This window comes from Vipera berus (genome assembly GCF_964194415.1).
Source record: "Vipera berus genome assembly, chromosome: 6".
Classification (NCBI taxonomy): domain Eukaryota; kingdom Metazoa; phylum Chordata; class Lepidosauria; order Squamata; family Viperidae; genus Vipera; species Vipera berus.
In genome coordinates, this window is record NC_138208.1 from 90101449 (window position 1) to 90235645 (window position 134197).

Here is a 134197-nt window from a genome sequence, read left to right on the forward strand (position 1 = left end):
ATGTTTCTAATTTGCAAATCCCCAATGTATTTGGCACCCAAGAAGTGGATTGACTGAATAAAAACACAGCTGCCGGATTTATCAACCATAATATAGGTGGGATAAAAATCAAATTAAAAGGGAGAAAAGCCGCAAACCGTCTTACACAGCAGAGTTTACAATGCAAATCTTTAGATGCTCAGTGACAAGCTAAACAAGCAAGGATGGGAGCTGCAAAATCCTAAGAACAGGAGTTCAGATTCAGCTCAAAAGACCACAAAATGTAAAAAAAAAAAAATCTCCTCCGTTAAGAATAGCACATGGTTTCTGAGAACAGGATTTATTTATTTTTTAGCCTCGGCAACTTAAAAGAAGGGCGTGACTTCAACTTCCAAACTTCCCCAGGCAGCATCAAAATGTTTCGACTTGCCAAAATCGATCATTTAGCAGAAAAATTGCAAAAAAAAAAACAAAAACCACTTAGTCCTCACGACCACAACTGTTAAGTGAATTTTTGCCCCATTTTACGACCTTGACCCCGGGACAGTGCAACAGTCATGAATATGAGTCGGTTTGCCAAGCGTGGGAATTTTGAACACAGGAGGACAGGGACTGCACGCTGGTTGAGGAATTCTGGGAGTTGAAGTCCACCAGTCATCAAAGGGCCAAGTTTGAACACCCCTGGCTTATATGGTCCATGTTGGCTGAGGAATTCTGGGAGTTGAAGTCCACCAGTCATCAAAGGGCCAAGTTTGAAGACCCCTGGGATACTCTGCATTCAGCCACCGTCATAAAACTGAAGATAATGAAGAAAATCTTCAATATGGCCGCGTCCCCATTTTCAGCTTTCCACTTCTAAGAAACCTGGTTTAGCGTTACCCCTGCAACACTTCAGAGATTGCCTGAAAACTGCCAATTTCATTAAATCCAAAGACTTTATACGTCTCTCTCGGTTGCCACTTGCTTTTCTTTTCCAATTTCTTTTTCTTTCCTGCACCGGATTGTAACGGTACCCTTAGCAATAAGCAAAAAAAAAAAGCGTATTTTTTGACCCAGGAAAGCAGGATGTGATAGAGTAAAGCAAACACAAGCAGAAACAAACAGCATTTTTTCCCCCTCCTATTTGCTTTTGGGCAGGACTATATGGTTCACGTGGACTGCGTATGTGCAAAAATCTAACCTTACAAGAAGCTCGGCTTGTCCAGCAGTAGGAAAGATGCACGGAAAGAAAATCAATTTTAAGAGCCTTGGTGGAGCAGTGGGCTAATGCCTCCTTAAGTAACCCCAGCTGCCTGCAATTAGTGCAGGTTCGAGTCCCACCAGGCTCAAGGTTGACTCAGCCTTCCATCCTTCCCAGGTAGGTAAAATGAGGACCCAGATTGTTGGGGGCAATTAAGCTGACTTTGTAATAATGCCGCTTGGAGGGGGGAGGCGAAAGCCCTAATAAGCAGGCATATACATAGAATGAAGGCTATTGGTAAGCACATTGATTTGTGCTTCTTAGATTGTAAGCCGCCCTGAGTCTTCGGAGAAGGGCGGGATATAAATGGGATTAAAATAAATAAAATAAATAAATAAATTTGGTGCCGTTTAGAAACGGGGAGCCCATAATATTTTAGTGCTGCCGTTTTCAAAATTCCCAATAGCCAGAACTGACCAAGACTGCTGAAAAAGAACAGCATAACTTCCTACTACTTTCCTGTAGTTAGTAAATCCCTGAAGCTGCAAAAAAGCACAACCTTCCTCAAGTTGAGGTCAGCTCTCAATGACTGCCACAGAGTTTCCCATCCCCCTGCTTCCAGCTCTGCTTTCGATGTCTATCTCTATCTACACTGTACGACTTAGAAGGGTTAACGTGTGGAGTCCTTGGTTGGTTTGTGAGCTGGGCTGATTTCTTGCAGACGTTTTATGACCCGACTAGGTGACACGATCAGGGAATGGATGTTGTAGAGGAGAGGAGAAGGAGAAAGGGAAGAGAAAGGAGGAGAAGGAATGAAGGTGAAGGAGGAGGACGTTTCATGACCCAACTAGGTAACATCATCAGGACTAGAAAGGAGTGGAAAGGAGAAGGAAGGAAGGAAGGAAGGAAGGAAGGAAGGAAGGAAGGAAGGAAGGAAGGAAGGGACTGTGGGTTCCTTGGTGCTCTCTGAGCTTGGTTGTTTCCTTGCAGACATTTCACGACCCAGCTAGGTGACATTATCAGGGAGTCGACGTTGTAGAGAAGAGAAGGAGAAAGAGAAAGGGAAGAGAAAGGAGAAGGAATGAAGGCAAAGAAGGAGGAAAAAGAGAAAGATGGTGAGGTCCTTGGTGCTCTCTGAGCTGGGTGGTTTCCTTGCAGATGTTTCATGACCCAAGTAAGTAATATCACCAGTGTTAGAAGGGAGTGGGGGTTACTTTCTGTTTATGTACAAGGGGCTTGCCCTCTCAGTGTTGGTAGGAGTGGTCTTGGAGGTTTCTCAATTAGGAAGTTCCTTGATTGTTTGCTGTTATTCTGAGTTGGTAACGCCTTGGACTAGGGTAGAAACAGGGAGCCAACCCCACCCCCGCCTAGTACTGATGATGCTACCTAGTTGAGTCATGAAATGTCTGCAAGAAAGCTGCCAAGTTCAGACGGCATGAAAGACCCCAATGTCATCCTCTCTTCTTCGCAAAGCTAACTTCTTTCTAGCACTGATGATGTTACCAAGTTGGCTCATGAAACGTCTGCAAGGAAACCACCCAGCTCAGAGAGCACCAGCGACCCCACCATCCTTCCTTCCTTCCTTCCTTCCTTCCTTCCTTCCTTCCTTCCTTCCTCCTCCTCCTCTGCAAACCCCACTCCCTCCTAGCCCTGATGCTGTCCCCTAGTTGGGTCATGAAACATCTGCAAGGAAGCCACCCAGCTCAGAGAGCACCAAGGATCCCACAGTTCTTCTCCTCTCTCTTTCTCTCTCCCTCCCTTCCTTCCACTCCCACCTAGCCCTGATGCTGTTCCCTAGTTGGGTCACGAAACATCTACAAGGAAGCCACCCAGCTCAGAGAGGACCAGGGATCCCACAGTCATCCTCCTCCTCCTCCTCTCCGCAATTGTCCTCCCTTCTAACACTGATGATGTTCCCTAGTTTGGTCATGAAATGTCTGCAGGAAAACCACCCAGCTCCGAGAGCATCAAGGACCCCACAGTTCTTCTCCTTCTCTCCTTCCTTCCTTCCACAAATCCCCCCTCCCTTCTAGCACTGATGAATGTTCCCTAGCTGGGCCAGGAAACGTCTGCAAGGAAACCACCCGGCTCAGAGAGCACCAACGACCCCACTCTGGGATTTCCTGGTGGTCCCCTATCCAGGCACTAACCCTAACGAGGACTGACCATCTCTACCCCTCTTCTCCCCCCCCCTCGCCTTTCTCAGAGCAATCAGCCCAGCCAGGACCCGCAGTCCCAACTCTGCCCCGCAGCTTTAAAGCGGCTCACCCGCTCCCTCCTTCCCAGATAAAGTGCCCTGGAGCAAGGAAGCTCCACTCCCCGCCCACTTTTCCTCCTCCGGGGGGGGGGGGGCAGGAGCAGCCTTCCCGGGGCCCGCTGGAGGAGGGAGGGCCGGCTACTCAGCGAAGGGCCTTCCCCGGGAAGGGAGGCGGTCCTGGGCCGGGCCTACCTCGCAGGGGTGTCGTGGCGAGAGGCCTAGCAAGCCAAGAGGCAAAGGGAGCGAGGGTGAGGCCTCCCTCTCACTCACCGCCGCGTCCGGGGCCGGGTGGGAGGCGGACGAAGCGGTTGAGGAGCCCCCCGGGCGGGGCCTGGGTGGCCGGCCCGTCGCCGCTGCCCCCTCCGCGCTGCCCGTTGCCGTCCCAGGCCTCTCCGTCGGCCGCAGACATGCTCCTCGCCGGGCCGGGCCTGGCCCCGCGTCCCGCAACGGCCGACCGGCGGAGCCCACCTCAGCCGCCTCGAGGGAGCGCGACAAGGCGGCGGCGGGAGCCCGTAGAGCGGCGTTGCCCCCTCCGCGGGCCAATCAGCCTCGCCCTTGCTCCGCGTCAGCCAATAGGCGGCGCGCTTGTTGCGAGGCGAAAGGGGGAGGGCGGATTACCATAGAGAGCGGTCGCGTTGACCAGCCGGCGGCACCACGTGACCGGCAGGGAGACGCGGCCCGCCAATTCCCCCCCCCTTCGCTTCTCGCAGCCTGCGTCGTCACGCAGGGCAGGCAGAAGCAATCGAGGCCAGAAAGGCTTAGCTCTCGCTCTCTCTCTCTTGCGCGCGCGCGACGTATTCGCAAGGGCTGCTGGGGGTCGTAGTTCCGCGAGGCGACAGCCGCCAAGGGCAGTTTTCAATAGACTCGCGGTGGGGGTGGGGAAATCGGGCACAGGTCCTGAAGTGATGGGGGTCATGTGTTGCGTTTTCAGATTTTTGCAGCCTTGTCCTATCTTCTGGTCTCCAGCCGGTGGTTGGGGATGATGGGAATTGCAGTTACCAACCCTGGCAAAAAGCAACAGGTTGGGAAGGCGGACATGAAATAGATAAAAACAGAAAAATAAAGATTAAAAAAAAACCATCTCATAATAAATAGCCTCTCTAAGATCTCAATAAAAATTTGAGTCTCCCACCACCGGTTCTTCGTGCTGTACCGATAATCCTCGACTTACAACTATTCAATTACTGACCGTTCAAAGTGAACAACGGCACTGGAAAAAGGCCCAAGTTCCCCCAGCTTCCTGTTCTAATCCAGGGACCTTCCCTCCAGGTGTATTAAACAGAAACTTCGCATGGTGTAATACAGAGGTCTTCAAACTTGGCCCTTTTATGACTTGTGGACTTCCAACTCCCAGAATTCCTCAGCCAGGCATGCTGGCTGAGGAATTCTGGGAGTTGAAGTCCACAAGTCATAAAAGGGCCAAGTTTGAAGACCCCTGGTGTAATAAGATGGAGTGTTTGTTGTCACTGTGAGTTGGGGGGGGTGGGAGCACGAAGGGAGGTTCAGCTAATCTCAATGTGTACATGGTTGTACTTTGACAATAAAGGTTCATTCATTCATTACCTCAACCAAAATAGCCTGCATTGTCACTTGACTTCTTTTTGAATTCACTATTCTATTGTATAAAATTTGTTGTTGTTAGTTGCGAAGTCGTGTCCGACCCATCGCGACCCTATGGACAATGTTCCTCCAGGCCTTCCTGTCCTCTACCATCTTCTGGAGTCCATCTAAGCTCACGCCTACTGCTTCAGTGACTCCATCCAGCCACCTCCTTCTCTGTCGTCCCCTTCTTCTCTTGCCCTCCACCTTTCCCAGCATGAGGCTCTTCTCCAGTGAGTCCTTCCTTCTCATTAGGTGGCCAAAGGATTTGAGTTTTAGCTTCAGGATCTGGCCTTCTAAAGAGCAGTCAGGGTTGATCTCCTCTAGGACTGACCGGTTTGATCGCCTTGCAGTCCAAGGAACTCGCAGGAGTCTTCTCCAGCACCAGAGTTCAAAGGCTTCAATTCTTTGGCGCTCAGCCTTTCTTATGGTCCAGCTTTCACTGCCATGTATAAAATTAAGCCGGTAAATTAAACGGTCAGTCTCAGAAACTCCCCAGGTAAATTAAAACGTTCCATCCCAGAAATTCATTGGCAGGGCTGAAAAAAGTTGCCATGTACAATCCGGTGCATCGGCGGGATCAACTAAATTTGGGGAGGGGGCTTTTTCCCAGTCTATGGCCCCCCCGACCAACATTTCCAGCCCCATGCAGAGGGCCGGAGCAGGCAGTTGAGGCAGGCCGGAACGAACTTTCCCCGGAACTTCCGGTTCGGGTCTTTCGTTCAGGGAGGGAAGATTTTCACGGTCGGACCAAGATGGCGGCGGTCGCCGTTGCTCCGGAGAACGAGAGCGGCGCCCTGGCGACCAAGCCGAAGTCCCCGGCTATCACGCCGCAGAAGGTGCGGGAGCTGATCGACGAAGGGATCGCCCCGGAGGAGGCCGGGCCGGACAGGTGAGCGCGGAGGGACGGAGCCCGCCCGCCTCCAGCCGGCATCCCGGGCATTGCTCGTCCCCGGTGGGGGAGAGGGCGGCGGTTGGGTCCCGGGGGAGGCCGGCTCTGGCCCCGTTGTGTGAGGGGAAGGGGTTGTGGTTTATGGGGACGCCGTGGAGCATTGTTTTCATGGGTGGCGCTTTAACTGTTAGAGGGACGGTTTGGTCTAGTGGAGAAGGTGCTGGGCGAGAACCAGGAGACGGGGAGTTCTAGTCCCGCCTTAGGCACGGAAGCCGGCTGGGTGACTTTGGGCCAATCACCAGGAGACGGTGAGTTCTAGTCCCGCCTTAGGCATGAAAGCCAATTGGGTGACTTTGGACCAATCACCAGGAGACAGTGAGTTCTAGTTCCGCCTTAGGCATGAAAGCCGGCTGGGTGACTTTGGGCCCATCACCAGGAGACGGTGAGTTCTAGTCCCGCCTTAGGCACGAAAGCTGGCTGGGTGACTTCGGGCCAATCACCAGGAGACGGTGAGTTCTATTTCCGCCTTAGGCATGAAAGCCGGCTGGGTGACTTTCGGCCCATCACCAGGAGATGGTGAGTTCTAGTCCCGCCTTAGGCATGGAAGCCAATTGGGTGACTTTGGGCCAATCACCAGGAGACGGTGAGTTCTAGTCCCGCCTTAGGCATGGAAGCCAATTGGGTGACTTTGGGCCAATCACCAGGAGACGGTGAGTTCTAGTCCCACCTTAGGCACGAAAGCAGGCTGGGTGACTTTGGGCCAATCACCTGGAGACAGTGAGTTCTAGTCCAGCCTTAGGCACGAAAGCCGGCTGGGTGACTTTGGGCCAATCACCAGGAGACAGTGAGTTCTAGTCCAGCCTTAGGCATGGAAGCCAATTGGGTGACTTTGGACCAATCACCAGGACACAGTGAGTTCTAGTTCCGCCTTAGGCATGAAAGCCGGCTGGGTGACTTTGGGCCCATCACCAGGAGACGGTGAGTTCTAGTCCCGCCTTAGGCACGAAAGCCGGCTGGGTGACTTCGGGCCAATCACCAGGAGACGGTGAGTTCTATTTCCGCCTTAGGCATGAAAGCCGGCTGGGTGACTTTGGGCCCATCACCAGGAGACGGTAAGTTCTAGTCCTGCCTTAGGCATGGAAGCCAATTGGGTGACTTTGGGCCAATCACCAGGAGACGGTGAGTTCTAGTCCCGCCTTAGGCATGGAAGCCAATTGGGTGACTTTGGGCCAATCACCAGGAGACGGTGAGTTCTAGTCCCACCTTAGGCACGAAAGCAGGCTGGGTGACTTTGGGCCAATCACCAGGAGACGGTGAGTTCTAGTCCCGCCTTAGGCAAGGAAGCCAATTGGGTGACTTTGGGCCAATCACCAGGAGACGGTGAGTTCTAGTCCCACCTTAGCCACGAAAGCCGGCTGGGTGACTTTGGGCCAATCACCAGGAGACAGTGAGTTCTAGTCCAGCCTTAGGCATGGAAGCCAATTGGGTGACTTTGGACCAATCACCAGGAGACAGTGAGTTCTAGTTCCGCCTTAGGCATGAAAGCCGGCTGGGTGACTTTGGGCCCATCACCAGGAGACGGTGAGTTCTAGTCCCGCCTTAGGCACGAAAGCCGGCTGGGTGACTTCGGGCCAATCACCAGGAGACGGTGAGTTCTATTTCCGCCTTAGGCATGAAAGCTGGCTGGGTGACTTTGGGCCCATCACCAGGAGACGGTAAGTTCTAGTCCTGCCTTAGGCATGGAAGCCAATTGGGTGACTTTGGGCCAATCACCAGGAGACGGTGAGTTCTAGTCCCGCCTTAGGCATGGAAGCCAATTGGGTGACTTTGGGCCAATCACCAGGAGACGGTGAGTTCTAGTCCCACCTTAGGCACGAAAGCAGGCTGGGTGACTTTGGGCCAATCACCAGGAGACGGTGAGTTCTAGTCCCGCCTTAGGCAAGGAAGCCAATTGGGTGACTTTGGGCCAATCACCAGGAGACGGTGAGTTCTAGTCCCACCTTAGGCACGAAAGCCGGCTGGGTGACTTTGGGCCAATCACCAGGAGACGGTGAGTTCTAGTTCCGCCTTAGGCATGAAAGCCGGCTGGGTGACTTTGGGCCAATCACCAGGAGACGGTGAGTTCTAGTCCCGCCTTAGGCATGAAAGCCGGCTGGGTGACTTTCGGCCCATCACCAGGAGATGGTGAGTTCTAGTCCAGCCTTAGGCACGAAAGCCGGCTGGGTGACTTTGGGCCAATCACCAGGAGACAGTGAGTTCTAGTCCAGCCTTAGGCATGGAAGCCAATTGGGTGACTTTGGACCAATCACCAGGACACAGTGAGTTCTAGTTCCGCCTTAGGCATGAAAGCCGGCTGGGTGACTTTGGGCCCATCACCAGGAGACGGTGAGTTCTAGTCCCGCCTTAGGCACGAAAGCCGGCTGGGTGACTTCGGGCCAATCACCAGGAGACGGTGAGTTCTATTTCCGCCTTAGGCATGAAAGCCGGCTGGGTGACTTTGGGCCCATCACCAGGAGACGGTAAGTTCTAGTCCTGCCTTAGGCATGGAAGCCAATTGGGTGACTTTGGGCCAATCACCAGGAGACGGTGAGTTCTAGTCCCGCCTTAGGCATGGAAGCCAATTGGGTGACTTTGGGCCAATCACCAGGAGACGGTGAGTTCTAGTCCCACCTTAGGCACGAAAGCAGGCTGGGTGACTTTGGGCCAATCACCAGGAGACGGTGAGTTCTAGTCCCGCCTTAGGCAAGGAAGCCAATTGGGTGACTTTGGGCCAATCACCAGGAGACGGTGAGTTCTAGTCCCACCTTAGGCACGAAAGCCGGCTGGGTGACTTTGGGCCAATCACCAGGAGACGGTGAGTTCTAGTTCCGCCTTAGGCATGAAAGCCGGCTGGGTGACTTTGGGCCAATCACCAGGAGACGGTGAGTTCCAGTCCCTCCTTAAGCAAGAAAGCTGGCTGGGTAACTGTGAATTCTAGTCCTCCTTCAGGCATGAAAGCCTAAGAATGAGGACTGAGCAGCCTTTCATTTGGGAAGTTTCCATTCAGATTGTGCCCTGAGCAGGGGGTCAGACTGAATGGCCTCAAAGGTCCAAGCCAATTCAAAAATTCTGTCGCTGTATTTCTCTACTGCATATTAGTTTTATACACTTTTATGCGGGGGGGGGGGGCTCAAAAAAAACTTGAATGAATCTTTATTGTCAAAGTACAACTATGTATACATTGAGATTAGCTGAGCCTCCCTTTGTGCTCTCTCCCCCCAACACACAGTGACAACAAGCCCTCCATCTTACTACACCATGTGAACCAACTACACCACACACCGGCCTCCCAAGTGAATTCTGCATAAAGTTCACACAAGTTATTTCTCGTTCAAAAGCCTAACAGCCCACGGATAAAAGGCGTTTTTTCAGCCTGTTGGTGCGGCTGGCTATACTCCTGTATCTCCTGCCCGATGGTAGGAGAGTAAAGAGATACCGTCCAGGGTGTGAGTCATCCCTGAGAATCTTCCTCACTCTTCCAAGGCAGCGAGCCCTGGCGAGGTCATCCAGGGGTGTCAGGGAACAGCTCTGTTGTGAATTTAAATCTTTGAAGCCTCTCGCTTGCATTTCAGAAGGGATCCTTCTGTCCTCGGTGAAGTGGCCAATGGCTCTCCCCAGACCAATGAGCTGCATTTTGAAGCCACTAGTAAAGACGCTTTCTTCAGCAGAGTGGAAACATTCACCATATCCTTTGAGTCTCGGTTCTAAGGCTTAATCTTGCGTCGGAGTGCCTTGAGGAAGCAAAATATGTAGGTAGTCCTCGACTTAGGGCCTCAACTGAGCGACAAATTTCTGTTGCGACAAATTTCTGTTGCAAAGTGAGACAGTTAAAGACCTTTCTGGCCACAGCTGTTAAATGAACACTGCAGTTGTTAAGATGGTCACACGGTCGTTAAGTGAATCTGGCTTCCCCCATTGACTTTGCTTATCAGAAGGTTGCAAAAGGAGATCACGTGACCCCGGGACGCTGCAACCGTCATAATTACGAGTCAGTTGCCAAGTGTCTGAATTTTGATCACGTGGCCCTGGGGATGCTGCAACGGTCGTAAGTATAAAAAACGTTCATCGGTCACTTTTTGTCAGCGCCGGTGTAACTTCGGCCACTAAATAGATTGTTCTAAGTCGAGGACCACCTGTATTTAAAGTGGGAGGTGTCTCAACAGGTGAAGCCTACAATTATTCCCCTCTTGGCTAAGAGCTGTCCAGATATTGAGAGCTTCCGTCGCTAGCAGTGAGAATTGGATGAAATTTCATGCTAGCTTAATGTCTGTGGAGATTCTCCATCATCCAGATCATGGTTGTCAACTGGGCTTCTTTTTGTTTCCTTTGAAGATGTTTCGCTTCTCATCCAAGAAGCTTCTCCAGCTCTGGATGGTGGGGAAATGGAAGGATTTATACGCTTGCTCCTGGGGAGGAAAGCCATGGCAAATCTAGACAGCACACTAAAAAGCAGAGACGTCACCCTGCCAACAAAAGTGCGTATAGTCAAGGCTATGGTCTTCCCAGTTGCAATGTATGGCAGTGAAAGCTGGACCATAAGAAAGGCTGAGCGCCAAAGAATTGAGGCCTTTGAACTCTGGTGCTGGAGAAGACTCCTGCGAGTCCCTTGGACTGCAAGGCGATCAAACCGGTCAGTCCTAGAGAAGATCAACCCTGACTGCTCTTTAGAAGGCCAGATCCTGAAGCGGAAACTCAAATCCTTTGGCCACCTAATGAGAAGGAAGGACTCACTGGAGAAGAGCCTCATGCTGGGAAAGATCGAGGGCAATAGAAGAAGGGGACGACAGAGAAGGAGGTGGCTGGATGGAGTCACTGAAGCGGTAGGCGTGAGCTTAAATGGACTCCAGAAGATGGTAGAGGACAGGAAGGCCTGGAGGAACGTGGTCCATAGGGTCGCGATGGGTCGGACACGACTTTGCAGCTAACAACAACAACAACAACATACTCCTTGCAGACAGCTGGTCATTTGCCTTCTTTTAGAGTGGTTGTTGAGGCCACTTGGAAGTTTATCTATGTCCTCAGGGTCACCTGAGTGGTGCAAATGGGCATGGAGCCTTCTTGGAACTGCGGAAAGGGCTGTGACACCCATTTGCACCACTCAGGTGACCCTGAGGACACAGACAAACCTCCAAGTGGCCCCAATGATTCTAAAATCATTGTCTGCAAGGAATATATATATATATTCCCCACCATCCAGTCAGAGCTGAAGGAAGCTTCCGGGATGAGAAGCGAAACATCTTCAAAGAAACAAAATCAAAAACTCCAATTGCTTCCTGAAAAAGCACCTTTCATTCATTGCTAGCCCAGGGGTAGGCAACCTCGGCTCTTTTAGGCCTCGTGGACTTCAACTCCCAGAATTCCTGAGCCAGCCAAGCTGGCTCAGGAATTCTGGGAGTTGAAGTCCACGAGGCCTAAAAGAGCCGAGGTTGCCAGACTTTCTTACATCCCCTCAAAATCTTGAGTCGCTTTCCTTAACACGAGCACTCCCTCAAATGGGCAGGCAAGCCCCATGAGCTGTCCCCGCTGATCTGTGCCAAGTACGGATGGACCAACGTGGAGTACGATATGCTGCAGTGCTCCAGCTGCCAAGCTTACCTCTGTGCCAGTCTGCATCTGTCTTCCGACTTCAGCAAGTGTAAGGTCCTTTGGGGGGATTCGGTCTCTTTTCACATCTGGAAGTTCAAATGGAAAGAGGATTTATTGGTTGGTTGGTTGGTTGGTTGGTTAGAAAGCTGGTTGGGCTGCTGGTGAAGGTGCTGGCGTAGAAACCAGGAGACGGTGAGTTCTGGTCCTGCCTTGGGCATGAAAGCCGGCTGGGTGACTTTGGGCCCATCACCAGGAGACGGTGAGTTTCACCTGAAGGCAGGACCAGAAGCAACGGATGGAAACTAACCAAAGAGAGAAGCAACCTAGAACTAAGGAGGAATTTTCTGACAGAACAATTAACCAGTAGAACAACCTGCCTCCAGAAGCGGTGAATGCTCCAACACTGGAAGTTTTTAAGAAGGGACTGGACAGCCATTTGTCCGAAATGGTATAGGGTTTCCTGCTTAAGCAAGGGGTTGGACTAGAAGACCTCCAAGTTCCCATTCTATTCTACTCCCATTCCATATATTCTATTCTATTCTATTCTATTCTATTCTATTCTATTCTATTCTATTCTATTCTATTCTATTCTATTCTATTCTATTCTATTCTATTCTATTCTATTCTATTCTATTCTATTCTATTATTTCATTCCACTCCATATTTTCTATTCTATTCTATTCTATTCTATTCTATTCTATTCTATTCTATTCTATTCTATTCTATTCTATTCCATGTATTCTATTCTATTCTATTCTATTCTATTCTATTCTATTCTATTCTATTCCATATATTCTATTCTATTCTATTCTATTCTATTCTATTCTATTCTATTCTATTCTATTCTATTCTATTCTATTCTATTCTATTCCATATATTCTATTCTATTCTATTCTATTCTATTCTATTCTATTCTATTCTATTCTATTCTATTCTATTCTATTCTATTCTATTCTATTCTATTCTATTATAATAATAATTTGGAAGGGACCTTGGAGGTCATCTAGTCCAACCCCCTGCTCAGGCAGGAAACCCTAGACCATTTCAGACCAATGGCTGTCCAGTCTCTTCTTAAAAACTTCCAGTGTTGGAGCATTCACCACTTCTGGAGGCAGGTTGTTCCACTGGTTAATTGTTCTGACTGTCAGGAAGTTTCTCCTTAGTTCTCTAGGTTGCTCCTCTCCTTGACTAGTTTCCATCCGTTGCTTCTTGTCCTGCCTTCAGATGCTTTGGAGAATAGCTTGACTGCCTCTTCTTTGGGGCAGCCCCTGAGATACTGGAAGACTGCTTTCATGTCCCCCCTCACCCTTCTCTTCATTAAACTATTCTATTCTATTCCATATTTTCTTTTCTATTCTATTCCACTCCACTCTATTTCTATTTCTATTCTGTATTTTATTATTCTATTTTATTCTGTATTCTATTCTATTCTATTCCCATTCCATTAATTCTATTCCATTCCATTCTCGGAGGCTGGTTGCTTTCTTGCAGACATTTCATGTTGTAGGCAACAACATCAGTGAGAGAGCAATCCCACCCCCACCCCTCCATTCTCGCACCGACGATGTTACCTACTTGGGTCATGGAACGTCTCCGAGAAAACCACCACGTTCAGAGCATTACGGACCTTACAACCCTCCTCCTCCTTCCCACTCCTTCTAGCACTGATGAGGTTACCTAGTTTGGTAATGAAACGCCTCCAAGAAAACCACAAACTCAAGAGCGTTAAGGACCCTACAGCCGTCGTCGTCGTCCTCCTCCCCCTCCTTCTTCTCCTTCTCTTCCTCCTCCTCCTCTCCTGACCATCTCAAAGAGGACCCCACAATCCAAGCCTGAGTTAGAAATATTTGCTCTTTTAATTCCCCTCCCAGGCGATCTTGTGGCCTGGCGAGGGGAGAACTTTAATAAAAGTGTCCTGCCTTGTGCTGATCAGAGGGTGGTGGCGGTGGCGGTGGTGGTTGGTGGTTGGTGGCCTGCTGTTCAACAGGCCTGTTTGCTTCCTAGACAAGGAGAGGTGTCTGGAGCTGCAGAAGTCTTTGGTGGGAGCTCACGAAAAGTTCTGCTTTTGGCCCGACAGCCCTTGCCCAGGTAAGGAAGGAGAAAGGAACAGCTCACAGCTGGACACGTGGGTCTTCCAGATGTGGAGGCTGGCCGATCCTCCCACCCCCGGGGGGGGCGGGAGAGGCTTAAAAGACAGCCTGATGAAATTTTAGCTCTACGCGACCGTCCACGACCCCACGACGATTCGTACCAATGTAACACGGTGGCCAGAAAACTGGTTAAAACTGGGGCGAAAACTGACTTTAACGAATTTCTCCCTTCAATTGTGGGCTCCTTGGCGGTCGTAAGTTGAGGACTCGCCTGCAGACTGCTTCTCTTTTTTTGGGGGGGGCGGGACTAGATCGTTTTTTGGTGCTGCTGGTGAAGGAGCCCCGGGCTCTTTTTGACGACTTCCTGGAACGCTTCCAGAATCTGTGTCTGCTGCAACTTCAGCTGCCTTCCCTGAAGCTGGAAAGTCTCAAAAACGTGGTAAGCCCTCGGTCACCCTGCCAAGGAGGGGTGAGGGGAAGGGGGTCTCCAGCCTCCCACTCAAGGCCTGTCCCATTTGGGGACAATAAACTGGCCACAGCCTCCGGAGAGAGCGTACGGGTGGCCCTCGGCTTGCTTAGTGACCGTTCAAAGTCCCGACAGCTCTCCAGGTTCCGAGAGTCCCTGTCCCTTCCTCCCCTGCGGAGTCACGTGGCCGTACTTTGGGTACTTGGGAACCGGGCCGAAGGAAACCTCCTGGAGGAATCCAGAATGTTCTGTCCGTTTTTGGATCATGGTGATCTGATGTTCCAAGGAGGTAAAACGTACGAAGAACGGCTGCAGGACTTGAGTTTGGCTAGTCTAAAGAAAAGAAGGCCTAGGGGGGGGACATGATAGCAGTCTTCCAGTATTTGAGGGGCTGCTACAAAAAAAAGGGGGTCACGTTATTCAGCAAAGCACCAGAGGGAAGGACGAGAAACAGTGGTTGGAAACTGATCAAGGAGAGAAGCAACCTGGAATTAAGGAGAAACTTCCTGACAATTGACCAGTGGAACAGCTTGCCACCAGAAATCCTGGGCGTTCCATCACTGGAGATTTTTAAGAAGATATAATTTACTTGGACTTCAGTAAGGCATTTGATAAAGTAGATCACAACCTACTACTTGATAAGATAGAAAAATGTGGGTTAGATAGCATCACCACCAGATGGATTCGTAGCTGGCTGACAGGCCGTACTCAGCGTGTGGTCCTCAATGGAACCGCATCTACATGGAAGGAAGTGTGTAGTGGGGTGCCCCAGGGCTCTGTTCTGGGCCAAGTGCTCTTCAATATCTTCATTAATGATTTGGATGAGGGGATAGATGGGGAACTCATCAAATTTGCAGACGACACCAAGCTGGCAGGAATAGCCAATACTCCAGAAGATAGGCTTAAAATACAGGAGGATCTGGACAGACTCGAACACTGGGCACTATCTAACAAAATGAAATTCAATGGTGAAAAAAGTAAGGTTCTACATTTAGGCAGGAAAAATCAAATGCACAGGTATAGTATAGGGGGTACCTTGCTCGATAGTAGTAACTGTGAGAGGGATCTCGGAGTCCTAGTGGACAATCACTTCAATATGAGCCAGGCGTGTGCTGCAGCTGCCAAAAAAGCCAACACAGTGCTAGGCTGCATTAACAGAGGGATAGGATCGAGATCACGTGAAGTACTAATACCACTTTACCATGCCTTGGTAAGGCCACACCTGGAATATTCGCATCCAGTTTTGGTCACCACGATGTAAAAAAGATGTCGAGACTCTAGAAAGAGTACAGAGAAGAGCAGCAAAGATGATTGGGGGACTGGAGGCTAAAACATATAAGGAACAGTGGCTGGAATTGGGTATGTCTAGTTTAGTGAAAAGAAAGACGAGGGGTGACTGGACAGCGGTGTTCCAGTATCTCAGGGGCTGCCCCAAAGAAGAGGGAGTCAAGCTATTCTCCAAAGCGCCTGAAGGCAGGAGAAGAAGCAACGGATGGAAACTCACCAAGGAGAGAAGCAACCTAGAACTAAGGAGAAATTTCCTGACGGTTAGAACAATTAACCAGTGGAACAACCTGCCTCCAGAAGCAGTGAATGCTCCAACACTGGAAGTTTTCAAGAAGAGAATGGACAGCCATTTGCCTGAAATGGTATAGGGTTTCTTGCCTGAGCAGGGGGTTGGACTAGATGACCTCCAAGGTCCCTTCCAACTACTACTACTACTACTACTACTACTACTACTACTACTTATTATTATTATTATTATTATTATTATTATTATTATTATTATTATTATTATTATTTCTATTCTATTCTTCTATATTCTATTCCATTCCATTCTATTTCTTAAATTTAAATAGCTGCCTATCATATAACCAGGTTTGTAACTGAAGCATCAAAAACCGATCAAAGAAAACCATTCATAAACTCATTAAAAGTACAAGAACTACTAGAGCAAGAATCACAGGTCAGCGTTGCACCCCGCAATCATACGACTGATGAACAGGATGAGACAGTTGGAAAAGGTCCCTGCAGGTCTCCTCGTCCAATTTGCCACTCAGAATGTCCTAAAACCCTCCTTGGAACATCGGATCCGCACGATCAAAAAAGACCCAGAGAACATTCTGGATTTCTCCAGAACGTTTCATTCCCGGAACGGCAGGTTTATTAGCAATTCCCTCGGCTCACTTTCAGGGGTCCCAAGTGGGAAGGCCTGGCGGGGGGGGGGGGGAGAAACCCAGGAAAAATTGGGGGGGGGGAAATGAGTGTTTTTTTCCTGTTTTTTCTTTGCTTTTTCTAAACAGCTTGGGGGGGGGGAAATGGGGGGAAACCCGTTCTTTCCCCCCCCCCCAATTTTTCGGGTTTGCTTCCAAGCCTTCCCATCTCCAGACTCCAAAAGTGCTGGAAATTGTGTTCTTCTCTCGCAAAGGAATCGCCGTTTCTTGAGGGGAGGGGGCTGTCGAGTCGTTGACTGTCGCGCGCTTGCTTCCCAGGCCTTGACGGAGGAGAAGATTAGCTTTCTCTTGCAATTGATCGAGGAGGAGCAGAAGGAGGAAGAGGAGGAGGAGGAGAAGTGCAAAAGCGAAGGCGAGAAGGCGCCGGCCAAGGGGCCTTCGGACCTCCTTCACGTCCACATCACGGCTTGCATCCTGGCCCTTTGCGGCTGGACCAGCAGGTAAGCGGAAAAACGGAATCAGGAAAGGTCCGATTTTAATTTAATTTAATTTAATTTAATTTAATTTAATTTAATTTAATAATATTTCTATACCGCCCTTCTCCCTGAGGACTCAGGGCGGTTCACAGGGCAAAAGTAAAATACAAAATACAAACATTAAAAAGAGATTAAATGATTGCCCAAGTTAAAACAATTAATATACAATTATAAAACCCCAAAGATCAAATTAAGAATACAAAAAATAAAAAACCCCACCAATCCCCATCAGGCTAGGCTGAACCCCCCCCCCCCAAAAAAAAAACCCAAAACAAAAACCGCCCACATATTGACAACATTCGCTTTACGACCTCCGTCTTCGCTTAATGGCACCACAAGGAAGCTTGTTAAAATCGGGTGCCGTCGCGTGACTCACAACGCAAGCGACAACTCTCTTAATTCCAGGCTCGGTCGTGGTGCAAATCAAGGGCGGCCTGTACTTAGATTTTAGATTTTTTTAGATTTTATTAGATTTGTATACCGCCCTTTCCCGAAGGACTCAGGGCGGTTTACAGGGCATTTTTAAAATCACAACAATACAAAATACAAAGTTAAAAGACAAAGAAAAGATTAAATTATCCCTGAAAATAAAACCCCAGTTAAAATTCTCAGCCTGGGTCAGAGAGCTCAAAGAGCCAAGTCTTCAGGTCTCGGCGGAATGAACGCAGGTCAGGGGCAGTCCTGACTTGGGAAAAGGCCTCTCTGTGAACGCAGCGCAGGTAGTCCTCGACTTGAAAAAGTTCATTTAGTCACCGAAGTCACAACACCACTGAGAAATGTGACTTGCGACGGTTTTTCACCCTGACAAACCTCAAAAATACACTTTTCCCAAAAGGTTCCCATAATTTTGGCTTGATTACAGGCAGTCGCTAAATAATAATAATAATAATAATAATTAATAATAATAATAATAATAATAATAATAATAATAATTAATAATAATAATAATAATAATAATAATAATAATAATAATAATAATAATAATAATAATAATAATAATAAAGAGTCGGAAGGGACCTTGGAGGTCATCTAGTCCAACCCCCTGCTCAGGCAGGAAACCCTATACAATTTCAAACAATAGAATAGAATGGAATGGAATGGAATGGAATGGAATAGAATATATGGAATAGGAATACAATAGAATAGAATAGAATAGAATAGAATAGAATAGAATAGAATAGAATAGAATAGAATAGAATAGAATAGAATAGAATAGAATAGAAAATATGGAATAGAATAGAATAGAATAGAATAGAATAGAATAGAATAGAATAGAATAGAATAGAATAGAATAGAAAATATGGAATGGATTATGGAATAGAATAGAATAGAATAGAATAGAATAGAATAGAATAGAATAGAATAGAATATACCTTGGAGGTCATCTAGTCCAACCCCCTGGTCAGGCAGGAAACCCTACACCATTTCGGACAAATGGCTGTCCAGTCTCTTCTTAAAAACTTCCAGGGTTGGAGCATTCACCGCTTCTGGAGGCAGGTTGTTCCACTGGTTAAGTCCTTGACTTATAACTGTTCGTTTAGTGACCGAAGTTACGATGTCGGTGAAAAAAGCAACATGACTGTTTTTTTTTCACATTTATGACGATTGCGGCATCCCCCGCGGTCACGTGATCAAAATTCAGACACCGGACAACTGGTTCATATTTACGACGGTCGCAGCATCCCGGGGGGGGGAGTGACGTGATTCCCCCCCTTGGTGGCCTTCTGACAAGCAGAGTCCATGGGGGAAGCCAGATTCACTCAACGGCCGTGTTAATCACTTCACAACTGCAGCGATCCACTTAACAGCCAGAATAAAGAGAGGTCGCAAATTGAGCCAAGCAAATCTTTCACTTTGTGACCGAAAATCCGGGCTCAGCGGCGGCCCTAACTGTACTTGAACCCGCCTCCAGCTGGGAAGAGAAGATTCACTTTTTAACAGCGGTGATGCCAACTTGACAGCCGCAGTGACTCGCTTAACAGCCGTGGCCAGAGAGGCCGTGAAACGGGGCGAAACCCGCTTAGCAGCTGTCTTGCTTGGTAACGGAGAAATGTGGGGCTCCGCTGGGATTGTAAGTGGTGGGGGGGAACCACCCGTCCGTAACATTTAAATTCTGCTTTAACGTGAAGCAAATTTGCTTCAGTCTTGATTTACTCTTTTTTTGGGGGGGTTGTCTTTCTTCCTAGCCCCCCATCTGGATCCGTCCATCTGCCCTTGATCAGCTGTTGCCGCTGCTTAAGAAGAGTGGGGCTGTGGGGCTTTCAGCAGATGGAGACCCCCGAGTCCGAGGTGGGGAGCCCGCCCACCGTTGCCCCCGCTGCTGAGAAGGTCCCCCTGGGACCCACCTCCCCACGCCGGATGATCACCCGGAGCCAGGACAGCACCGTCCCGCCGGGCTCGGAGCAGGTACGCGGGGGGAAAGGGTCCCGGGCGCAAGGACTAGCCTGCCAGTCTTGACCGCCATTGTCTGAAGGGGGGGGGGTCTTCTGTGCGATACAACCCTGTCTCGAGGCCAAAAGGAGCCGGGGTGGCGCAGTGGCTAGAAGGCAGCACTGCAGGCCGCTTCGGCTGACTGCCCTCTGCCAGCAGTTTGCCAGTTCGATCCCGACCGGTTGACTCAGCCTTTCGTCCTTCCCAGGTCAGTAAAATGAGGAACTGGATTGCTGGGGAGGGGAATTATGCTGACTGTGCAAACCGCTTAGAGGGGGCTGTAAAGCACTGTGAAGAGGGATATTTCCTTCCTTCCCTCCCTCCTTCCTTCTCTCCCTCCCTCCCTCCTTTCCTTCCCTCCTTCCTTCCTTCCCTCCCTCCCTTTTCCTTCCTTCCTTCCCTCCCTCCTTCCTTCCTTCCTTCCTTCCTTCCTTCCTTCCTTCCCTCCCTCCTTCCTTCCTTCCTTCCCTCCCTCCCTCCTTCCTTCCCTCCCTCCTTCCTTCCCTCCCTCCTTCCTTCCTTCCCTCCCTCCCTCCCTTTTCCTTCTTTCCTTCCATCCCTCGCTCCCTTTTCCTTTCCTCCCTCCTTCCTTCCATCTCTTTTCCTTCCTTCCTTCCTTCCTTCCTTCCTTCCTTCCTTCCTTCTCTCCCTCCCTCCCTCCTTTCCTTCCTTCCCTCCTTCCTTCCCTCCCTCCCTTTTCCTTCTTTCCTTCCTCCCTCCCTCTCTCCTTCCTTCCTTCCTTCCCTCCCTCCCTTTTCCTTCCTTCCTTCCTTCCCTCCCTCCCTTTTCCTTCTTTCCTTCCTCCCTCCCTCCCTCCCTCCCTTTTCCTTTCCTCCCTCCTTCCTTCCATCCCTTTTCCTTCCTTCCTTCCTTCCTTCCTTCCTTCCTTCCCTCCTTCCTTCCCTCTCTCCCTCCCTCCCTCCCTCCCTTTTCCTTCCCTCCCTCCTTTTTCCTTCCTTCCTTCCTTCCTTCCTTCCCTCCCTCCCTTTTCTTTCCTTCCTTCCTTCCTTCTCTTTCTCCCTCCCTTCCTTCCCACTTACCAATAGCCCTTAGACTTATATACCGCTTCACAATGCTTGACAGCCCTTACAGAGTCAGCCTATTTGCCCCCAACCATTTGGGTCCTCACTTTAGTGACCTCAGAAGGACGGAAGGCTGAATCAACCTTGAGCCGGTCAGGATCAAACAGCCAAATTGCTTCTGGGGTTTGTTCTCCAGGTAGTCCTCGACTTACGACCACAGTTCGGCCCAACATTTCTGTCGCTGAGCGAGACAGTTATAAGAGTTTTGCCCCCATTTTCTGACCTGCCTTGCCACGGATGCTAAGCGAATCACTGTAGTTGTTAAGTTAGTCACACGATTGTGAAGTGCAGCCGGCTTCCCCGGTTGACTTTGCTTACCGGAAGGTCACAAAAAGGGGATCATGGGATCCCAGAACGCTGCGACCGTCATGAATGTGAACCCGTTGCCGTGTGTCCGAATGTCAATCACGTGAGCATGGGGACGCCGTAACGGTCATAAGTGTGAAAAAACGGTCCTAAGTCTTCTTTTTTTAGCGCCGTTGTAACGTTGAACAGTCACTAAATGAAGCGTTGTAAGTCGAGGACTATCAGTGCTTCCCGACTCAAGGATCTGGCGATCTCCACTAACTTCTCCCCCCTGTGGTCTCTTTTCTTCTTTTTCCTGCAAGCACGAGAAGACTCCCTTCCCGGTCGTCAGCCGCACGCGGTGCGGGGACAGCGGCAGCGAGCGCCCCGAGGCCGAAGCAGCCAGCCCCACCACTCGGAGCCGGCCCGTGACCCGCAGCATGGGGCACGGGGAAGTCTGCGGCCTGGGCGCCGAAGTGCCCTCCAGCCCTCACCGCAGAGCCAAGCGCCCACGCCTGTACTCCTCCAGCAGTTCGGTGAGTGCCTCGTCGTTCCATTTATTCGCTTGTTAACTTTTATGAACAACGCAAGGGGGCAAAGCCGTCTAGTCCTCTTTCTTCTGCCTCCTCTCCTCCCCACAACAACAACCCTGTGAGGTGGGCTGGGCTGAGAGAGAGAGGGGGACTGGTGCAAATTCACTCAGCTGGCTTTCGTGGCTAAGGCAGGACTAGAACTCACCACCTCCCGGTGATTGGCCCAAGTTCACTCAGCTGGCTTTCGTGGCTAAGGCGGGACTAGAACTCACCACCTCCCGGTGATTGGCCCAAGTTCACTCAGCTGGCTTTCGTGGCTAAGGTGGGACTAGAACTCACCACCTCCCGGTGATTGGCCCAAGTTCACTCAGCTGGCTTTCGTGGCTAAGGCGGGACTAGAACTCACCACCTCCCGGTGATTGGCCCAAGTTCACGCAGCTGGCTTTCGTGGCTAAGGCGGGACTAGAACTCACCACCTCCCGGTGATTGGCCCAAGTTCACGCAGCTGGCTTTCGTGGCTAAGGCGGGACTAGAACTCACCACCTCCCGGTGATTGGCCCAAGTTCACGCAGCTGGCTTTCGTGGCTAAGGCGGGACTAGAACTCACTGTCTCCTGCTGATTGGCCCACCGTCACTCAAGCAGCGTTCAATGCCTGAGGCCGGCCTAGAATTGCTATGAGGATCCATTGTAAGTCACTTTTCTCAGTAAGTCACTAAGAGAATGCTTGTAAGTTGAGGACCAACTGTACAAAAGCCGCTAATAAAGACTGGAATCGAAATCTCAGCTCTGGCAAAGAAGAAGGAAGAAACTCAAGATAAGCTCACCTTGATTCTCTTTGGTATAAGATGGAGGCAAAAAGGTCCTTTTAAGATCTGTTTCCTGACCTACCTCGAAGGGATAATGATCTAATACAGGAACCTCCAAACTTGGCCACTTCAAGGCTCCTGGACTTCAACTCCCAGAATTGCCAGCATGGGGCAATTATAACTTTGGACGTTCACAAAACCGAAGTCAAGGATTACTTGTAGTTAAGAAGGGCTACAAAAAATAATCGCAAAAAAACCTTCCCATCGAAACAGGGACTACTAGATTCCTGACGGACTCGGTCACAAGGGTGACCAAGGTGAGCCAGTAGGCCGATTCAGCCCAAAAGAGGGATACTATTTCCGGGATTATCAAGAAGGAACGTAAAGCACAAGAGATCCACGGGATCCAGTTTCGCTTGGCCGGGTCCCACTTGGCGTTCCATGTCCTTCGTCGAAAGAGGATGTCAACAAAGCAGGGGGCACCTTCAGGGAAGATCCACCAAGATGGTTCCAAGCTGTGTCAAGCAAGGTTAAAGCAGAACCTTAAGTCTGCAGAAGAGAAGGTGGACGAGACGCATGATGGAGGTCTTCATTGGCAATCAAGGTGGAGAGAGCTCACCCAAATGGATCCCAACTGGTCAGTAGCCCAGCCAGCCTGTTCTCCTCAGATGCCTCCAGAAGGTCTTGGACTTCAGCCCCCAGAATTCTCAGCCAGTTAGAAGTTGAAGTCCCAATACAATGAAGAACGGATGTGAATTTGAGGAAGGCTACCTTCTCGTTCATCTCTTGTTCCATTTTTCTTCACTACATCTTAGATCAAAAGCTTGGTCAGGTCCCTCCAAGAACTAGTGGTCCATGCTAAAAAACCATTTCTGCTGCCTTGATGGAATAGACCAAGGGTAGGACGCGGTGGCTTGGTGGGTTAGGACGCTGAGCTTGTCGATCACAAGGTCGGCAGTTTGGCGGGTCGAATCCCGAGTGCCGTGTAACAGAGTGAGCGCCTGTTACTCGTCCCAGCTTCTGCCAACCTAGCAGTTCGAAAGCACGTAAAAATGCAAGTAGAAAAATAGGGACCGCTCCGGTGGGAAAGTAACAGCGTTCCGTGCGCCTTTGGCGTCTAGTCGTGCCGGCCACATGACCACAGAGACGTCCTCGGACAAGCGCTGGCTCTTCGGCTTTGAAACGGAGATGAGCACCGGCCCCTAGAGTTGGAAACGACTAGCACGCATGTGCGGGGGAACCTTTACCTTTTAGGCAACCTTGGCTCTTTTATGACTCGTGGACTTCAATTCCAGCTGGCTCAGGAATTCTGGGAGTTGAAGTCCACGAGTCATAAAAGAGCCAAGGTTGCCTACCCCTGGAATAGACCAAGGGTAGGCAACCTTGGCTCTTTTATGACTCGTGGACTTCAACTCCCAGAATTCCTAAGGCAGCATGGCTCAGCATGGAAACCTCTCCCTTTCCCCTCAGCCTGGTTGGCTCAGGAAGTCTGGGAGTTGAAGCCCATGAGTCATAAAAGAGCCGAGGTTCCCCACCCCTGGATTAGAGCTTCCCAAATATAAGACGAATATCTGAGCCTGCTTAGCTTAGGTCAGGCGTCTCCAAGCTTGGCAAATTTTAAGTCTTGTGGATTTCAACTCCGGCTGGCTGGCTGAGGAATTCTGGGACTTGAAGCCCACAAGTCTTGAAAGTTGCCCAGTTGAAGACCTCTGGCTTAGAGAAAGATGAGCTAATTCCTTACCCAACTTTGTTTGGTTGTGAGAACTCAGGCTGTTTTTCTCCCCGCCCCCGCCCCTAACAGGATTCAATGACCCGGGTTTACTTTGACCCCCTTGCCCAGCACCGTGACTGGTGCCCGTGGGTCAACGAGGTGAAGGAGACGACGGGGCTTGAAACCAAAGGAGATTCCTTGGAGGACAAGGCAGACCGTGGATGGCAGGTGGTCATGAAAGTTCTCCAGGCTTCCAGGAAGTCGGACAAGCCAGCCCATCTGGAGAGCGAGGTGAGTCGGACCACCAGGGGTCAACCACTTGGTCTACAGCGGGAGTGCCCAAACGTGGCCATTTGAAGACTTGTGGACTTCAACTCCCAGAATTCCCCTGCCAGCATGGCTTTTAACTCCGCCCCCCCCAGTTTCTGCCACTCCTTCTCCTACAGATCCGTATTGTAAAATTGTAAGCCGTCTAACATTGCCAAGTAGCCCCAACCTAGTCCATTTGAACTACTACGTTCAGACATGTCCACACATCGTCAAGAGGTCGAAGATGAAAAACGCCGGGCTGGATGACAAAGCTCATCCAAATCCTTCCAATCCAACTTTATGAGGTACATCAAGAATTGGTTAGGTGCTGCCTTCCGCGGATGTAAGCCACAAAGTTGGATCAGAAGGATTTGGTTGAACTTTGGGCATCATCTAGTTCAGCATTTCTCAACCTTGGCCCCTTGAAGATATGTGGACTTTCATTCCCAGAATTCTCCAGCGAGCCTTGCTTAAGTTGGGACTGGAACTCACCCATCTCCGAGTGATTGGCCCAAAATAGCCCAGCCGGATTTCATCCCTAAGGCGGGGCTAGAACTCATTGTCTCCTGGTGATTGGCCCAAAGTTACCTAGCTGCCTTTCATTCCTAAGGCGGGACTAGAACTCACTGTCTCCTGGTGATTGGCCCAAAGTCACTCACCCATCTTTCATGCCTAAAATGGGACTACAACTCACCATCTCCTGTGATTGGCCCACAGTCACCCAATCGTCTTTCATGTCTAAGGCAGAACTACAACTCACAATCCCCTAGTGTTTGGTGGAACTAGAACTCACTATCTCTTGGTGATTGGCACAAAGCCACTCAGCCGGCTTTCGTGCCTAAGGCGGGACTAGAATTCCCTGTCTCCTGGTGATTGGCCCAAAGCCACTCAGCTGGCTTTCGTGCCTAAGGCGGGACTAGAACTCACCATCTCCTGGTAATTGGCCCAAAGCCACCCAGCCGGCTTTCATGCCTAAGGCGGGACTAGAACTCACCGTCTCCTGGTGATTGGCTCAAGGTCACCCAATTGCCCTTCACGCCTAAGGCAGGACTAGAACTCCCAGCCTCTAGCCCGCTGCCTTCCCCACTAGCCTTGCTTTTACCTCTGTCACACTCCGCTCTCTCATTCGTGTCGCTCTTCCTCCTGCCCGCTGCAGAATGTCTCGACCAAATCCCGCAAGGTCTTCCAGATTTTCCGCCAGTGGGAAGCCGCCAGCTCCCCCTGAAGACCTGGAGGCAGCAGCCAAGGATGCTCGGCGGAAGTCTTCCCCTTTTTGGTTAGCGGGAGGGACATCGAGCAAGAGGAGAGACCCCGGGAGAAACGATTCCATACCACCTTCCCCGTGGCAAGTCTTGCCTTGCGCCACCACCACCACCACCCCCGTTCGCAGAGAGACGCGTGGGCAGTGCCCGCCTCGCCCAGAAGAAGATGCCTACCTGCCTTGCAGATCCCAAAAAATTCCTTTCTCCCCCCCCCATTCCCCTTCGGAGGTGGGCGACGATACCTGTGCATTTGTGCCACCCTTGCACTGGTCCCCAGTTGCCCGGATACACCAGCGCCCCGAGAAGCGCCTAGTTTAAACTGTACTAGGTCTCTTCTGCAACAAGGTTGGGAAGATCAGTTCCCACGTGAGGTCTTGACTTCCTTCCTTCTGCGTCCCCCCCTGCAGGGGGGTCCGTAGAATTTGTTTCGGGGGGCCGGTCAGACCTTCTTAGCACCAGCAGAAATATCGGTCCCTGGCACTCTGCCTGGGGTCCGACACTCTAATTTTACATGCTTCGTGTGAATGTGAGTTGAACCGCCCCGGGTTCAAGTTGAACCGAGGCCTGGTTTGTTTGCACCCTCTTGGGGCAACTGGGATGGAAGCGGAACACTTGTTGACGTTTTATTTCTACGCGGAAAAGAGAATCTGGCAAAAAAATAAAAGAAAGGTTTTTATCCTTTGAAAGATCAACATTTGTCTTTCCTCTGGAGACGGGTGGGAAAAATTGGGGGAGAGCTTGCCGCAAATCACGGGCGTCCGACGTCAACTTTAAGGCTGGTGGACTTCAACTCCCAGAATTCCCTCGCCAGCTGTGCAGGGTGGGTTTCAGTTCCCAGAATTCTTTAGCCAGCTGTGCAGGATGGGTTTCAGCTCCCAGAATTCCCTCGCCAGCTGTGCAGGATGGACTCCAGCTCCCAGAATTTCCTCACCAGCTGTGCAGGATGGATTTCAGCTCCCAGAATTCCTTAGCCAGCTGTGCAGGATGGATTTCAGCTCCCAGAATTCTTTAGCCAGCTGTGCAGGATGGATTTCAACTCCCAGAATTCCCTCGCCAGCTGTGCAGGATGGATTTCAGCTCCCAGAATTCCCTCGCCAGCTGTGCAGGATGGATTTCAACTCCCAGAATTCCCTCGCCAGCTGTGCAGGATGGATTTCAGCTCCCAGAATTCCCTCGCCAGCTGTGCAGGATGGATTTCAACTCCCAGAATTCCCTCGCCAGCTGTGCAGGATGGATTTCAACTCCCAGAATTCCTTAGCCAGCTGTGCAGGATGGACTTCAATTCCCAGAATGCTGGCTGGGGAATTCTGGGAGTTGAAGTCCGCCAGTCTTAAAAGTTGACAAAATTGGACACCCCTGCCTTAAATATAAAGTTGTGTATGTTAGAAACCACCTAAACATCAGAGGCTGTAGATGTACAGGTGAGCGCTGTTTCACACCTGGTTAACGTGCCTGTTCCACGCATAGCTGGACCACTCTATGAAGGAAAACCCACCTTCTTATGTTTTGTGCAGTGTTTGTATATAATAAACAACAGGATTAGAGTGTATTTATTTTGCGTTTTGTGATACGTGTGTCTCACTTTTCTCACAGGAGCCGTGGGGTTAGGGTTAGGGAAAGAGAGGGACTTCTCATCCGGTGGGTGAGGATAGATTTGAATCCAGATCTTCCTAGACCTAGTCGAGCATTTTCGGCCCTGTCTCATGCCGGGATAGACATCGTGAGGAAACCCAATGAAAACCTAACCGAACATTTCAATGTCTTTGTGTTGATTTGGGGGGAAGCTGTTGGGGGACCTTGAAACTCAACAAAACCAAGATCATGGCATCCGGCCCTCTCAATCCCTGGCCAATAGATGGGGAAGAAATGGAGGTAGTGACAGATTTTATTTTCCTGGGCTCCAAGATCACCGCAGATGGGGACTGCAGCCAAGAAATTAAAAGACGCTTGCTCCTGGGGAGGAAAGCCATGGCCAATCTAGACAGCACACTAAAAAGCAGAGACGTCACCCTGCCAAAAAAGTGCTCATAGTCAAGGCTATGGTCTTCCCAGTTGCAATGTGTGGCAGTGAAAGTTGGACCATAAGAAAGGCTGAGCGCCAAAGAATGGAGGCCTTTGAACTCGTGCTGGAGAAGACTCCTGCGAGTCCCTCGGACTGCCAGGCGATCAAACCGGTCGGTCCTAGAGGAGATCAACCCCGACTGCTCTTTAGAAGGCCAGATCCTGAAGCTAAAACTCAAATCCTTTGGCCACCTAATGAGAAGGAAGGACTCACTGGAGAAGAGCCTCATGCTGGGAAAGATGGAGGGCAAGAGAAGAAGGGGACGACAGAGAAGGAGGTGGCTGGATGGAGTCACTGAAGCAGGAGGCGTGAGCCGAAATGGACTCCAGAAGATGGTGGAGGACAGGAAGGCCTGGAGGAACGTGGTCCATAGGGTCGTGAGGGGTTGGACACGACTTCAGAACTAACGACAACAAATTGTGGGACCACGGTGTGAAGAGAGAAGGGAGACAATTTTAAAGAGTTTCAAAAGAACCAGTTCAGTCTGGGATTAAAACTCCCATAATTCTAAACTGAAGAAGCTTCTTGGATGAGAAGCGAAATGTTTTCAAAGGAAATATATATATATATATATATTATATACATATACCCAGAAAGTCCAGCCGCCTTTGGGGAAAAGCACCTTTGGGTCACACGGAAGCCGTTTGCCAGGTGAGTTGCCCTCGGCCGGAAAGACAAATCAACACAACATTGCACCCAGGCCACTCACTCGCTGCTTCTTCGCCAGAGGACAATTTTTCACAGCGTGATTATGAGACACACCTTGGCAGACGGATCCCTGCACGTGGGACATTTTCCCTCAGGGCCTTTGATGTCGGCCGCAACCCCGGAAGTCGGGTGGATTAGCAACAGGGAGCGTGCCAGCCTCAGCCCACACAGCTTGGCACTTTGGCTGGCATCACGGGACGCCCAGTGAGGGAACTGAGTCAGGCCAGGCTAACCTGGAGGAGGCTGCGGATTCCCTGAAAGAGGAATGACCCCTCGGATGGAAATGGAAGGCAGGAAGAATCCCCCAAATCAGGAGGATCTTCTTGGCAACTTTTCTGACTCAAAATTGGTGGGTGTGTGTGTGTGTGTGTGTGTGTGTATTATCAACAAAAATGCAAAAGGAAAAAAAATGTGTACAAAAAGAAGAGAGAAATATGAAATAAGTCTAACATTAAACATAAAGAACCCATCCTGGTTAGATGCTGTAAAAATATATTTCCTGTCCTTATTTAACAAGAATGTATTACTATATAAAATAAGCAAATATTCTAGATGAGGGGATCTCTATCTGATAATCACATTGACCCAACATCTCATCATTAGACAGACAGACAGACAGAGACACGGAGGGGGGAGAGAGAGAGAGAGAGAGAGAGAGAGAGAAAGGCAGACAGATAGACGATAACAAGAGAGAGAGAGAGAGAGAGAGAGAGAGAGAGAGAGAGAGAGAGAGAGAGAGAGATAAGACAGACAGATGAAAGGCAGAGAGATTATAAAGAGTAATAGAAACAGATGAAAGATGGAGAGGGAGAAAGATTATAAAAGATAGAACGATAGAAAGACATGAAAGGTAGAGACAGATAAAGATATAGATGATAGATGTAGATAGAAACACATGAAAGAAGTAGAGACAGAGATAGATAAACACATGAAAGACAGATTATAAAGATAGACAGAAACAGACATGAAAGACAGGTAGAGAGATTATAAAGATAGATAGATCGATAAGATAGATAGATAGATAGATAGATGATAGATAGATAGATAGATAGATAGATAGATAGATAGATAGATAGATAGATAGATAGGCGGAGAGATAGACGAAAAATACAAAAAAAATTCTCCAATTGTATTGAAAGCCGTTCACTGTTGTTGCAACTGGATTCCTCAGACGCCTCCTGTGGCTGGATGCACAACAAGCAACAAAATACAGATCATCTTATTGTATTACTTGCAAACGACAAGAAGGCACCTGTTGAGCACCTTTTCCGACTCACAAATTTTTAAAAATTGTGAGTCGGAAAAGGTGCTGACAGGGTCCCTCCGACGTTTGTGCCACCGCAGACGGAGGCAGCTCCCCTGCAATTTCTGGGTTGGAATAATTAATAGCATTATTCATTGCAATAATTACCTTCTTCTTCATAAACATCTTGCAAACTTCACTCGTTGCCGTGATTATAACTTACGACCATTTTTCACACTTACGGCCATTGCAGCATCCCCCATGGTCCCATGATCAAAATTCCGACGCTTGGCAACTGACTCGTGTTTATGACAGTCGCAGTGACCCGGGGTCGTCTGATCCCTTTTGGCGACTGGCAAGCCAAGCCAATGGATTCACTTAACAACCGGGTCAGTAACTTAAGAACTGCAGGGATTCCCTTAACAACCAGGGCAAGCGAGGTCGTAAAACGGGGCAAAACTCACTAAACAGTCAGTAAATGAGCTGTTGCAACTCGACGATTCCCTGTGTAATGGTGTTTTTTTTAATTTGCCGGAAACGGTTGTTTTTGACGAAAAGAAAGCCTGTGCCAAACCGTCGGTTCATTTAGTGACCATGGTGTTCACTTTACGACCGTGGTGTTCGCTTAATGACCGATGCAAAAAGGTCACAAAATCGGTCGCGGTTCCGTGATGACATGCCTCGTGACCACTGTTATGACCAAAATTGCAGGCTCCGTTATGGATATAAGTCGGGGATCACCTGTAACATGGCCCTTGATAGAAAGACTGGCCTTTCCGCGCTTTAAACTATGAATTGTGGCTTCTTCACTAACCAGGACAACAAGTTGGATCCTGGCGACTACAGGTAGTCCTCGGCTTACGACAGCTCATTTAGTGACTGTTCAAAGTTACAATGGCAGTGAAAAAAGGGACTTACGACCATTTTTCACACTTATGACCATTGTGATCAAAATTCATATTTCATACTTATGACGGCTGCAGGGTCTTGAGATCTTGGGATTCTTGTTTTGCGGCCTTTTGACAAGCAAAGCCACTGGGGAAGGCAGATTCATTTAACAACCGTATTCCTAACTTTACAACTGCACTGATTCACTTAACGACTGCGGCGAGGAAGGTCGTAAAATGGGGCGAAACTCACTTCACAAATGTCTGGCTTAGATCTGTGGTCATAAGTGAAGGACTACCCGTCTTTCCTTTTTCCTTCTCTTTGAACTTCTCTTTCCACAATGGATGGCATTTAAAGCTGCTCTTATATCTTTTTTTTTTAAAAAACAACCCCAATTAATTAAACCTTAGTTGATTAATTACATACCTTAATTAACTGATTACATCTTTGCATATAGAAAAGCCTGTTGTGGTTATAGGGTTATTCCTGCACAGCTGCAGGAAAACATTTCTGCAAAGAAGAGAATGCTTTCCCTAAATTTGCACTCCGGGTTTTAAAATCTTTATTATTATTATTATTACTATTATTTTTCTGGAGCTCCAGTCCTGTAATCAGGAAAGGCTGAAAGGACTGAGCTTTTTTTTAAGGCTTCAATGAAATCAAAGCTCTTTTGTAGCCATGCTGTGTCAGAAGCAGCACCGTCAGCTACGGAAAATCTATAGAAAAGAATAAAAAATTAAAAAGAAAGATTTTCCCCCCCACTGGATGGTGAATAAAAAGCGCCAGGCTGCCACTATAAAGCTGGAACAAGCATTAATGGTTAGAGGGGGACCCCTTAATTTACAGCCCAGTCTTTTTTAAACTTGTCAGTTTTAAGAGGGGTGGACTTCAACTCCCAGAATTCCCCAGCCAGTTTTCCTTTCTTTTGCTGGCTGGGGAATTCTGGGACTTGAAGTCCACTCGTCTTAAAGCTGCCAGATTTGAAAAAATGGTGCCTCATAATCTTGGTCTAGTTGTAGGAACTCGGCAGCTTCGCTAAAACAAGCCATCCCTTGTTGCTGCAGAAATGATGTGATTTAGGGTTAAACCTTCACAGCAAACCAACATTTAGACCAAGATAGTTTGACACATTTGACAGTTCAGTTTCAGAATTACACGTAGTTCTCGGCTTACGGCCGCAACCGAGCCCCAAATTTCCCTTGCTAAGCAAGGCAGTCATTAAGTGACCTTTGCCCACCCCCGCAGTTTTACAACCTGTTTCAACAAAGTTGTTAACTGAATCCCTGCAGTCCAGGTGGCCCTCGACTTTTGACAGTTCATTTAGCGACCGTTCAAAGTTACAGCAGCGCTGAAACAAGGGACTTATGGCCATTTTTCACACAAGCGTTGCAGCGTTCCCTGTGGTCACATGGTCAAAATCCAGAAACTTGGCCAGGGTCTCCTATTTCTGACGGTCGCAGCGTCCCAGGGTCATGTGATCAACTGTTGCATCCTTCTGACAAGCAAACTCACTGGGGAAGCCAGATTCACTTAACAACGCCCTTACTCACTTAACAACCATGGCAAGAAAGGACGAAAGATGGGGCAAAACTCACTTCACAATTGTCTCTCTTAGCAAGAGAAAGTTTGTCTTCAGCTGTGGTGGTAAACTGAGGACTAGCCGCACTTAAGTTAGTAAAAAGGTTGTTAACTGAATCCGGCCTCCCCCGTTGACTTTGGTGGCCAGAAGGTCGCAAAAGGGGATCACGTGACCCCAGGATGCTGCGACCGTCATAAATAAGAATCAGTTGCCAAGCGTCTGAATTTTGATGACGTGACATCCCTGGGGATGCTGCAACGGTCGTAAGTGTGAAAAACGGCCCCACGTCCCTTTTTTTCAGTGCCGTTGTACCTTTGAACAGTCACTAAACGAGTCATTGTTAAGTCAAGGGCTCCTCGCAGAAGTGCAAAACGGCACCTGCATTAAGCAGTCCGGCTTCGAAAGCCAACGTAGCTGCATGACGCAAAGAGAGGCAACGGGGCTGGTTGCGTCAGTGTGCAATTTCCATCCTGCCCATTTCCTGCAAGTTTCTCCAACTGTGGCTCACCGGGGTGTGCCCTTTCCTCCCCGCCCTGGCAAGCTGGCACTTCAACACTTCCCGTGATCTGGGCAAAGATCCAGCCACACCTGCCTGGCATGCCAACGGCACCTGGGTGGCCAGCTAAGGCAGGTCGTGATCTCATCCTCATGGCAGGATGTCACACGGGCAGCTTGACGACGGACACATTCCGCACGGATCAGAATCCCAGGCCCGTCCATTAATTTGTGCCCCCTTGAAAGATAGCCTGAGCATAGTATAGGGCAGGGGTCCCCAACCTTGGCAACTTTAAGACCTGAGGACTTTAACTCCCAGAATTCCCGAGCCAGGCTCGGGAATTCTGGGAGCTGAGGTCCACAGGTCTTAAAGTTGCCAAGATTAGGGACCCCTGGTATAGGGATGGCACAAAAGGTTGTTCTTGTTATTAACCTAATGACTGCCATTTTTGCTTCTGTACATTTTGCTTGCGTTAGGGACGCCATTTTGTGAAGGCAGGAAAATCATGTACACCGAGGGATCCCCAACCCTCGGTCTCTGGACCGGTACCGGGCCATGGCATGCCAGCAACCGGTCTGCACAAACAAGCAAAGCCCCATTTGTGGGATGCAGGCAGCCCACAAAACAATGCACCCTCCGGTCCGCGGAAAAACCTCACTCTGAGGTACACAGACCCAGAGACAGGGGAAAGAGCGGGAAAGTAATGAAAGATGATTGGTTAACATTCTGTGGTGCCAAGGAGTGTCACCTTGTGATTGGTTGTTACCTGTAAATAAATAGAAGTGCCTAACTGACCATGGGGTGGTACTTCTGCACGCAGCTGCCAGCGTGTTGGACAGTGTCCCACCCAGCAATGTCACTTGGCCAAATAAAGTTCTGTTTGAGCTGGAAGCCTCCGCTTCAGCCTCCCGATTTGCCCCCTTGGAACCTCAAATTCTTCGGGCAGCTGCTGACCCTTACATTGGAAAAGGCTGATTTATTCTATTTATTTATTTATGAAATAAACGGACTGGCATCTAACTCACACATCGATGCCTCCGGCCGTCTTACCACATTTAAACAGTCCACCGTGGAGGTAGTCCTTGAATTATGACCACCACTTCTGTTTGCTAAGCGAGACGGTTGTTAAGTGGGTTTCGCCCCTTTTTCCCACCTTGCTTCCGCAGTTGCTAAGGGAACCGCCGCAGTTAATGCATTAGTAACCCGGCGGTTCAGTGAATATGGCTTCTCGGAAGGTCTCAAAAGGGGATCCCCGTGACCCCCGGGACGTTGGCACTGTCGTAACTATGAACTGGTTGCCCGGCGTCCGAATTTTGATCACGTGACCACGGGGACGCTGCCACGGTCGCAAGTGTGAAAAACGGTCATGACTCGCTTTCTCGTCTGCCACTGTAACGTTGAAACAGTCACTAAATGACTAGATGAATGGTTGAATAGGGATGTTGTCTCCATCGCTGCTAGAAACCCCAATTTACCGTGTGTGAACCCCGTCCAATTGTAGTTTGTCGAACAGACTGCAAGAAGGCTTAGCGTGACGTGTGCCAAGCCCTGCCATCTCCACCCTGTTCTTGAGGAGCATCTTCTGAGTCCCAAAGAAATTTCTTCATCCTTGCAAGGCTGGCCCTACTACGCCATCTTCGCTCTACTCAAACTCCGCAAATGATGCCCTGAAGGTGTACCAGGCGGGGAAAGGTGGCACGTAACCTTAGATGACCTCCACAAACCACATGCTTAGAAACAACATCAATAATAATTAATTAACAGCCAGTAACGAACAAATTTGATAATTCCATAATTAGCCCATTAATGAACTAATAATAATAATAATAATAATAATAATAATAATAATAATAATAATAATAATAATGATGATGATGATGATGATGATGATGATGATGATGATGATGATGATGTTGGAAGGGATCTTGGAGGTCATCTAGTCCAATGCCTGCTCAGGCAGGAAACCCTATACCATTTCGGACAAATGGCTGTCCAGTCTCTTCTTAAAAACGTCGAGTGTTGGAGCATTCACCGCTTCTGGAGGCAGGTTGTTCCACTGGTTAATTGTTCTCACTGTCAGGAAATTCCTCCTTAGTTCTAGGTTGCTTCTCTCCTTGGTTAGTTTCCATCCGTTGCTTCTTATCCTGCCTTCAGGGGCTTTGGAGAATAGCTTGACTGCCTCTTCTTTGGGGCAGCCCCTGAGAGATTGGAACACTGGTATCATGTCATCCCTCACCCTTCTCTTCATTAAGCTAGACATACCCAATTCCAGCAACCGTTCCTTACATGTTTCAGTCTCCAGCCCCCTAATCATCTTTGTTGCTCTTCTCTGCACTCTTTCTAGAGTGTCAACATCTTTTTTACATCATGGTGACCAAAACTGGATGCAGTATTTCTTTGACCTTCCCTTCTTTAAACTTAAACAAATATAATTCTTAATATTTTCAATATATGAATGATTAAATATAGACTTTTTCATATTTATACAGGTAGTGATAACATCTATGTATAACATTTTTTTTATCAGCTTGTATTATTCTTATAACCATCATCTCATTAGTTCACCATGCATCCTATTTTCGTGATTTCTGTTCAGGCTTAATTTCCCCTCTTACAACAGAACACATTTAATGCCTTGCTAAGGCCACAGCTGGAATATTGCATCCAGTTTTGGACGCCACGATATAAAAAAGATGTTGAGACTTTGGAAAGAACAACAAAGGTGATTAGGGGGACTGGAGGCTACAGTCTGTGACAGGGAATTCTGGGAAGTGGAATCCAACATCCTTGGAGGGTTCCAGTAAGGCAGACTGGGGCACTCTGGGAGTTGAAGTCCACACCTGATAAAATTGTGGAGGTTGAGAAAGATTGCTGTAGGGAAAGACTGCAAACATTAACAAAATAATATCTGGGTACAATACAGGCAATCTCATCCAAACAACTCATTGAATCTTGTCGGGAGGCAAACATTAAGCAGACATTTGTGATAAGCCACCATAAGCTAACCCACTTTGTGGCTTAGAGTATAATGTTGCCCCAAGGTGCATTGATTGCAGCTTGCCCCAAGGTGAATTGATTGGCATCGCTGCACGTTTCCACTTTATTAGGCCCTTCTCATCCACGTGCCACAATCAGAGAGGAATCCTGGCTTCTGCAAACTTGGTGACTCACAAGCCAGGTTCATTCCAGTTTGCTCCTTCCAGACCGATCCGAGAGACTCAGCTTCCCATTATCACTTTGGCAAGAAGCTTAGAGGAAACCCTGCGAGGGAGTATTGCAGATGTTTAGCTTATGGCATAGGGAGATAACAAGCCTGCATTTATCTTTTCCTCTTAAACCTGCATCCAAGCGAAGGTCGCCTAGCCCTCCAGCAGCTCATAAACAAACCATGTTCACATGGCGTTTGCAAGTGTTTAAGACGCAGGCAGGTGTTGCTGTTATGATTTTAATAAGACATCTTTTATTTAAACCAGGTTGCCTTCATACACCCTCTTGCTAAATGTCTGCATTGCCAAAAGAGATATAGTCAGATGTTCCCAGAATCTCTCAATTAATAATAATACAGCTGGAAGGGACCTTGGAGGTCTTCTAGTCCAACCCCCTGCTCAAGCAGGAGACCCTATAACCAGGGCTTGCCTCTTTTATGACTCGTGGACTTCAACTCCCAGAATTCCTGAGCCAGCATGGCTCTTATGGAAACCTCTCCATTTCTCCTCAGCATGGCTGGCTCAGGAATTCTGGGAGTTGAAGTCCACGAGTCATAAAAGAGCCGAGGTTGCCTACTCCTGCCCTACACCATTTCAGTCTCCTCTTAAAAACCTCCAGTGATGGAGCACCCACAACTTCTGGTGGCAAGCTGTTCCACTGGTTAATTGTCCCCACTGTCAGGAAGCTTCTCCTTAATCCCAGGTTGCTTCTCTGCTTGCTTCTTCCTCTGCCTTCTGGTGCTTTGGAGAATAAGTGGACCCCCCCTCCTCTTTGTGACAGCCCCTCAAATACTGGAACTCTGCTTTCATGTCCCCCCCTAGTCCTTCTTTTGTCTAGACGGGCCACATCCAATTCCTGTTGGAGATTTTTTTGATTCGGGCCTGTAAGATTTATTTATTTATTTATTTATTTATTTATTTATTTTGGGGACTTATATGCCGCCCTATCTCCCAAAGGACTCAGGGCGGCTTACAACAATAAAAAACAACAATACAAAAATTAAAAAACGAATTAAATAACAGCCCCAAAATAAATTAACTACAGTTAAAAATTAAAACGTATTTAAAAACCCATCACCAATCCAGGTCAGCCTGATGGAAGAGAAAAGTTTTGAGGTCGCGGCGAAAGGACCGGAGGTAGATGCCCAAGGAATTATTTTAATTTTATTTTTTCCTGCCCGTGCTTTCTAAATTATGTCAATTTTGTGCTGCGTTAATTTCCTGCTTATATTTTGTCCTTGGTTCATTGTGAGCCACTTTTGAGAACATCCAACAAGATGAAATTTAACGAGGAGAAAAGCAAGGTTTTACAGGTAAGCAGGAAAAAAAAAACAAAGGTATAAGTATAGATTAGGTGAGATCTGGCTCAAAAACAGTAACTGTGAGAGGGAATTTGGATTCCTAGCGGACAATCCCTTAAACATGAGCCAGGAGTGTGCGGCAGCAGCCCAAAAAGCTAATACAATCCTCGGTTGTACAAACAGAGGCACAGCATCAAAATCATGTGAAATATTAGCGCCGCTTTATAAATCCTTAACAAGGCCACGCCTGGAATGCTGCGTCCAGTTTTGCTCCCCACGTTACAAAATAAATAGATGTTGAGATTTTGGGGGGAAAGTGCAAAGAAGAGCAATTAAGATGATTAAGAGGTTGGAGACAAAAACATATTTTTTATTTATTTATTTTATTTTTTATTTTACGGTAATTCCATTTATATCCCGCCCTTCTCCGAAGACTCAGGGCGGCTTACAAGCTTAGCAGTAGCCTTCATTCTATGTATATGCCTGCTTATTAGGGCTTTCACACACACCCCAAGCGGCATTATTACAAAGTCAGCTTAATTGCCCCCAACAATCTGGGTCCTCATTTTACCTACCTGGGAAGGATGGAAGGCTGAGTCAACCTTGAGCCTGGTGGGACTCGAACCTGCACTAATTGCAGGCAGCTGGTGTTACTTAAGGAGGCATATGAAGAGCGATGTCGGGAATTGGGCACAGCCAGGCTAGAAAAATGGAATAGGGGTGACATGGTAGTCATCCAATATCTCAGGGGCTGCCACAAAAAACTAATCAAGGGGAGAAGCAACCTGGAACTAAAGAGAAATTTCCTAACAGTGAGGACAATTAACCAGTGGAACAGCTTGCCACTAGAAGTTGCAGGTGCTCCAGTACTGGAAGCTTTTGAGAAGAGATTGGACAACTCTTTGTCTGAAATGGCATAGGTTTTCCTGCCTGAGCAGGGGGTTGGACTAGAAGACCTCCAAGGTCCCTTCCAACTCTATTCTGATTAAAAACTTCCAATAATGGGAAATTGAATATCTCTTTAGGATACAGATAGTCCTCGACTTACAACTATTCATTTAGTGACTGTTCAAAGTTACAACTGCACTAAAAAAAAATCTGACCTATAACCATTTTTTACACTTACGACTGCTACTCTACTCTATTGAGCAAGGGGCTGGACTAGAAGACCTCCAAGGTCCCTTCCAGCTTCTACTCTACTCTATTCTACTTTACTCCTATTCTATTCTATTCTATTCTATTCTATTCTATTCTATTCTATTCTATTCTATTCTATTCTATTCTATTCTATTCTATTCTATTCTATTCTATTCTATTCTATTCTATTCCCATCACCATCTATTCTATTCTATTCTATTCTATTCTATTCTATTCTATTCTATTCTATTCTATTCTATTCTATTCTATTCTATTCTATTCTATTCTATTCTATTCTATTCTATTCTATTCTATTCTATTCTAGACAAAAAAGGTGGAGCTTCTGTCATGTTGTATGTTATTATATGTTATTGTTGTTAGCCGCCCTGAGTTCTTCGGGAGATAGGGCGGCATATAAATCCCAATAATAAATAATAAATAAATGTTGGTGCTTTTTTGACCCTGCATGGCTGACTCTCCTCCTTGACAGGGCCAATTTTGGGGGGTAGCTGGTATCTTGAGCAGTTGGAGGAATGAAACCCCATGAAAGAAAGCCAACATTTTGGGGAGAGGGTCTTGGGGTCCCCCAGGTATCGGGTGGCTGAGGACGGAAGACCTCGAATGCCAGATTGGCAATTTCGCCCTGCTCCAAAAGGGCCAGGCGGTGCCCACTGGAGGTTCAACTCAAATGCAAAATGCTTTTGTGTGTGTGTGTCTGTGTGTGTTACTTTGCACTGAAATACCTGGGCAATTGATCGGAAAAGTGTTGGGCTAACCAAGCATTTGCCCTGCTCAGATTTTGCATTTTGCAGTTCGGGGATATGCAACTACACCAAGGTGCAATCGGTTGTGTGATCCCCAAAACGGGTCTTTTGCAAAAGCCACTTTGATATTGGCCAGTTGGTCTGGCGCCCACCCACCCCCACCCCTCAGACAGAGCCTAGTTGCCTAATAAGAGGGTGTCCCCTGCCTGAGGAAAAGGCCGGCACTCGTCGTATGCTCAGAGGCCCTCTTGCCTGCCTGCCAAAACTCAAATCATGAGGTTTTAAGACACGATGAGGCTGATGGGCCGGGCAATCCCAGAGCCCACCTTGATGGATGGATTTCCCCCTCTTACCATTTCCCGGGCACTCTACACATGCCCAGAGGAACTGGCTGGTAGTTAACTTGTGGAGGATGGCTGAGTCCAAAGTGCAATCAGTGGTTGGGAGCAGGAAGTTAGTTAAAGGAATTAAAGAAGCTTCGCCTCAAAAAAAAAAAAGAAAAAGAGGGCGAGGGGTGTACAGGCAGCCCTTGACTGAACATGGTTCATTTAGTGACTGCTCAAAGTTACGACAGCACTGAAAAAAGGGACTGAGGACCGTTTTTCGCACTTATGACCGCTGCGGCATCCCCACGGTCACGTGATTTACATCCGGACGCTTGACGACCCCTATTTACGACGGCCGCAGCCTCCCAGGATCACGCGACACCCCCCCCCTTTTGCCTCCTTCGGACCAGCCGAGTCAACGGGGGGAAGCCGGCGTCACTTAGCGACCCTCTGTTGCAAACTGAACCGCTGCAGCGATTGACTTAACAACCACGGCGAGGCGGGTCGTAAAACGGGCCCAAGCCGAAGGTTTCGCTTAGTGACGGGAAAATCTGTGCCGCGGGGAGGTCACAAGTCGAGGACCGGCTGGGTCTGAACCCGCCTCCACAGGGGGAGAGGCCTGGAACAGGTGCCAGGCCGTAGGAGGAGGAGGAGGAGGAGGAGGAGGAGGAGGAGGAGGAGGAGGAGGAGGAGGAGGAGGAGGAGGAGGAGAACTGTGGTATCCTTGGTGCTCTCTGAGCTTGGCTGTCTCCTTGCGGACGTTTCATGACCCAACTAGGGAACATCATCAGTGCTAGAAGGGAGTGAGGTTTGCAGAGAGGAGGAGGAGGAGGAGGAGGAGGAGGAGGAGGAGGAGGAGGAGGAGGAGGAGGAGGAGGAGGAGGAGAACTGTGGGATCCTCGGTGCTCTCTGAGCTTGGCTGTTTCCTTGCAGATGTTTTATGACCCAACTAGATAACATCATCAGTGCTAGAAGGGAGTGAGGTTTGCAGAGAGGAGGAGGAGGAGGAGGAGGAGGAGGAGGAGGAGAACTGTGGGATCCTTGGTGCTCTCTGAGCTTGGCTGTCTCCTTGCAGACGTTTCATGACCCAACTAGATAACATCATCAGTGCTAGAAGGGAGTGAGGTTTGCAGAGAGGAGGAGGAGGAGGAGGAGGAGGAGGAGGAGAACTGTGGGATCCTTGGTGCTCTCTGAGCTTGGCTGTCTCCTTGCAGACGTTTCATGACCCAACTAGATAACATCATCAGTGCTAGAAGGGAGTGAGGTTTGCAGAGAGGAGGAGGAGGAGGAGGAGGAGGAGCAGCAGCAGCAGCAGCAGCAGCAGCAGCAGCAGCAAGCGCCGGAACTACCTCTCCCGGCATGCCCGGCGGGGGAAAGCCTCCGCCCAGCGGAGGGCGTGGCTCCCCGCCGCCCAATCAGGCGAGCCCCGGGCGGTGAGGTCACTGTGGGTGACGTCAGGAGCCCAAGCCAGAGCCTTTGGCAGAGCCGAGCGAGCGGCCGAGAGAGAGAGGCAGAAGCGGCGATTGGGGAGCGGGCGGGCGCAGGAAGCGGCGGCCGAGGAGGAGGAGGAGGAGGAGGAGGAGGAAGAAGAAGAAGAACCGAGAGGCGGCGGCGGCGGCGGGGGGGGGGCAGCCGCGGGGCAGGAAGAGCCGGCTCGCGAAGGGAGGGGCCGCCAGGGAGGCCTCCGCGCAGGCGCACCGCGGGCCCCCTCCCCGCCGAAGCGTCCCCCCCCCGGTCCCCGCGAGCCGAGGGGTCCTGACAGGCCGCCGCCGCTCGAGACTCCGCCCGGGAGGGGCCGCCGGCCGGGGGGGCACCATGTCCTCCCCCAGCCCGGGCAAGAGGCGGATGGACACCGACGTGGTCAAGCTGTATCCTTCCTGGAGGAGGGGGGGGCTGTGTATGGGGGGGGGAGGAGGACAAGGAGGGGGTCTCCCTTGCCCTCCCCCCCGCCTCTGAGTTTTTTTTGGGGGGGGGGCAACTGGGGAAGGAGGGCTTGCAGAAGCAGGGAAAGGGAGAGGAGGGGGTTTGTCCAGGATATATATATATATTTTTGGGGGGGGGGGGTTCCCAGTTGAATGGAAACCCCTGGACCCCCCCAAAAAAGAGCCTGCCTCCCCCTCCCCAATAGCCTTTGCACCACCACCCCTGCCAAAGAGGGGAGAAGCGGGCCCCTTTTGCAAGGGGGGGGCTGCCAAATTTGCTTTGGGGAAGGAGGGGGGAACGAGGGTCCCAGCTTTGCAAAGGGGGCTGAGGAAGGGGGGGGGGTCAGCCGTGAAGGAGGAGGAAGCGGAGAGCTGGAAAGTGGGGGTGGTGGTGGTGGTGGAAAGGGGCTTTTCTTTGGCCCCCCCTTTTTTTTTAAAAAAAGGGGGAGGGGTCCCCCTCTCAAGGTAGCCCCCCCAGAGGAGGAATTCTTCGAAGGAGAGAAAGTGGAGGGCTCCCCCCCCCCTCAATTCCTTCCGGAAGATCCGGTTTCGGGGGCAAACCCACCAAGGCCTCAAGTCCTCCCGAGAGGAAGCCCCCCTCCCCAAATCAACCCCCCCTCAATTGCGGGGACCTTCCTATTTCCCCCTTGAACGGGATAGGGGAGGGGTGGGCTTCGGCCTATCTTTCCCCCCCCTCCCCAGCCCAAAAGAGGAGACATTTTCCCTCCTGTAAAGAGTGTCAACAAGCCCGTTTCTTGGCTTGGCCTGCAAAGAGAGAGCTTGTTTTATTTTATTTTTCTCTCCTTCCCTTCCCTTCCACCCCCCCACCCCTCATTTCCCTGGAAATTGCTGAGGTGTAACTGCCCCCCCTCCTCACAAATGAGCAAATAATGGAACCCCACCTATCCCCCAGCCACCAGCTGCCCACCTCCCCCCTAACGCCGGTTTTTCCCCCCCTAGAGAAACCACCTTGGGGGACGGTGAGAAAAATAAAATAAAATCGCAATTCTCCTTAATCGCACAGTCTCGGCTGGGGGGGGGGACATTTTATTGTCCTCGATATCCCCTCTTGGTGTGGTGGAGGCATTGCCAAAGAATTTTTATCTTAGATTGAACAAACCAGGATGGAGGGAGGCAAAGGGGAAAAAAAAAAGCTGGTCTTATTTATTACGATTGTTTTTGTCTGCTGGACTCCACCAGTTTCTCACTGCTTATTTTTTTTTTGGGGGGGGGGAGAGCATAACTGTCCATTTCAGAATAAGAATAATATCAATAATATAATAATACCCCCCCTTCCTCCCTCCCTCCCTCCAGCAGCTTCCACCCTCAACAGCTAGTTTGAACCTTGCCTGATGGAGGAGGGGTGGCTACAGGCCAGAATTAGTTGGGGATAACCAGGTTTTTTGGGGAGGGGGGGGTTGTCAGGTTGTTGACAGTTAATATCGGATGATCCACGTCTGTTACTAATTCCTTAATTTAGTTTCTAGGCTGCTGTTCGGGAAGCTTCTGATACCGGTAGAAAAAATAAAAGCTGGGTGGGTGGGTGGGGGGCAATGTTAGAAATTAAACCTGGTTAGTGTGCCTAGACTAGCTATGGTTAAACCAGGCTTGAAAGGATGCCGAAACCCTCCTCGTTTTGCTGCTGTTTTTTTGTTTATGTAACACTTTGCTGTAGATTTCTTTCTAAAGAATCTAGGATTTCTTTCTCCTATTTCGGTCTTGGCCTAATAAGATTTGATCGTGGTGTGTTTGGATGTGGGGGAGCTGCTGAATTATTATGGTGGCTTGTAGAATTGTTGTGTTAATTGTCCTGTTTATCAGGTGGTGGGGAGGAAAAGACAGATTGGTTGCAATTGAGGAGAGTCGGGGCCCAAATGCACTTGGAGATGTTTATTGAATGTGTTAACCTCTCCCCGGAGAGAATTTAATCGGGAAGGAATTAGGTATGTAAAAAAAAAAAGGGGGGGAGAATGTTTACAAATAGCATTTAGTTGGGAGAGGATAAAACAAACTTATTTAGATTGGGGTTTGCTGGGGTCAAATTGTTAATTTTTATGGGCCGCGCGTGATGTTTTCGTTTTGTATTTCTAGTTTTTCCGCTGTGTTTTTTTTTTTGTTTGAAACAAAAACCAGACCGGTTTCTTTGATAACGTGCCTCGATCTCCCTTTTTTTTTTGGAAAATGTTTTTTTTTTTAATAATTAGGAAGTGGCTGGAATCAAAAGCTATTTTTATCCTGGAATTGCATATGCCTGTCCTCCCTCAAATAACAAATTGCATTGGATGGTGAATTTCTTGCTGGTTGGGGAGAAGAAGGCTTAGCGCTCCAGCTGTTCGGTGACAAAAAAAAAATATATCTCATTATATCTAAATTTTTGAAAAGGCAGCTAGGTCCTGGGGAGACGAGGCCCCGCTCTGCCCTAGTCTTTCTCATCTACCGATCCCCCCCCCACCTCTTTCCGTTCACTTTTGTGGCTTGTGATGTTAAAAGATCAGAGTGAGCTTTTTTTTCTTCTTTTGGAGACAAAAGAATAGGAACTGTTAAATACGTATACGTGAGATTTCGTGTGGCATATCGGTGGTGTGGTGGCTATTTAATTCAATGGTGGATAGGAGGAGGAAGAGAAAAAAAAAAGGGGGGGGGAATAGCCTGGCATTCTCTCTCCCGTGGACGATTAGCTGCTGGTTTTTTTTCCTGTTCAACAAAAGAACCATAGAGATCCTTTGGGGGGAAAAAGAGAAAAAAAGGAAAAAAAAAAGCTCTCTGACCAGGCCTCTTATTATATAATCCTGGGGGTATTTTTTAAGTGAGCCAAGCCAATTTCTCCTGGCCCTGCAAGTTTGTGTGTCTGTGGAATGGCAAAAGAGATTCTCTTTTGTTGTCTGTGGTTGTGCCCGGGTTCACTGTCTTGTCTAGTTAAGGTTGACGCAGGCCTCTCTCGGCTCCTTTGCAACCCCGGGCCTGAATCTAACCATGTTTAGGAAGTGTCATTGATTTTGATCCAGGCTTAGTTCCAAACGAGGCTCTCTTTCCCCCCCCCCCCCCGAATCTTACTTGATTTCTGGATAACGTTGGCCATCCTCTCGCTCTCTCTCCTAACCGCTACCTGTTTTCTTCCTCTTCTTTTGTTGTTGGTTACCTTCTACCCTTCCTGCTTTTTTTTTAATTTTTTAAAAAAGTACAGCCCTTTCGCCCTATAATCTTGACTTTGGGCTGGCAAGCCAGTATTTTGACTTTGCAGCGACAACGGGGTGTGGGTAGGAAATACAGACGTGGCTTGCCAGGCCCAGCCGCCTGAACTATGTGTGTGTGTCTCTCTCTCTCTCTCTCTCTTTCTCTGCTAGTTTGGGGTGATTTTTTTTATTTCACACACACACACACACACACACACTGCCTTCCTATTTTTGCCTCTGGCTGGGCCAAGGCCTCGTGTACACCCTTTCCTCGCAGCCCAGAGGGTGAGGTTGGTTAACCAGCCTCCTCCTCCTCCTCCTCCTCCATCACGGGGCTTTAAAACTTCTTCCCATGTTTAAAGGAAAACCTCAGCTGGGTAAATTGCACGATCTGAAGCTGTGAGTCAGCCCGGGCTGCTTTTTCAGGAGGCTTTTTTTTTCCTCTCTCTCTCTCTCTCACACACACCGGAGAGTTGTGCAAACCTCCGAAAAGAAGAAGAAGAAGAAGCAGCCGGGCGTTTGTGCCCCGTGCTTCACACTTCTGCAACCGGTGGGACTACCTTACACACACCCCACCCACCCACCCCTTCTTCCTTTGGGTCTTCTTGCATTGGGCTGAGTTAAAAGCCCGCTTTCCCAAGCTTTCTTCCCCTTTCGGGTGTTTTGTTTTTTTTTATTAACGTGGAGATTGGGAGCCGATGCGTGCAATTGTTATGATTTTTTTTTTTTACAAAAAGAAAAAAAAAAGTTTTCCAACTCTCTGGTTTGGTTTTTCCCCCCCTTTCTTGGAGAGCTTTGGGGGAATTTGGACCGGGGGTCCTGTGAAGTGAAGGAATGTCCCTTCTTTCTTTCCTCCCCCCACCCCCTCCCCCGTGGATCCCCTCCCTTCCCCGCTCCGGAAGTGCCCAAGGAGCTGCTTGTTTTGGAAAAAGTCTTTGCAGGCAAAAAAAAGAAAAAAGGCCCTGGGCTCAGCTTAGAAAACAGCTGATTGGCTGTCGTGTTACTACCCGGAAATTGAGCCCTGGGTTGGAACAGCCCAAACAGCTGATGGGAGTGTGTAACAAGAGGGTGTTTATACACCAGAGCTGGGGGCTGGGAAGGTGGGGGGGGGGGCTGAAGGTTGCAGCCAGCCAGCCAGAACAATCTGTACCAGGTCAAGGCTTTAGCTGGGGCCGGGGAAGTGCGGCCTGCAAGCCGTCGGCTCAGATGGGACCTTGGGAGGTCTTCTAGTCCAGCCCCCCCTGCTCCATCGGGAGAGGCTGTGCCGTTTGGAACAAGTGGCTGTCCAGTCTCTTCTTAAGCGCCTCCAGCGATGGAGCAGCCGCGGCTTCAGGAGGCAAGGGGTTCCACTGGTTAATGGTCCTCGCTGTCCAAAAAAATAAATAAATAGTGTCTCCTTAGTTCTAGGTTGCTTCTCTCCTCGCTTAGGTGTCCATCCGTCGTTTCTCCTTGTCTTGCCTTCTGGTGCTTTGGGGAATAAGCTGACCCCCTCCTTTTGTGGCAGCCCCTGAGATATTGGAAGACTGCTGGCGTGTCTCCCCTATTTCTTCTCTTCTTTAGACTAGGCCAGGGGTAGGCAAGCTTGGCTCTTTTATGGCTCGTGGACTTCAACTCCCAGAATTCCTGAGGCAGCGTTGGGGAACTACAGCCCCTTCATGACTTGTGGACTTCAGCTCCCAGAATTCCTGAGCCAGCATGAGGGAACTATGGCCCCCTCATGACTCGTGGACTTCAACTCCCAGAATTCCTGAGCCAGCATGGGGGAACTACGGCCCCTTTATGACTCCTGGACTTCAACTCCCAGAATTCCTGAGCCAGCATGGGGGAACTACGGCTCCCTCATGACTCGTGGACTTCAACTCCCAGAATTCCTGAGCCAGCATGGGGAAACTATGGCCCCTTCATGACTCGAGGACTTCAACTCCCAGAATTTCTGAGCCAGCCATGCTGGCTTAGGAATTCTGGGAGTTGAAGTCCACGAGTCATTAAAGAGCCAAGGTTGTCTCCAGGCCTTGGATCATCTTAGTTGCTCTTCTCTGCACTTTTTCCAAAGCCTCAAACTCTTAATCAGCCACTTTGCTGATTTTTTTTTTTGAGCAAGGGTCTAGTGGCCCTCTTTTATCTTGAATCCAAAGAGGCATTTATTTATTTATGTCCCGCCGTTATTATGTTTGAACAAGCCGGCCTGGCCTGATGGGTTTGGGTTTTATTGCTTTTTATGTATTTTAACTTATTGTTATACTGTAGTTTTTGGGCATCTTGTTTAATCTCTTTTAATTTTTGTATTCTTGTCTTTTAACATGTATTGCCCTGTTCACACCACCCTGAGTCCTTCGGGAGAAGGGTGGTATACAAATAAAATTATTATTATTATTATTATTATTATTATTATTATTATTATTATTATTATTATTATTATTATTATTTCTCAAAAATAACTCAAGGTAAGGTATTTATTTATTTATTATTAATTTTATTTGTATACCGCCCTTCTCCCGAATGTATATCCAACATACCCTCCTCCTCCTGTTTCCCCCACAACAACAACCCTGTGAGGTGGGTTGGCCTGAGGCAGAGGGAGTGGACCAAAGTCACCCAGCCAGCTTTCATGCCTAAGGCGGGACTAGAACTCACCGTCTCCTGCTGATTGGCCCAGAGTCACCCAGCCGGCTTCCGTGCCTAAGGCGGGACTAGAACTCACCGTCTCCTGCTGATTGGCCCAGAGTCACCCAGCCGGCTTCCGTGCCTAAGGCGGGACTAGAACTCACCACTCATCATCTCCCCCTTTCTAGCCTGGTGCCTTCACCGCAAAATCAAACCGACCCTGGTGTAAGCTGTTTGGTGCTATCCTTAATTCCATTTTACTCTGAGCTACTTTTTTCAGGAACTGGGATGTATCGGTTGTAAACTCAGAAAGTTCAAAGGACTTTTTGTGCCTCGTATCTATCCGGAAAGTTAGGCTGCAAAGAGTTAAATCTGTTGTGCGAGCCTTGGGTTTGTGGTGGACTTCCGTCCTCGGCTTAGTGCGATTATTTGTGAAAAGTGAGTTTTGCCTCACTTTACGACCTTTCCTGCCGCCGTTGTTAAGGGAACTGCCGCCGTTATTAAATTAGTAACGAAAGTTGTGAAGTGAATCCGGCTTTCCCCATTGAGTTTGCTTGTCAGAAGGTCGCAAAGGGGGATCGCGTGACACCTCCCCCCCCTCAGGATACCGCCACCGTCGTAAGTATGAGTCAGTTGCCAAGTGTCTGGATTTTGATCACGTGACCGTGGGGAATGCTACAATGGTCATAACCGTGAAATATAGTTGTACCTCACTTTCCAGTGCTCTTGTAACTTGGAATGGTCACCAAACGAATTGTTGTAACTTGAGGACATAACTGTATATTCCAGTTGTAAGTTTACGTGGGTTTTCTTATCCAGAGGATAACCAAGCTGAGGCTTATTTGAGTCCATTTTTCTTGGAAAGGGACAGTTTTAGACCGTTCTTCCTTTTCTCTTCTCTGGAATGGGAGTGAGAATAAATTCCAATTATTCCAAAGAGGAACAGATTGTTAAGAAAGCTCCATGAAGATCTTTGTTAAGAAGAGACTAGACAGCCATTTGTCTGAAATGGTAGAGGGTTTCCTGCCTGAGCAGGGGGTAGGACTAGATGACCTCCAGGGTCCCTTTCAACCCTGCTATTGTGTTAATTAATCCAAGAGAGACTGGACAGCCATTTGTCTGAAATGGCATAGGGTAGGAGGGGTAGGCAACCTTGGCTCTTTTGTGACTCGTGGACTTCAACTCCCAGAATTCCTGAGCCAGCATGGCTCAGCTTGGAAACCTTTCCCTTTCCCCTCAGCGCAGGAATTCTGGGAGTTGAAGTCCACGAGTCATAAAAAAAGCCAAGGTTGCCTAACCCTGCACTAGACTAAACAAACCCAGTTCCCACAACTTGACAACCCTCTAGTTCAGGGGTAAGGCAACCTTGGCTCTTTTATGACTCATGGATTTCAACTCCCAGAATTCCTGAGACAGCATGGGGGAACTATGGCCCCCTCATGTCTCGTTGACTTCAACTCCCAGAATTCCTCAGCCAGCATGGCTCAGCTTGGAAGCCTCCCTTTCCCCTCAGCATGGCTGGCTCAGGAATCCTGGGAGTTGAAGTCCACGAGTCATAAAAGAGCCCAGGTTGCCTACCCCTGGATAGGGTTTCCTGCCTGAGCAGGGGGTTGGACTAGATGACCTCCAAGGTCCCTTCCAACATCATCATCATCATTATTATCCTAAAAAGCAGCAAGCAGGTTGTCTTTGACTTGCAACCACAATTGGGATTAGAATTTCCCATCGCTAAAGCAAGGGGCTTGCAGCGAGTCACACCTGATTTTCCTCCTCTTCTTTTTTTTGCCGTGGTCGCTAAGCGAATCCAATGGTCTTTAAGTGAATCTGCCTTTCTTCCCATTGACTTTGCTCGGCGGAAGCTGGCTGGGAAGGTTGCAAAGGACGATCACGTGACCTTCCATGAATACAGGCCTGTTGTCAAGCCCCTGAGGTTTAATCAGGTGACCACAGGGATGCTGTGATGGTCATAAGTGTGAGGACCGGCCATAAGTTCCTTTTTTCCCCCCAGTGCAGTTGTAACCTCAAATGCTGGCTATAAGTCGAAAATTTATCTGTATATTTTTAGCGTTCTCCCCATTTTACAACTTTTCCTGTTGCATTTGTTCGTCAGTGCAGTCTTTAAATTAGCAACTCGGTGGTTAAGTGAATCTGGCTTGCCAGAAGGTTGCAAAAGTGGGAATCACGTGACCCTGGGACACTGTAACCGTCATAAATGCGAGCATCCAAATGCAAGTCACGTGACTGTGGGGGTGCAGCACCATTCGTTAAGTGTGGGGGAGAAAGTGTTTTTTTTTCAGCACTGTTGTAACTTTGAACAGTCCCTAATTGAATTGTTGTAAGCCAAGAACACCTGTAGGAGATTGACATCTCTCCACCCCCCACCCCCCCACCCCAAAAAGTGTTTTCTGCAGAGGAAATTATGCAATGGACTCTCTTACTTATGCACAATGAATTGTGTTGTGTGTCTGCGTGACTCCAGCAACGTGCTTTAGGTAAAAATGTCCTCAACCTGCAAAACGGGGCAAAAATGGACAAGGCGACACCGGATGAGATTTAGCTTTCCGTGTGCACCCCCATCTGAGAAAGGTGGGTTCTTTGTTCATTTGTGGTATTTGTTTAGTGGCGCACATTGGCTGCATTTTCCTGGACTGTGAAACTGTTGAAATTCTTTGCGACGCTCTGGAGGGCGCATTTTGGACGTGTCTGGGGCAGGAGTTGACTTCCGTGGAAGAGCCGAAGGATTCTTAAGCACACAACTTAAGTATATATTCTTTATAATGGGCACAGACCTAAACCTTAGATATAAAATGTGGCCCTGTGTTCCAGCAGTTGTACCATCCTGGATGGCTTGAGGTCTCCGGAAAGGTGGGTCTTTCTGTCTGGGTGAAGACGAGAGAGATTTCACCCACATATTAATGGACTTTCCCCAGAAGGATTTGTCATTTCTGCTTTTATTTTTTAATATTTCATGTGCCACTTCTAATAACCTTAAGCAGCACACGCACACACACACACACACACACACACACACACACCTCCATCCAATCACTGTCTTATGTCTGTTGTCTGTCTATCCATTATCTATCTATCCATGTATCCGTCCATCTTCTCATCCATCCATCTTCTCATCCATCCATCAATTCTGTCTGTGTATCTATGTATCCATCCATCCATCTTCTCATCCATCCATCCAAACATCCATGCATCCATGTCTATCTTCCTTCAATCCATCCATCCATCCATCCATCCATGTCTATCTTCCATCCATCCACCCATCCATCCATCCACCCATCCATGTTTATCTTCGTTTCATCCATCCATCTGCCATCCATCTGTCTATCATCTCTCTGTCTGTCTCTCTATCTCTATGTATCGAGATGGATTATCTATCTGTCTGTCTGTCTATCTATCTATCTTATCTATCTATCTATCTTTCGACTTAGAACCACAGTCAAAATTTCTTTTGCTAAGCAAGACAGCTGTTAAGTGAGTTTGGCTCCATTTTATTATCTTTCTTGCCACAATTGTTAAGTGACTGCAGTTGTTAAGTTAGTAACCTAGTTGTTAAGTGAATCAGGCTCCCCCCATTGACTTTGCTTGTCAGAAGGTCACGAAAGGGGATCACGTGATCCCTCTCCCCCCCCCCCGGGATGCCGCGACCGTCATAAAGATGGGTCAGTTGCCATGTGGGCGAATTTTGTTCATGTGACCATGGGGACACTGCAACGGTCATAAGTGTGAAAAACGATCATAAGTCACATTTTCCAGTGCCGTCGTAACTTTGAACAATCCCTAAATGAACTGTTGTAAGTTATATCCCTACATAGAATTGGTGGCTTTTAAAATTTGTGTTTTCACGTGGCACCCTGGAAGTAGAGTGTGTGTTTGTGTGTGTGTGTTTTTGAAAACCTAAGAAGAGTCTCTGGATTATTTGCTTGGGGGGGAAAAAAAAGAAACACGCCAGAGAGGAGTTAATTTGTGAAAGAAGAATAGATCATATTTATTAGAGGACATCCGGTTTGGGAAGGAAAATTAAGACCATTGGTGGCTTGTACAGATAGTCCTCGAATTATGACCCAGAATTTCTGTTGTTAAGTGAGACATTGGTTAAGTGAGTTTTGTCCCCTCGTGCGACCTTCCTTGCCACGCTTCTTAAGTGAATCACTGCAGTTGTTAAGTTAGCCACACGGTTGTTCAGTGAAATCCCGCTTCCCAAATTGAATTGGCTGAAACCGTCGTAAATGTGATGCTGAAACCGTCATAAATATGAATCAGTTTACCAAGCGTCTGAATTTTCATCGTGGGACCAAGGGGAGGGATGCTGCCATGGTCGTCAGGGTGAACGACGGTTCTAAGTTGCTTTTTCCTCCTCCCCCCCCCGGTGGTGCCGTTGTAACGTTCGAACGGTCGCTGAACAAATTATTGTAAGTCGAGGACTCGTGCGTTGGGCGTTTCCTGGTGAGCCGAATCCAGCTTTGGTCTGGTGGGCACGCTGGGCGTGGCGCCCTCTTTGCTGCCGCATCCTTGGAGAAGCTTCGCCAGCGCTGAGATGTTTCGGATTTTTGGATTCTTAACAATCGCTCGGCCTTCCTCGTGCAACGTTTCTGCTTCGATTGTGATGACACGAGATAGCCCGCGTGAGTCAGACTTTGAAATTCTGTCTCTTATTTTTCTCTCTTGTGGAACAAAATAGTCATGCAATCAAGCCGTAGCTATCCGAAACCTCCCAGATTTAGTAGGCTTCGTCCTAAACATCACATCCTCTCTTTTTAAAAAAAAAAATATAACAACAACAATAGGATGTTTAAATGAGACGGAATGTATTGAAGAAGGATACAAGTCAATCAACCTGTTTCTGAGTTATCTACTGACAAGTCATTTTTTTGGCCCTCCGAATTTTGAATTTGAATTGTTTCTCCAATTTTGTGTCTGCTTGTTTGTAAAAGCGCAGCTAACGCGGCCCAAGTTTATTTGTCTGGATGGTGTAGAAGAGTGTTTGTAACGGTATGGTAAGCGCCGAAGATCTTTTCGCAGAGGGGGCAGCCCTGATTAAAGATTCATATTTTTAATCTGCGATTAATGAGTTGTCTGAGCGCGCTGATTAATTGCCTATGTGATCTCAGCTGTGCACGAATCACAGCTTTCCTAGATTTTACCTTGTTGCTCTTTAAAAACAGAAAGAATTTTTTTTTTAAAAAAAAATCAACTTGCTGAGTTCTCCTGAGTTTCTGGCCTTTGATTTTAAATTCACCGTCGTTGCTTTGTCAGTTTGATTGTGTGTCCCCGTGAAGCTTAGGCTTGCAAAGGCAGACTTGGAAGACAGGGCTGCATCTACTTATAATATCATTAAAATGGATATTTGGGGCCGGAATGGCTTAATAAGAATTGGCTTAGAGCAGCTTGCAGTCTGAAGCTCTTTTTCCCCCCCCCAAGCTTTCCTTTCTCGTCTGTTTTATAATAAGGGTTTTGTTTGTGTGTGGGGGGTTCAGCCTAATTAAGTGGAGAGCAGGAGCTGAATGAGAGCAATTAATGCATTCATCAGGTATGTGAAATGCATCTTTTTTTAAAAAACAAAAAACGCTGCAGTTGAAAGGCGAAGACTTTGCTCTCAAAAAATAAACGCAAGAGCCTCGATTTTGGGGACAGCTGCCTTTTTCAAGATGTACCCGGTCCGCGATCCCTGATGGTGGGTGGTGTGAAGGCAGGAAAGATCACGAGAGATCTAGTCCCATGTTTTTGTGTCGGCGTGGATTGTGGAATCAACCACTTGGAAGGACTCAAACACAGTAATGAGCCAGAAACGGTGGTTTGCGAGCTACCCTGGATTTGCTCGAAAAATCGCACATTGCTATTGAGGGCTAACCAGGTCTGATCCTGGTTTGTTTTTTCTCAAGCTTTAGCTAAAGGAGAAAAGGATCATTTAGTGACTGTTGAAAGTTAGAACAGCGCTGAAAAAAGGGAGTTACGACCGTTTTTCACACTTAATGACCGTTGCAGCATCCCAGGGGCCACCTGATCAAAATTCAGACACTTGGCAACTGACTCGCATTTATGACAGAGTATCCCGGGGAGCGGGGGGGGGGGTGGTCACGTGATCTCCTTTGCGACCTTCTGGCTAGCCAGGTCAATGGGGAATCCAGACTCATTTAATAACCGGGTTACGAACTTATAACAACAACAACAACAGCAACAAAGTTGGAAGGGCCCTTGGAGGTCATCTAGTCCAATCCGCTGCTCAGGCAGGAAACCCTAGACCATTTCAGGCAAATGGCTGTCCAGTCTCCTCTTAAAAACCTCCAGTGTTGAAGCACTCACAACTTTTGGAGGCAGGTTGTTCCACTGGTTAATTGTTTTAACTGTCAGGAAATTTCTCCTTAGTTCCAGGTTGCTTCTCTCCTTGATGAGTTGCCATCCGTTGCTTCTTGTCCTGCTTTCAGGGCCTTTGGAGAATAGAGTAGAATTAGAATTAGAATTAGAATAGAACAGAACAGAACAGAACAGAACAGAACAGAACAGAATAGAATAATAGAATAGAATAGAATAGAATAGAATAATAGAATAGAATAGAATAGAATAGAATAGAATAGAATAGAATAGAATAGGACCTTAGAGGTCTTCTAGTCCAACCCCCTGCTCAGGCAGGAAACTCTAGTCTATACCATTTCAGACAAATGGCTCTCCAGTCTTTTCTTAAAAACCTCCAGTGTTGGAGCATTCACGGCTTCTGGAGGCAGGTTGTTCCACTGGTTAGTTGTTCTAAGTGTCAGGAAATTTCTCCTTAGTTCCAGGTTGCTTCTCTCCTTGATGAGTTGCCATCCGTTGCTTCTTGTCCTGCTTTCAGGGCCTTTGGAGAATAGAGTAGAATTAGAATTAGAATTAGAATAGAACAGAACAGAACAGAACAGAACAGAACAGAATAGAATAGAATAATAGAATAGAATAGAATAGAATAGAATAGAATAGAATAGAATAGAATAGGACCTTAGAGGTCTTCTAGTCCAACCCCCTGCTCAGGCAGGAAACTCTAGTCTATACCATTTCAGACAAATGGCTCTCCAGTCTTTTCTTAAAAACCTCCAGTGTTGGAGCATTCACGGCTTCTGGAGGCAGGTGGTTCCACTGGTTAGTTGTTCTAACTGTCAGGAAGTTTCTCCTTAGTTCTAGGTTGCTTCTCTCCTTGACTAGTTTCCATCCGTTGCTTCTTGCCCTGCCTTCAGGGGCTTTGGAGAATATGCTGCACGGCATTCTGGGAGATGCAGTCCCGACCCATTTAAGGAGGGCCAAGTTGGTGAAAGGTGCTGTGGAACATCACCAGCTCAGAATGAAGTTGCTTGGACTTTAACGCTTATTGATTAAACCGGGGAACGTGGCTTCCTGCTTGTTTTTACCCTTCAGTGGGGGAAGCGCTGATTTCCCAGTCGTTTTGTTTATCTTAATCCCTCCGATTTCACTTCTCTTCACTTCCTTCTTTGATTTTCACCCGGTGTTTCTCAACTGTTGGCCGCTTTTTAAGACGTGCGAACTTCAACTCCTGGAATTCCCCAGCCAGGCCCCTCTCTTCTTGTCTCCCCAAAGAGTGCTACGACTCGCACTCAAGTCTTCAGGCTATGGAAACATGAGAGGAAGCGCCCGTCAGCCCCCAAACGGATGGCGGAGCTGGCTTGGTGTGAGGTCCTGGGTCCTCTCTCAGCCCACTGGTTTTCTTGCAGACGTTTCATGACCCAACCAAGTAACATTATCAGTGATAGAAGGGAGGACAAGGGGAAGGAAGGAAGGAAGGAAGGAAGGAAGGAAGGAAGGAAGGAAGGAAGGAAAAAGAAAGAAAGAGAAAGAAAGAAAGAAAGAAAGAAAGAAAGAAAGAGAAAGAAAGAGAAAGAAAGAAAGAAAGAAAGAGAAAGAGGGGTCCTTGGTGCTCTCTGAGTTGGGTTGTTTTATTGCAGACGTTTCATGACCCAACCAAGTAACATTATCAGTGATAGAAGGGAGGACAAGGGGAAGGAAGGAAGGGGGGGGAAGGAAGGAAGGAAGGAAAGAAAGAAAGAAAAAGAAAGAAGAAAAAGAAAGAAAGAAAGAAAGAAAAAGAAAGAAAGGGGTCCCTGGTGCTCTCTGAGTTGGGTTGTTTTCTTGCAGACGTTTCATGACCCAACCAAGTAACATTATCAGTGCCAGAAAGGTGTAGGGGTGGTGGTTCTTTTCTTGCAGACGTTTCATAAGACAACTAGGGTAACGTCATCAGTAGGAAAAGAGAGTGGGGTGAGTTGTTCTCTTGCAGACCTTTTTATTTCCCAATTAGGTAACACCATCTAGCAAGAGGGGAGTCTGAGGTTTCCGCTCTTTGTTATATCCGAGTGGCTTGCCCTGTCTGTGTTTGATGGGGGTTTCTGGGTGGTTCCTTGGTTAGGCTGTTGTTTGTTGCTAGCTTGATTGTCTTGAGTTGGTAGCTTAGGGTATGATTAGGGTTTGTTTTGGTTTTTTTTTACTGCTTGATTCGAGTGTGTAAACAGATAGAGCAAACCCACTCCCTTCTAGCCCCTGTGAGGTTACCTAATTGGGTCATGAAATATCTGCAAGGAAATCACCCAGCTCAGAGAGCATCCAGGATCCCACATTCCTCCTCCTCCTCTCTGCAAACCCCGCTCCCTTCCAGCACTGATGACGTTACCTAGTTGGGTCATGAAACGTGAGTAAGAAAATAACCCAGCTCAGGGAGCATCAGAGTCTCCACAATCCTCCTCCTCCTCCTCCTCCTCTTCCTCCTCCTCCTCCTCCTCCTCCTCCATTCTGCAAGCCCATTCCCTTCCGCCACTGACTGTTGCCTAGTTGGGTCACGAAACGTGCGTAAGAAAATAACCCAGCTCAGGGAGCATCAGAGTCCCCACATTCCTCTTCCTCCTCCTCCCGCTGATGATGTTACCTAGTTGTGTCACGCAACGTCTACAAGGAAACGGCTCAGAGAGCCCCAAGGTGCCCATAGTTTAAACCCCGATCTACAAATACTCTTTATTAGGGTTTGCTTGCTCCTACCAGCTTATCGAGAAGGGGGTGAAGGAGAAAAAAAAAGCAAAGCAAGTTGAAAATAACAGTTGGAAAACAACAGCCCAGCCTCCCCGCAAGCTTTCTGTAAGCTCCGTTCACACAGGAGGAGGAGGAAAGCCTTGCCGTTTTGTTTTGTTTCCCCCCCCCTACCCACCCCCCACACACTTTTGTCCTGTTGCTGGGATAGTGGGGTTTTGTGTGGTTTGTTTGTTTTTTTCCGATGACTGACGCCGGGATGCTCAAGTGGCTCATGGCGATACCTCTACTCCCTCTCAAGATGCCCCAAGGCCCAAAGACTTTGCCAGTCCCAAGTTGTGTGTTGCTTGGTTAAACAATCAAGGTTGTGCGCTCAGCGGGCCGGTGGCCTTTGGCCCTCCGTCCGTGGGGTGAGATTTGAACTCCTGGAAGCTAGGAGGAGAAAGAAATCTGAAATTGGGGGGGGCGACAACAGACAACCCCCCCCCTTGATAGTGGGTGTCCCCCTCCCCCCCCCCCGACGAAGGCAGGCGGGGGGTGGTAATTTGGGACCTCCGATTTTGATCATTAATCTGGAAAGCCCGGGGGGCCAGGAGAGCGCTTTGGCTAAGCCTTTGACTCTCGCTAATTAGCAGGAGAAATTTCCAGACAAGGATGTCGCCCGCTGCAACTTTTTAACGCTCCGGCATCAGACCGAGTTTGGAAACCTAACTTGGTTTAGAGCAACGCTTCTCAACCCGGGCAACTTTTAAGACAAAGTGGACTTGGAACAGTTATTGCTAGCCCCCCCCCCTCTGTCTCTCTGAATTTGGCCGTTTTTAAGACGTGCGGACTTCAACTCCCAGAATTCCCCTCGATTCCGGCTTGATTTAGATGGGTGGGTTTCAACCTGCCGGCTTGGGGATTCTGGGAGTTGGAAGTCCACCTCTCTCTTGAAGTTGCCGTCCAATTTTGTAAGGCAGTGGGGTCCCAGTGTTGGCTACTTTCGCGAGGGGTGGACTTCAACTCCCAGAATTCCCCCGGCCAGCATGTTGGAAGTCCACCTATCGTCAAAGGCTGGCTGAGGAATTCTGGGAGTTGAAGTCCACCCCTCTTAAAAGTTGCTATCCACCTTCTAAAGTCGGCGTGGTCCCAATCTTGGCTACTTTTAAGAGGGGTGGAGTACAACAGTTTGAATTTGAAGCATCCCCTTCCCTACTTTTGAGTGCAGAATAGCCACAATGAAGGTGTGAAACTAGCTATTTTTAACATTGAGGGCACGTTTCTGTTTCTGTCCTAACTCAGCCCTGAACACAATGATTTGAGCTTGATATTTTCCCCAAAAAATATTAGAAACGGCCTGTTTTGCCCTTCTTAACATTTGGAGCAGTTGGGTTTCAACGTGTTTTGGATCCCCCTTGTTACAGCTTAATGCCATGGACCGTCTCTAGGCTTTGATGCTTAAGTAAACCCGGTTAATACAAACCATAACCCTTGCATGTGTGAACCCAGCCTAGTGTCCATGAAAACTCTTTCTTCTCCCAGAATTCATACATCCTTAAATCTGTACGTGCTCCAAAAAAGATTTGATTCCTTTTCAGCGGCGGATTTTATTCCTGGAGAATCCCCGACCGATCTGCCTGTCCTTGATAGAAACACTTAATTCTGGGCCGTTTGGATTAATTTTTTTCAGGTTTCTTTTAAAAATAGGTTGAGATATTTTGAGGAAGGGGTGGTGGTGGGGGGAGAGAACAAAAGCGCGAAAATTGTCTGAAGAAGTCCACCCACCAGTTTCAGATGCCGGCACCCCGCTGGTTACTATGTCTTTGTCAGTTGACAAGTGTGTGTTGTGTGTGTATATCAAAACTCCCACTTTGCTCAAGGCGCTTAAAATCCTTGTGGGTTTTTTTTTCTGATGGTGGTTTATTTTAGAAACAGGCTTGGATCTCTGCGCATTTTCTAGGACAGGGGTCTCCAACCTTGCCAACTTTAAGACTTGTGGACTTCAACTCCCAGAATTCCCCAGCCAGCAAAGCTGGCTGGGGAATTTTGGGAATTGAAGTCCACAAGTCTTAAAAGTTAGCAAGGTTGGAGACCCCTGTTCTAGGAGATACTAGAACATGTTATTTAGACTTTTTTTTTTAACCTTTCCCGAATACTTAGGTTGTGTCGGTTTGCACGTCCTGCTCAATTCACAACACAATCGACTTTAAGAACAGTGGCGGGAAAAGTGGTGAAAACGGGGCAAAGTGGTCTCACTTAGCAACGTGATTTTTGGGCTCCGTTGGGGGTCGTAAGCCGAGGACCACCTCTGTTCCCCCAAGCCATTCTCCTCCAGCTTGTGAGTGAGAATTAAAAATGAGTCACCAGGAGCGGAACGCAGGTCCCGGGTGTCAAATCCGGCCACGGTGGTGCAGGACTATACAATTTTCCCACCCTCGCGAACTGGCTTAATCAGGGCTGCGACGACTGCCTGCCTCTGGTTTGTTTAGCTGCTCCTAATTGGCTAAGTGCAAGTTGTAGATTTGCGGCTGGATCCTTCATTGCTTTCAACCGCTGGGTAATTAGGTAGGGGAGGCAGCCGGCTCATGTTTAAAATTATGGGGTGTTTTGGTAAGGAGCAGGGGATTGGATTTCCCCCCCCCCCGGAATTAGAGGAGAGACTGGTCCCGCTTTTTGGGGTCTCCAGGAGCAGCTGGCCGGAATCTCCAGAGGACTTCCCAAGACCCCAGGCTGTTCCCAACCTCTTAGAGCAGTGCTTCTTCACTGGGGCAGTTGGAAGGAAGATGGTTGGACTTCACTTCCTAGAATTCCCCAGCCAGCATTGTTGGCTGGAGAATTCTGGGAGTTGAAGTCCACTCATCTTCAAGTATCTGAGGTTCAACAAATACTCCTTTAGAATATGCTTCAAAAAATGGGATCTGTCTGTCTGTCTATCTAATATCTATCTATCTATCTATCTATCTATCTATCTATCTATCTATCTATCTATCTATCTAATCCATTCATCCATCTATGCATCCATCTATCTAATCTATCTTACCTATCTTACCTATCTATCAATCTATCTATCTATATATATCTTATCCATTCATCTATCTATGCATCTATCCTATCTATATCTTATCTATCTATGTATATCTATCTCTTCTATACTTATCATCTATTATCTATGTATCTACATATCTATATCTGTCTATCATCTCTATCATCTATCTCTTCTATATCTCTTCTATATCATCTATCATGTTATCTATCTCTTCTATATATCTATCATCTATCTCTTATATATCTTATCTATAGCTATCTACATATCTCTTCTATCATCTGTATCTACATATCTAACTTCTATATATCTATATATCTTTTATGACTCGTGGACTTCAGCTCCCAGAATTCCTGAGCCAGCATGGGGGAACTATGGCCCCCTCATGACTCGTGGACTTCAACTCCCAGAATTCCTTAGCCAGCATGAGGGAACTATGGCCCCTTCATGACTCGCGGACTTCAACTCCCAGAATTCCTTAGCCAGCATGGGGGAACTATGGCCCCCTCATGACTCGTGGACTTCAGCTCCCAGAATTCCGGAGCCAGCATGGCTAAGCATGGATACTTCTCCCTTTCCCCTCAGCATGGCTGGCTGAGGAATTCTGGGAGTTGAAGTCCACGAGTCATGAGGGGGCTATACTTCCCCCATGCTGGCTCAGGAATTCTGGGAGTTGAAATCCACCAGTCACAAAAGAGCCAAGGTTCCCCACCCCTGGTTAGGGGACCCATTTTAATACTAAGTCGACCATGGGCTTTTTCCCCTCCTTTCCCCCCGATTCCGTAATCCTGCGTATTCTGTTCCCAAGAAAAGATGAAATGTCTCTCTTTATGGATTTGTGACTGTGGCTGTGCAGCTGAGCGTGCATTGTGTAGTATTTATTCCACTCGAGCATTGTGTGTAGTTTGCATTATAGTGTGTCCAGCTCTGCTTCGGTCATTATCCCTCGCTTTCTAGCGGATTCTGGGATGCCTTTCGGGATGCTGGGCCTGGTCGTACGGGCCTAAAAAAAAATCCTGCCTTTTTTAATCGCCCCAGTTTCGTTGTCCGACTGCCCAAGGGCCTCGACCACCCAAGCGCTGCCCTTTGAAGTCGGAAAATATTCTTAAGGGAGAGTAAAATTCTGCTCTCTCGTTCGTAACCTGTTGCTGCAGGCAGGCTTTCTTTGAATAGTTTGTCTGCTGTCTTGTTACCTCTACCTATTTTTGATTTATTTATTTTTTGTCTCCTAAGGAAGCTTAACAGCGTTTCTTTCTTTTCCTTGCTGCTCTCTCCGCTTGGCAGTTTTGTGGCAGACGTTTCATGACCCGACTAGATCACGTCATCAGTGCTGGAAGGGAGCGAAGTTTGCTTAGCGATAAGCCTCCTCCAGCACTGATGGTGTTCCCTAGTCGGGTCATGAAACGTCTGCAAGAAAACCACCCAGCTCAGAGAGCATCAAGGACCCCACAGTCCTCCTCCTCCTCCTCCTCCTCCTCTCCACAAACCCCCCTCCCTTCTAGCCCTGATGTTGTTCCCTAGTTGGGTCATGAAACGTCTGCAAGGAAACCACCAAGCTGAGAGAGCACCAGGGACCCCACAGTCCTTCCTCCTCCTCCTCTTCCTCCTCCACAAACCCCCCTCCCTTCTAGCCCTGATGATGTTCCCTGCTTGGGTCATGAAACGTCTGCAAGAAGACCACCAAGCTCAGAGTAGCAAGGACCCCACAATCCTCCTCCTCCTCCTCCCTTCTAGCCCTGATGATGTTCCCTAGTTGGGTCATGAAACATTTGCAAGAAAACCACCAAGCTCAGAGAGCACCAAGGACCCCACAGTCCTTCTTGTCTTTCTTTCCTTCCTTCCTTCCTTCCTTCCTTCCTTCCTTCCTTCCTTCCTTCCTTCCTTCCTTCCTTCCTTCCTTCCTTCCTTCCTTCTCCTTTCTAGCCCTGATGATGTTCCCTAGTTGGGTCATGAAATGTCTGCAAGGAAACCACCAAGTTCAGAGAGCACCAGGGACCCCACATCTTCCTCCTCCTTCTCCTCCTCCTCCTCTCCACAAACCCCCCTCCCTTCTATCATTGATGATGTTACTTAGTTGGGTCATGAAACGTCTGCAAGGAAACCAACCAGCTCAGAGAGCACCAAGGAGGACCCCACAGTTCAACCTTGAACTAAAAATATTGTCTTCTGTTGCTTCTTTCCTTTGTAACTTCCCCGCCCCCCAAGAAGTCAAATGAATACAGGTAGTCCTTGACTTACGACCACAGTTGAGCCCTACATTCCCACTGCTAAGCAAGACAGCCGTGAAGTGAGTTTTGCCCCATTTTACGGCCTTCCTTGCCACAAGCTGCTAAGGGAACCACTGTAGTTGTTAAGTGAGCCACAGGGTGGTTAAGTGAATCTGGCTTTCCCCCCCCCCCCCAATTGACTTTGCTGGTCAGAAGGTCGCAAAAGGGGATCACGTGACCCCGGGACGCTGCAAGCCGTCATAGGTAGGAGTCAGTTGCCAAGCAGCTGAATTTTGATCAGGTGCCCCTGGGGATGGTACAACAATTGTAAGGGGCCATAAGTCATTTTTTTCAACGCTCTTGTAATGGAGTGTAAGTCGGGTAGGCAACCTCGGCTCTTTTATGACTCATGGACTTTAACTCCCAGAATTCCTGAGTCAGCTGACTCAGGAATTCTGGGAGTTGAAGTCCATGAGTCATAAAAGAGCCGAGGTTGCCTGCGCCTGGTGTAAGTGAAGGGCCACCTGTAGCAAAATCTGGGACATAAATATTCTGAAATCATTCTTAGCCTTTTTCAGGGGGTCTCTCTCTCTCTCTCTCTCTCTCTCTCTCTCTCTCCCTCTCTCTCTGTTTTCCTTTATTTCTCTTATCTGTTTCTCGGTTTTTATTTCTCTGTCTCTCTCTGTGTGTGTTTTTATTTCTTTATCTTTATCTCTGTCTCTTTCTGTGTCTGTTTTTCTTTATTTCTCTCTCTTTATCTGTCTCTTTCTACCTGTTTCTCTTTTTCTTTATTTCTCTGTGTCTATCACTCTTTTTCTGTTTTCCTTTATTTCCCTCTCTTTCTCTTTCTGTCTATCTCTGTTTTTTTATTTCTGTCTCTGCCTTTCTGTTTTTCTTTATTTCTCTTAAATGTTTCTCTGTTTTTATTTCTCTGTCACTTTCTGTTTTTCTTCATTTCTCTTCATCTCTCTTTGTCTCTTTCTGCCTGACTCTGTTTTTCTTTATTTCTCTCTCCTTATCTCTGTATCTTTCTCTCTCTTTCCAGCTGTTTCTCTGTTTCTCTCTCTCTCTCTCTCTCTCATCCATCCGTTGTTTCTTAGTGACGTTTTCCAGCAGGCTTGCTTCAGCCGACTTCGAGGTGATTTTTTTCCCCGAATTGTAGGGCCGCATTCAAAAGCCCGAGGAATTCACTCCACATGATCCTAACAAGTGTGATAGTGTCAGGATACAACTCGTGAGCCCGGGGCAATATGAGGATGGCACCGGCTAAGCCTTGGTTTAAGCGTATTCAGCATGACTGGGAGATGGCTGTGAGTTATTTTTAAATATACTCCCTGATAAATAAGCCCTATTGGTTTCTGACACCTAGCTCACACCAATAAATATTTTTTAAAAGGGCTTTTTTCCGAGGTATGCGTAATTCCAAGTAGCCGTTCGTTTAGTCGCCAAAGTCACCACGACGCTGACTTAATTAGTGTTTTTCACACTTAACGACCGCTGCAGCATCCCCAGGGTCACGTGATCAAAATCCAGACACTTGGCAACTGGCTGGTATTTATGACGGTAACAGTGTCCGTGTGTGTGTGTGTGTGTGTGTGTGTGTGTGTGTGTGTGTGTGTGTGTGAGTGTTGACCCCCCCGCCCTTTTGTCACCTTCAGACCAGCAAAGTCAACGGGGAAGCCAAATTCATTGTTGCCACCGTGTCGTTAACTGAACAGCTGCAGTGATCACTTTTTCTTTCAGCGTCGTCCGTACCTTTGGTCACTAAATGAATTGTTGTAAGTCGAGGACTGCCTGTATTGTCAAACAAACAAAAAATCAAAGTGTGGCTCGAAGTTGTTTTGCGCAGCACGCATCCAAGCTGTCCCAACCACCTGTTTGCCTTTGATGGTGCGCCAGCCTTCCTTGGTTGTGAGTGCGTGTGTGCGTGTGCGTGTGTGTGTGTGTGTCTTTGATTTCCAAAGCAGGAAAACAAAATATTTTCACTCCAGTTGGAACGGCTGGGGAGGAGGAGTTGCGTGACGCCATTAATCATCATTAATTACAGGGCTCCTCACAGGCCAGATTGCTCTTTTCATATCTCGGCTTCCCTTGCGGGTGACTCTTCAAAAATAGGTCAGTGTTGCCATTTTTCAGAGTGGTAAAACTGAGGCTGAGCGAAAGCCAGAGGCAAGCAAAGTTTCTCCGGGCTTTGTGAAGCAGCCTAGATTTCAAAGGGACAAAAACCTGTTCGCACACACAGCCTTCCTTTGCCATGTTGGTTTGTTTGTTTGGGTTGGGGCCATCGCGAGATCGCGTGCAGCTGTACAGATCGGGGCTGAAAAAAAATATGTATTTTTTTGTGTGTGTTTTTTTTTGAGAGAGAGAATTCGTGGTAGGCTTCCAAGGTGGAAATTCTGTCCTTGGAAGAAGGCCAGGAAATCAGTAGAACTAAAAAGATTAGGCTAGAATGATTTAGTGGATAAATTCTTGGACCACGTTTCCACGTGTCCACCTGGTGTTTATCCTTGTGATTCTAATTTTTGCACTTGTAAGGCTATCTGTCAGTTGTTTCTCTCGTGCGACACGGGTCCTCGGCTTACGACCGTCCTTTTTTTTTTTTTAGGGTCATTCGAAGTTACAACGGTACTAAAAAAAAAAGTGGTTTTTAGCAATAGCCCTTAGACTTATATACCGCTTCACAGTACTTTACAGCCCCACTCTAAGCGGTTTACAGAGTCAGCCTCTTGCTCCCCAACCATCTGGCTCCTCATTTTACCGACCTCGGAAGGGCAGAAGGCTGAGTCGACCTTGAGCCGGTCAGGATCGAACACCTGGAAGTGGGCAGCGAGTTAGCCTGCAATGCTGCATTCTAAGCACTGCACCGTCAGGGTCGTTCCTTCCTTCCCTTCCTTCCCTCCCTTCCTCCCTCCCTCCCTCTCCTTCTTTCCTTCCTTCCCTCCTTCCCTTCCTTCCTTCCCTCCTTTCCTTTCCTTCCCTCCCTCCCTCCCTCTCCTTCTTTCCTTCCTTCCTTTCTTCATTCCTTTCTTTCCTTCCTTCCTTCATCCCTTCTTTCCTTCTTTCTTTCTTTCCTTCCTTTCCTCCCTCCCTCCCTTACTTCACTCCCTTCCTTCCTGTTTTCCTTCCTTCCTTCTTCCCTTCTTTCCTTTTTTCTTTCTTTATAGAGCCTTGGTGGAGCAGTGGGCTGATGCCTCCTTAAGTAACCCCAGCTGCCTGCAATGAGTGCAGGTTCGAGTCCCACCAGGCTCAAGGTTGACTCAGCCTTCCATCCTTCCCAGGTAGGTAAAATGAGGACCCAGATTGTTGGGGGCAATAAGCTGACTTTGTAATAATACCGCTTGGGGTGTGTGTGAAAGCCCTAATAAGCAGGCATATACATAGAATGAAGGCTACTGCTAAGCTTGTAAGCCGCCCTGAGTCTTCGGAGAAGGGCGGGATATAAATGGAATTAAAATTTTTAAAAAAATCTTTCCTTCCCTCCCTCCCTCCCTCCCTTACTTCCTTCCTTTTTTCCTTCCTTCCTTCCCTCCTTCCTTCCTTCCTTCCTTCCTTCCTTCCTTCCTTCCTTCCTTCCTTCCTTCCTTCGGACTTAGCAATAGCCCTTGTATCCCACTTCACAGTGCTTTATAGCCCTCTCTAAGCATTTAACAGAGTCAGCATATTTGCCCCCAACAATCCTGGTCCTCATATACAGCTAGTCCTTGACTTACAACGATCCATTCTGGTCACTAAACCAATGGTTGCGAGTGCAGGACTGCCTGCGTTAAAAAAAACCCCACTAAGGTTCCTTCTTTTCCTCTTGGCATGGAACTGACCTGGATAGGGAGAGTCTCAAGTTTTGTTTTTAAAATCCCAAGTTTCTGGACCTCTTTTGCGAAGATCCCTCTGACCTGCTGCAAAACACACATTTAATCCCAAGCTCTGATGGTCTCTGCCACTTGTTACTAAGCACACCCACGCCTTCCAAATAGTACCTTACAACCTCTTGAACCTGCTTGGATTGTGGCCATCCGGATTGCAACCACTTGTAAAAAAATTCTAAGAACTTCTGCAGAAGTCAATTCTTGGGGATGGGTGTGTAGCTCTTACGCTGGGAAGGCGGAGCTCCGCTTTTGTCCTTTGCTCAAGGGGCTCTTAAAAATGCTGGTAGTTCTCGCCTGGCAATTGAGCCCCAAATTCCCATTGCTAAGCAAGACAGTCGTTAAGTGGGTCTTGCCCCATTTTATGAACTTTCTCGCCACAGTTGTTAAGCGAATCGCTGAAGTTGTTCAGAGAGGGAGGTTCAGTGTATCTGGCTTCCCCACGGTCAGAAGGTCGCAAAAGGGGATCGTGTCACCTTGGGACGCTGCAACCGTCGTAACTAGGAGTCAACGTTGGCCAGAGTCTGAATGTTGGTTACGTGACCAGGATGCTGCTACAATGGTCATAAGTGTGAAAAAGCGGTCATAAGTCACTTCTTTTAACGCCGCTTGATCACTAAACAAATAGTTGAAAGTCAAGGGCTGGGGGGATTGTGGAGTCGAGTGGGGGGCTGTGGGGTCTTGTTGTTTTCTGAGCTTGGTGGTTTTCTTGCAGACGTTTCTTGACCCAACTAGGGAACATTATCAGTGCTAGAAAGGAGAGGAAGGAAGGAAGGAAGGAAGGAAGGAAGGAAGGAAGGAAGGAAGGAAGGAAGGAAGGAAGGAAGGGACTGAGTGACTGTGGGGTCCTTGCTGCTCTCTGAGCTTGGTGGTTTTCTTGCAGACGTTTCTTGACCCAACTAGGTAACGTCATCAGTGCTAGAAAGAAGTGTGAGATATTTGCTCTTTATATACTAGTGGATGCCCTGTCAGTGTGGGTGGAAGTGCTCTTGGTGGTTTGTTGAATAGACTGTTGTTTACTGCCGGGTCCTTGGTGCTCTCTGAGCTCGGTTGTTTTCTTGGAGACGTTTCATGACCCAACTAGGGAACATCATCAGTGCTAGTAGGGAGTGGAAAGGAGAAGGAAGGAAGGAAGGAAGGAAGGAAGGAAGGAAGGAAGGAAGGAAGGAAGGAAGGAGAAGAAGAACTGTGGGGTCCTTGGTGCTCTCTGAGCTCGGTTGTTTTCTTGGAGACGTTTCATGACCCAACTAGGTAACATCATCAGTGCTAGAAAGGAGTGGAAAGGAAGGAAGGAAGGAAGGAGAGAAAGAGAAGAACTGTGGGGTCCTTGGTGTTCTTTGAGCTCGGCTGTTTCCTTGCAGACGTTTCATGACCCAACTAGGGAACATCATCAATGATAGAAGGGAGGGGGGGTTGTGGAGAGGAGGAGGAGGAGGACTGTGGGGGTCCTTGGTGCTCTCTGAGCTGGGTGGTCTCCTTGCAGACGTTTCATGACCCAACTTGGTAACATCATCAGTGCTAGAAAGGAGTGGAAAGGAAGGAAGGAAGGAAGGAAGGGTGTGGGGTCCTTGGTACTCTCTGAGCTGGGTTGTTTTCTTGGAGACGTTTCATGACCCAACTAGGGAACTTCATCAACGCTTAGGAACTTCAAGATGGCGTGGGCTTCAACTTAACCCAGATTGCCCCATGTGGCCTCTCGCTTTGTATTCATCCTGGGTTAGCATTGCTGGCTGTGGAATTCTGGGAGTTGAAGTCCCCACCTCTATCAGTTACTACCGTGTTTTCCCCAAAATAAGACCCAACCGGAAAATAAGCCCTAGCTTGATTTTTTTCCCCCAGGATGTTCGTAATATATAAGCCCCACTTAAGAGCGTCAGCCAGACGGATGCATTGAGAGAGAGAGAGAGAGACAGAGAGAAACACACAGAGAGAAACAAAGGAAAACAGAGAGACAGAAAGAGAGAGACAGAGAGAAAAGAGACAAAGAAATAAAGAAAAACAAAGAAACAGCGAGAAAGAGAAAGAGAGATAAGAGACATATAAAAAAGAGAGAGATAAAGAAAAACGGAGAGAAAGGAGAGAGGGATAAAGAGAGAGAAACAAAAACGGAAAGAGACAGAGACAAATAAAAACAGAAATAGATAAGAGAGAAATAAAGAAAAAAGAAATAGATAAGAGAGAAATAAAGAAAAACAGAGAGAGAGAGAAAGAAAAAGAGAGAGAGAGATTGAATCCTTTCCTGCCTGCAGGCAAATAGCTGCCCACCTACTTGGATGTACTTGGCTGACCTTCCTAATCGTGACACGTCAAGCAGGGTTTGTCCTGGTTAATATTGGACGGGAAATCTCAAACCTGTAGGCTAGACTGGAAAGCAAACAGACCACAGTAGTAAATTATTTCCATTCTGTTGGAAGCTTGGTGGATACCGTATGCCGGCGAAGAGACGTTCACCTGGTAGGGACATTTTTAGCTGGACACGGATATGTCGAGGCACGAATAACAACAACAAAGCAATAATCATAATCATAATAATCATCATAATAATCATAATAATCATAATAATCATAATAATCATAATAATCATTGTTGTTGTTGTTATTATTATTATTATTATTATTATTATTATTATTATTATTATTATTATTATTATTATTATTATTATTATTATTATTATTCCTGTTCGTTTCTTTCACTTTTTAAGAAATAGCATCGGACGGGAATGTCTACGGGGATTCTCCGTCCTCCAGGCAACAGTTGTCCCAAAGGTGCTATTTTCAGGAGGCGCATCTGGGACTTCTTTGGTTATAATAAAGTTGGAAGGGACCTTGGAGGTCATCTAGTCCAACCCTCTGCCCAGGCAGGAAGCCCTATACCATTTCAGACCAATGGCTGTCCGGTCTCTTCTTAAAAACTTCCAGTGGTGGAGCCTCTGCAACTTCTGGAGCCAAGCAGTTCCACTGGTTAATTCAGGAGTCTTCAAACTTGGCCCTTTTATGACTTGTGGACTTCAACTCCCAGAATTCCTTAGCCAGCATGCCTGGCTGAGGAATTCTGGGAGTTGAAGTCCACAAGTCATAAAAGGGCCAAGTTTGAAGACCCCTGGGTTAATTCTTCTCACTGTCGGGATATTTCTCCTTCGCTCCAGGTTGCTTCTCTCCCGGTTTAGTTTCCATCCTCCTCGGCTTCCTCCTTTCACGGAAAACATTCCTGTCTTGTTATGGGTCTACCCAAGAGGAAGGGGTGGAAAAAAAAGGGAGGGCTGATCCTGCCATTCAGGCTGACCTTGGAAGTCCGGTAACCTTCAAATGGATTTGTGGCTTTGTCTCCTGTGCTGGCGCCAACCTCCCTCCCGCCTGGTTGCGTAGGCTCAGCAGGTGGCATGGAGGAAGGACGTCCTTGCCAGCCTTAGTTTCCCCAAGGGACTCTTCCGGAAAGGAATGGGACCCAAGACCCCTGTGGGTTCATCAGTCAACACTCTGGGATGGTCATCAAAACCATCCCTTCCCCTGCGTTGAACGGACGTTACTTCTGCTTTTTAGCTTAAGCAGGTCGCAGAACATCGAGAGTCGGAAGGGACCTTGGAGGTCTTCTAGTCCAACCCCCTGCTCAAACAGGAGACCCTATACCATCTTTAGACAAATGGCTGTCCGGTCTCTTCTTAAAAATTTCCAGTGTTGGAGCATTCACCACTTCTGGAGGCAGGTAGTTCCACTGGTTAATTGTCCCAACTGTCAGGAAATTCCTCCTTAGTTCCAGCTTGCTTCTCTCCTTGATTGGTTTCCATCCGTCGCTTCTTGTCCTGCCTTCTGGTGCTTTGGAGAATTGTTGTTTGGTGTCTCTATGGTACAGAATCCAGGACTCACGTCCATGGAAAGAAGAGCTAGCCACAGCTGTGTTGACCTCCGGCTTTGTGGAGATATGGGCGTTGTGTTGAATAAACATAGAATCATAGGCTTCGAAGGGACCTCGGAGGCCTTCTAGTCCAACCCCCTGCTCAGCCAGGAGACCCTATACCAGGGGTAGGCAACCTTGGGTCTTTTATGACTCCTGGACTTCAACTCCCAGAATTCCTGAGGCAGCATGGGGGAAATATGGCCCCCTCATGACTCGTGGACTTTAACTCCCAGAATTCCTGAGGCAGCATGGGGGAAATATGGCCCCCTCATGACTCGTGGACTTTAACTCCCAGAATTCCTGAGGCAGCATGGGGGAACTATGGCCCCCTCATGACTTGTGGACTTCAACTCCCAGAATTCCTGAGCCAGCATGGCTCAGCTTGGAAACCTCTCCCTTTCCCCTCAGCATGGCTGGCTCAGGAATTTTGGGAGTTGAAGTCCACAAGTCATGAGGGGGCCATAGTTCCCCCATGCTGGATCAGGAATTCTGGGAGTTGAAGTCCATGAGTCATGAGGGGGCCATAGTTCTCCCATGCTGGCTCAGGAATTCTGGGAGTTGAAGTCCACGAGTCATAAAAGTCCCAAGGTTGCCTACCCCTGCCCTATACCATTCAGACAAATGGCTGTCCAGCCTCTTCTTTAAAGCCGCCAATGTTGGAGCATCCACAACCTCTGGAGGCAAGCAGTTCCATGGGTTAATTGTCCTCGCTTTCAGGAAATTTCTCCTCATTTCTAGGTTGCTTCTCCTTGATTGGTTTCCATCCGTTGCTGCTTGTCCCTGCCTTCTGGTGCTTTGGAGAACAGATCCTAGAATTGAATAGAAGCTGGAAGGGACCTTGGAGGTCTTCTAGTCCAGCCCCCTGCTCAAGCAGGAGAACCTATGCCATCTTCTCAAGGGAGACTGATGGAAACTGTGGGATGAGAAGTGGACCTCCAGAATACAGGGGGATCCTTCCTTAGTAGGCGGAAAAGTGTAATCCAGCTAGTCCTCCGACTTGACGATCAGAATAGCGCCCAACATTTTTGTTGCTAAGTGAGACCGCTTTTAATTCAGTTTTGCCCCGTTTTATCCCCTTCCCGGCCACCGTTGCAAAATGAATCGCTGTAGTTGTGAAGTTGGTAAACACAACTGTTCAGTGAATCTGGCTTTCCTCTGTTGACTTTGTTGGTCAGAAGGTCGCAAAAGGGGAATCGCACATGACACACACACCCCAGGACGCTGCAACCGTCGTAAGTAGGAGTCGGTTGCCAAGCATCCGGATTTTGACCCATGGGGATGCTGCAAGGGTCGTAAGTGTGTGTGGGGGGGAAAGGTCCTAAGTCACTTTTTTCCCCGTGGCGTTGTAACTTCAAACGGTCGCTAAGCGAACTGTTGTAAGTTGAGGACTGCCTGTATTTTTCTCTCGTCGGCCTACTTCTGCATTTGTTGATGCCGTCGGTTGTCCTGGCACATTCTTTTCATTCTCTTCCGATTATTTATGGCTCTTTCAAGCATGACGGTGTTGACCCAGGTTCTTCATAGAATTCCCGCGCAAGCTTGTTTTTCAGTTAACGCTGAATCGCACCTTGGCTTGGCCAGTTGGAAAAACGTAGAAAGATCGTCCACCCTGGAATGAAATAAGAGCTGGAAGGGACCCTGGAGGTCTTCTAGTCCAGCCCCCTCCTCAAGCAGGACAACCTATACCATCTCAGAGAAGTGACTGTCCAGCCTCTTCTTAAAAACCTCCAGTGATGGAGCGCCCAGGATTTCTGGAGGCAGGCTGTTCCACCGGATAATTGTCCTCACTGTCAGGAAGTTTCTCCTTAATTCCAGGTTGCTTCTCTCCTTGATCAGCTTCCATCCATTGTTTCTCGTCCTTCCCTCTGGTGCTTTGGAGAATAATGTGACCCCCCTCTTCTTTGTGGCAGCCCCTCAAATACCGGAACGCTGCTATCATGTCTCCCCTATTTCTTCTTTTCTTTAGACTAGCCCAGGGGTAGGCAACCTCGGCTCTTTTATGACTCGTGGACTTCAACTCCCAGAATTCCTGAGTCGGCCTGGCTCAGCCTGGAAACCTCTCTCTTTCCCCTCAGCGTGGCTGGCTCAGGAATTCTGGGAGTTGAAGTCCACGAGTCATAAAGCGGCCTAGGCCAGGGGTAGGCAAACTCAGCTCTTTTATGACTGGTGGACTTCAACTCCCAGAATTCCTGAGCCGGCCTGGCTCAGCTTGGAAACCTCTCCCTTTCCCCTCAGCATGGCTGGCTCAGGAATTCTGGGAGTTGAAGTCCACGAGTCATAAAAGAGCCGAGGTTGCCTACCCCTGGACTAGCCAAACCCAAGTCCCGCAGCCGTTCTTCGTATGTTTTAGTCTCTAGGCCTTGGATCATCCTAGTTGCTCTTCTCTGCACTTTTTCCAAACTCTCAACCTCTTTTTTCTGATATGGAGACCCAAATTGGCTGCTGTATTCCAGCGGTGGCCTCGCTCGGGTTTTTTATAAAGCGGTAATATTACTTCGCGTGATCTTGATTGTACGCCTCTGTTTGTACAACCCAGGATTGTATTAGCTTTTGTGGCTGCTGCTGCACACGGCTGCCTCACGGTCAAGCGATCGTCCGCTAGGACTCCGAGGCCCATCTCACAGCGGCTGTTTTTGAGCCGGGTCTGGCCCAGTTTGTACTTGTTAGTACTTGAGCAAAGCGAAGAGCAGAAGCCGACCTTTTCGTTACAGGCAGTCCTCGACGTACGACCACAAGGGAGCCCAAAATTTCTGTCGCTAAATGAGACGGTTCAGTGAACTTCCACCCCCCCCCCCCCAACTGACGATTTTTCTTACCCCGGTTGTTTAAGTGATTAAATACTGCAATTATTAAGTTAGGGACATAGTTGTTAAGTTAATTCAGCTTCCCCCATTGGCTGCTTGTCGGAAGGTCGCAAAAGGGGAACACGTGACCCCACGGGACACTTTAACCCGTCATAAATAGGAGTCGGTGGCCAAGCGTCTGAATTTCGATCCCGTGACCACGGGGATTTTGCAACGGGTGGTGTGAAAAACGGTCCTAAGTCCCGTGTTTTTTTCCCAGCGGCTATTGTAACTTTGAACACTAAAGGAACTCTTGCCGGTTGTAAGTTAATCCCAGCATTTCTGTGGCTAAAACCAAATGGTTGTTAAATGAGTTGCGCCCCGTTTTACGACCTTTATCGCCGCCATCGTTAAGTGAATCCCTGCGGTTGTTAAGCGAGTCGCACGGTCGTTAAAGTGAACCTGGCTTCCCCCATTGACTTTGCTGGTCGTTCAGGTCGCCAAAGGGGATCGCGTGACACCCACCCCCACGGGACACTGCGACCGTCATAAATGCGAGTCAGTTGCCAAGTGTCCAGATTTTGATCATGTGATCCCCGAGGAAATGCTGCAACGGTCGTTAAGTGTGAAAAACGGTCCTAAATCACCTTTTTTTGCTGGGAAGGAAGGGAAGAAGGAAGGAAGGAATGTTGAATGTTGGAAGTTTCACTTAATGAACTGTTGTAAGTTGAGGAGTACCTGTTACTGGACTTTTAGGATTCCTTCCGGTGGAAGGAATGTTCACAATGTGCTGTGCTGTGCTGTGCTGGGCTGTGTTGTGTGTTTTCCTTTTTTCGTTGCTACAATGAGTTTTGCAAACTTTCCACTCCTAGCCTGGCTTGCTGCCGAAGCCTGAAAGACCCGTTTGGCCAGCGTGTAACATGACAAAAACAAGCCCTGTTTACATCACGGAGGTTACGCCATCCAGGTTGCGCCAGCCTCGGCCCTGCGGAGGTTGCATTTGCATTCTGCCGTAATACAGGCAGTCCTCGCTTTACGACCTGCAACGGAGCCTCCAAATCTCCATTGCTAAGCGGGGCAGGGGGCCGAGTGGGTCCTCCCCCCGTTTTACGCTCTTCCTTGCCGCCGTTGTGAAGTGAATTGCGGCTAGTTGTTAAGGGGGGGGGTCATTTCGTCACTAAGCGAATCCAGCCTCCCCTGTTGGCTTGGCATCACAGGAGGTGATGCCACAACCCTCTGACGGTCCAACCGTAGTAAGTACAGGACAGTTGCCAAGCCTCTGCACTTCGATCGCCCGACCGGGGATGCTGCAAGTGTGAAAAATCATAGTGAGTCGTTTTTTTCAGGGCTGTCACTAAATGAACGGTCGTAAGTCGAGGACTACCCGTAGTAAAAGAGCTAAGTATTTATCCGTGCTATTATCAGTATCCGAGGTGGGGAACTATGGCTTTATATGATTTGTGGACTTCAACTCCCAGAATTCCTGGGCCAAAAGGTCCCCAAAGGCTGGCTCAGGAATTCTGGGAGTTGAAGTCCGCAAGTCATGAAGGAGCCATAGTTTCCCAATGCTGACTGAGGAATTCTGGGAGTTGAAGTCCTCAAGTTATGAAGGGGCCATAGTTCCCCCATGCTGGCTGAGGAATTCTGGGAGTTGAAGTCCTCAAGACATGATGGGGCCATAGTTCCCTCATGCCGGCTCAGGAATTCTGGGAATTGAACTCCTCAAGTTATAAAGGGGCCATTGTTTCCCCACCACCACTTGATCTATGTACTATCTGACTAAAATACTCATCCCCATAACCTTTAGCCTACTGAAACATTACACCATGTAGCAAATTTTATACAACATTGTATGGCATAAGGCTAATCACAAATCATTTTATGACATAAGGCAAAGTGTCAAAAATCATTTCCTGCGCTGATGTTTGTGCTGTGTCTGTATGTATGTATGTGCGTGTTTGTGCGTGCACATGCGCGCACACACACACACACACCTACCGCAACGGGCTACTTTCAAGTCAGATCTACATCTCTGAATATCCATTTTCCAGTGAAGGAAGTTCATTTAGTCCTCGGGTTACAACCACAGTTGAGCCCAAATTTTATGTTGCTAAGTAAAACATTGATTAAGTGAGCTTTGCCCCATTTTGTGACCTTTCTCGCCACAGTTGTTAAGTGAATCACGGGCAGTTGTTAGGTTAATGACAGGGTTGTTAAGTGAATCTGGTTTCCCCCATTGACTTTGGTGGTGGGAAGGTTGCCAAAGGGGATCACACGACACCCCCCCCAGGGCACAACGACCGTCATAAATTGAGTCAAAAGCATCTGAATTTTGAGGCCGCAACAGTCGTAAGTCTGGAAAACAGCCCTACGTTGCATTTTTCATTGCTGTTTGTAACTTTGAACGGTTACTAAACGAAGCGTGGTGAATCCAGGGCTACCTGTACCGTTTCCTTCATTTTTTAATCTCATTTTCTTTTTCAAGTTGCAACAGTTAGCTTCAGTTGGTTTCTTTGGGGAACCAATATTGTGGGGTGTGTGTGTGTGTGTGTGTGTGTGTGTGTGTGTGTGTGTTAAAAAAACCAAAACAGTTTCACTCTGGCTGGAAACCTTTGCCGCCTTGAACAAAATGTGTCTTGCTTAGATGGCGGAGAGACCAGCCACCGTGGTGTTGCCATAAAAAGCCCTTTGTGCAGGCAACGTGCATGCTAATTCCTCGTTGGTACAATGCTGCTTGCAGAGGTGGAGGAAGTAAAACTGTCCACTTTCTAAGTCAGTGTGAACCGATCCTGGCCACTTTGAAGAGGGGTGGACTTCAACTCCCAGAATTCCCCCGGCCAGCATGTTGAAGTCCCACCCATCTTAAAAGGTTGGCTGGGGAATTCTGGGAATTGTAGTCCACCCCTCTTAAAAGTAGCCAAGATTGGGACCACACTGACTTAGAAAGTGGATAGCAACTTTTAAGAGGGGTGGATTTCAACTCCCAGAATTCCCCAGCCGGCCTTTGACAATGGGTGGACTTCAACATGCTGGCTGGGAAAATTCTGGGAATTGTAGCCTACCCCTCTTAAAAGTAGCCACGATTGGGACCACACTGCCTTAGAAAGTGGATAGCAACTTTAAGAGGGGTGGACTTCCAACTCCCAGAATTCCCCAGCCAGCCTTGAAGATGGGTGGACTTCAACATGCTAGCTGGGGGAATTCTGGGAGTTGGTCCAGTCGTCTTAAAGTAGCCAAGATTCATTGCCTTAGTAAGTGGATTCCAACTTCAAGAGAGGCGGACTTCAATTCCCAGAGTTCCTCACCTGGCATGTTGAACTCTACCCATCTTCAAAGGCTGGCTAGGGAATTCTGGGAGTTGAAGTCCACCCATCTTAAAATTGCCAAATTAGGAGCGCACGCGCGAGAGAGAGACAGAGAGAAAGAGAGAGAAGCAGACATTTTCCAGGATTAGCAATAATAATTTAAGTGCAGTACTTAAATTGGAACGGCAAAGGGAGAAGCCTGCGGGGAATCTTGCTGGAAACCTCCTCTTAATTGTTGAGACTTCCTGTTTTTCACTTAGAGAGGGCAGTATAAATAGTTGTTCATCATACCTAAAGCCATATACTTCCTACTGGAAGCTGCCAGTGCCACCCAGGCCTGAGTAAACATTTCGCAATCCTAGGAACCCGTGTCTCATTTCTAGGCCACAAGGTGTCTGGAGACATTCCAGAACTGGCTTCCAGTTGGACTTTTATTCCATTCGAATTAATCTTCGGCTATTTGAACTGGGCATACTGGTTTTTACTCATAGTTGGGGAGCCGCAATCACGCCAGCCGGGCCATTGTTTGTCATCGTGCCATAGTAGGGTGTGAGCCTACGGCTTGTTGTGGTGTCTTATGGAAAATCTGTTTTTCTGGGATTTAGCACAACCCGTGTGAGGCCTTCAAAAACCAGGCCGGAAGGATTGGGTTAAAGTGGCCAGGCCTGTGCCAAGGCTTTGCTGTTTTGAACGGCAAATAAAGAGAGTCCTCGGCTTAACCACTACACTTCAGCCTCGCATTTCTGTTGCTAAGCGAAGCATTTCGGGGAATTTTGCCCCGTTTCACGACCTCTCTCGCCACTGCAGTTGTTAAGCTAGTAACACCGTCGTTAAGTGAAGCTGGCTTTCCCCCCCCCCCCTTGACTTTGCTTGTCAGAAGGTCCCAAAATGGGATCACACGATCCCCCCCAGGGACACTGCATAACCGTCATAAATATGAGCCGCTTGCCAAGTGTCTGAATTTTGATCCCGCGACCATGGGGACGCCTCCACGGTCGTAAGTGTGAAAAGCGGTCAGAATCCACTTTTTTTCCAGGGCTGTTGTAAGTTCGAACGGTCGCTATAAACGAACTGTCGTAAGTCGAGGACTGCAGGGGAGAAGGGTTGAACCAGAAGTCGAATTTGGTTCTTGGGGCATTTTCCATGTGAAAATCTTGCCCCGGTTCTTGGCCTTGCATTAAACCGAGATAGGCAACCTTGGCTCTTTTATGACTCGTGGAGTTCAACTCCCAGAATTCCTGAGCCAGCATGAGGGAACTATGGCCCCCTCATGACTCGTGGACTTCAACTCCCAGAATTCCTCAGCCAGCATGGGGGAACTATGGCCCCCTCGTGACTCATGGACTTCACCTCCCAGAATTCCTCAGCCAGCATGGGGGAACTATGGCCCCCTCGTGACTCATGGACTTCAACTCCCAGAATTCCTCAACCAGCATGGGGGAACTATGGCCCCCTCATGACTCGTGGACTTCACCTCCCAGAATTCCTGAGGCAGCATGGGGAAACTGGCCACTTCATGACTTGTGGACTTCAACTCCCAGAATTCCTCAACCAGCATGGGGGAACTATGGCCCCTTCATGACTTGTGGACTTCAACTCCCAGAATTCCTGAGGCAGCATGGGGAAACTGGCCAGTTCATGACTTGTGGACTTCAACTCCCAGAATTCCTGAGGCAGCATGGGGGAACTATGGGCCTCTCATGACTCGTGGACTTCAACTCCCAGAAGTCCTGATCCAGCATGAGGGAACTATGGGCCCTTCATGACTGGTGGACTTCAACTCCCAGAATTCCTGAGCCAGCATGGCTCAGCTTGGAAACCTCTCCCTTTCCCCTCAGCATGGCTGGCTCAGGAATTCTGGGAGTTGAAGTCCACAAGTCATGAGGGGGCCATAGTTCCCCCATGCTGGATCAGGAATTCTGGGAGTTGAAGTCCACGAGTCGTAAAAGAGCCAAAGTTGCCTACCCCTGCACTAAACGAAGGCCAAGTACAATGTTTTCACATCGACAATCAAATTTGACAAGTTGTAAAGCAGGCGAGGACAGAGCTACCACTGTACTAGGGGTTTTCCCACCGTCAGGTTTTCGCTCTTTCTGTGTTTCTAATACAGGGGTCCCCAACCCCGGTCTGTCAACCGGTACCGGGCCGCGGCATGCCAGCAACCGGGCCGCACAAACACGCAAAGCCCCATTTGCAGGATGCAGGCAGCACACAAAACCACGCACCCTCCGGTCCGTGGAAAAAGATTTCTCCACGGAACCGGTCCCTGGCGCCCAAAAGGTTGAGGACCTCTGTTCTAGTAGATCTTTTCTGACCTTTGGTGGGTCTGCAAGATCTCACCACATTTACAAAAAAAAAAGATGTTGAGACTCTGGGAAAAGTGCAGAGAACAGCAAGTAGGATGATTAAAGGGCTGGAGACAAAAACATATGAAGAAGGGTTGTAGGAATCGGGCATGGCTAGTCTGGAGAAAAGTGGGACTGAGGGGGACGTGATAGCAGTCTTCCAGTATCTCAGGGGCTGCCCCAAAGAAGAGGCAGTCAAGCTATTCTCCAAAGCATCTGAAGGCAGGACAAGAAGCAACGGATGGAAACTAGAAGCAACCTTAGAACTAAGGAGAAACTTCCTAAAAGTGAGGACAATTAACCAGTGGAACAGCTTGCCACCAGAAGTTGTGGGTGCTCCATCACTTCAGATTTTTAAGAAGAGACTGGACAGGCATCTGTCTGGAATGGTACAGGGTCTCCTGCTGGAGCAGGGGGTTGGACTAGAAGACCTCCAAGGTCCCTTCCGACTCTGTTATTCTATAATCCCAGATCAGTTAACCAGTGGAACAGCTTGCCACCAGAAGTTGTGGGTGCTCCATCACTTCAGATTTTTAAGCAGCCGCTAGTCTGAAATGGCATGGGGTCTCCTGCTTGAGCAGTGGGCTGGACTAGAAGACCTCCAAGGTCCCTTCCAGCTTCTCTTCTGATTGATCTTTCCCTTGGGAACATTTTAATGAGAGAGAGGCAGCTTCCAAGTCATGCAGGACCTTGCCAGCTGGACGTTGGTTGTGAAATCGTGGGTGCAGGACAAGAGCGGACTCAATCATGGCATCAGAGCTTGGTTACACTAGAAGTAGAGTCTGGTGTGTTTGTCTGAACAGAAAGCGATGGGAATAGCAGTGTGTGCCCACTGGGTGCTTTCGATGACACTTGGCGCATTCTTGACTAAGTAGCTCTGTTTCTTGGGGAGGATAAGAATTGGACCCCCGAGTAGCTGTGATGTTTCTGTGGGGAGAATTGTAGGGTCCCTGGTGCTCTCTGAGCTGGGTGGTTTCCTTGCAGACGCTTCATGACCCAACTAGGGAACATCATCAGGGCTAGAAGGGAGTGGAAAGGAGAAGGGGAAGGAAAGGGAAGTGATTGAAGGAAGGAAGGAAGGAAGAGAGAGAGAGAGAGAGAGAAAGAAAAAGAAGGAAGGAAGGAAGGAAGGAAGGAAGGAAGGAAGGAAGGAAGGAAGGAAGGAACTGTGGGGTCCTTGGTGCTCTCTTGAGTTGGGTGGTTCACTTGCAGACGTTTCATGACCCAACTAGGGAACATCATCAGTGCTAGAAAGGGGGGGGGGTTGCGAGGAGGAGGAGGAGGAGGAGGAGGACTGTGGGGTCCTTGATGCTCTCTGAGCTTGGAGGTTTTCTTGCAGACGTTTCATGACCCAACTAGGGAATGTCAGTGCTAGAAAGGAGGGGGGTTTGCAGAGGAGGAGGAGGAGGACTGTGGGGTTCTTGGTGCTCTCCGAGCTTGGTTGTTTTCTTGCAAACGTTTCGTGACCCAACTAGGGAACATCATCAGTGTTAGAAGGGTGTGAGGGTTTGCGGAGTGGTGGTGGTGGTGGTGGTGGAGGAGGAGGAGGAGGAGGAGGAGGAAGATGACTGTGGGGTCCCTGGTGCTCTCTGAGCTGGGTGGTTTTCCTGGAGATGTTTCATAACCGAACTAGGGAACATCATCAGTGCTAGAAGGGCTTTGTTTATTCTGAGCTAGGTTAATTTTTTTCTGTTTCCAGGTTCAATTTCTAGGCAGAACGTCAGGGATAAAAAGAGAGGTGTGGGGTGTTGTTGTTGTTGTCGTTTTTTGCTTTCCTTTTTGCCTCTTGTTGCTTTCAATCCTGTCCTTGAAAGCCTGTTTGGACCAGTCTTTTGCAGCACTTGTTTTTATTTTTGGGTGTTTTTTTTTGTTTTTTTTAAAAGGCACTTCTGCATTCTCCTCCTCCTCCTCCTCCTCCTCCTCCTCCTCCTCCTCCTCCCTCCCCACCGAATTGTCTCAAGAAAACTGAAATCCGGCAGCTGGCCGTCTCTGAAAATAACACATCTATTGTCTAGCTAGGGCCCCGGTTTCAGATTTGGCACAATCGGCGCTTGGGGCGATGTTTCTTTCAAGCAGGTTATTCGAGGCCAAAGGAATATTTTAGACTCAAAAACAGCTTTTTCTTCTTGTTGTTGTTGTTGTTAACCGGGCTTTTGCATTACTTTTTCCTGTGGGTAACGGAGGGCGGAGGGGGGGGGGAGGGAAAGGAGATTTGCAAATCTCTTTGTATTTCCCAGTTCAGTTTGTTGTTATTTTTTTTTCTCACGCTCTCTGTGAATTCTGATAAGCTCTTGCAGAAAAGCCTTTTTTTATCGGTCAGGGAATCGATTGCGCGAAACAGGAATCGGTTGGGGGGGGAAAAACGCGATAGGAAAATGAAATGGCAGGTAGGAAATATCAGCCGGGGGAGCTTCGTAAAATACCTGGAATTGCTTTGAGGAAGATGGAAGTGAGCCAGGACTGTCTTGAAACAGGGGTCTCCAAACTTGGTCCTTGGATGACTGGTGGACTTCAACTCCCAGAATTCCCCCAGCCAGCACGCTTTATGATGTGTGGCCTTCCATTCCCATAATTCCCCAGCCAGAATGTTTTTAAGGTATATGGCCAACTCCCAAAATTCCCCAGCCAGCATGCTTTAAGATGTGTGGCCTTCAATTCCCAGAATTCCCCAGCCAGAATGCTTTATGTGTGCCCTTCAATTCCCAGAATTCCCAGCCAGAATGTTTAAAGAGCTGTAGCCTTCCATTCCCAGAATTCCCCAGCCAGAATGTTTTTAAGATATATGGCCAACTCCCAGAATTCCCCAGCCAGCATGCTTTAAGATGTGTGGCCTTCAATTCCCAGAATTCCTCAGCCAGCATGCTTTAAGACGTGTGGCCTTCAATTCCCAGAATTCCCCAGCCAGCATGCTTTAAGACGTGTGGCCTTCAATTCCCAGAATTCCTCAGCCAGAAGGTTTTTAAGATATATGGCCAACTCCCAGAATTCCCCAGCCAGCATGCTTTAAGATGTGTGGCCTTCAATTCCCAGAATTCCTCAGCCAGAAGGTTTTTAAGATGTATGGCCAACTCCCAGAATTCCCCAGCCAGCATGCTTTAAGATGTGTGGCCTTCATTCCCCAGAATTTTCCAATGGGTCTGCTGGCTGGGGAATTCTGGGGAGGTCAAGTTTATCCCTCTTGCAAGTTGCCAAGAATTGAGAAACCTTGCTGTCTAGACTGTGTGAACCGGGCCCAATTGTCTCTCTCTTATTGCTCAAGAGTGTCCAGGTTTGGAAATTCGGGAGTTAGGAAAAGCGAAGTGAGTTTGACGGGCAGTTGATGTTCCGTCCCGATGGCCCATTTCCAAGGACTGTGACTTCCGCCATTTTGCTCCAGAGATTTCTGGAGCCAGGTTGGGTTCTCTCTGCACAGAGCAAATGAGCTTATTCCTCTTGTATTCTTTCTCTTTCTGTCTTTTATCTCTTCTCCTTCGTGTCCTTTTTCCATCCCTTCATCTTGCCTTAGTGAAGCCGCCCTCCCCCCGGGGGGGGGGCCTTCTCTGTGCATTTCTTCCGCAAATGGAAGTTTCGTGGCAACCTAGATTTTTTTTCCCTCCCTCCCACCCTCTCTCTCTCTCTCTCTTTCTCCCCCACCATCTTTCTCGACGCAAGGGTCCGTTTCGTGGCGAGAGAACGTGCCAGCGTGTTACCCTGGCTTTGGGAAAGTGGCTGGGTGGTGGCCAACGTCTCCGAAAAGCCACGAACCAGGAGGCATCAGATCTGGGGATCTTTTGCCAAAACTTCTACCACCCAACTCTGGTCGTCTCCTGCAGCTCGAGCTGTAATTTGCACCAACCGAGTCTTGGGAGAGGTTTTAAGCAGCAATTTCCTCCCTTGGCGTCGCTTCCAGCCTGAGAGGCTGTAGTTGAAGGGGAAGCAAATTAAGAACTCCATCTTGGAAGGGGGAAAAAAAAAGAAAAAAGATGAGAGATACGGTGTCCTCTGAATGGCAATGGCAGAACCTGCCAGCACTTAAACCGCTCCGTAGCAATAGCAGTTGCACTTAGACTTATATACCGCTTTAGAGCCCTCTCGAAGCGGTTTACAGAGTCAGCCTATGCCGCCGCGCCCCCTCCCCGCGCCGTTTGGGTCCTCATTTTACTGACCTCGGAAGGACGGATGGCTGAGTCAACCTTGAGGCGGTCAGGATCGAACTCCTGGCAGTGGGCAGAATTAACTTGCAATATTGCATTCTAGCCATTGCGCCCTTCCTTCCTAGCAATTAGACTTATATCCCGCTTCACAGTGCTTTGCACCCCCCTCTCTAAGCGGTTTACAGAGTCAGCCTCTGTCCCCCCCCCCCATTTGGGTCCTCATTTTTATGACCTCGAAAGGACGGAAGGCTGAGTCAACCTTGAGCAGCCAGGATCAAACTCCTGGCAGTGGGCAGCCTCCAATACTGCCTTCTAAACACTGGGCCACCAGGGCCCTCCCTCCCTCCCTCCCTCCCTCCCTTCCTTCCTTCCTTCCTTCCTTCCCCCTTAGCAATAGCACTTAAGACTTATACACCGCTTCACGGTGCTTTACAGCCCCCTCTAAGCGGTTTACAGAGTCAGCCTCTTGCCCCACAACAATCTGGGTCCCCGTTTTACCGATCTCGGAAGGATGGAAGGCTTGGTCGACCTTGAGTTGGTCAGGATCGAACTCCTGGCAGAATTAGCCTGCAATGTTGCAGCACTGGGGATAGATAGATAGATAGATAGATAGATAGATAGATAGATAGATAGATAGATAGATAGATAGATAGATAGACGATGGATGGATGGATGGATAGATAGATAGATAGATAGATAGATAGATAGATAGATAATGATGAAGATAGATTTAAAAATATAATTGAGTTTCAGTAATCATTTCAGGATGACTCAGAAGCATTTGAATGAATTCAATCCTTGCCCATTCCTGGACTGCTGACTTTTCTTAAATGAACAGATTTCTTAATTCGTCTGCACATCCAACATTTTCCTTGACTCCGGCGCCTTCAGTATTGAGAGCAAACATGAAGTCACAATCCTAGGAGGACTCAACGAATTTGTAGTGAAGTTTTATGGACCACAAGGAAGTAGGTATACTCCCGAGTCGCATAAAGATGTTGGAAAGAAACATTTCTTTTTTCTTGGTGATTGATCTCTGGAGGGTGGAAGGTGGATTGGGAAAAAATAAGAGATAATTTGTGGGGGTGTCCAATGCCCATGTTGGCACAGGAGACATTTTACATTGGGTTTAAGCCTCAAATCCCGCTAAATGGGCATTGCCTTCTCTGGCTGCCGATAGCGGTCAAAATTCTTGAACCCAGGTGTTCTGCACCCTTGGAAATCTCGGCATACTGGAAATGCTCCTGTGATCTCCATAAAAAAAACAACCCTTGTTTACTCATTAAGCTATGCCCTCCTTCCATTTGCATTTGAAAAAGATATATATATATATATATATATATTATTTTAATTCCATTTATATCCCGCCCTTCTCCGAAGACTCATACACACACACACACATACATGTATACATACAGATATACACACACACACACACACACACACACACACACATGCACACACAGTGAGGGAAAAAAGTATTTGATCTGATTTTGTACGTTTGCCCACTGACAATGCAAATCAATTTATAACTTTTTTGAAATGCCTTTTTCTGGATTTTTGTTGTTGTTGTTCTGTCTCTCACTGTTAAAATAAACCTACCATTAAAACTGTAGACTGATCATTCTTTGTCAGTGTTTTCACAATAAATCGATAGAGATAGAGAGATGGAGATGGAGATATGGGTACAGGTATGTATATATACATATAATTACATATACATACACAAAGGGACGCGGTGGCTCAGTGGGTTAGGACGCTGAGCTTGTCGATCAGAAGGTCGGCAGTTTGGCGGGTCGAATCCCGAGTGCCGCGTAGCAGAGTGAGCGCCTGTTACTCGTCCCAGCTTCTGCCAACCTAGCAGTTCGAAAGCGCGTAAAAATGCAAGTAGAAAAATAGGGACCACTCCGGTGGGAAGGTAACAGCGTTCTGTGCGCCTTTGGCGTCTAGTCATGCCGGCCACATGACCACGGAGATGTCCTTGGACAAGCGCTGGCTCTTCGGCTTTGAAACGGAGATGAGCACCGGCCCCTAGAGTCGGAAACGACTAGCACGCACGTGCGGGGAAACCTGTACCTTTTATACATACACACATTTGTGTGTTTATATGTGTGTGTATGTGTATATATACACACACAAACACACATACATACACAAGCACATACATACACGCTGTGAAAAAACAGATTTGCTAAGGAACAATTTTTTTAAGGCCGTACAGCAAGATACCTGGGCGCCCCCAAAGGTGGTGGTCTGTTAGATTCTTTCATAGCAGATTTCAAAACAGCAAAAGTTAAGAAGAATTAATGGGTATGGATTCACTGAGTAACAGAACAGCAGAGTTGGAAGGAAGTTCAAAGTCCCTTGTTAGTCCAACTCCTTGCTTCACCAGGAAAGTACAAATGCGATGCTTTGAAAATTGAGAATAGTGAGCATTTTTAAAAAACAAAAACAAAACCTAGAGTTAGTGCCTCCAAAATTGATAATCTAGGATTTTCTTTTCTACTGACAAGGTGTTTTGGGCGCTATTGCCTTAATATTCCCATGCGGTATTACTGTCTTGATGCTTTACATTTATTTACAGTACTTCTTAATCTTAAGATTTGCAATTTGCATGTAGTTTCTCAACCTTGGAGTGTTTTTCAACCTTGGCAACTTCAAGATGGATGGACCTCAATTCCCAGAATTCCCCAGCCAGCATGGCTGGCTGGGGAATTCTGGGAGTTGAAGTCCACCCATCTTAAAAGTTGCCAAGGTTGAGAAATATTACATGAATGTATTTCGAAGCCAGCAGCTAAATTCTCGCAATAGGAAATACTCACCTACTGATGCAAGCTCTCAATTCTCCAACCTTTTTCTTAGAATTGAGTGTCTGTCTTGCCTGTTCAGCTAAATAATGTTACATGTGGAAGCGTCAAGGAAATATCCCACTAACCTTTCTTTTGTAAAACCTTCCAATTGCAGCACCGTACGAAGGTGGGGTGTGGAAAGTTCGAGTCGACCTTCCTGATAAGTATCCTTTCAAATCCCCATCTATAGGTAAGAGATTAAACATTGCTGCTTTTTTTTTAAAAAAAAAAATCCATCTGGGATTTGCCATCAAGAACACGTTTATCGTTCAGCTTGCGAGGAACTCTCTCAAGTCTTTTAAAATGGTTTTATCGCTTAAATAGGAGCCAGCCGTGTGCTGCAGCAGCCCAAAAGGCCAAAGCAGTCCTTAGGCTGCATTAACAGAAGGGATAGAATCAAGATCAGGTGAAGGGTTAATACCGCTTTACAAGGCCTTGGTAAGGCCACACTTGGAACGCCGCATCCGGTTTTGGTCCCCACGATGTCGAAAAGATGTTGGGACTCTGGAAACAAAGATGATCAGGAGACTGGCGGCTAAAAGAAGAACAGTTGCAGGAATTGTCTAGTTTAAGGAAGAGAAGGACCAGGGGGGGGACACGATAGCAGTCTTCCAGTATTTCAGGGGCTGCCCCAAAGAAGAGGGAGTCAAGCTATTCTCCAAAGCACTGCTATTCTCCGAAGGCAGGACAAGAAGTAACGGATGGAAACTAGTCAAGGAGAGAAGCAACCTAGAACTAAGGAGAAACTTCCTGAACACTTAGAACAATTAACCAGTGGAACAGCCTGCCTCCAGAAGTTGTGGGTGTTACAACACTGGAGATTTTTAAGAAGAGACTGGACAACCACATGTCTGAAATGGTGTTGGGGTCTCCTGCTTGACCAGGGGGTTGGACTAGAAGACCTCCAAGGTCCCAACTCTTGTTATTCTGTTTTAGATTTTAAAGCAGTGTTTTTCATGTTGGTTGAGGAATTCTGGGAGTTGAAGTCCACCCACCTTCAGCTCGCCAAACACCGATTTAAAGGGAATAATTTTCGATTTGAGGACGCGTTGAGTTTTTCAGTTTTAACCCTGAGCAAGGACAAACTTTTCCGTGCCCAGCAAACTAATCCGATCCAAGAAGTGTTGTTGATGTTACTTGATATAAGTCTTTGGGTAACGTCTGTCTCCAGCCTACAGGGAGTTCCTTTAGCAACCGTTCGAAGTTACAACGGCACTGAAAAAGTGACCTACAACCGTTTCTCATACTTAACGGACCATTCCAACATCCCCGTAGTCAAACGGGATCAAAATTTGGACGCCTGCCAGCTGGCTTGCAGTTGTGACGGTCGCAGCGTCCCCGGGATCAGGTCATCCGCTTTTGCGACCTTCCGACATGCAAAGTCCGTGGGGAAACCAGTTTGACTTAACAGCTGTGCTATTAACTGAACAACTGCAGTGATTCACTTCACAACTCTTGTCAAGGAAGGTCGTCAAATGGGGCAAAATTGACTTTAAGAACTGTCTCGCTTAGCAACGGAAATGTTGGGGTCGGCTGTGCTCGGATGCTCACGCTCTCCTGGTTTGCTTGTCTGCGGAAATAAACTTCTAGCCTTTGCCCAAATCTCCACCTTCAACCAAGAAAGCTCCTTTGTGGTCTGAGTTTAACCCATGACAGGCCTGGGAAATAATTCACAAGCTTAAAGGACGGCCTCTGGTTAAGCACCCAAATCAAAGCCTAATCTGTAGAGACGTGAAGTTCTCCTTATCTGCTTAAGAAGCGGCTTAGAGAAGACCTGTTACATCAAACCCTTAAAACATTTTGAGCATTTGGAATCAGGACAGCCGGCTGGGTTTGCAGGAGGCTGAGCTGAGGAATTCTGGGAGTTGAAGTCCGCACAGTTGCCGAGATTGAGAAACGCTGCTTTAGGGCAGTTTTAGAGAGGCAACACTAGTTTAGGTCTCTTTCATTTTAATGTCACCCAGTTGGCTTTCATGCCTAAAGCAGGACTAGAACTCGCCGTCTCCTGGTGATTGGCCTAAAGTCACCCACTTGACTTTGCCCCTAATGCAGGACTAGAACTCGCCATCTCCTGGTGATTGTCCCCAAAATCACCCGTCCAACTTTTGTGTCTCAGGCGGGACTAGAACTCACTGTCTCCTGCTTTGTAGGCAAGCACCTTCACCTCTATACCAAACTGGCTTTCACCATTTCAGATTTTTTATTGTTATTATTGATCATCGCACAGTCAGCCAGATGTTCAGACTGGATTTGGCACTTTTGTCTACCTATTGAGTCCTTACTAAGGACCTGGGATAGGCAGATGTGGATGTTGGATGGTGTTACAGATATCGCCGCAGGATGGAAGCAGTTCCTAGGAAGGCCGCCTTTTGCAATTGACTGATGGCGAATTTGTCAATGCCGATGATGGTGTTCAAGTGGTCCAGAAGTTGTGGGTGCTCCAACACTAGAGGTTTTCAAGAAAGGATTGGACAGCCACTAGTCTGAAATGGTACAGGATCTCCTGCTTGAGCAGAGGGCTGGACTAGAAGATCTCCAAGCTCCCTTCCAACTTCTTTTTATTATTATTATTGTTGTTGTTGTTGTTGTTATATAAGAGATCCAGTCTGGGTACCTTACCAAAATATCCAAATCTTTGCTCTTTACCCCGTATTTTAATTTCAAGATATCTGACCATCAGCTGAGCTTCATATCCTGGCTTCATCAACAGGGATAGAATCAAGATCACATGAAGTGTTAATACCACTTTACAAGGCCTTGGTAAAGCCACACTTGGAATACTGCATCCAGTTTTGGTCACCACGATGTAAAAAAGATGTTGAGACTCTAGAAAGAGTACAGAGAAGAGCAACAAAGATGATCATGGGACTAGAAGCTAAAACATATAAATAACGGTTGCTGGAATTGGGTATGTCTAGTTTAATGAAGAGAAGGGTGAGGGGGGACATGATAGCAGTCTTCCAGTATCTCAGGGGCTGCCCCAAAGAAGAGGGAGTCAAGCTATTCTCCAAAGCGCCCGAAGGCAAGATAAGAAGCAACGGATGGAAACTAGTCAAGGAGAGAAGCAACCTAGAACTAAGGAGGAATTTCCTGACAGTGAGAACAATTAACCAGTGGAACAACCTGCCTCCAGAAGTGGTGATTGCTCCAACACTGGAATTGTTTAAGAAGAGACTGGACAGCCATTTGTCTGAAATGGTATAGGGTTTCCTGCCTAAGCAGGGGGTTGGACTAGATGACCTCCAAGGTCCCTTCCAGCTATTATTATTATTATTATTATTAGTGGTGCATGGCTCAAAAACTGGAGTGTTAATTTCCTTCACACTGCAAGATCCCAGATAATTTGCTTTTTTTAGATGCGTTCAGTCATTAATGCTGGACTCTGTTTTCTGTGCAGTTTCTCCTGGGCCTGACAATTTCACCTCTGGAGTCTGCTGCCAGCTCTTTTCGGGGAAATAAAGTACAGGGACCCCAAATGGAGCCCCCAAATTTCCATTGCTAAGGAGGGCAGTGGCTCAGCGAGTTTTGCCCGGTTTTTACGACCGTTCTTGCCACCGCTATTAAGCGAATCGCTTAAAGCGGTTAGGCGAAATCTGGCTTTCCCCGTTGACTTTGCTTGTCCGAAGCTGATTGGGATGGTCGGAAAAGGTGATTCCCGGGATGGTGCAAAACCGTCATACATACCGGCCAGTTGTCGAGCACCTGAGTTTTGACCATCTGCCCATGAGGAGATACAAGGCAGGGGTCTTCAAACGTGGCCCTTTTATGACTTGTTGGACTTCAACTCCCAGAATTCCTCAGCCAGGCACGCGTGCCTGGCTGAGGAATTCTGGGAGTTGAAGTCCAGCAAGTCATAAAAGGGCCAAGTTTGAAGACCCCTGGTATGAATCTTTGGGTTGGAAGTCACTTTTCCAGGGATCTGTTGTAATTTCAAACGGCTGCTGAACAAATGGTCGTAAGCTGAGGACTTCCCGTCATGTCGTGGTTTCAAGAACTGGAGATTGAGAAACCTTGGGTAGAGTGACTCCATAAATAAGGATGGTGGTTATTGACAATTTAAGAAAGTCACTTAGAGCAGGAGTTTCCAAACCTGGCCACTTTTAAGACTTGGGGACTCCCAGAATTCCTCAACCATCCTGAGTTAGAACAATTAACTAAACAGTTAATTAACTAACAGAGCAATTAACCAGTGGAATGACTTGCCCCCAGAAGTTGTGGGTGCTCCAACACTGGGAGAGATTGGACAGCCGTTTGTCTGAAATGGTATATGGCGCCTTCCTTCCTGAGCAGGGGGTAGGGCTAGAAGACCTTGTAAGGTCCCTTCCAACTCGGTTACTCTGAGGAATTCTGGGAGTTGCAGCCCACAAGTCTTAAAAGTTGTTAAGCTGGGAGACCCCTTGACTTAGAGCAGGGGTAGGCAACCTTGGCTCTTTTATGGCTTCTGGACTTCAACTCCCAGAATTCCTGTCTCAGCATGGCTGGTTCAGGAATTCTGGGAGTTGAAGTCCACAAATTGTAAAAGGGCCAAGTGTGAAGACCCCTGACTTGAATTTGAGAGAACGTTTTCCACCGTTTAGCTCTTCTGTCTCCTTTTGGCAAGTGCTGAATGTTTGCTTGATGCTCAGTCCTCACGTCTCTCGTGTTTCTCTCCCTCCTAGGATTCATGAATAAAATTTTTCATCCCAACATTGACGAAGCGTAAGTGACTTTTGTTTGCATTGAAATTATATTTTATTTGAGGGGGGAATATGGTGATGTTTGGTTTTCTACATTTCTCCAGTCCCACAACAGGAGGCGAGTAAAACATGTAAAAGTCAGTCATTCTCAACCTTCGGGGCCTTTAAGATGGGTGGATTTCAACTCCCTCAGAATTCCCCGGGCAGAGAATTCTGGGAGTTGAAGTCCACCCATCTTAAAGGCCCCAAAGCTGAGAAACACTTGACTTAAAAGAGGTTTTAAGCACCAGTTATCTCAGGGGTCTTCAAACCTGGCCCTCTTATGACTTGTGGACTTCAACTCCCAGAATCCCTCAGCCAGGCACACTGGCTGAAGAATTCTGGGAGTTGAAGTCCACAAGTCATAAAAGGGTCATAGTTCCCTCAGGCTGGCTGAGGTACTCTGGGAGGTGAAGTCCACAAGTCATAAAAGGGCCAAGTTTGAAGACCCCTTGACTTGTGGACTTCAACTCCCAGAATTCCTCAGCCAGGCACGCTTGCTGAGGGATTCTGGGAGTTGGAAGTCCAACAAGTCATAAAAGGACCAAGTTTGAAGACCCCTGAGTTATCTTAACTTTTTTTCCCCTAAGGAGATGCCGAGGAGTTAAGATGGTCTTCCAACTTCCTGTCTCGTGAAAGATGGGGGTCCCTGCATCACTCATCCTGCCTTTGGATAAACCTTAGCTAGTCTAGATACCGGAAATGACTGAGCTTAGGAGTTATTTTTAAAATGCCAACTAGGAGCACAGCTGTCACCACGTATTAACTCACCTTGGGTTGATTTAAAAGCAGTCCCCAGTGCCCGCAGCTTCCCTTTGCTTTCTTGGACATTAAAAGAGAAATCGGGCAGCACGCATGGCCATAACAGCTGCCTCCTCTGCCGTTGCCTTGATTCCCAGATTGGAAATTTAAAAAATTGAACAGCTGTAGCTTCGCTGGGTTTGGAGACCGTTTCTAGAGGACTCAGGAGCTGTGGCGGGAAACTGTTCCTTTCTGTTCAGGTGGTCCTACGGCCAGCCATTTTTATACAGGGCGTCTTTTGTCTTACCACAGTTCACTGAGTGACCGTTCAAAGGGCCGTTTTTCACGCCTGCTCTAAATTTGGATGCTTGGTGACTGATTCACCTTTATGACGGTTGCAGCGTCCCGGGGTCATGAGTTTTGATCACATGACCGTGTGGGTGCTGGGACGGTCGTAAGTGTGAAAAATGGTCATGTCACTTTTTCCAGTGCTCTTGTAACTAGATAGAGAGACAGATAATTAGAGAGATGATAGATTAATTAGAGAAGATAGATTAAAGAGATAATTAGATGATAGAGGTAGATAATTGAGAGAGAGAGACAGATTAGATAATTAGAATGATAGAAGTAGGTAGATAATGAGAAGATAGATAGTTAGATGATAGATAATTAGAGAAGATAGAGATAGACAATTAGAGAGATGATAGAGATAGATAATTAGAGAAAGATAGAGATAGATAATTAGACATGATAGAGATAGATAATTAGAAGATAGATATAGATACTTAGAGAGATGATAGATAATTAGAGAGAAGATAGATAATTAGAGAGATGATAAAGATAGATAATTAAAGAAGATATAGATAGATAATTAGATGATAGATAGATATAAGATGATAGATAGATGATAGATAGATAGATAGACAGATAGAGATAAGATGATAGATAGATAGATAGATAGATAGATAGATAGATAGATAGATAGATAGATAGATAGATAGATAGATAGATAGATATAAGGATAGATAGATGATAGACAGACAGACAGATAGAGATAAGATGATAGATAGATAGATAGATAGATAGATAGATAGATAGATAGATAGATAGATAGATAGATAGATAGATATAAGATGATAGATAGATGATAGATAGACAGACAGATAGATAGATAGAGATAAGATGATAGATAGATAGATAGATAGATAGATAGATATAAGATGATAGATAGATGATAGATAGACAGACAGACAGATAGATAGATAGAGATAAGATGATAGATAGATAGATAAATAGGTGATAGATAGATAGATAGATAGATAGATAGATAGATAGATAGATAGATAGATAGATAGATAGATAGAAAGATGATAGATAGAAAGATGATAGATAGATAGATAGATAGATAGATAGATAGATAGATAGATAGATAGATAGATAGATAGATAGATAGATAGATAGATAGATAGATAGATATTTCCCTCAATTTATGTTAAGCAATGTTTGTCAACCTTAGCTGGCTGGAGAATTCCAGGAGTTGAAGTCCACCCATCTTAACCTCGTCAAGGTTGTTGAGAAGTGTCATCTTAGACCCTCTCTTGAATGAGTCTCTCCACACACTCACTGGGCCCCTTTTCAACTTCCAAAAAGAGGAAATATTTTGCACAACCAATTTGGCGGTCCCCATTCATCCCCTGGTCTACACTGTCAATGAGGCAGGATCTGACAACTCAGATCCGTGGCAGTTCCCTCCCTCCCATCCAGGACACGGCACCGAAGCGTGGCTTGAGTAAGGGTTCGCAAGATTGTCTGGGACGTCGCCCATCCTCTTCACAACCTGTTGTCCTCGTTCCCTGCTGGGAGGAGGGGGATCCGTGGTATCCGAAGCAGAACATCCAGGTTCAGTCCCAATTTTGTCCCATACATTATTAACCTGGTGAACTCTTAAAACCAGGGGGTCTTCAAACTTGGCCCTTTTGCGACTTGTGGAATTCTGGGAGTTGAAGTCCACAAGTCGCAAAAGGGCCAGGTTTGAAGACCCCTGCTCTAAAGCCTTCCTCCCTCTATTGTGTATTCAAGATGGACAGTGATGAACATTTACACGTTCTTTATACGTAAGGGTGTAGGTCGAAACATAGGTTGTACAGAGCATGTTTGAAAGGCGTGCTACGTATGCGTGCACTTTTGAGAGCAAGCAACTAAACTTCATTTTTAATGTGTGCCGTTGTGCGCACGGGGGGGGGGGGGAAACGACAATTAAAGGTTATCTCATCTATCAGGCCGGCACGGGCCGAGTTGAACTTGCATGCCACTCGTGTTGAATTGTCCCAAACTATTCTCGTTTGCTTATTCCAGGTCAGGAACCGTATGTCTAGATGTAATTAATCAGACTTGGACAGCTCTCTACGGTGAGTTGTGTCTGTGTGTTTGTTTGTTTGTAAAATGCACTGGAGAAGCGGATCCGTCCCCTTTGCCTTTTCGACGTGTCCACCGGGAGAGAGGTCAAAAAAGTCAAGATGGCTGCCACAAACGATGGGATCAAACCCCCCCCCTTTTTTTTTCCTCGTGCGGGGCGGAAAAGGGCTTGGTTTGCGTCGTCGTGGCTACCATCTTCGCACTAAAGGAAAGCGACAGCCATGTAGCTGTGGGCCAGCTATGTTTGACTGGATGCTCCTTGTGTGGGGTTGGAATGATTTTGGCTGTTTCTGGAAGCCAACAGGTAAAAACATTGCACCCTAAAGAGAGGGGGGGGAGAGGGATACCATGGGGTATCCGAACACGAGTTAAAAGCTTTTTCTTCCCCTGTTGCGTTAAGGCAGTGTTGTTCAGCTTCCTGTTCCTTTGTTTTTGCCTTCATTGTCATCTCTGTGGGATGGACTCCATATCCAGTTGGTTTTTGCACAAGTCCTCGAACAGTGGTTCTTGAAAGGAAAGGGGTTGGGGCATATATATACCTGTCTGAGGTGGAATACGTCTTCCTGCTTGAGCAGGGGGCTGGACTAGAAGACCTCCAAGGTCCCTTCCAGCTTCTACTCTTACTCTTACTCTTACTGTTCCCTTCCCTATTTTCTATTCTGTTCTATTCTACTCTACTCTACTCTATATATTCTATTCTATTCGAATCAAATTCTATATATTCTGTTCTATTCTATTCCATTCCATTCCATTCCATTCTCTATTCTATTATATTCCATTCTCTATTCTATTCTATTCCATTCTCTATTCTATTCTATTTCTATTTCTATTCTATTCTACTCCATTCATTCCATTCTCTATTTTATTCTATTCTATTCTACTCTACTCTGTTCTACTCCATTCCATTCTACTCCATTCCATTATTCTATTCTATTCTATTCTATTCTATTCTATTCTATTCTATTCTATTCTATTCCATTCCATTCCATTCCATTCCATTCCATTCCATTCCATTCTCTATTCTATTCTATTTCTATTTCTATTCTATTCTACTCTACTCTGTTCTACTCCATTCCATTCTACTCCATTCCATTGTCTGTTCTGTTCTGTTCTATTATTCTATTCTATTCTATTCTATTCTATTCTATTCTATTCTATTCTATTCTATTCTATTCTATTCTATTCTATTCTATTCTATTCTATTCTATTCTATTCTATTCTATTCTATTCTTTCCCGTGGTTAGTAGAGCAACTTGAAATTGAGGAGGACAGAAGAGAATCTTTGTAGCTGAGTGTCCACTTGCAGAGCCCTTTGTGCGCTCTGAGCTCAGAGTCCCAGAGGTGCTTTTTCAAGAGGCAACTGGACTTCCTTGCTTTTCTTTTAAGATGTTTTGGTTCTCAACCCTGTGACAGAAGAGGATTCCTGGATGAGAACCAAAACATCTTTCAAGGAAAAACAAGAAAGTCCAGTTGACGTTTTTGAAAAAGCACCTTTGGGACAACCATGACCCAAATGATGGAGAATCTCCGTAGACTCTGAGTTGTTTTGTTGCAGGCATTTCACGACCCAGCTGGGGAATATCCTCAGTGCTAGAAAGGAAGGGGTTGCAGAGAGGAAGGAGGAGGAGGACTGTGGTGGGGTCCTTGGTGCTCTCTGAGCTGGGTGGTTTTCTTGCAGACGTTTTATGACGCAACTAGGGAACATCATCAGTTATAGAAGGGAGTGGGGTTTGTGGAGAGGAGGAGGAGGAGGAGGAAGATGACTGTGGGGTCCTTAGTGCTCTCTGAGCTGGGTTGTTTTCTTGCAGACGTTTCATGACCCAACTAGGGAACATCATCAGTGCTAGGAGGAGGAGGAGGAGAATGACTGTGTGTCCTTGGGGCTCTCTGAGCTTGGTGGTTTCCTTGCAGATGTTTCATGACCCAACTAGGGAACATCAACAGTGCTAGGAGGGAGGGGGTTTGCGGAGAGGAGGAGGAGGAGGAGGACTGTGAGGTCCTTGGTGCTCTCTGAGCTGGGTGCTTTTCGTGCAGACGTTTCATTCCCAAACTGGGGGACATCATCAGTGCAATAAAATGTCTGCAAAGTCAGAGAGCACCAAGGACCTTGCAATTAAGGATGAGTTTGGGACTGTCACTGTCAAGACGCTTGCTTAAATGGACAGTCTGTTTCATTTCGTTTGGCAGTGGGATCAGGATGTTATTTGAGACCAGGAGAAAGGGGTCTTTAGGTCAAACAGTGGAAGACCCCCCCTCCTAGAAAATCTGGGAATCCAAGACAGGGAGGCGAGAAAAATGGTGTGAGGAAGGGAAGGGAAGACTCTGGAAACCACAAGTTGTTTTTTTCAAAGATTTTACATCAATTATTGTAAAATTAAATACAAGCACAAACAGAAACGGAGGGAAGTTCGAGAAAGAGAAGGAGAAACGCCAAAAGAGGGGGTTTTTAAAAAAAAAAGGAAAGGAAAAAAAGTAGTGGCTTCCAACTTTTTTTCGGGGCAGTAAGAGATTTGAAAAGTTTACCACCTCTGCTTTGCATTTCTAAATGTTTCAAGCCTTTTCTGTAAGCTCAAAAGCATCCTAATGGTTAAAACCTAAAGCTTCATTTTCTCTTGATCCTTTCAGATCTTACCAATATATTTGAGTCGTTCCTGCCCCAGTTGCTGGCCTATCCCAACCCCATAGACCCCCTTAATGGTGACGCTGCAGCCATGTACCTTCACCGACCAGAAGAATACAAGCAGAAAATTAAAGGTGAGGACTCCTGTGGAGCAGAGGCTGAGCAATGGAGAGCATGGAGTTAGGCCTGTAGTAAGATGGGCAGCCAATAAATCTGAGAGAGAGGTGATAGATGGGGGGGGGAGTCCCAAAGGTGCTTCTTTAGGAGGCAGCTGGACTGACTTCCTTTTCTTTGAAGACGTTTGACTTCTCATCCAAGAAGCTTCTTCAGCTCTGACTGGATGGTGTGTGTGTGTGTGTGAGAGAGAGAGAGAAATGAGATAGATAGATAGATAGATAGATAGATAGATAGATAGATAGATAGATAGATAGATAGATAGATAGATAGATAGATGATAGATAGATAGATAGATAGATAGATAGATGATAGATAGACAGATAGATAGATAGATAGATAGATGATAGATAAATAGATAGATGATAGATAGATAGATAGATGATAGATAGATAGATAGATAGAGATGATAGATTGATTGATTGATTGATTGATTGATAGATGATAGATAGATGAGAGATAGATAGATAGATGAGAGATAGATAGATGATAGATAGATAGATAGATAGATAGATAGATAGATAGATAGATAGATAGATATAGATGATGTGCTGCAGCTGCCAAAAAAGCCAACACTGCTAGGCTGCATTAACAGAGGGATAGAATCAAGATCAAGTGAAGTACTAATACCACTTTACAATGCTTTGGTAAGGCCACACCTGGAATACTGCATCCAGTTTTGGTCACCACGATGTAAAAAAGATGTCGAGACTCTAGAAAGAGTACAGAGAAGAGCAGCAAAGATGATTGGGGGACTGGAGGCTAAAACATATAGGAAAGGGTTGCTGGAATTGGCTATGTGTAGTTTAATGAAGAGAAGGGTGAGGGGTGACATGATAGCAATCTTCCAATATCTCAGGGGCTGCCACAAAGAAGAGGCAGTCAAGCTATTCTCCAAAGCCCCTGAAGGCAGGACAAGAAGCAACGGATGGAAACTAGTCAAGGAGAGAAGCAACCTGGAACTGAGGAGAAACTTCCTGACAGTTAGAACAATTAACCAGTGGAACAACCTGCCTCCAGAGGTGGTGAATGCTCCAACACTGGAGGTTTTTAAGAAGAGACTGGACAGCCATTTGCCTGAAATGGTATAGGGTTTCCTGCCTGAGCAGGGGGTTGGACTAGATGACCTCCAAGGTCCCTTCCAACTTTATTTATTTTTTATTATTATTATTATTATTATTATTATTATTATTATTATTATTATTATTATTATTATTATTATTATTATTATTATTATTATTATTATTATGATAGATAGATAGATAGATAGATAGATATAGATGATAAATAGTGAGATAATAGATTAGATAATTAGAGAGAGATGAGAGAGATGATAATTAGAGAGTAGATGATATTTATTTATTTATTATTGGGATTTATATGCCGCCCTATCTCCTGAAGGACTCAGGGCGGCTAACAACAGTAACATATAATAAATACAGAAGTTAAGATAAAAATTAAAATTAAAGGCCTCTGTACAATAAATTAAAATTAAAATAAATTAAAAGTTAGAGTTAAAAATTAAAAACATAATTAAAATCCCTGTCAGTCCAGGTCAGCCAGGTGGAAAAGGAGTGTTTTGAGGCCGCGGCGAAAGGACTGGAGATCTTGGGCCATCCGAAGCTCAGGGGGGAGCTGGTTCCACAGGGCTGGTGCTCCCACAGAGAAAGCCCTCCCCCTGGCGGTCGCCAGCCGACATTGTTTAGCCGACGGTACCCTGAGGAGGCCTTCTCTGTGTGAGCGTACTGGGCGATGGAATAGATAATTAGAGAAGATAGATAATTAGAGAGAGAGATAGAGAGATAGATAGTGAGATAGTGAGATAGATAGTGAGATAGATAATAGATTAGATAATTAGAGATGAGAGAGATGATAATTAGAGTACATGATAGATAATTAGAGAAGATAGATAATTAGAGATAGATATTAGAGAGATAGAAGATGATAGATAGATAGATAGATAGATAGATAGATAGATAGATAGATAGATAGATAGATAGGATAAATAGTGAGATAGATAATAGATTAGATAATTAGAGATGAGAGATGATAATTAGAGAGTAGATGATAGATAATTAGAAAAGATAGATAATTAGAGAGAGAAGATATATATTAGAGAAAGAGATAGAAGTTAGATGATAGTGAGATAGATAATAGATTAGATAGATAATTAGAGAATAGATGATAGATAATTAGAGAAGATAGAGAGAAGATATAGATGATAAATAGTGACATAGATAATAGATTAGATAGAGAATTAGAGAAAAGATAATTAGAGAGAGAGAAGATAGATATTAGAGAAAGAGAGCGATATTAGAGAGATAATTAGAGGGATAGAGAGAGAGAGGGATGGATGGATGGATGGATGGATGGATGGATGGATGGATGGATGGATGGATGGATGTATTTTTGATCTTGGATCATTGGAGTTGATTGTTTCCTCTCTTTTTCCCCCCCTCCAGAATACATTCAGAAATATGCAACGGAGGAGGCCCTCAAAGAGCAGGAAGAAGGGACCGGTGACAGCTCTTCGGAAAGTTCCATGTCTGACTTTTCCGAGGACGAGGCCCAAGATATGGAATTGTAGTAGAAGCAGCATCCTGCTTTTCAGAGAGACTTGACTTCCTGACCACGCGCTGAGAAGCAGACTATAATATTCATATTTAAACAAAGCAATTTTTTATTACTAAACAAGGTTTTTATGAATAATAGCATTCAGAGGTGTATATATATATATACATATACATATATATATATATATATATACACATATATATATATATACATATATATATATATATATATCTCCACCCTTTAGATCTTGATTTTTTTTTTTTTTGGTCATTTCTCAAAGAGCCCCCAAAACATGCATTGCGGTGCGTTTCCGACATTCCACTTGGTAGCAATATGAACCCGGGCGCATGCTTGCATCTCTTCGTAATTCCATTTCAGCTGAGTTCAAATGCCCCCCCCCCACACACACACACCTCCTCTGGAACCTGCTGCTTTGCCTTTTTTAAAAAAAAAATCCCTCCGTTTTTTGTTTCCCCCCCCCTTCCTTCCTTTCTTTACTTTTTAAGTTGAGCGTTCCAAAGACAGCAGACACCCCGCGGACGCAAATGTGGAACAGCAATTTGAGAACATAAAAGAGAAGGTTTTTTGGGGGGACGGGTGCGCGATGGGCTGTGCGCGCGCGCACGCACGCGCAATTTAATCGATGGAAAGCATAATGAGGCCGTGAAGTCAACGGTGCTCCTTTGCTTCAACCTGGCTGCTTTTAATCCCCTTTTTTTTCGATGGGAGTTCACCTTTTTTTGGGGGGGGTCGTTTTTTTTTTTTAACCCAACAAGATCCACCAACCGAAAGCATGGAGTTCTTGACGTGTCCGATTTTTACGAAGCAGCTGTGATTCTGAGTATAGTATGCTTTTTTCTTATTTAAATTTTTCCTGACGGACTTCCTGTCTGCTTAGACTGGTGACGGAGGTGATGGTGATGATGGTCTTTTAAGTCGGCCCGGGCTGGGGAGTGAGTGGTGGGCGGAAACATGTGAAGGTCAGCGTGAAAGTCCTAGGTAAATCGTCTTGGTCTTTTCTTCGAGGGACAAAATGGAGCAAGACAAGTCCTGTCCAAGGGGTGGTGAGGTGGTGGCTAACTCAAAGTACCTTGAGCCCAATCCATCCTGGTCTTCTTGTCCAAACCACCAGCAGCAGGGATTCTACACACACACACACATTTTTCACTCATTCTCTTGATAATTCTGCAAATGCCATCCTGGGGAACATCTACATCTGAGAGAGCTTTCTGACCAGGTGGATTTGAGCGAGCTCTGGTACTTGGTTAGTAAATTCCCTCCTCACCACCTCACCCCGTCCCTTGCCAGCACTTGCCATCCCTTCTGTTGTCCGTTTTGCTGTTGCTCGCCTGAGCTGGCCAAGTCCCACCACGATTGGCGGGACGCGGTGCTCCTTGGAAAGGAGAGGGGGGGGGGGCAATTGATGTCAAAGGTGGTGTTTAAGAGACTCCAAGTTACCTCTTTCCTCGACTAACCGAGTTCCCGACGGCTCCATACCGCCCTTCCCTCCAACGGGGGGAAAGAGACTCAGACCGGAAATGATGGCGGTTGACTAGGGTGGATAGCAAGGAGGTCCCTTATGAGGGAACTTGCACTCTGGCCTGGATGTCCCTTGAGATGGAGCTTGGGGGACAGGATGTTGAGTAGAGGGCTCAGGAAAGTTGGGTGTATTGTCTTGTAATCATCATCAGAACTTGGGTGAATCAAGAAGAACGTTGACTGTCAAAGAGAATTGTGTCTTTCCTTTCCCACACGATCCTTCTTAATGCCATCGGGGTTTGAAGTTGGAGAGAGTTGTGTGTGTGTGTGTGTGTGTGTGTGTTTTGAGGGGGGGGGGCAGGCTGACGGAATGAATCCGATCTTCAACCGCCATCCCTTTGCTTTGCTTGCTTTCTTCCCCGTGTGGAAAAGACCCGTGAGGTAGACCTTAATTGGCACGATTATTTTTCTTGGAATAAAGCAAAAAGCTTATCTCGTCTTGGGCATAAAGTGGGGGCGAGGGGGGAAACACCCCTCCCCACAAAAATTATTCATAGTCATTCTCTCTTTTTTTTTGGCCTTGAAGACGTTGGGGAGGGGGGAAAAGCAGTGAAATTGTGTTGTGGTGAGCAGCTGAAGTGATTTTGGAATAGGGGACCCCCTGTTTTGTCTGGGTCTTGATGGAAGATAAGATGGACCTCCTCAATCAGTGTTGTCTCAATTTTGGCCACTTTAAGGTGGGCGGACTTCAAATCCCAGGATTCCCCAGCCAGCTCTGCTGGCTGGGGAATCCTGGGAGTTGAAGTCCTCCCCTCTTAAAGTGGCTAAAATGGAGAAACACTGATTTAAGATTTACGGATCCCTAACCTGGTGTCGTCCTGCATTTGCCACCCCATCCCCCATCCTCCCCAGCCGGCATGGAGGAGTGCACGATGGGCTCGGTCTGCCTTAAATGTGCTGCTAATTGGTTGACCTGTGCAATGATCTCTAGGCGCTGTGAGGTCCTAGATTTTTTTTTTTTGGAGTGCCAAGCTATCTATCATGATAGGAGTGCCACTTTGAGCAACATAAACCATTCTTCTCCCCATGATTGTACATATATATAGATAGATAGATATATTGATACGCTAGTGTTCTAATTCCCTTTACGAAGGTAATCTCTTTTTTTTTCTTTTTTTCGGAAACAAGTCTGAATTCTTGATATTTTGAGATTTGTTGACCGCTCATAAATTAACATCCCTTTTTTTTTTCCTCTTCCCCCCCCCACCCCTTCCCGTCAAGCAAAGCCGCAATGCTGGCTTTAATTAAGGAGCGAAAACGTAACAAAATTTCCGATAGAAAGATGACCCACGTCGGCACCAAATTCTGGGCCCTGAAATTGGCTCGGCCCAACTCTTTCGATTCGCGAAGGTCCTTTTTTTTTTTAGGGGGGGGCGCATCTCATCTCTTGAACGTTTGTGGCCGAGATGATGGTTGAAGGTGAAATTAGTTCTTGAACGTAGGTTTCAACAGACACACACACACATACCACAGCCCGCTGCAAACTTTTCTGGTGTTCCTTGGCCTGGAGTTGACCTAGTGATCATGGTTGGCCAAATGTTGGCGAGGTCAAGTCTGGAAGAGACCCTTGTTGAGGAACCACCTCAAAAGCGTTTAGCTAAACGAAGCGGATTTCAACTTGGGTCTCCTTCCCATCCTTGACCCTTAACGTAGGTTGATGCCGTCTCCTCCTCCTCCTCCTCTGTGGGTTGCTCAATCTCCACTTGACGCCGTTTGGCCAACGGTCTTCACTTGATGACACCAAACGACCAACCACCGGTGGAGCTGATGGCTGCCTTCAGACGGCCGGTGGAAATGACAATCCAGAGTCAATTGCAGCTGAGCGAATCTTGATGCTTCCCACCCGGTCCTTTTCGATTAGCGATCTAGATCCGTCTTCTGGAGGGGGAACTTCTCTTGAAGGCACCTAAGCTTTCTTCCATCTCTTCACCATCTTCCCCGATCCATCCGTTGAGCAGCTTTTTTAAGCCACCCTGGACGTATCTTAAGCCGTACGTGGAAGCAGAGCTGCAGTGCTGCCACCTCACCCTGATAATCGCGGTCTTGTCCCCTTAATTCAGATTTTTTAAAAAAATATATATATATATATATATTTATTTAGTGGTTCCGGAGCAGAGATTGGAGGAAGGGGGGTGGTCAGTGCGGACGTAAACTGAGAACTTGAGTTAAGTTCTCTTGCTTGGCTGATGGGGGTCGAGAAGGAGACGGGTGGAAACAGCTTTTGGACAAGGCCAAGGTCCCCCCCGGCTCGGATTTGGAACGGGGTGGTGGTGATCTAGAACGTTGCCTTCTTGCATGCTGATCTGGAACTCGAAGCAGGGGGGGGTGCCCCATTTGGAAATCGGCAGGTGTTTTTTTTGTTGTTGTTTTTTGCTTAATTTCCCGGAGTGTATTTGGTACAACGTGTGAATACTTGGAAGAGGTCAAACGGGAAGCCCGGCCTGCCTCTTGCCTGCCCCAGCCAGTTCCCCCCCCCTTCTCCTCCCTTCTTGGCGATGCGATGACGTGGCTGGCGGCAGTGTGGATGGTAGTGGGTGGGGAGACACCCCCCCTGTGGCAAATGCCTCTTCTAAGGATTATAACCTCTCAGAATAGTTGTGTATAATTAAAGAAACTGTAAACTTTTTAAAAAATAAAATATGTATATACCTTGGCCCCTTGGAGTGATAATTACGGCGAGAGGGATTAAACCCCCAGTTCTTTTTTGGGTTTGTTTTTTTTTTCCCAAGGGCCCTTTGGAGGGGGTGTGACGGTCTGGAATGCAGCTAGTCCTCGATTTATAACCTTTGGCAACCGTTCCGAGTTACAACGGTCCTGAAAAAACGGACTTCAGAATATCAGAATAGAATAGAGCAGTGCGCTGCAGCAGCAGCATTAGCAGAGTTGCATCAACGGAGGGATAGAATCAAGATCACGCGAAGTGTTAATACCGCTTTACAAGGCCTCGGTAAGGCCACACTTGAAATACGGCATCCAGTTTTGGTCACCACGATGTCAAAAAGATGTTGAGACTCTGGAAAGAGTGCAGAGAAGAGCAACAAAGATGATCAGGGGAATGGAGGCTAAAACATATCAGGAACGGCTGCTGGAATTGGGTATGTCTAGTTTAATGAAGAGAAGGACGAGGGGGGACATGATAGCAATGCTCCAGTATTTGAGGGGCTGCCCCAAAGAAGAGCAGCATTAGCATCTACCTACCCTATCCTATCTCTCTGTCTGTCTGTCTGTCTGTCTCTCTCTATATATATGTATGTATGTATGTATGTGTCTGTCTATCTACCCTATCTATCCTATCTCTATATATAATATCTATCATTTATACCTATCTTCAATCAATTTAATCAGAATAGAGCTGGAAGGGACCTTGGAGGTCTTCTAGTCCAACCCCCTGCTCCAGCAGGAGACCCTGTACCATTCCAGACAGATGCCTGTCCAGTCTCTTCTTAAAAACCTCCAGTGATGGATCACCCACAACGTCTGGAGGCAGGGTGTTCCACTGGTTAATTGTCCTCACTTTTAGGAAGTTTCTCCTTAGTTCTAGGTTGCTTCTAGTTTCCAAGGGACCTTGGAGGTCTTCTAGTCCAACCCCCTGCTCAAGCTGGAGGCCCTCTAACATCTCAGAAAACTGACTCTCCAGTCTCTTCTTGAATACCCCCAGAAATGGGCCATCCACTTCTACTGTTCCACTGATTAATTGTTCTAAGGAAATTTCTCCTTAGTTCCAGGTTGCTTCTCTCCTTGATCAGTTTCCCTCCGTTGCTTCTTGTCCTGCCTTCGGGCGCTTTGGAGAATAGCTTGACTCCCTCTTCTTTGGGGCAGCCCCTGAGATATTGGAAGATGGCTATCACGTCACCCCCTCGTCCTTCTTTTCATTAAACTAGACATACCCAATTCCAGCAACCGTTCTTGATATATGTTTTAGCCTCCAGTCCCCCGATCATCTTTGTTGCTCTTCTCTGCACTCTAGAAAGTCTCAGCATCTTTTTTATATTGGGGCAACCAAAACTGGATACGGGATTCCAAGTGTGGCCTTACCAAGGGTCCCCCTCTCTTAAGGAGGTCCTTCTGGTGGGACCAAGAAAAAGGGCCTTCTCTGTGGTGGCTCCTTCTCTGAGGAACATCATCCCTGCGGAGAAAAGATTGGAAATCAGATGTTATGGATCCCCTCTCCTAAGGAGGTCCACCTGGTGGGACCCAGAAGAAGAACCTTCTCCGTGGTGGCTCTCTCTCTGAGGAACTTCATCCCTGCAGAGTTAAGACTAGGGCCCTCTTTGACACTCTTTCAAAAGAAAAAAAAATTAAAGCAAGCTTGGAGACCGAAGCAGGGCTAAACTCTTTCAAAAGGCCTGGTTTTAACAGAGTTGAAAGGGACCTTAGAGATCTTCTAGTCCAACCTCCCACTCAAGCAGGGAACCTTATACCAGGGGTCTCCAACCATGGCCACTTTAAGACTTGTGGACTTCAACTCCCAGAATTCCTCAGCCAGCAAAGCTGGGAGTTGAAGTCCACCAGTCTTAAAGTGGCCAATGTTGGGGACCCCTGCCTTATCTTCTAACCATCTCAAACAAATGAATTGGTCCGATTGCTGAGGCAATGGGGTGTGTGTGGTTTCATTGTGTTTTGTGGTGGGTTTTTAATTCTGTAAGCTTCCCAGAGTCCCCTTCAGTTGGGCAGCCATATCAATTTTTTTCGTACAGGTTGTCCTCGCCTTACAACAATTTCGTTTAGTAACCGTTCAAAGTGACCACGGCACTGAAAAGGGTGGCTTAGCATCCCTTTTCACGCTTAACGACCGCTGCGGCATCCCCCAGGGTCACACGATCAAAATTCAGACGCTTTGGCAAGCGACTCCTATTTACGACGGTCGCAGCGTCCCGGGAGGGTGTCACGTGACCACCACCACCCCTTTTGCGCCCTTCTGGCAAGCCAAGTCGACGGGGGAAGCCCGAATTCATTTAAGGATCGGCTTAATAACTTCTCAGCCGCAGCTCTTCCCTCACCAACCGTGGGGGAGAAAAGTCCTAAAAGGGTGGGCTGAACAAATGTCTCACTTAATGACCAGAACTGTCAATTGTGGTCCTCTGCTTACAATCAGCAGAATTTCCGTCATTAAGGAGCCACTAAGGGAGTTGCGACCCATTTTACGACCCTTTTCCCCACTCAGTTCAGCGAATCCCTCTGTTGTGGGGCAAATTCAGCTTCCCCAACTGACTTCGCTCAGCGGAAAGTCCTAAAAATCCGTCGCAGATTGGAGCCAAGCAAGGAAATGCCTTTTTTTTCCCCCAGTCCACTAATGCCAGGCAATATTCTGACCGGCCGACAGGTGGCAGGCCTGGAGCATCAATCATGTTTAGCACCGCCAGGCAAATTAATCAGCGGCAGTTCGGCTTTTGTGACTGCAGCTCAAACTCTTCTTACACTCTCCGAAGCAGCTGCAAAAATATTTATCAGATTGTTGCTTGCCAAAAAAAAGAAGAAAAAAAAAGGTCAAGAGGTTTTGGAAGCAGTGGAACATTTTTAGAATTGGAATAACAGTCGGAAGGGACCTTGGAGGTCATCTAGTAGTCCAGAGGTCCCCAAACTTTGGGGCACCAGGGACCGGTTCCGTGGAGAGAGGTTTGTTGTTGTTTTTCTGTGGACCGGTATGTGTGTGTGTGTGGTTTAGTGTGCTGCCTGCATCCCACGGATGGGGCTTTGCTTGTTTGTGCGGACCGGTTGCTGGTGGCCCGCGGCCGGGTACCGATCCACGGACCGGGATGTTGGGGACCCCTGCTCTAGTCCGACCCCCCCGCCCAAGGAGGAGACCTACCCCATTTCTGACAGATGGCTGTCCTGTCTCTTCTTAAAGGCCTCCAGTGATGAAGCTCCCACAACTTCTGAAGGCTAACTTCTGTTCCATTGATTGTTGATCGTCCTTACCGTCAGGAAATTCCTCCTAATTTTTAGGTTGAATCTCTCCTGGATCAGTTTCCATCCATTATTCCTCATCCGGCCTTCAGGTGCTTTGGAAAATAGGTGGACACACACACACACACACACACCCCGCCCCTCCTCTCTGTGACAGCCCCTCAAATATTGGAAGACTGCTAACATGTCACCCCTGGTCCTTCTCTTCGCTAGACTAGCCAAGCCCAGTTCCTGCAACCGTTCTTCATACGTTTATTTATTTTGGTATCGATTTTATTAGTTTTTATAGGGTTAGGAATAAGGTGGGGTCGGGGTTAGGGTTGGGATCAGGGTTGGGGTTTTCCCAAATAACACTCTCGATATTTAGCCAACAGCATAATGTCTGGGTTCATGTGTTTAACAAACAATAATGGATAATAGTTAACTATCATATAAACAATTTGTTAATTAATCACTCAAAAGCCTTCTTCTTGCTAATATACACTCAAAATTACATATCACGTTCCTCTGACTCGTTTTTCTAACCATTGATAGAAATTATCCCACGTTCTAAAATACACGGAGTCTTCTTCATGTGTTTATTTAAAGCATCTACTCGGGTAAGTTGCGGGCCAAGTCATTAGAAGAGAGAAGAGACGTAATCTAGTTCTCGACTTACAACGATCCCTTTAATGACCGTTCGAAGTCACAACGGCACTGAAAAAAGTGACTTAAGGCCATGTTTCGCACGACCGTTGCAGCGTCTCCGTGGTCACGTGATTTACATTTGGACGCTTGGCAACTGACTCACCTTTATGACGGTCGCAGGGCCCAAAGGTACCCTGATCCCTATTTGCAACCTTCCAACGAGCAAAGTCAATGAGGGAAGGCCAGATCCACTTAACGACCGTGTCACTAACAACTGCAGGGGTTCACTTAAGAAAGGTGGCAAGGAAAGTCGTAAAGCAGGGCAAAACTCGCTTAACCAATTTCTCACCCAGCAACATAAATTTTTGGGCTACGTTGCGGCCATAAACCGAGGACTACCTGTAGTGCAATTGCGGGACTGATTCTTGGGCCTCTCCTGGATTAAACTGGATTCTGCACCTGTCCCAGGCAGCCCTTCCCCAGATTTTGTTTGTTTATAATTGTTTATAATTCCTATTTCTTAATTGCCCGTTTCCTCCAACTAAGCTCCCAATGTTCAGATGGATTGGATTACACTTTTCAGAGTTTGCGAGAGAGTAGTGGGCCAACAGTCTGAATTGGGATGAGGCTAACTGATCTCTAAAGGTAAAGGTAAAGGTTCCCCCGCACACGCGTGCTAGTCGTTTCCGACTCTAGGGGCCGGTGCTCATCTCCGTTTCAAAGCCGAAGAGCCAGCGTTTGTCCAAGGACGTCTCCGTGATCATGTGGCCGGCATGACTAGACGCCAAAGGCGCACGGAACGCTGTTACCTTCCCACCGTAGTGGTCCCTATTTTTCTACTTGCGTTTTTACGTGCTTTCGAACTGCTAGGTTGGCAGAAGAACTGATCTCTAGGAGACATTTATTCAAGACTAAATGCAAGAGAAGGCCTCTGTTTTTCCACACCATGAACCAAAAAAATGTAATAGTTGCTTTTTTAAAAAGCCTTGTAGTAATTAGAGGACCAAGAGGCTGGTCTTCAAAACGGTGTCTCGTGTTAATTAATAAAAGTGTGGCAGTTAGGAGGAGGAGGAGGAGGAAGATGACTGTGGGATCCTTGATGCTTTCTGAGCTGGGTGGTTTTCTTGCAGACGTTTCATGACCCAACTAGGGAACATCATCAGTGCTAGAAGGGAGGGGGGTTTGCAGGGAGGAGGAGGAGGAGGAAGAGGCGGAGGAGGAGGAGGAGGAGGAGGAGGAGGGAAGAAAAGGACTGTGGGGTCCTTGGTGCTCCTCTAGCTTGGCGGTTTCCTTGCAGACGTTTCATGACCCAACTAGGGAACATCCTCAGTGCTAGAAAGGAGTGGTGTTTGTGTGGAGGCGGAGGAGGAGGAAGAGGAGGAGGGAGAAGAAGGCAGGTAAGAAGGAAAAAGGAAGGAAGGAAAAAGGGAGAAAAAAAGAAGGAGGAGAAGGAAGAATAAGCAAAGGGAAGTGGAGGAAGGGAAGGAAAAAGGAGAAGGAAGAAAGAAGGGCAGGAAGGAGAAGGAAAAGGGAGGGAGGGGAGGAGTAAGGAGGCTTCTAAGGAGAGAACGGGAGAGACATGAGCCCAGAATGGTATACGGTCTCCTCTTCGAGCGGTTGGACTAGATGACCTCCAAGCTCCCTCCCCACTCTTTCATTCTGCATTCTGAACAAGCTGGACTCCTGCTGACTTTGTCACTGCACCCACCGCATTTCCTAAGTCAAGAATTACAATGTTTGTTTGTGTTTTTCCCCTTCCGGGATAATTTTGCAGTTTCCCAAGCTGGCTAAAATGTGAGGATTTCCTGGAGATCTTCCTTGTTGTGGTGGTTTTTCCTTTTTTTTTTTACGTCAAGATCAGATCAGCCCAGCTTCGAGGGCCATCTGCTGGGACCTCTGTAGGGTGACAGGTGCCAATTAGTCTCTTTGTGTGTGTGTGTGTGTGTGTGTGTGCCCACGCGCTGGGATAAGACAGTGACCTGGTTCCTTGCTCAATCCTGCTTCCTAATGACAAGCAGGCGGTGTGGAAGTGGCTTATGGGGACTTAGGCAGGTGGAGTCAGGTGAAGCCAGCTCAGGGTCATCCAAAGGGAAGGACTGAGGCTTCAGAGGCGGGCTACTAGAGGCGCTCCTCGCTTTAACGACCACCGCTGAGTCCAAAATTTCCGCGGCTCAGCCAGAAGACGGTGGATCGGTGAATTTCGCTCCAGCATCTTACAACCTTTTCTCGCCGCCGGCGCAAAGCGGATCGCTGCGGTTGTTAAGTTAGTCACACGGTCGTTAAGCGAATCTGCCTCCCCCCTCCCCCCCCCCGTGGGACTTTGCTTCTCGGAAGGTCGCAAAAGGGGAATCGCATGACACACACACACACACACACACCGGGGATGCTGCGACCGTCGTAAACGTGAGTCAGTTGCCAAGCGACTGAAATTTGATCACATGACCAGGGGGGAAATGCGGCGACGGTCGTTAAGTGTGAAAAACTGGTTACCAATCACTTTTTTCCAAGGCTTTTGTAACTTCAGTCACTAAATGAACTGTCATAAATCGAGGACTAAGGGGAAATTTCCCGACAGTTAGAACAATTAAGCGGTGGAACAGCTTGCCACCAGAAGTTGTGGGTGCTCCAACACTGGAGGTTTTCAAGAAGAGACTGGACAGGCATCGGTCTGGAATGGTATAGGGTCTCTTCCTGGAGCAGGGGGCTGGACTAGAAGACCTCCACGGTCCCTTCCGACTCTGTTATTCTATAATCCCAGATCAATTAACCAGTGGAACAGCTTGCCACCAGAAGTTGTGGGTGCTCCATCACTTCAGATTTTTAAGCAGAGACTGGACAGCCGCTAGTCTGAAATGGTATGGGGTCTCCTGCTTGAGCAGAGGGCTAGACTAGAAGACCTCCAAGGTCCCTTCCAACTTCTTCTTCTTCTTCTTCTTCTTCTTCTTATCATTATTATTATTATTATTATTATTATTATTATTATTATTATTATTATTATTATTATTATTATTATTATTATTAAGAAAAGAAAGATCGGGGGTGACATGAGGGCAACAGGTCGCAGTGCTTCACCCCACAAAAACTGAACCCCAGATCATCAGTAGGGTGTCCACGGTGCCTACGACACCCTTCAACAGATCTGGGCCTGGCAGTTTCTCCCTGCCCAAAGGCTGGCAGCTGCTGAAATGCCCGGCTCGTGTTTGATCCTCTGCCCTCCCTCTCCGATTCAAACCTGCCAGGAAATTGAGACCGTTTCCATGATAGTCGAGCGGGGCTGGGTGCCACGAGTTCGGGTTACGCCGGGTAACCTTTCGCCTAGCTGGAAAATAAGAGGTGCAGATCGGTGGCCATTATTAATGGATGATGCTCAGATGCATGCCAGCAGCCCTGGAAAGGGGGGGGGAGTTGTCACTGGGGAAGGGAGGGGGGCAGAGCCGCTTGAGACGGGTTTGAGGAGGCAAGGGGGGGGTTTAGACGGGCCATCTGGCCAAGCTCGGGCCCCTTCCCCAAATGAGGAACACAGCGGGCTCAGATTTAGCAAATGTTGCACAAACCGGGCTAAAAGTTTTTTTTTCTTTTTCCCCCGGATTGTGTCGCTGTACGCCAAAGAAAACTACAGGCAGTCCTTGACTTACGACGGCAACGGGGCCCAAAATTGAGGTTGCTAAGTGAAAAACGGGTTCGGTGAGGCTTTGCCCCGCTGCACGCCTTCTCTCGCCACGTTTGCGAAGCGAATCGCGGCCGTTGTTAAATTAACCACACGGTTGTGGAGCGAATCAGACTGGGCTCGTCAAGTTGTCAAGCCTCCGAATGTGCATCGCGTGACCGTGGGGATGCTGTCATGGTCATAAGTCCCCTTTTTTTCCAGTGGCCGTTGTCATTTAAAACGGTCCCTAAGCGAATTGTCCTCCCCTTCCCCCAACGTCCGGTCAGAGCTGAAGAAGCTTCTGGGACGGTAAGTGAAACATCTTCAGAGGAGACACACAAGGCAGTCCAGTTGCCTCCTGGAAAAAAGCACCTTTGGGGCAGGCGTGACCTGGAGGACAGAGAATCTCCACAGACTCTCAGCGTAAGACCCGTAGGGCCAGACGGGGTCGGTGAGGCCATCCAGTCCACCCTCTGCTCCTTTGGGAGAGCCGTGTTTCAAATGAAAACTTCCTCAACCGATGAATGGAAGGTGTGGGTCCGCCCTATTTCCCCCTTCCCCCCCAATCTCTCTCTCTCTCTCTCTTTCTTTCTCTCTCTCTCTCTCTCTCTCTCTTTCTATCTGTCTCTCTCTCTTCTCTTTCTCTCTCTTTACCTCTGTCTCTCTCTTTCTTTCTCTCTCTCTCTTTCTTTCTCTCTCTTTCTCTCTGTCCCTCTCTGTCTTTTTCTGTCTCTCTCTGTCTCTCTCTCTCTCTCTCTCTTTCTTTTTTTCTCTCTCTCTCTCTCTCTTTCTATCTGTCTCTCTCTCTTCTCTTTCTCTCTCTTTCTCTCTACCTCTGTCTCTTTCTCTGTCTCTCTCTTTCTTTCTCTCTCTCTTTCTTTCTCTCTCTTTCTCTCTGTCCCTCTCTGTCTTTCTCTGTCTCTCTCTGTGTCTCTCTCTCTCTCTGTCTCTCTGTCTCTCTCTCTGTGTCTCTCTCTTTCTCTCTCTCTTATCTCTTTGTCTCTCTCTGTGTGTGTCTGTCTGTCTCTCTCTCTCTCTCTCTCTCTCTTTCTGTGTCTCTCTCCATCTCTCTGTTTCTCTCTGTCTCTCTCTCTTTCTTTCTCTCTCTCTCTCTTTCTTTCTTTCTTTCTCTCTCTCTCTCTCTTTCTATCTGTCTCTCTCTCTTCTCTTTCTCTCTCTTTCTCTCTACCTCTGTCTCTTTCTCTGTCTCTCTCTCTCTCTCTCTCTTTCTATCTGTCTCTCTCTCTTCTCTTTCTCTCTCTTTCTCTCTACCTCTGTCTCTTTCTCTGTCTCTCTCTGTCTCTCTCTCTCTCTTTCTTTCTCTCTCTCTTTCTTTCTCTCTCTTTCTCTCTGTCCCTCTCTGTCTTTCTCTGTCTCTCTCTGTCTCTCTCTCTCTCTCTCTCTCTGTCTCTGTCTCTCTGTGTCTCTCTCTTTCTCTCTCTCTTATCTCTTTGTCTCTCTCTGTGTGTGTCTGTCTGTCTCTCTCTCTCTCTCTTTCTGTGTCTCTCTCCATCTCTCTGTTTCTCTCTGTCTCTCTCTCTTTCTTTCTCTCTCTTTCTGTGTCTCTCTCCATTTCTCCGTCTCTCTCTCTCTCTCTCTCTCTCTGAGAAGTGATGCATCACATCCACCATCCTGCAGCTGTCACTAAAGGAGATCAACATGTTCCCTTTCTCCTTTCCAGGCGATACTTTTTTGCACTCGTGAAATATTTATCCTGCTCCGTTTTGCAGAGGGAGGCCTGAAGGCTCCAGGGGAGGAAGAAGCAGGATGGGACCCTGGCAGAGGCAGCAGAGCCCAAAACGTGACTTCTGAGCTGCTCGGCTTAGCCATCGACAGGAAGATCGGCCACAAAGAGGAGGCAAGGCTCCGTTTGTTTTCCAAAGCCCCCAGACAGGCAGGGCAAGAAACGAAGGATGGAAACTCATCAAGGAGAGAAGCAACCTGGAATTAAGGAGAAACTTCCTAACAGTGAGAAGAATTAACCAGGGGAACAACCTGCCACCAGAAGTTGTGGGTACTCCAACACTGGAGGTTTCTAAGAAGAGACCGGACAGTCACTTGTCTGAAACGGTATATAGCTTGAGCAGAGGGGCTGGACTAGCAGACCTCTGAATTCCCCTCCAGCTCAATTCTGACTCTGATCACCCCACATATGTACGACCGCAACACTTCCGTTGCTAAGCCAGACAGTCGTTCGGTGAACATGGCAGTTGTTAAGTGAGGAAGACAGTTGTTAAGTGAATCACTGCTAGTGTTCGGTTAGTAACACGGCTGTTAAGCGAATCCGGCTTTCCCCCATTGACTCGGCTTGTCAGAAGGTCACAAAAGGGGATCAGGTGACACACACCCCCCCGGGGACGCTGCAGCCCGTCATAAATACGAGTCGGTTGCCGAGCGTCCAAATCTTGATCACGTGACCCTGGGGATGCTGCAACGGTCGTAGGTGTGAAAACGGAATACGAAAACACGACACACGTTCCGTCTTTAAACCTGGTTCGTAGGACCTAAACGGCCGCGGTGGTAGAAACTGTACAGGGAAATGCAGAATACAGGCGAGTCCTCGACTTACAACCATTCATTTAGTGACCGTTTGAAGTTAAAACAGCCTTCGGGGGGAAAAGGGGGGGTTTATGGCCGATTTTCACACTTACGACCGTCGCAGCCTCTCCACTCCCCGGCGTCATCACCCAAGCCATTTGTCCGAAATGGTATAGGGTTTCCTGCCTCAGCAGGGGGTTGGACTAGATGACCTCCAAGGTCCCTTCCAACTTTATTATTATTATTATTATTATATGAATATTTTGCCTCTCTGCTTGCTGGGAGGAGACCCCCCCCACTTCCCTGTCTTCTCCGCGCCACCAGCAGCCGAAGCCGCCAGCCTCTCTCCCTAAAGCAAATTATGGCTTAGGAGAAGACGCGACCATAATCTGGAACTCGGTCAAAATCCCCACCCACCCACCCCCCTCGCTGCTGGCTCGACGCTGCTACCCCGCTGGCATCTGCCATCCGTCTCGCCAAGGGAGCAGGAAACAGCGCCGAGGATTGCAGTAACATTATCCCAGAAAAGGGGGGGGGAGAGGGGGAGGTCTGGGGGGGGGCAAGAATGCAACCTGCCGGATGTTCAGCAATGGATGAAGCAGCCCACAATCTCCCGTTCGGCCCCCGTTTTGCTGATTTCAGGAAGCAAAGAGACCGGGGTGGGGGCAAAAAATGCCAATTTTTCCGCTGCCTGAAGCTGTTCCTCCGCAGCAGCTGATCCTCGACTTACGACACGCGATTCCGAGCCCAGGACCTCCGTCATTAAGCGAGACATTTCTTCCGGCGGTTTTGCCCTGCTTTACGACTTTCCTTGCCACGGTGAACCACTGCGGTTGGTAAGTTAAGTAATCCCCGGCTGTTAAGCGAATCCAGCCCCCCCCCCATTGATTTTGCTTGTCGGAAGGTCGCTAAAGGGGATCACGTCAAACACACACACACACACGGGGACACTGCGACCGTCGTAAATAGGAGCCAGCTCCCAAGCGTCTCAATTTCGATCACGTGACCCTGGGGGTGGGGGGAATGCGGCAAAAGTACGCCGAGTGTGAAAAATGGTCCCAGGTGGCTTTTTTTTTCCAGTGCCGTCGTAACTTTGAACGGTCACTGAATGAAATGTTGTAAGTCGAAGACTGCCCATGGATGGGTCGGGATAGCAATTTGCGGGATGGGCCAAACTGGGGAAATTGGGGGGATTTTAGCGGGATACGAGGAAGGTAACCTGTATTCGGACCCTCTGCAGCTGTTATCCAGGGTTTTTATCGAGTGCTGCTCAGGAGAGCCTCCATGTACAGAAGCAGTCTATCAGGATCTTAATGGAGATGGGAAAAAAATCATTTCTGAAAAAACAGCGCTGTTTCTACTTAGCCCGATTCTATTTCTGGGGGAGGGGGAACAAAAAAAAACAAAAAGCAGGTTTGTTTTCCCAGCAGCCAGCCGCATCTAATTTGACTCCTTCAGCCAGGAGACTAGTCCACATTTGTCTGATCCGGTGGCTGAATTCTCCGAAAGCTACCGTTCAGTGTTTTGGGTCAAAAAGACCCTGGTAAAACTTGCACCCCGGCTTGTCTTCTGCCAGGGGTGTCCGTAAGGGGCGAAAAAGTCAAAATGGCAGCCAAGGCGATGTGTCTGAAGCCCTCGACTTTTTGAAGTGAATTGCAGAACAGGCAGTCCTTGACTTACAACTGAAGTTACAACAGCAGTGGAAAAAAGGGACTTAGGACCATTGTTCACACTTAACGACCGTTGCAGCATTCCCCAGGGTCATGTGATCAAAACTCGGGACGCTTGGCAACTGGCATGTACCTATGACGGTTCCAGTGTTCCAGGATCCCCTTTTGTGACCGTCTGGCAAACAAAGTCAATATGGAAAGCTGGACTCACTTAACAACCGTGTTCCTAACTTTAACCACCGCAGTGATTCATTTAACAGCCGTGGCAAGAAATGTCGTAAAACAGGGCAAAACTCACTTCAGAAACCATCTCGCTAAGCAACGGAAATTTTGGGCTCAACGATGGTCGTTAAGTTGAGGAATCCAAATTGTGCAGTCCAAATCTCAGACGTCATTTGATGTGAATTCGTTGCTATGATAATGTTTTGTTCCATGCCCGCTCCCTTGGAAAATATTAAGAAATTAAATCCGATTAATTTCAAGAAGGGAACACCCACTGCCCTGTTCCAGCATCCATAGAATGGATTCTCTTAATCTTTGGCTATTGTCCAAATATACCACTTGAGGGTGATATAATTTGGACCGGGAATACAAAGGGAAAAGGAATGAGTTAAATACGTTTATTCAAATCCATGAAGACCAGAACTTTAGAATTGGAGCAAACAGACAGATTGGTGTCCAAATGAACATTTCAATCCTTCTCTGTTTGCTTGTCAGAAGCAGAGGAAGAGGAAATTTAGGAATTATTATTATTATTATTATTATTATTATTATTATTATTATTATTATTATTATTATTATTATTATTATTATTATTATTATTATTATTATTATTATTATTATTATTATTATTATTATGTGGTGAATGCTCCAACACTGGAAGTTTTTAAGAAGAGACTGGACAGCCATTTGTCTGAAATGGTATAGGGTTTCCTGCCTTAGCAGGGGGTTGGACTAGATGACCTCCAAGGTCCCTTCCAACTTCTTCTTCTTCTTCTTCTTCTTCTTCTTCTTCTTCTTCTTCTTCTTATTATTATTATTATTATTATTATTATTATTATTATTATTATTATTATTATTATTATTATTATTATTATTATTATTATTATTATTATTAAACTGGTGGACGTGGCAATGTGGAGACAGCATACTGGAGATAGAATAAAAGAGAAAGAACTGGAGAAGGTCACAAAACATAAAGACCTGCAAACAGAAGTAGAATGATTGTGGCAAAAGAAAGAAAGATGGCACCAATAATCGTAGGCATTGACAAAATGCCCATCGGTCCATTGCAAAAGGCAGCTTGACTTGGAGCAGCTGACATTCTGCATACCTTTAATATTATTAAAGAGGACCCATCTGCCTATCCCAGGTCCTTGGAAAGGACTAGATAGGGGGATGCAGATGCCAAATCCAGACTGAACATCTGGCTGACTGTGCAACCAACCATAATACTAATATCGGCATTGACGATATCACCATCAGTCAATTGCAAAGACTCTCGGCATGGCTGACATCACGTGATGAAACCTTTAACCTCATCACACATCCACATCTGCCCAACCCAGGTCCTTGGGAAGGACTCAATAAGGGGACCAAAATGTCAGATTCAGTCTGAACATCTGGCTGATCCCACTATAATAATAATAATAATTCAGGAAGCAGTGGGAAACTTATTCCCTCTCCTGCCAAGAAAATAGAGCCAGAGAAAGTTAGATTGATAGAAAAAAAGATTTCACGGTGGGTGACATGGGGACCCCCATCGTCGTCATAACGTGCTCTGCAAAACTCAATTTAGCCTTTCTGTGGAAACAGCCCAAGTTGCCTTAACCCTAGTTTAACCTTAATCCCATGTATGCGGTTTCAGCAACTCCTTCTGCTTTGCTCGAATGGTTGTTGGTGGGATTTGGATTTGTCCATAGAAAAATCAGCTAAAAGTGGGAATCTAAAAGCATTCTGTACATGCTCAGGGCCACGTTGCTGTTGGTAGCATCACAAGATCCAGAGTGTTATCCTAACCCCGAGGTCGATCTGTGTGTTTGTGTGTGTGTGTGTGTGTGTGTTTGTTTTGCTGAGAATCTTCACTCCCATTTAATTTAAATTGCAATTGCAAATGTTTAAATTTCCAATTTAGAAATACATAGAGAGCGTCGCTTTCTACAATTATTTTTAAGCTACAGAATGGGAAGGTAATGTATCCTTTAATAATTCAAAGGTTAAGCAATGACGTTAAAGGTAATTTTAAGGATACGTTGATTTCTTCCTCTACAACAGATTAGAGAAATTCCTTGTCCGGGATAAAATAAGTCGAAATAATAGAAGGCAACCTTCTTGTATAGATATAAAATATTTTACCTGCTTGGTCATTTTATAGATCTGATGATTTTAATGTTTTGATGCTATAAGGCAGAAGTTCAGAGTCGACTGATCAGAGATGTGCAGCAAATGAAACTCAAGTAACAAATACATTTATTTTAGTTGAGAACCTTTTGACTACGGAACTTCTTGGTTGAAACCTTGTCGGATTTTTTGCCTGTTTTTGAAAGAAAAAAAACCTGATTTCCACCAAATTGCAGGACTCGATTTTGCGTTCACTTTCTGAAATTTAATTCTTTCTTAAGGCTGAAGCAAAAACCTGAATGCACAGCAAATCTCGCTTTCGCGGCGTCATCTTTATTTAGGGAAGCACATTCTCCAAGCTTTAAAGATTCTGCTTTTCGAAGGGAAATCCCCACTTGGGAAGCGCAGAGAAAACGGATCGAAAGACAGCAAAATGACACCTTTACCGGGAAGTTTCGGCCTGAGTTGAAACTCGCCTTTGAAGTTTCGCTGAGTTTCTGCCCGGCCCCTCCAAACCTCACACACACACACACACACACACACACACCGCTTTTAAGTTGCTTTTCGCTGCATTTTCCTCCCGTGCCAATTTTAAGTCTGCAAGAGGACGGGGGTCGCATTTCAGCTCAGGAAAACGATGAGACCCCCCAACTCAGGTGCCTTTCGGAGGCAGCGGAGACCCCCCCCAGGAGAAAAAATAATGAGGAGAGGGGCGTACAAAGACGGCGGTTTCCTCGCGAGTAAACGCCGGCTAAGAGCAGCCCGGGAGGGTGGGGAGGTGGGGGGGTCTGCAAGCCCACCGGGCGGGAAGCGATGCTCTTTCTTTCAGGGGGCGACCTTGCACCCCCCCCCCCAACCCGGGAATGCTTTTTTTTCTCCCTCTGCACAGGAGCTACTTTTAATTTCTTTTTTTTCTCTCCTCAAAAAAAACCTCGGATGCCATCCGGATTTTCATCCCTTCTTTTTTTTCCTGCTAACGGAAAAATAAATCTTGTTTTTTTTAAAAAGTGGGGTGTGGGGAGAGAGACAGAAGAGGATCTATTTAATTTTGTTTCATTTCGTTTGTTTTCTATTTTATTTCTTTATTTTACTTTATTAGTATAGTATAGTATAGTATTAGTATTAGTATATGTATTAGTATATTACATATTATATTATATAAGTATATTATATTGCATTACATTATGTATTATAGTCTGCTAATTATATTACATTACATTACATTATATATTATAGTATGTCAATTATATTACATTACATTATATATTATAGTATGTCAATTATATTACATTACATTATATGTTATGGCATGTCAATTATATTACATTACATTATATGTTATGGCATGTCAATTATATTATATTATGTTAATATTTTATTTTGTTTTATTTTTATTATTTTATTCTATATTTTATTTTATTTTATTTTTATTATTTTATTTCTATAGCCCCTTCCCCCCCCAAAAAAAAAAATCCTACCGAGGGGCGCCAGGCAGGCTCATAATTCTACAATTAGAAAACAATTTTAAAAAAAAACACACCCAAAAAACCACATTAAAACAATAAAAACATCCGGCAGCTAAAGAAAGGCTTTATTATTTGTGAAATGAATCTCACGAAAATAAAAGGGGAAAAAAAACCCTCAACACGTCAAATTCAGTCCGTGCCATCATCGTCCCCCACTCCCCAAACACCATCGCGCAGCCCTGCCCACCCCCAACTTCTGCCTCTCTCAGGATCTGGGGTGGGGGGCTGGTGGGGGGGGTTTAAGGACGCCTGCAGAGGTGGCCTCCAAAGGGGCCCGATCCAATCTCAACATCTGGCTGGCTGGGCGACGAACCAACCAGGCGGTCGCCTCAAACGACATTTTACAACATCCTTTGCCAAACGATAAAAGGATAGCAAATGTTATTTTTTTTTAAAAAAAAAATAAAATCAAAAATCAAATATTAAATGAATAAATGCAAGGAAGGATCAAAGTCCTGGCCAAATCGTGCCGAAGGACCTGCGGAGGATTATAAAGCCTGGGGGAGGGGGTCTGCAGGACACCCCCCCCATTCAACAGCCGGGGACCAAGCTAGAAAAGGTCTGGGGGCGAGAATAGGGTCTGGGGGGGGGGCTGGAAACCCCACTCGCCCTCTTTCCCTGGAGAAGCCTGCTCAGCCCCCAGCAGGGCCCCCCTCCCTCCCTCCCTCCCTCCCTCCCTCGCCCGGCGCCCCCTCCCCAAGTCTGAAGCTTTTCCGCTTTAATCCTCCCCGCCAGGCCGGGCTTTTAGCAATCTGATCCCCCCGCCGGGGGCGGAGGGGGGGCGGGGGGGTGTCTTTCTCCGCGAAGTGATCCGACTGGTTTGGTTATCTTTCATTCCGCTCGCTTCCTGGACGCGTTTCTATAGAAGTGTGTGTGTGTGTGTGTGTGTGATTGAGATGGTTCCCCCCTGCCACCCCCCCTCCCCGGCTCGCCCCTTCTTTCCAAACGACTGACTCTTCCTTCCCGCCCACCCCCGCCGTTCCTTGCAGATCCTGGTTTAAAAATAAAAAAAAAAAATCTTCCCAAGCACGTGTGAACGGCGACCTGCCGCCTTTCGGCAGGAATGCGGGTCAAGGGATTGAACTCTATGGGTCCCCGAAGTCCCGTTGAGGCCAACGGAGTCGGCTCTAAAGCGGGAACCGAGTCAGCGCCGAGTCAGTTCATCATTCAACCACGGTTTCTTGGAGAAACTGGGGTGGGGAGGGGTGCAAAATTCCACAAACTTGCTGGACACATTTCTATAGAAGTAAGTAAGTAAGTAAGTAAGTAAGTAAGTAAGTAAGTAAGTAAGTAAGTAAGTAAGTAAGTTCACCCCCTCCCCACCCCCGGATCGCCCCTTCTTTCCGAACGACTCTACTGTCCTTGCTCCTTGCCTGTCCTGGCTTAAGAAATTTTCCCAAGCACGTGTGAACACGTACGCACGGGTGTCTTTCCATATAGAACGTACGACTAAGCTTCCTTCGCAGGACAGCAAACTCGAGAAGGGGGGGGGGAATTGCTATAAGCGGCCGCGTTTTCCCAGGTAAAGAAGCTGGTTCCGGAGGCTGACATGCACACGGGGAAAATGCCCCCCCACCCAGAACACGTGTACGCTAAGCCAGAAGAGCAGGAAGCTCGCTTTGGGCCCCCCCCCGCTTCTTTTGAGGAGGGGGAAGAGGCAGGTTAGACCCACAGATACCTGCCGGTTGTCACTGGTGAAGAAAGATTGTGTCTACTTGGGAAAAAACAACAACAACCAACATTCATGTAATTGACAGCTTTTATTATTTTATTAGTTTTTTTATACATCAATATTAGGGGCTGATCAAAAGACAGAATTGGAGAGGAAGTTGAAAGACTGTGGCCTAAAACCAGCCTTGTTGGGGGGGGAGGTTATGGGCACACTGGGTGCCACCCCACCCACCCCCCAAAAAACCCCTGGGGTGGCTCTTAAAAAAAATATCTGGGCATTGACCACATTTTAATCTGTCAATTGCAATCTGGGGAAGAAGCCGGCGCTTATGAAGGCCAAACACCAGCGGAACAACGGCCAGCAACAACTGTAGTTTCGCTTCCTTGTGAACATGGTAAAATCCGTGGTAAAATAACCTTAAATGCCCAACCGGGTCTCAAATTCCATCTGGCTGACGGGGCGAACAAGCCGTCAGAACGACCGACCATGGTTAGTAACCTCGTGGTTATTAACCTGCCCGAGGGGGAGGCGAGGCATAAATATATTGTGACGATCCTGAAAGATCGTTAGAGAGAGAGGGGGGATCCTGAAAGAGAGACTGTAGTTGTCTGGAACGGTTACAGGGTCTCCCGCGTGAGCGGAGGCGGTTCGACTAGAAGACCTCCCAGGCCCCACCCAGCCGCATTCGGATTGAAGCCGTCTTGCAAAAGGGAAAAATCGAACGTAAAGACACGGATGAAACACTCGGGAGCGGGAAAACCACAATCCGGGGCCCCCAAAAGCTAGGCGCCCATTTTCCCCTCAAACCGCCCTAGTTAGGTGGGCAGCCCATGGTCTTTATTTATTATTATTATTATTATTATTATGTGGTGAATGCTCCAACACTGGAAGTTTTTAAGAAGAGACTGGACAGCCATTTGTCTGAAATGGTATAGGGTTTCCTGCCTTAGCAGGGGGTTGGACTAGATGACCTCCAAGGTCCCTTCCAACTTGTTATTATTATTATTATTATTATTATTATTATTATTATTATTATTATTATTATTATTATTATTATTATTATTATTATTATTATTATTATTATTATTATTATTATTATTATTATATTTTTATACCGCCCTTCTCCCGAAGGACTCAGGGCGGTGTACAGGGCAATAAATACAAAAACAGGATACAAAAGTTAAAAGCGATTAAATAAATGCCCAAGGTTAGAAGGTCTTCCCCAAGCCGGCGCCCTCCAGGTGTAGAGGACGCGGGCGCGCGCATCTGGCGGGCGCCCGCTTGGGGATGATCGCCCGGTCTCTCGCGTGCGCAAAGCAGGGGAGGCGGGTGGTGGGGGTGGGGGTGGGGGTGTTCGAGGGAAATGGGGCAGGTTGAACGGGCCCCAATGCAGGAATCGGGACACAGGTGAGACCCCCCCCCTCCGGTTTTGAAGATCGGGCGGGGGGGGGCGAAGCGGAGGGGGGGGGTCGGCTTGGCTCCCTTCTATCCGCAAGCCGGAGGGCGCCAGGTTGGGTTAATCGGCGCGGGGAGCTTTCCTTAAAAGGGGGAGGGGGTTTAGGGTGGGTTTCCAGATGCCGCCCGCCATTTTCGCCCCCCCCCTCACCTCTGGTTGGCTGGCCTTCCTCCTCCTCCTCCTCCTCCTCCTCCTCCTCCTTGCTCGGTGCTGGACAAAGGGAGGCCGAGGGCGGGGAGAGGCGCCGGAGCCCCCTGGAAAACCGGCCGCCGCGGCGGCGGGGGGGGAGAGAACGGAGGGGGGGGGGTGCGCGTAAATTTTTAAAAAGGCCCCGCCCGCCCTAGCAGAGGCCCCTTCCCCCCCCTCCCCCTCGGCCGGGCACCAGGCCGCCAGGGACACCGGATACCTGGCCGGCTCAGGTGTCTCCGGATCGCTTTACCTGGCGCGGGGCCGGCCCCGCCAGCAGGTAAGTGGGCACCCAGCGGGCGCGGAGGAGGTGCCTGCCCGGCGGAGGTTGTATAAAGAGCGGCCGGGCCAGGACCGGAGCCAGCCCGCCGCACCGATCCGGGCGCAGGTAAGGCGGGCCGGGGATGTGCCGCAACCCCGCCGGCCTCCCTCTCTCTCTCCCTGCCCGCCCCTTCCCCTTCCCCTCCCCTCCCCTCCCGACCGGTCTCTGGCTCCGCCTCCGCGCAGGTGCGCAGGGTCCCCCCCCTCCACCCCCCACCCCCGGTATTCCCTGCCCTTCCCCGCGAAGTAGGGGAGATGGGGACCCTTCCCCTCTGTTCCTGGCGAGGTCTTTTCGGGCCGAGCCAGGGGGGGGGGTGTCCCGTTTTTTCCCCGCGTTCAGACCCGCCCACCCCCACCCCCACCCCGGGACTCCAGAGCCCATGCTTGAATCCTGCTCGGGTGGTGAGGATGAAAAAGCATCCCCGCGAGATGTTGGGCCATTAGGTCGTGGGAAGGCCGCCCGCGGGCGTTGTCTTTGATTTGGGTTGAAGCTGCGTGGAATTGGGTCGGGATGCCCTGCTGAAACCGAGTGGGGAGGGGGAGGAGGAGGGAACCCTGCAAGGGTTGCGTTCCCACGACTCGCTGAACCCCTAGATGGCCCAAAGTCGCTTTGCCTTCAGGCTTTGCAGACTCAGCGCTACCCTTAGTGCCAAGTTCGGGTCAGAAACACGCAGAGTTCCTCCAATAAACCCTGGTTCGATGCCCCCCCTGACCGTGGGAACACGGCAGTGACTCGGTTCGAGATTGGGAGCAGATCCCCATGGATTTCCATCCCTCGACCGTCATGTTGCCCAAAATTGACCGGGTCGGTTTCCTTCCCTTTAACAGTGGCATAATGCGGTTTACGAAGGGCTGATAATTCCTCCCGAGTAGACCAATCCAAGAACCACTTGCCTTTCAACTCGTGGGAACGACCCACCAGATCTGGAAGTCCGCGGTCCTTAGGGCTGCATTCACACGATCCCTTTAGCCACATCCCTCTCAAAGCTTGGTTAATGTTGACCTCGGTTAGCCTTTTTTTTTTTTACGGTTGACGCAAACCCCGCCGGTCTAGTTTACGGCCCGGAACGTGTGAACCCAGAGAAGGTGTTAATGTAGGATCCGCTTCACAGGTCGTGTGAGTGGACACACGGAGAGTCGCGGGTTCGATCAGAGCCAGCCTCTTAACGGCATCGCCCTAATATCGGTAGTTTTAATTCCACCGCATTTTTCGATTGTAGTTTCTTCTTGGTTGACAGCAGATAGGAAAAAGAAAACGCGAATAAATTAAAAAAAAAATCTGAGAGAAAACAAGGCCGGCTTGTTTGGGGTGACACGAAACCCCCCCTTTCCCCCCCATTGCGAATCGTCGTGGGAAACTAATTTTTTAACTTATTGTAATTGGGTTTTTAATCAGAGTTATAGGGGTTTTAGATTTTAATGAAGGAAAATTTAATCTATTTTAATTGTTATTAATTTTTGTATTGTAATGTTTTAATTGCCTTGTGAACCGCCCTGGGTCCTACGGGAGAAGGGCGGTATATGTTTAATAAATATAAATATAAACCCTATTCAACAGGAAACCCGGGTTCTCTTAACTCCAGGTCACTGGGTCGTCGGAATACAAGCCCACCCCCTTGCAAAAAGAAAAAAAAAAGGGGGGGTCTTGAAGACGAAGTTGCTGAAGTCTCTTTTTGTGCTTGGTTCACAGGCCTCTTCTTCTGGGTGAGGGGCGGTCTCCACACGAGCAGCATCCGGGGGTGGTGGTGAAGACGTTGTCAAGATCCCCCCCCCCCAAGTTGGAGTCACCAGCTTCAGGAGGAAGAAGAGAGAGAGAGAGAGAGACAGATGGAAGTGGAGGTAAACGGGAAAAACCTCGGCTTATTTACTGGAGGGGGGGCAGTGGGGGGGGGGAAGAAGAGGGGAGGAGAAGGAATTGGGGAGGGGGAGTCAAATCCGACCTTCATTGCTGGCAGTTCCAAGTTCCCAAACCGTGCAAGCTTCCGGGCCCTGCAGGTCTCTTCGTCAAACAAAGGGGGGGTTCTCTCTGCCTGTCCCCCCCCCCGGCCAGCACCCGATCCGCTGCCTGCTTAGTATCTCCGCGGGGGGGGGGGGGTAGGGCGGATGGGAGGGTCCTGGACTTGCTTGCTGGACCCCCCCTCCAGAATTAATGGCCCGTTAGTTGAGCCCGTGAAATTCCCGGGAACCCGAAGTCGCCGGGGACCCCCCCTCCCGAATTAATCCGGGAGTTTGACCTTCGGAAGAAGCAGCCCGGGAAGGGTGTGTGTGTGTGTGTGTGTGTGTGTGTGTGTGTAACGCAGGGGTCTTCAAACTTGGCCCTTTTATGACTGGTGGACTTCAACTCCCAGAATTCCTCAGCCAGCAAAGCTGGCTGAGGAATTCTGGGAGTTGAAGTCCACCAGTCATAAAAGGGCCAAGTTTGAAGACCCCTGGTGTAACGGTTCGCGCTCGCTTCGCTTTCGCCGACTGGGTTTCGAATAATGCAAAGTGGGGGGGGGGTGTCTTTTTCCCCAAATGGGTTTCAAAATTGAGTTCGAATATTCGTGCGAAAACCGCCTCTCTCTTTTTTTGGGGGGGATATTGGCAAAATTCGCGAGTGTGTGTGTGTATTTACCTATTTACATATATACACACATAGATGTATACTCATATACGTACATCTATGCACCTATATATCTGTATACCCGTACCGTCCAATTGGTTTGCGACTATGGGTTGGCCAAAGGAGAATAACAGGCGAACCTAATTTTATATATTCATATTTATTATATATTGGTATTTCTTTTGAAAAGACGCGTTTCCGCAGGCAGACGTAACCGAGAAAATACGTGTTTATTCTCGCCGAATACTTTCATTCTTTTTTAAAAAAACGTTTCTCGTTTGCCCCTTCTGCCCTGGGTTTGCTCTCCTTTCGGATCTAGGTCCCTGCTTAAGGTGGGGGGGGGCACCCTGGAGCCCCCTTGGGAGGGTCACATCTGACAAGAGTGGCTGTAAAGGAGCCGTTGACACTTACGCGCGCACGTTCACACGACCAGCAACCCCTTCCCACCCCTTTCTTTCTCGCCAAATTGTTCTCTGTTCTGGATGAAGGCCCTTTCCCCCCCAAAAAAAATGGGGGGGCCGAACGGGGTGGGAGAGGGAAGGGAGGGCATTTCGGTTCCCATCGCCACCGCGCCCACCCCTCCCTAGCCCGGCTGGGGATAATGGGAAGGGTAGTCTTCCAAGTCCCGACACCGAGGAAAGCGAACGCCCGCCTTCTTTTCCAAGCCCGCGCGGCTGCTTTTTTGGGGGTGGGGGGCGACGGTTTGGTACCTTGGGGGGGGGAAAGGGCGAGGAGGGGGCGGTGATGGGTCGTCCGAGCCGTTTCCAAGCGGGAGAAGGAGGCGGCGGCGGTTCTCCGAATCATTTTACGGCTCATAACGAAAGAAAAAGAATTATTAGGAATTAATAGGCTGGCTTGTTTCTATAGACGAGTCCTTTATTCGGCTGGGCAATTGATGACGAGACCCCCGCCTCGACTCCGGTCCGGCTCCGGATTAAGCACGCGAGGGCGCCGAGGGATCCTCAAAGGCCCGCTTTAATAGCGATTAATATAATCACTTTTTCTTCTTTTTTAAAAAAAATTAATCGGAAGGACTGTCCTGGGGATGGGGATAGAGCCCGAGCGCCTCCCCCACCCCAAATCGCCTTTCCTGGGGGTGGGGTGGGGGTGAGGAAGGCGGCTCTTGTGGACCTCCGCCTCATTTCCCAGCTTTCGGCCCCCTCTCCCCTCCCCCCCCAGAGCGCGCCTTCACACGTGTACACGCCTGCCCGGGCTCTCTGCCGCCCCCCCCCCGCGCCCCCGTATTTAAATCGGGTGGGGGGCGGATGGAGGGGTGGGAGACTACACAGGACCCCCCCTCCCACCAGCCCGGCCCGAGTCGCAGGTCTTTTGCCGCAAACTCCGCTCGGGTCCCGAGGGGAGGTAGGTGGGGGAGGTAGGTGGGGGAGGCCCGCCCCCCCGCATCCAGTCCCCCCTCCCCCGCCCCAGACCAATGGCAGATGCTGTGTGTATGTGGGGAGGGGGGGGTCCACGGAGAGCCTCGCCCATCCCGGTAGGAGCTTAAAGGTTTGGAGGAGGGGAAAAGGGGGACCCCTCCCCCTTCCTTGCCCCCCCGCCATCTGGAAGGGGGGGGTTGCTGGGGCGTGCGGGGAGAGGGCGGAGCAGGCAGCCCGTCCCCCCCCCTTCCCTCCCCTCCTCTCTCCTCCCTCCGGCTTACCTGGCTCTTTGCGCACCGCCCGCCACACCTGAGGGGTCGCGGAGCTCTTCGCGGCTGGTTTCCTTCCCGGGCCTGCCCCCCCCGTCCCCTCCCCTGCCTGGGGTGGGGGGCTGCAGGGAAAGAGCCCGGCCCGGTGGGGGACCTCGCTTTGTCCTTCTGGACTCATTTCCACAGCTGAGGAACGGGCTGGGGCGGGGGTGGGGTGTCTCCGCAGCCCTCCGCTGCTCTTTCCTGACTCCAAGGGCGCTTTCCGACGTGATCTGGACACCGGGGGACGGACGGACGGTCAGCAAAAGAGGAGGCTGCTCGGCGGCGAGGGAGGACGCGCTGGGTAAGTCTCCGGCCTGGGGTTGGATCCCGACGACCGGGTCGGGGTCTCGGGGCTTCCGTGACGTTAGAAAGCCCGATTCTAGACCCGTGGCTAACTCGGGAGGGTTAGGGGTTTAACACCCGGAGAACGTGAGCAGGACGTATGCCTAGAGACCCGTGTCTTTAAGGGAGTTTTGTAAACACCTTGACTCGCGGAAGAAGGGCTTTGCCAACGCGTGTCTAGATCTTCCAGATGTGCTGCGCGCGCGCGGGGGGGGGGAGGAATCTTTGTCTGCTATATACCCCTCAAGACGGGGGTCCCTCAGGTTTTTCGAGAGGGGCTGGGGGAGAGGAGGGGGCTCGAAGAGAGAAGCCTCCCCCCCCGTCTCTTTCTGGAGAAATAAACTCGGGTAGAGTTTGGCAAAAAAGCGTGTTTTGGAATCGGCTTTTTCGAAAGAGGCGCGGGGGGGGGGCGGCGGCGGGGGGATTTAATCTTAGGCGGAGCAAGGTTTATGAGTAGCGGATCTCTAGAAATCTTCCAGCAGTGGAATCTCGCTGGCTGGCTGGCTGGGTGGGAAGGTCACGAGTGTCGTGTCGAGGAACGTGAGAACGCTGCCGCCGTTGGCTTGCTTGTTGAACCTGCTGTGATTTTGACATTGCGGTTTGTGTGTGATCTGAGCCCAGCCCACCGCCCCACCCCCACCCCCCCACCCCCGCTAGTGATCCTACCTAGACCGACCCAGTTTGATCGCCCCGGGCTTGGCGGGAGATCTTTGGGGCGACCTCGAAAAGCCTCTTGACGCCCCCGATCCTCTCCGCTGCCTCCCTCCGAGTCTCCCACGCGTGTCTCGGCCGCGAAGGTGGATCTTCAGGCGCCTCCGGCAGCCGGGAAGAATCCACCGACTCCTCTCCGGGCAAAAGCCGAAGCGCTCGGTGGAGCTCCAGGCCTGCCGTTTTCCCCGGACTCTGCGTGGAAACGGACCCACGGGGACCCCCCCTCCCCTCCGCCTGGTCTTGCTTGAGCAAGTGAGCTGCGAGCGCTCCGGGCGGGGAATAAGCGCGCCGGGAAGGGGCAGAGGGCGCGCCGGCCCTGGCGGTTTAGGCCAAGCCTTGGGGGAGACCCCCCCCCCCGGGAAGCGGATCAGCAAAGGCCCTGAAATCCTTCCCTCCTTCCTTCCTCCAATTCCTTCCTTCCTTCCTTCCTTCCTTCCTTCCTTCTCCCTCCCTCCCTCCCTCCCTCCCTCCTTCCCTTCTCTCATTCCCACCTTCCTTCCCTTCCTCCCTCCCTCCCTCTCATTCCCATCTCCTTCCTTCCTTCCCACCCTCCCTCCTTCCTTTCATTCCCTCCTTCATTCCTTCCTTCTCCCTCCCTCCCTTCTTTCATTCCCACCTTCCTTCCTTCCCTTCCTCCCTGCCTCTTCTCATTCCCGTCTCCTTCCTTCCCTCTCAATCCTGTCTCCTTCCTTCCCTCCCTCCCTCTCTTCTCTCATTCCTTCCTTCCTTCCTTTCTCCCTCCCTCCCTCCCCCCTCTCCTTCCTTCCTTCCTTCCCTCCCTTCTTTCATTCCCACCTTCCTTCCTTCCTTCCCTCCCTTCTTTCATTCCCACCTTCCTTCCTTCCCTCCCTCATTCCTATCTCCTCCCTCCCTCCCTCCCTCCCTCCCTCCCTCCCTCCCTTCCTTCCTTCCTTCCTTCCTTCCTTCCTTCCCTTCCCTTCCCTTCCCTTCCCTTCCCTTCCCTTCCAAGATCACCCTGTGGGTGGGTTTAAAACGGCAGCCTTCTCCACCTCCCCTCCCTTCTGAAATCCAACTTCAGCCCTGCTAATTCATAAGCAGAGATTTTCCTTCTGGCCTCTCTCCCCTCCCCTCCCCTCCCCCCCAAAAAAATCCCTTGGCAGCTTTTCAAAAGAGGCTTGCAAATTCTGGGGCACTCAGAGTTAATTGGTGACCTCAAATATCCCTGTTCTAATTCATTAGCATAATTATTTAGTGCTTAGGCCTGAAATCTGGATTTCAATCCTGGGGAGAAGGCTGAAGAAGAATGGGGGGGGGAAATAATAAAGCCCCAAGTCATAATGTGGGTGTCTCTGAGCATGGGCAAAGAGGAATGCCGTCTAGAAGGTTTTTCCAGCCCGATGTGAAGAGCTGCATCCCATAATCCTTCTGTTTGCAAACAGCCTGGTTTCAGGATTCATCCTGCAGGAAATATATAGCAGGAAATATGTGGGCAGCTTGTCAGGATAGAAACTAACCAGGATCTTCTCCACTCTGCTCAGCTGTGGATGGCGTGGTGAAATTGACGGGCAATTCTATTCTATTGACATTGACTTGGGCTGGTGATAAGTAGAAATGCAGAAAGTCAAAAGTCTGGAAAAAAAGTGATGTTGCTGTGATGAGTATGAGGTGTCACGCAATCAGCCAAATGTTCAGATAGGATTTGACATTTTGGTCCAACTGCCCAGTCCTTCCTTCTCAAGGACCTGAGATAGCCAGATGTTGTTTGATGGGGTGAAAGGTAATATTGCGGGATGGCAGCTCTTCCAAGCCAAGCTGCCTTCCACAATTGACTGATGGGGATTTTGTCAATGGCGATGACGGCCTTCAAATGATAAATAAATGTGATCAAGTCCCTCCCAAGGACCTGTGATAGGCAGGTGTTGTTCAATGCTATTCAAGGTCTCACTGCAGGATGTAAGCAGTTCCAAAGTCTAGCTGCCTTCCGCAATTGACTGATGGGGATTTTGTCAATGGCAATGACGGCCTTCAAATAATAAATAAATGTGATCAAGTCCCTCCCAAGGACCTGTGATAAGCAGGTGTTGTTCGATGCTATCAAAGCTCTCACTGCAGGATGTTGTTGTTAGCTGCGAAGTCGTGTCTGACCCACTGCGACCCTATGGACAACGTTCCTCCAGGCCTTCCTGTCCTCTACCATCTTCTGGAGTCCATTTAAGCTCACGCCTCCTGCTTCAGTGACTCCATCCAGCCACCTCCTTCTCTGTCGTCCCCTTCTTCTCTTGCCCTCAATCTTTCCCAGCATTAGGCTCTTCTCCAGTGAGTCCTTCCTTCTCATTAGGTGGCCAAAGTATTTGAGTTTCAGCTTCAGGATCTGGCCTTCTAAAGAGCAGTCAGGGTTGATCTCCTCTAGGACTGACCGGTTTGATCGCCTTGCAGTCCAAGGGACTCGCAGGAGTCTTCTCCAGCACCAGAGTTCAAAGGTCTCAATTCTTTGGCGTTCGGCCTTTCTTATGGTCCAGCTTTCACTGCCATACATTGCAACTGGGAAGACCATAGCCTTGACTATACGCACTTTTGTTGGCAGGGTGATGTCTCTGCTTTTTAGTGTGCTGTCTAGATTTGCCGTGGCTTCCCTCCCGAGGAGCAAGCGTCTTTGAATTAAAAGACGCTGCAGGATGTAAGCAGTTCCGAAGTCAAGCTGCCCTTTGCAATTGACTGATGGGGATTTTGTCAATGCCCATGGGGTTCAAGTGGGGCTCTGGTTGTTTTGCGGTTGTTTTGTGATTGCCCCTCCCCCCCAGGCTCTTATTACCAGGAGTCCTATCTTTGCGTTCTTTTGCCACAGTCCTCCTAGTCCTCTTTGCGGGATTTTGTTTTTTTTCTCCACTTCTTTCTCTTCTCCTCTGCTGTCTTCCCGTTGCTGCCAGAGTCAGCCAGATGTTCAGACCAGACTGTGTAATTTTATCCTTCCCAAGGATCTGAGCTAGGCAGAGACTGTTGTCGGATTCTCCTCCTCCTCCTCCTCCTCCTCTCCTCCTCCTCCTCTCCTCCTCCTCCTCTCCTCCCCCTCCCCCTCCCCAACTCTTGAGACTATGGTCAGTGTCTTCTTCTTCCTGCCTTCCGCCTCTTCTCCTCCTCCTCCACCATCACCACCACTTTTGAGAGTATGGTTGAGTGTGTTCTTCTTCCTCCCTCCTTCCTCTCCTCCTCCTCCTCTTCTCCTCCTCCTCCTTCTCCTGCCCCCCAACTCTTGAGACCGTGCTTGAATGTCGTCTTCTTCTTCTTCTTCTTCTTCTTCTTCTTCTTCTTCTTCTTCTTCTTCTTCTTCTTCTTCTTCTTCTTCTTCTTCTTCTTCTTCTTCTTCTTCTTCTTCTTCTTCTTCTTCTTCTCCTTCCTCCTTCTTCCTCCTCCTCCTCCTCCTCCTCCTCCTCCTCCTGGCAATGGGAAGAGGGCTTGGGCGGGGGGGGGGGGAGAGAAAAAGGCGGGGCTTCTTTCTTGACTTTGGAAGATGGCTTTGCAAAGAGACTGCAGATAACCCGGCTGGGCTGCTGCTACCACTACCGCAGTGGCGTCTTTTCCTGGGGGTGGCCGGCTGGGAGGGTGGAGCCCAGCTGGGTGGGGATCTCTGCTGGAGGAAAAAGCCCCGGCTGGCTGCTGGATTAGCCTCGGGGCACAGAAGCTGGCCAGGCTGGGCACCTCTCCTTCCCCGCCACTCCTAAGCTGTGCAAGGTGAGTGGATCACTTCCACCTTCTCTCTCTCTCTCTCTCTCTCTCTCTCTCTCTCTCTCTCTCTCTCTCTCTCTCTCTCTCTCTCTCTCTTTTCGGTTGGACCTTCTCTCCTTTGCCCTCCTGACACACACCCTCTCTTCCTTCCCCCCCCTTACCCCGAAGACCCCCCTTCCCCGCTTCCAGGACAGGCAGGCAGGCAGAAAAACTCCCCAGATAGCTGGGGGAGACCGCCCAGGCCGATGGGTCTTGCAGTCCCATGCCAGGAAGCGTCCTAGCATTTGGGAGATGGGGCAGGGGAGAAGGAGAGGATTGCTTTGGGGAGGGGGTGCGGGGGGGGGAAAGAGGAGAGAATTGTATAAAAAGGGCCAATAATAATAATAATAATAATAATAATAATTATTATTATTATTATTATTATTATTATTATTATTATTATTATTATTATTATTATTATTATTATTATTATTTAATTTTTATACCGCCCTTCTCCCAAAGGACTCAGGGCGGTGTACAGGGCAATACATTAAGCCTTGTGTTTCCTGGAGGAAAAGTCAAGTTACAGAGGAGAAGAGAAGATTTTTTTTAAAAAAACAACAACCCAAAAAGACTTTTTAGAGAGAAGAATCAAAGTGGGACGTTCGGAAGGGCAGAAACAAAATTTCCCAAGGCCGCGCGCGGAGTAATCTTTCTGCCTTTTCAATTCATTCATTCATTTAATAGAAGCTGAGTTTTGTTTTATTTCCTCTCCTCCCTTATTTACCCGCTTCTCCTTCTCCGTTTGGGGAATAGGTTTATAATTTTCGTAGAAAAATAAATAAATAAATGGCGATGGCAGCGATGTTTTTGCAAAAGCCCTTCCTTCATTGGAAGGTGTGATGTAAGCGGGGTAAATTTCAGGATTTGCAGAGCACTTGAAAGGGTTTTTTGTTTTTTTTAAAAAAAGACAAAACGAATATTCTTTTTATTTGGTAAAAAAAGGGGGAAATTAAATACGCTGCGTTAAGCAGTCCCTCTCTAAATCTCAGTGCAATATTTGTTGTTTTTGAACCTTTACCTTCATTTTTTTTTTAAACCAAGCAAGCTAGCCGGGTTAATTTTTGCTTTATAAATTCTAAAGATAATTTATAGGGATTGATTGATAACTTATGAATTGCCTTTTAGATCTTGCAGCCTTAGTTCATTTTATTTTTAGGAAACGGTAACACGTCTCTTGGAAAAAAATAATAATATCCTGGTGTTTTTTTTTTGGTTGTTTTTAAAAAATAACTCTTAAAATTGAGTAAAGCATCTGAGTTGATAAAAAAAAAAATCTCCTTTATGCCTCGTGATTATTAAACACTGCAGTCAATGATTCCATTGTTGCTGATTTTTTTTTGACCTTGAGCTAATGTACCGAATGCCATTTATCTCTGCTGGTTTGGGGCCATGATAAAGCTTTGATTTGATGGTTTATTTTCCACCTAAAACCTTCTGCATTTATTTGCTCTTTCCGGGCTAAGAGGTAGCTATTTTGGATTGTGAATTGTGAGTTCTTTTTTTTTTTTTAAATACACAGCTTCTCTTCTTGCATCAGCATATCAAAGCAGGACCCCTGGGGGGGGGAGTTCTTCCTAAGCTCTGCAATTAATGCCATTGTAGAATTTAATTGTTGTTTTCTTTTTCTTTCTTTTTTTTTAAAGGGGTTTCTGTTAAGGAACCTGGCTAGCCTTGTCTATTTTTAAAGACGGCCAGGGACCATTTCTACTGCAACAAATGGGTTTATTTTCCTCTCCTGAGAGTAACCCCAGATAGGATCCCTAAGCCTTCTTGGTCTCTTAAGATCATTACCCCCAAACCATCCACAGAGTAACCCCAGATAGGATCCCTAAGCCTTCTTGGTCTCTTAAGATCATTACCCCCAAACCATCGACTCCTTTTGTAAGAATGTAATCCAGTTCCCTTCCAGTCACCTTAATTCTGCCCTTGATCTTCACCAGCAATGGACCACTGTTTCGCCCAAAGCAAGCACAAAGAAGATCTTTAGGGATCTCTTTAGGGTTACAACGTCTCTCCCACACACACACATATAGAAAGAAGCACGAAATATTCACGCTTCTTTAATGTTGGGTCCTGTTTATGTAATAGCCCCAATGAAAGCCCTAAGAAGATCAAATGCTTTGATTTTAATGGGCGTTTAAATGCAAATATTCCCTGAAACTAAGCTTGACTCCTGCTTTAACATCTGAATCTATCTGTTGGGTCAACCCAAAGGTTATTATCTCTATATCTATCTCTATCTATCTAATCTCTCTCAACTCTCTCTAATCTCTCTATATCTATCTATCTATCTATCTATCTATCTATCCTCTCTAAATTCTCTAATCTATATCATCTATATCTATCTCTCTCTCTCTCTCTCTCTCTCTCTCTCTCTATCTATCTATCTATCTATCATTTATCTATCTAATCATTTTATTCTTTGTGTTTCTTAACCTCCCATCTCCCTTCTTGTCTTCTGCAAATGCTTTTCAAACAGCCAGTCCAGTTGAACTGGTCTGAGATTTTCTGGTGGCGCCTTCTCCCAAATCTTTATGCCAAACCTTGCATATATAGATTTATATTATATTATATTATATTATATTATATTATATTATATTATTATATTATATTATATTATATTATATTATATTATATTATATTATATTATATTATATTATATTATATTATATTATATTATATTATATTATATTATATTATATTATATTATATTATATTATATTATTATATTATATTATATTATATTATTATATTATTAATTATATTATATTATTATATTATATTATACTATACTATACTATACTATACTATACTATACTATACTATACTATACTATACTATACTATACTATACTATATTATATTATTATTATATTATATTACATTATTATATTTAATATATATATTTAAGAGACCATTCAAGGTGATCTGGATGCTTCTTCAGAAAGAAACCTCTATGACTTTGCAAGCCTTATTTTTCTCCTTCGGGGGTGGGGGGTGGGGTGGGGAACCAAAACCAAGCCCAGCCCTGAGCTTGACGCGGGAATAGGCAGCTGTCAGAGACGCAGGCTGTGGGTGCCACTGATGGAGGGTACCAGCCCTGCGATGCAGTTGGTTTGAAGGATGATGTAATTCCGACATGAGCTGCTCTGCCTCATGGGGCAGGGATCACGTTTCAGCAAGCATTGTGTCACCCCAGAGGCAGAAGGCTGATCCCTTGCTGAAATCCTAGCTCTCTCTTTTTTTTCCCCCAAAGCCAAGCGCTAACATCTCCAGCTTTCTGATTTTGCATTGATTACTTTCCTTTTTATTTATTTATTTTTCTTCTTGGCTCCCCTTGATCACAATTTGGGGCAAGCTTTGAACTGTCTATACAAGTGGATCCCGAAAGTCATTTTTTTTCCCAGATTTGCAAAGGACCATTTGTTTAAAAGAAGAAAAGGATGATACACAGAATGAAAGACCATAAATGGGTGTGTGTGTGTGTGTGTGTGTGTGTGTGTTAAAAAAATGATAGAAATGTATGTTTCTTTAAAGTCTGGTTCTAGACCTATTGTGGGTGCTGTTTATTCCCAGGACAGTATTGAATAAAAACACGGCTGCAAAATAAAAGTGACTTACATAAAAGAAATTACATTTAAAAAAGCACATTGAATTGAACGGAACTCACTTCTGTGTGGGCCTGTATAAAATTGTGCTGTGTTAATTTTTATTTTTTAAGGGCTGGTAAACAATTTGCAGGAGTGGTGATTCGGGGAAAGATTTTCTTAAAACTCCATTTCCCCCAAAGAATCCGCAGATTTTTTTAAAAAAATGACGCCATATAAACAGTTCACACAAACAATTGCTCAGATGCTGTATATAGTACTGTTTAAACCCTTCTGGATGGAAACATTCAAAAGATTTGATTTAAAAAAAATAAGAGATTTACTTTTAAGGAAAAAAATGTTTCTTTCCGCTTTCTATGGCCTTCATTTATTTGCTTCTGATCAGAACAGCACTTGGGATGCCTCAGCAGTTTCCTGCATCACTTTAAAATATTTCGTTTATAGTAAAAATATTATTATACTGTATCAGGAAAAAGAAAGAGAGAGGTAGAAAGAAGGAAAGAAAGAGGTAGAAGGAAAGAAAAGAAAGGAAAGGAAGGAAGAAGGGAGGGAGGGAGAGAGAGAAAGATGGAAGGGGAAAGAAGGGAAGAAATAAATAAATAGATAAACTGATTGATTCCTGGGAATTTATTTCACCAATAAACTCAGCCAATTGATCAGATGACTTCAATCTTGCTCCTTTTTCAACAACAACAATAACCTTGGGTGCAATCCAAAAACAACGGGAGCACCACTTGAACACCATCATCGGCATTGACAAATTCGCCATTAGTCAATTGCAAAAGGCAGCCTTACTAGGAACTGCTTCCATCCTGT

At 47.6% G+C, this 134197-nt stretch overlaps 3 protein-coding genes across 5 annotated transcripts in view; 2 read left to right on the forward strand and 1 right to left on the reverse strand.

The window, feature by feature from the left end:
* Nucleotides 1–3933, reverse strand: part of KLHDC10 (kelch domain containing 10) — a 20490-nt gene extending 16557 nt beyond the window's left edge. The window contains exon 1 of the mRNA XM_081331471.1: nucleotides 3687–3933. Within this exon, the coding sequence (XP_081187597.1) occupies nucleotides 3687–3825 (139 nt within the window). The 5' untranslated portion in view covers nucleotides 3826–3933. The remainder of the gene's footprint in view (nucleotides 1–3686) is intronic.
* Nucleotides 3934–5770: 1837 nt separating this feature from the next.
* ZC3HC1 (zinc finger C3HC-type containing 1) lies at nucleotides 5771–26766 on the forward strand (the record flags this gene model as incomplete). The annotated part of the gene is made up of 10 exons (XM_081331468.1): nucleotides 5771–5907; nucleotides 9519–9629; nucleotides 11430–11581; nucleotides 13537–13620; nucleotides 13934–14061; nucleotides 16581–16762; nucleotides 18985–19204; nucleotides 20919–21131; nucleotides 23737–23937; nucleotides 25112–26766. The coding sequence occupies 10 exons, from the start codon at nucleotides 5771–5773 to the stop codon at nucleotides 25178–25180; spliced, it is 1497 nt and encodes a 498-aa protein (XP_081187594.1). The 3' UTR covers nucleotides 25181–26766.
* A 13677-nt stretch (nucleotides 26767–40443) lies between these two features.
* UBE2H (ubiquitin conjugating enzyme E2 H) lies at nucleotides 40444–101470 on the forward strand. Of its 3 annotated transcripts, XM_081331475.1 has the most exons (8): nucleotides 40444–40795; nucleotides 42337–42364; nucleotides 82029–82158; nucleotides 84155–84229; nucleotides 88698–88737; nucleotides 91851–91903; nucleotides 94536–94664; nucleotides 97167–101470. In XM_081331475.1, the coding sequence occupies exons 5-8, from the start codon at nucleotides 88703–88705 to the stop codon at nucleotides 97289–97291; spliced, it is 342 nt and encodes a 113-aa protein (XP_081187601.1). In that variant the 5' UTR covers nucleotides 40444–40795; nucleotides 42337–42364; nucleotides 82029–82158; nucleotides 84155–84229; nucleotides 88698–88702; the 3' UTR covers nucleotides 97292–101470. The 3 variants fall into 3 exon arrangements, with proteins under 3 accessions (XP_081187601.1, XP_081187600.1, XP_081187602.1); XM_081331474.1 differs by lacking the exon at nucleotides 42337–42364 and having other exon boundaries at nucleotides 82082–82158; XM_081331476.1 differs by lacking the exons at nucleotides 40444–40795; nucleotides 42337–42364; nucleotides 82029–82158; nucleotides 84155–84229 and adding an exon at nucleotides 86732–86947.
* Nucleotides 101471–134197: the final 32727 nt, after the last annotated feature.

Coding starts and splice junctions, on each gene's coding strand:
- UBE2H (XM_081331474.1), top strand. CDS start 40,743: ATGTCCTCCCCCAGCCCGGGCAAGAGGCGGATGGACACCGACGTGGTC. Junction 40,796..82,081: donor GACACCGACGTGGTCAAGCT/GTATCCTTCCTG, acceptor CGGCGCCTTCAG/TATTGAGAGCAAACATGAAG. Junction 94,665..97,166: donor ATACAAGCAGAAAATTAAAG/GTGAGGACTCCT, acceptor CCCCCCCTCCAG/AATACATTCAGAAATATGCA.